The 144,179-nt window shown below is 44.3% G+C and overlaps 3 protein-coding genes and 1 long non-coding RNA gene across 7 annotated transcripts; 1 reads left to right on the top strand and 3 right to left on the bottom strand.

Annotated features, from left to right (window-relative positions):
- Positions 1–42,250: 42,250 nt before the first annotated feature.
- Positions 42,251–96,936, bottom strand: SPAG6 (sperm associated antigen 6). 3 transcript variants are annotated; one of them, XM_014608953.3, is made up of 11 exons: positions 96,730–96,936; positions 96,559–96,654; positions 74,727–74,893; positions 66,803–66,986; positions 62,273–62,478; positions 61,211–61,384; positions 58,680–58,832; positions 52,304–52,495; positions 51,222–51,338; positions 48,456–48,601; positions 42,251–45,333 (listed from the first exon to the last, which is right to left on the bottom strand). In XM_014608953.3, the coding sequence occupies exons 1-11, from the start codon at positions 96,752–96,754 to the stop codon at positions 45,267–45,269; spliced, it is 1,527 nt and encodes a 508-aa protein (XP_014464439.2). In that variant the 5' UTR covers positions 96,755–96,936; the 3' UTR covers positions 42,251–45,266. The 3 variants fall into 3 exon arrangements, with proteins under 3 accessions (XP_014464439.2, XP_019353226.1, XP_059585053.1); XM_019497681.2 differs by lacking the exon at positions 96,730–96,936 and adding an exon at positions 87,144–87,209 and having other exon boundaries at positions 96,559–96,634; XM_059729070.1 differs by lacking the exon at positions 96,559–96,654 and having other exon boundaries at positions 96,730–96,935.
- A 10,067-nt stretch (positions 96,937–107,003) lies between these two features.
- Positions 107,004–116,647, bottom strand: BMI1 (BMI1 proto-oncogene, polycomb ring finger). 2 transcript variants are annotated; one of them, XM_006262794.4, is made up of 10 exons: positions 116,089–116,647; positions 112,108–112,241; positions 111,705–111,801; positions 110,930–110,985; positions 110,774–110,824; positions 110,390–110,498; positions 110,257–110,302; positions 109,554–109,652; positions 108,984–109,064; positions 107,004–108,897 (listed from the first exon to the last, which is right to left on the bottom strand). In XM_006262794.4, exons 2-10 carry the CDS (start codon positions 112,217–112,219, stop codon positions 108,568–108,570), a joined length of 981 nt encoding a protein of 326 aa, XP_006262856.1. In that variant the 5' UTR covers positions 112,220–112,241; positions 116,089–116,647; the 3' UTR covers positions 107,004–108,567. The 2 variants fall into 2 exon arrangements, with proteins under 2 accessions (XP_006262856.1, XP_019353207.1); XM_019497662.2 differs by lacking the exon at positions 116,089–116,647 and adding an exon at positions 112,703–112,781.
- A 1,206-nt stretch (positions 116,648–117,853) lies between these two features.
- Positions 117,854–122,517, bottom strand: COMMD3 (COMM domain containing 3). Its single transcript, XM_006262792.4, has 8 exons — positions 122,352–122,517; positions 120,580–120,691; positions 120,410–120,473; positions 120,284–120,318; positions 119,916–119,976; positions 119,748–119,804; positions 119,600–119,659; positions 117,854–118,459 (listed from the first exon to the last, which is right to left on the bottom strand). The coding sequence occupies exons 1-8, from the start codon at positions 122,488–122,490 to the stop codon at positions 118,400–118,402; spliced, it is 588 nt and encodes a 195-aa protein (XP_006262854.1). The 5' UTR covers positions 122,491–122,517; the 3' UTR covers positions 117,854–118,399.
- A 29-nt stretch (positions 122,518–122,546) lies between these two features.
- On the top strand, positions 122,547–128,145 carry LOC109285735 (uncharacterized). The gene is made up of 4 exons (XR_002093566.2): positions 122,547–122,716; positions 125,095–125,190; positions 125,946–126,083; positions 127,755–128,145. It is a non-coding gene; the product is annotated as an uncharacterized LOC109285735 (long non-coding RNA).
- Positions 128,146–144,179: the final 16,034 nt, after the last annotated feature.

Below are 144,179 nucleotides of genomic sequence, written 5' to 3'. Positions count from 1 at the left end.
TGTGCCTTCAAAACAGATCATTTTTAAAATTTATGCATAGCTAAGTTTCGACTGATCAATATTCTTTGAGATTAAGCAATAAAAAGAAAAATTATATATATTTCACCTAAGCATGGACATTTGGCACACATTTGACATACGTGTCAGGGTTTGCTAGAGTCCTGACCAAGGCCTTCTCTTGCACCATAAAAGCTTGCTATGAACCAGTCCTGTGTCCTTCCATCCAACTGACTACCTTTCAGTCATGTGAACATAATGGCCTGACTGTGAGAAATGCTAAACACTTTCTAATTCTAGAAATATAGAAATGGGGGACTGGAAGTGAGAGGATCTTTAAGTCCAGTCCTCTGTGATCACCATGTACCAGACGTTTAATGCAAAAGAGTCCGCAAGAACATTTCCTCCATCTCCTCCCACACATCACAATGCAAAACCACCCTCCCACTCCATGACAAACTTAAGCAGCTTGGAACAAAGGCTCAGGCAAAGAATCAAAAAACTCTATGCCACAGGATGAGAGGGGGAGAGACAAAGACCTCAGCCATGCCCAAAACACTTTAGAATAAAGAGTTTTATATCAATACTAGTTCTCATCATAGACTAAATTTTCCCCCTAACATGCGTGAATAGAAAACTCATTTAATAACATACCACTTTTGGTTTCAGATAATTAACTATGCATTTCCTAATTTTGTTGCATATGCAGCAGTATGTTATTACATATTAGTATTTGTTAATAATATTCCCAAAAGTCTTGCATTTTTATCTGGGGTAATTTTCCAACCTCTGCAGCTATTGGTAATCTTTAAGGGCTAGTGACAGCCACTGGTAATGCTTTGCATTTGCATTACCAAGTGAAGAAATCAGTCAGTCTGGTTCTCTTACTCCCCAAGTAGGCAGCAAGTGCTGCTGAAGAAATATGCCTGGTTATTCCAGAGCTGCTGCCCAGGCTAAGGAACAGTTTTCATAGGATCTCCCAGGCTTGAAGCAACAGAGGTAAATGAGAGGAGAAATAACCAATGGTAAATGACAGTGTTGCTTGTGGACAGAAAGGTTGTGGGTGGAGGCCTTTCCTTTCATTCTTATTGCATGGGGGATGATTGTTGTGACTAAGGGTCCAATGGTTAGCAAGTGACAGCTCCACTTTTGAAGCATTAGGCAGCTCTAGAAAAACTGTTCAGATGAACCCTCTCTGTTTCTCCAGCTATTACTCAGATAAAGAGGCCACAAGACCCACACAAAAAGATTGGGGGAGATATCTTTGATATTACTCCTGCATGTCTCTGCTGTTGCTTATAAAACCAGAAAGGAATATGACAAGGTCTCAGAAAAGATGTTCTCTCCTCAGGATCTCAGCAGTTCTTCCTCAGCTCTTCAGAAGGCTGGTGCATGGTTCTCTGAGGTGGCTCCATGCACATGGAGCACCACAACCAGGTTACAGCCAATAATTTACACATCAGCTTAAACAGTGCTAGACAGCTAGATAACTCTGGCACAATCTCTGGAGAATGGAGAAATAGACAGGGAGGAAAATCATAAAAAAAATTGTCAAAGTTCTTTTCACATGCGCTCTTAGGAGGTGTTGGTTGATACTCAAAACCTTTGCAAAAAGAATTAATCACAATTTCAACATACAAAATGTTTCAATAAATCTTAATTATCACAATCTTAAAGCTGTAATAGTTTAAACTCAATAATTGAATGCCAACTTTAAGAAAGCTAGAAGCTGAAATGGAGCAAGAATTGAAAGACAGGAGCCCATTGTTATTAGATAATAAAAGATGTACTCAACAGAGTGACAGTTCTTAAATGATATAAATCTCAGTGGAGGAACTTTTGCACTGTCCTGCAGTGAATATTGCTAGTGAATATTTGTGTCTTGCTGGTTCTCCAAGAGGAAGTAAGTGCTAGCAATGTGGCTGATTCCATTTAGATGATCACTAATATAATTTAAGCAGACAAGGATTAATAGGCTGTAACCACAAGAGAGAAGGTGACAAGGATCACAATCAGGTCCCTTGTGTGGAAAATACAGAAAATGTCTCTGAAAATCCATTTGGTTAAGTGGAATGGAGAACTGTGCAGCATATATCTGAGGATGGTTGCACATCCCAGAGGATGCCTCCTGGGATTTCTGTGCTAAAAAGAATGGGTTTGGGCAGGTAAATAGTAACACAGTGTTTGTCCTCCTAGAGTCAAGATATGAGACTGAAAAATTGTTCATTTTCTAAAGTCAGCAAGCAAGGCTTCTGTCTGACTCGCAGGATAACTCGCACATTATAGATAATTTTGCAGAACTTAGAAAGTCTAGAGGAAAGAAATGTCCAAGTGATCATCTCAGCAATATTTCCCGTCCCACACTGAAGGAAGGCAGAAGATTCTGGAAGTGAAATAGTGGCTAGGTTAGCAGTATGAAGTATGGGAATGCTTTTTGTGGGACACTGCATTGCCTTTTATGGCTAGACAGGGTCAAATGGTCTCAGCAGAAGATCCAGAACAGGCTGGTGAGACCAGTAAAGAGGGTGTTCAACCAGCAACAAAAATGTGATGGTGAAAAGAAGGAAAATTAAGTACCATATTTACTCAATTTATCATGGGGAAAACAAAACTTCATCTTAGAATTGAGTATCAGACCACCCCAGCTGGGAGCTGTGAAAAATGCTGAGCAGGAAGCCTGGCTGGGACCGGAAGAGTCAGCAACTTTCAAGTTCCTGCCTCCAGCATCTGCTCCTCGCATGGCACCCTGTGCCATCTCCTTCACTTGCAGGGAGCCAGGCAGGGAAGAAGGAATCTGTGTGCTGCTGCTGGGGTCTCCAGCTGAGCTGGGCTCCCTTCACAGCTGCTCCCCACAGCTCCCAACTGGAATGGTCTGAATCCCAGCTGATGCAGGCATGGGGGCCCCAGAGCTGCTCCTGACCTGCACCTGCTCCTAGCTGCAAGGAGCAGCTGTGCAGGAAAACAGGCTCAGCAGCACACAAATTCTTCCTTCCAGCCAGCAGGAAAGACAAGGAACGGTGGAGGGAAGCTGGGTACAGAAGGAACCTGTACACTGCTAAGCCAGACTGGTCCCTGCAGTGTACATCAGAAGTGGTTCTCAGGCTCTCCCTGTGCCCAGATCAACTGAGGAAAGAAGTGGAAGGGGAGGAAGGGGCAGGCAGGGAGGCAAGCAGGAGGAGCAGGTAGCAGAGTGGGAGGTAAGTGGTGTGGGTGGCAGGCACCAGGGGAGCAATGGGCAGGAGTCAGGCTGCCTGTTCCCCATGCTGCCTTCTTCCCCACTACTTTCCCCTTACCCCTGCTTCCCTCCCCACTGCTGCTTTCCACCACCTATCCCCCTGCCCCTGCTTTCCTCACCACCTTTTTTCCCTACCCTCCACCACTGCTTTCCCCACTGCTTGCCCCCATGCTGTTGCTTCCTGTTACAGGGGTAGGAGGGGACAAATTTAAGATGATCCTCCATTAATTAGATTCTAGACATAAGGGGTCATCTCAATGTGAAGTCTTCTTGGACTTACATATATACAGTATTAATCTAGCATAAAACCAATATATAAAGAATTAAATTAATCAAGACTCTCAGGGATGTGAAGAGAAGAAAGTCTTGACATACCTTTATATTAATGCTATGAACCTGGTTAATAAACCAGAGGACCTGGAATTGTTTATTTATGAGCATAAATTCAACCAAGCTTGGTCAATAAAGTTAACAGTGATGATATAATATTCATTTTCTTCTGTAAGACATTTGACTCAATACCACATAACATTTTTCTTAAGAAACTAGAACAATACAGACATAGGTGGCAGAAGGCTGGGGCTAACGGGGCTCAGTCCCCCCAAATGCAGAGCAGTGGGTAGGGTGGCAAGGCATCTTGGCCGTAGGCTCTGGGTGGCTGCAGCAGGGGGGCACACACAGCCAGGATTACAGCCCGGTGTGTGGATCACTGGCTGTCCAGCAGGGCAGGCAAATACTGAAGGGGAAGGGGAAGGGGGCGGCAGGCAGATCGAAGCCCCCATGGTAAGGGAGGGAGCAGGGCAGAGGCAGGGAAGATGTTGGGGTGAATGGCACCCCAGCCAGGCTGGTGGGTAGGACACTCAGGGCCTAGGTAGCTCATCCAGTGGCATGGGGGGGGGGGCTCCCATCACTGTGCACACCCCGGTAGAGGCCCAGGGGGCACATGCCCCCCATCTGTGCATAGGGCAGAGGTGTCTGCCGCTGTGTGCTGGGCTCTGCACTACTATAGCTGTCCCAGGAGCAGCGCAATGCCACATGCCTGCCACCGCTGGGCTGCACCACACCCCCTTCCTGCCCAGCAGTGGGATGCACATGGTGTTGTGCAGCTCTTGCAGCAGCTGCACCAGCAGTGGTGCATGAAGCACAGCATGGAGCAGCAGCCACCTCCACCCTGCACATAGATTGGGAGGGCATGTACCCCCCAGGCCTCCACTGGGGTGCACGCAGAGGTGGGAGCCCCCCCCCCCCCACACACACACCTCTGGACAAGTTGTCTGGGCTCCGTTTGTCCCACCACCTGACCTGGCTGGGGCCCCATTCACCACAGTCCCTGCCCCTACCTCTGCCCTGCTCCCTTCCTCACTGCTGGGGCCTCAGTCTGCACCCCACTGGCCCTTTCCCATTTCCCCACCCCTTCCCCCATAGACTTTCCTGCTAGGTGGGGAGGGCAGGTCAGAGCATGCACATGCTCACATGCTCTCAACCCCACCTTAAATAATTTTTTCTCCCTCTGACTATGAATACAAATGAACATGGTACCTACTAAAGGGATCAACAACTGGCTAATGCTATATTTCCATGTATAATTATAAATAGGAATGATTATCAAAAGGGTGTGTTCCTAGAGGGGCCTTGTAAGGATTGGATTCTTGGTCTACTTCTATTTAATATTTTTAGTAGTAACTGGGTGTGTCACCACGTGCATCTACGCCAGCTTACATTTACTGCGCAGTAACTTACTGTGCAGTAGGTGAGAATAGGCCAGCATCTACACATGCAGGCATTGAAGTGCATTAATGCTGTGTGTGGGCTGACTTGGGACTAAAGTTAGTCCCAAGTCAGTCCCTACACACACACAGTTTACTGTACAGTAAGGCATCTACTTGTGTGTTACTGTGCAGTAACTAATCAGGCATAAATTTGATACCTGCATGATACAGGTATCAAATTTGCACTCAAGTTGGCATAAATCACCATATTTACTGAGCAGTACAGGCACTTACATGTAGATGTACACCCATGCTGCACAGTGATTTTGGTTACTGCGCAGTAAATGCGCACATGTAGATGCGCCCACCTGGGAGGAAAATAAAATTCATTCCTGACTAATTTTGCAGATGACACAAATAATAATGAGGACAGGTTACAGCTGTAGATTGATCACTTGGTAATGTGGGCACAATCCAACAAGAACATAGACATATTTTTAACACGATGGGGACTGTATCCCGGCAAGCAGTGATTTTCAAGATGGTGGATAGTCATGATGGATAGTCAGCTGCACATGAACTCATAATACACTGCTGTAGCTAAAAGAGCATGGATATATAAACAAGGAAACATCATCCAAGAGTAGAAGAGTAGGGAGGTTAAATCACCTCTGTAGTTGGCACTAATATGACTACTACTTGCATCCATGCGTCAAGAAAGATACTGAAAAATTGGGGAGGGTACAGAGAAGAGCTCCCAGACTGATTAGAGGATTGGAAAATATGTTGTGTAGATGAGAGACCCAAGGAGCTTAATTTGGTTAATTTTGCAAAGATAAATATAAGGCATACATTGATCGTAATCTGTAAGTGCCTACATAGGCAATGGAATTTGCTCCCTCTAATTGACAAGGTATTGCTAGATCCAATGGCTAGAAACCGAAGCTAGACAAACCCAGAGTATGAATAGGAAACAAGCACAATTGTTTTAAATAGGAAAGGTAATTAGATGTTGGAACAATTTTACCAAAGTCTAGTTCTCCATGGTTGGAAATATTTAAAATCAAGATAGGATGTTTTTCCAAAATGTACACTAGTTTCATCCACAGCTATTGAACTTGAAGGATTAATTAATTACAGAAGGAATTAATTACTTAAATCAGTGTTAGGCATGAAGTCAGGATTAAGAGTCGCAATGGTCTCTCCTGGCCCTAAAATCTATGGAGCTATGGATATAGAGTGATGCAAAAAGCCTTTTTGTCTAGCCAGACTGTAAGCTTGAAATCCACATGGTTACTGACAACTCCCAACTGTCAGTAAAGTAACAACAAGCTGTTTCACAGCAAGTGTTACATGACTGATGTATCTACAACTGCACTTTTCCAAACAGATGGGGGAAAATGCATCAGGCTCAAATCAAATTAGGCTTGACGGATTACGTAAAAGCAATTTAACACATCCTCCAAATTCTGAGCAACTTCCAAATATAACATCTCAACCAAGAACAAAAGTTCATGGCGATGCTCAAAGAGCTGCAAAGATTGGATATGAAACTGGATGTAATTGGACTCAAACATCTTTCTCGGGTCCTGGAAGAACTCTTGAGTTTTTTTGATACAAGAGCCCTATGTCAGTGTTGCCACACCTTGTTTAACCTTAAAGAAAAGCACTTTTGTGAAAGCCCACTGTTTGACCTGCATAGCTGTGTCTGCAGAAGTACATGGTAAAGTCAGACAGTGCTCCCGTTGTAACCAAGCTGATGATTACATTTAGAAAGGATACACTTTTCCCATTATGAAATAATTGAACATTGGAAAAGTGATATATGTAACATCTACAGAGCTGGAAAATATACTGTAGCAAAAATTAACCCTACATCTTCTGCATGCTGTTTTTTGTACTGGCAAAACTATGGCAATGAAGAGTGTAATTTTCTTTTTACCAATATAGTTATACAGGAACAGCCACCAAAGTTGACACAGTTATACTGCCATAAAGGTGTATTATATTGGTGTGGATGGGTACAGATTATCCCTTCTTACACAGAGGAACAAGATACACTGTTATAAGAACAGTTATATAAGTGTGCATACATCCATGTAAAGGGGCTATATCGCTTTAATTCGATCAGCTTAGTTAAAATAGTAAAAGTCTGTATACAGTCAAGGTGTTAGAAGGTTATATAAGTTTATATCGTGAATACTTACAGGAGTTAATCACACTCAGAAAAATAGTTTATAGGGTTCAAAATTAGCCAACCCCCCACCAAAAAAAACCAAAAAAAAAACTCAGGAGAATATGAGTGAGTTTAACATTTTAAAAACTTATTGCTGAGCAATTTTATTTGTCAGCAGTAAATCAATCACTCAAAGTGCAACAAACATGTCTGTTTTTATAGCAGCAATAATAGAATGAGTCTTTTTCTCAATAAAATTACATTGGGATTATTTTATAACCAGCCTGGTGCTCTTAGATAGTATTTAACTTTATCAAAACAGTAAGGTCTGCCCATAACTTAAGGCCTTTATTCTTCATAGAACTGCCACGGTCAAGAGAACAGTAGGGACTTCTACATTTTATTATTACTTCTTTAAAGTAAGATAGAAAATAAAACACATGCATACACAAAACCCCAGTGATTAGCAAGACATTTGTAACATTCTTTGAGGTACCAGCAGCAAAATAACTAATTAGGTAGCAATCCCTGCCTGGTAACTGAACAAAGGAGAGATCTTGAGAGAAACATGGCTGAGAAAGAAGATGCAGAAAATAACATGGCAATATTCATGTTGATGAATATCAAAACACCAAACAGTCTTCAAAGGCATTGATTTGAAATTACACAAATGATTGTACATCATCCGAGCAGTTAGAGGTCTGCAAGCATTCTACCTGGTACAAAGATGGAAAATGCACTAAAAAGTGTGTGAAGAGCAACTGAAAGATGTGATTCATGTTAAACAGAAGAGACGTCATTCATTGCCCAAAGGGAAACATATACATGATTCCTGAATTCCAGTGAGACAAAATAATATCATCTGCTTTTCATCTTCATAATGCTTTACAGACACTGCGCTTAATTTAGCTTTGGCTTATTCCAGCAGAACCCAGACAGGAGCTGGCTGCCATGCAGGGTGCCCATCCTCTACTGGGCATCTTACAACTGACTGCAGAAAGACACAGGGCATATATTGATTAAACATATCCCTCTTTCAGTTCTTGCTGGTAGAACTCAAATGGTGCCCAGAGAGCCCTTTTCAACTGCTCTACCTCAGCAATTCTCTAACGGAAGGGCAGGTGCAAGCACAGCCTGTCCTTCCCCACAGATAAATGCCTCTGGAGTGCTGCAGCCCCTGTGCCCAGGTTAGAATGTACCTGTGCCAGTGTTGCCTCTGAAGGCCCAATATCTGCACCCTTCAACCTACAAAAATAGCATGCTGGGATGACTAAGCTTGAAGGTAACTATTAAAAAATACAGGGAAAGACCAAAGTCAAAAATTTCATCTAAAAGTCTAATGCCTGCTTCACCCAGTGTAGCAATGCCTTCATGAATCCACTTGGCATGGTACAATTTCCCAACATACTGGCAAGCACTAAAACTAATATGACTTAATTCACTTCAGCCTGTCCTAGTCTTGGACTATATGAAATGTTCCCACACTTACAGGAATACTAGGCATGTCTACACAAGATGCATTAATGTGCATTAGCCTAATTTCATGCACATTACAGGCATGCATCTACATGTGCATGCCCTTAATACACATTAAAAATAGCAAAATTAGGCTAATTGCAGGTATGCAAATACAGATATCAAATTTAATCATGATTAGTTTAAGCACATTAACACATGTATAGACATGACCCCAGCACTAACTTTAGTGCCGGGTCTGCTTAGACACTAGGGGCATATGGCATTGCTGCAGGGGCTTGGCATGTGTAGACACCTGCCAAAAATCACTTAATGCACATTAGTTTAATGTACATTAATTTAGTTGTGCTTAAATGCACATGTAGACGCACCCAGTATGTTTCAAATTCATAGCCAGAAACCTTGTCAGAATGGTGAAAGACTGTAGTCCTATTTTAGGGGATCAGGGCTCACCCCTGCAAATTACTATCTTAATTTAGAAGCAATTTGTATAGTTAAATGAAAATCTGATCCTGCTACCCTTATTTGCTGGAGCTGTTCATGCTCACTCCCCATGAGAAAGAATTATAGGATCAGGTCCTTACTTACCTAACTGGGGCTAGAAAGAGACCACCAAATGAAGCAGATGAGCTGTGCTATGATGTGTCCTCTGGATTTACCTCCTCTGGATCTGCCCCTCATGAGGGCCAACCTTTTTGGCAGGGGTACCATAAACTAGCCCCACTCCATCCCCAAGTGCCACTCCAATGCTTTTCCCCTGCCCCATCTGCTGCTCTGTTTTTCACTTCCTGCCTTGTGTTCCCTGTCCAATTTGCTACTCTGCTTCCTGCTTTATCTGCCACTGTGCTGCTCATTTCCTCCTTGATCTGCCACATGCCCCCTTACAGAGGCTGCCTGTGCCACTTCTGGTACCCATGCAGCAGGTTATCAACCCCTGTCTTAAGGGGAAGAGGCTAAAGTTGGTTCCCATTTTGAGAGGCCTAAAGATCAATCAACAAGTGCTGAAACAAAGTATTTGTGACATGTGAACCCACAGGGCGCATCCACACATGCAAGCACGTGTTCTTGCAGCAGTTCAAATAGAAGCGGTGCAAATTTGAGCCGGGGCTTTTTGCCTCAGCACACGTGCTCAGACATGCACTTTGTTGTGGAGCAAATTGTGCCACTTGGGGCAAAATAACCCTGCCTGGCTCTTCCCGGATCTTCAGCCAGGGGGAGCTAGAGCCTGGGGCCAGCACCTGTCCTGGCCTCAGCAGTATAAAAAGTCACCCTGGCAAGTAGCTCAGGACTACTAGCTCTCAGGAGCTTCTGGGGCCCAGCCAATTGGTTCTTGTGGACAATACCCCTTGTGCCAGTTGGACTGCTGAAGCAGCTCTGAGAGTTCCCTGTGTAGCAAAACCCCCAGTTTTTCTTTTTTTTTTTCTTTTAAAATGCATTTCCTCCCCTTTCCCAACCATTTCTGACTTTTCTCTCCCTCTCTATTCCCTATAGATAAGTATAAGTGAACTCAAACTTAGAATAAGCTTTGAACATTTTTTTGCTAGCAGTTTTTGGTTTTGGATATCCACTGTTTTATATTGTATAATTATTAGGTTTGTATTAATGTTTACTGTTGTGTATTGTATTATTATCATTTTCGTATTGATTTTTATTGTTTCTTGTGGGTATTGTATGGTTTAGGCCTGTGTTTTTAAGTGAACCAAAGTCATGTCAAGTTTCCATTTTATATGTCAAGCCTCCATCTTGTGTCCTCTGCCTGGGCATCCCATGTTGCAACAATATGATTCATTGTACCCCTCCCATGTAAATTGCTTCCTTGATGAATGAGAATGATTGAAATACAATGGTAGCAGGCCTCTACTGAATGGCCTGTAATGACCAGGCCATCACCTCATATTGATTCACCCAGGAACCGTGGACCTCACCCAGGAACAGAGACAAGACCAGCATTTGAAAAACAAAAGACCCTGCAGAACCAGCAACTCTATCATTGTACCCCACCATTACAGACACCCGAAACTGCACATCCCTGCATGGAGCACACATGCTCAGTACATCAGGGGCTGACCCTTGCCTGGGCATGCCTCCTGTCACTAGGGTCACACACGGTCTGCCCCTATAAAAAGGGGCACTGAAGACAGACCCAGGGGGAACACCATTTCCATCCAGACCAGACCAGCTTCATGTCACTTATCCACCCCAGAGGCCCTGCTGGCGACCCACTCTGGACAACACCGAGCTGAAGGAGACCCCAACTGGCCATCAAGGATCAACTTCCAGCCTGGGATAGGTAGATATTACCTGCACACCTCCTCCTACAATTTGGACTCTCTCTTTCTCTCTCTGTCTCTCTCCTCCTGGACTTCAGTGAACTTCAGCCCCTGCACCAAACCTCTCTAACCCCTGCTGCCATTGTGGGTGTGTGGGTGTGGGTGTGGGTGTGGGTGTGTGCAAGGGAACCAATTTGGCATTGTGTCACCACCTCCCCTGTTCAATAAAACCACTGTCATTTGCAACCCTGAGTTGGGTCATGTTTTACTGAATCCCAATCCCTTCCTTATCTTAAATTCCAGCCTCATTCTCTCTCTCTCTCAATTCCAGCCCCCACCCCTCTCCACTAGTTTCCCAATCTCCTCTCAATTCCTACTGCCTTTTCCCTGTGACTTTCTGCTGCCTTTCTCTGTTTTCCTGCTGTCCCTGATGCCTCTCAGTCTCTTCTGCCGCTTTTCCTGTGATTTTCTGCTGTCCCCCTGCTTCCCACACTCCTGCTTCCCCTGCCACCTTTCAGTCTCTCCTGTTGCTTTTTCTGTGATTTTCTGCTGTCCATCTCTCTGGTTTCAGGCTCCCCCCCCCCACAGCTTCCCAGACTTCTCTAGCTGCCCTGGAGCCATCCTCTGGCTCCCGCACATCCCCTCTTTAACACCCACACTTTCCCTTAGTCCCACTTTCCCTCTCCAGCACCTACCTTTTCAGCTCCAGTCTACTGGTTCTAATCCTGGTCCTGGTAACTTTAAATCCTTACACTTTTACTTTGTTACCTTAACCTTTCCCCAGGTATCCCAAGTACACCAAGCATATACATACATACATACACATCACAACACCCAGCTTAGGAACTCACCTGTGTATATGTGTAGGTGGGTGGTATGTGTGTGAATTAGTGAATACACATATATACACACATATATAGATATCATTGAGTGTGTGTGTGTGTGTGTATGGTATAGTGTGCATGATATACAAATTAGTGATCTGTGTCTAACTTTTGGGGTGCATAGTGTATGTGCTTGAATTGGTAATAAGTATGCATGTGCCTAGGCTGGTTTGAATGTGTATGTGCCTGAGTTGGTAGTGTGTGTGTGTATGCACCTAATTGATTTGTGTGTGTTATGTATATGTGCAATTGTGTCACACCTTCCTGTCTAACAGTGCAATATTGAGATCCTGAAAGTTGGCCTGACCCCCCAGGGCAACACCTGCACCCTCTACCTACTGCAGCAGTCTGGCAGTGGGGGCTGTTGCCTGGCTGTGACCTGCTGCGCACCTGCCAGGAGCGGATGGGGACTGCAGAGCCAGTAGAGGCATTTGCCCCTCTGGGCCATCTGCCAGTGGACTGCGGTTGCAGGGTTGGCCTTTGTGTGGCACTACTGCCATTTGTGCCCCCTGCCCGGCCATTTGGGCAGCTATCACCTGGAAGATGTTCCCAGTGTGGTGGCCTGGTTTGAACTGTCAAAGCATGTCTTCCTGACCCCATTTGGCCAGGAGGTCAGCTACAGCCAGATGGGTCCAAGGTGCCAGCTCCGAGCAAGCAGGGTGCTGCCACTGGCCTCCCTAGCAGGAATTCTGGTGTTCCCTATTGGAAAACTGAAAAATCCCTGATAAAAAAAATCCCAAACTCACTCTCTAAAATACCCCCAAAATCCATGTTTCTCCACAAGTAAAACAAAAGACCACTATAATGAGAGACAGAGAACAAGACAGAGACAGTGATCAGTTGGACAATGTTTTATTGATATAGCTACAGTGTTAAAGCAAGTCTCTTATCATAATAATAAAGTGAAACTTAAATACAGGTTTCATGAATTCATGAATCCATGTTTTGCTGCCCTCCCACAGGGCGATGGCCCCCACACAAGGGGTTCATCCCCCACACAAGGGCTATACCACCCCAACAGGGGGTTCAGCCCCCACATAAGGGGGTTTGTCCCACACACAAAGGGTTTGGCCCCCCAAAAGGGGGTTTGGCCCCCCAAAATGGGCTTCAGCCCCCCAACAGGGGGTTTGGATCTCTCACAAGGGGTACGGCCCCCCAACAGAGGGTGCATTCCCCACACAAGGGATATGGTCCCCCAATGGGGGCCAGATGGCCCCCACAAGGGCTACCACCCCCCCTGCAAGACCAGGTGCTGCAGCCCCCCCAATGGCTGCCCCACCCAGCCCCACCCCCCACTCCTCCAGACCCCCCCAATGGTTTCCCCACCCAGCCTCACCCCCCAACTTGCACCCCCAGGCACCCAAGGCTACCCCCACAACCCCAGGCACCATCACTTAAAAAAACCCCAAAAACAGAAAAAGAACAGGAAAAAAAAATGGGGGAAAAAAGCCTCTGCTTACCTTAGAAGTGGGGTGGGGGGGCTCCAGGGCCTCCTGGCAGAGCTCCCCCCCCACCCCCCCGGCAGCACAGGACAGTGTGGGGGCAGGAGGGCCCAGGATGGGGGCCACTGAGGCTGTCACCCTGCCCGGCACTGTGCGGGCGCGGCCCCAGGCAGCAGATGGCAGCTTCAACTGCCAATAAGTGCCAGGTTTTTTTTGTTTTTGTTTTTTAAGTATGAGGGGGAGGCAGGGATGGGGGGTGTTGGGGGATGGGGCCAGTCCCAGCAGTGCTCGGGGGGCTCAAGGGGGAGGGACTGGCCACAGGAGGGGTTGGGGCCTCAGGGGGCTGGCGGGGGGAGGGGCCAGCCTCGGCAAGGGTCGGAGGCCTCAGGGGGGCTGGCGGGGCCATTGGGGGTGCCCCCCACAGTCCCTTCCCCCCTCCTTCAGCCCCCCAACCCCTTACTCACCGGCACCAGAGCCCTGGTGCTGAAACACACAGCCTGGCCGGCCGCGTGATTCAGCACCAGGGCGAGGGGCAACCACAGAGATGTTCTGGCAGCCAGAGCATCTCTATGGAGGACCCAGCCTCCAGTTACCTCAGGGCCCTGCCCTGCTTTTTTTATACTTCGCTTTTTTTAGACCCCTGGATATCCAGGGGTCCAATTTTCTCCCCATGCTGCAAGTTTGCAGCGTGGGGAACATTTTTTTGTTCCTGAACGTGCCTGTTGCCCTGCCTCAAAGGGGTTTGAGGCGGGACAACAGGCATGTACTCGCTTGTGTGGATGCACCCACAAGGTCCAAATATTCGGGGATGAAAAACTGAGTGAGAACCAGAAGATGAGTATACAGAGATGTTCAGAATTCAAATACATGAAAGGAAAAAGGCACCCACATGCATCCTCAAACACAGTGACCACAACAACTGTCACATGATTAAACACAGAAGCCCTCAATGAATACTATGCCTAGGACCTTCAAAATCCTTAAGGTAGCCCTATTGTGAGGTATAAACCTGTTATTCTGTTTTCTGCCTGCTGCAGTTTTCTGCCTGTCTGCCTGCTATGAGGAGAGTGAAGACAGAGGATCCTAAAGCAGAAGAAAAATACACTGATTTCTCTCATGAATATTTTCTGTTTTTCTTTCTTTGTCATTTTCCTATACAGAGGGAAAATGTACATTTTCCTTTTGCGTCAGAAAATATGAAGAAAACTTGTGAATAGTACAGGATTGGGGAAAGCAAAGAAGAACACATTGAAAACCTTCATGAGAGAGAAAACAGAGCATACCTCTCTTCTGATGGCTTAGCCTTATGAGGTAGATGTCATGCTTCTTACACTTAGAGGTACAATGCTCAGAACAATGGCTATGCTGCAGGGAAAATAAATCTGTGTACACTTCAGGATATCAGCACTGTAAGCGAAAAACCAAGCGCACCAACCACTTCCTTGTGTCAGAGGTTTTATCAACGTTATACCAATTATCATTATGATAGATAATGTCACAAATTGAAACATGCTACTGATTTCAAAGCTGTAAATCAAAACCTTTTCTTTCTATATAGGAATTACATTAGAGGAAATATCCTTGGTACTGATGAAGAATTAGGAAGCTTTTGCTCATATTTATTGTCTTTCACGTCAGCTATCTAAAACCTGGTCATCTGTGTGTGCTCATGGTCATATTAACTGAGAAAGATTTCATAATATCAGTCTGTCACAGAGTTTGATGGTCAGCTTCAGCATAAGGAAAATATAATAGTCAACAAAGTGATTTAGGATCCAAGAGATAGTGGCACGCTGCTTTGCTAAACTGCTCATTGCTTGACTATTGTGCTTCTCTGAAAACTCTCTTTAGCGTGTCCATGCCCATGCCAGGTCTGTAGGCAGGGTTGTGTTATCCTCTTGATTAAGAAAAATGAAGTATTTCTCATTAAGCCATTTCAATTTCAAATGTATGATGAAGTGCTCAATGGTGTTCCACTGTGTGCCTGATGACGGGACACACTCAGCTCCCCATATAAGTCAGAAGAGCTTACTCACGATGCTCTACATACACCAACAAACCATTCTGCCCTTTGGACCAAGTGTGCCAAGACATCGTTGGCTTTATCATGAGTAACATTATGTGTGGTTAAGCTTGTCAGCTGGTCATGTGTTTTAACAAATAGCTACTACTTTCTTGACAACAAAAACCTTCACCTGATCTAATCTATTACCCCATAATCTCCTGTCACATGATCTGCCCAAGAAGATTTCAGCTACCATCATAGGTGAAAGGTCACACCTGAAAATCATTCATCATCATGACACTAGTTTTGTATTACTATTACATTGGTTGTTGCTTATTTCTCAGACTGAAGTAAGCAGCTTAAAACAAGTTTAGGGACATATTATATATTCTAAATTGATTGTTAATGTAACTTTGAGAATATACATCACCTGAAATGCCTAGACTCTAAGCTTCAGTTTGGCAGCCTAAGTTTTTAATTATTATAAATGCATCAAGCCCAATTTCATGCTGAATGTTCCTCTGCAGAAATAAGTTGTAAAGTGATAAAGAATGTGGGGGGCATACATATTTGTATATCCCTGTTCTAGAACCAAGTCATTGTTTAAAAAAATATTTCAAATAGCTTTGCTGAATCACATATGAAAGAACTCAAATTGTCAAGCATTTGGAAAATTTTCTTTGACAATAACCAGAAATATCTTCTCAAAATATTTTAAAGAAGAACTAGTGCCTAGAAAATCCTTATCTACAGCTTTAGTTTCAGGAAAGCTGCCTTTCCCTAAAATCTCCTAGCAGTTCCTGCACTGGCTGTATAGTGTCCAAAAGCAAAAAGCCAACATTTCAGCAATAAACTAGAAAATCAGCCTGGATATAATATCCTAGAAGGAATCATCTGAAGGATAGCAGAGCATTCAGGAAACAGCATGCAGTTATGAAGAGCAACTGAATTAATTTAGTGTACACACTACATACTATCATTAAAAACTTAGGCTGCCAGACTGAAGTTTAGGTTCTAGTCTATACTCTTTTCTTTAACATTCTCCATTCTTTCTACATTGTACAGTGCAGAAAGTTGGACTATATAAGGAAGAGGAGGTAAAGATCAGTAGGTAGCTTGATATGGCATGGATAGCAATATGCTTTCAGTTACATAATGAGTTCCAAAGCAGCTCAAAGAACTTTGGAAAGTAATCAATATCCCTGAGAAAAGTAAAGGCACAAATCAGCGATGAACTAAGGAGAGAGGAGACTGAATTGATCACAAAATGGAGACCCTGAGGAGGGAAACATATAAAAAAAAAAAAGGAAGAAGCAATAGAAAAATGAGCTAAATAAATTCTGTGGTAAAACAGCTGGATGAGCCTCTCTCGGGACTGAGAAAAACAGAAACAGAATGGAGAGATCATCATCATCTGTCAGTACTTATAATTATGACAGATACAACATAGCATCCAAGCATTCTTGTCATCCTGTAGTACTTAATCTTATTCCAGAACAAAGATATCAATGTCACCATTTCTAGTACTCTATTAAAAGTCTAAATCCTTTTACAGTTACCTCCTATATTTTTATTTGTGGTCCATTCTTAGTTCATATGTCTTATTTCCTTGTCAGCTTGGTTAAGCTGCCCACTGCCTCTCCCACACTGTCTGCTGGTTTCTTTCTCTCTGAACTTCCCTTTTTATTGAATGTAGCTGCAACTCAAATCTTCCAGTCATACTGTAGGAATCATTTCACTAAATTCTAATATTCTAGAAATCATCATTAATGATATAGCTGTTGTAATAGCCATGTCTGTATGCATCTTCCCTGCTACATCTCCAAAGACTTTATGATGATCCTCTAAACATGTGAAATGTGTTTCCACGGAAGGGATGGCTGGGAGGAAAATGCAAGCACTGGAGTACTTGCTTGCTTGAGAACCTGAGTTGTACAGTACCACTCAAAGAAAAATTGCCAGTCTTTTCTCGTGGCAGCTCCTTCCTTCCCCTACGCAGGGCTCTCCTTCTTGAACAGAGCTCTTCTCAAATGCAAGTTACTCTGAATCCCTTTGGACTGGGTTCCTCTGACTACCCAGTGGGTCACTCAGTAAGAAGAAAGCCCTGCTGTTCTTCCAGTCACCACATCTAACTATCCATTTCCTTCCAGGCCAGATTTCCTGTCCCTAGATTTTTCCGAGCGCTGCTGCTGAATTATCAAGGTAGAAGCCACAGAGCTCCTGCCAAAGGTAAAGTTTTGAGTAATACCACCCCACCCTTGGACTTCCCTTTTAGATGGATCAGTCCATTTAACATTGCTTTAAAAGTACTTCTAGGGTAAGAATCTCACTTCATTGTACTCAGAGGTTGGTAACATATGGCCCATGGGACAGATCTGGCCCACTGAGCCATTGGATCCAGTCCACAATGCTGGGGACTTTGCCTGTGTTGCACCACAGCTAGGCAGTAGGGGGCTTTGCTTGCTCTGTGTAACTTGCTGTGCCTGTCCTGTGCTCCCCACTTATGCTTTTCTAGTTGCCCAGAGCTACCCATGGCCTTGCAGCCTGACAGTTACCAAGGTCTTGCAGCCTGGCACTAGTTACCAAGACCACCAATGCTTCTCATCTGCCATGTCTTTGTTGGAACTTTAATCTTGAGGAATGTTGTTAACCCCAGCTCAGTAGTATCTTGTTGGATCTGATCGTTAAGGTGAGGTCACTGGGGCTCCACCTCCCTGCCTAGCATCAACACAATGTTGCACAGACACCATTTTTTTTTTACCAGTCGTCTCTCTTGTCTTGTCCTGCAGATCTGCCACTGCCTTGGCTCTGGTCTCTGTGGCCAGACTTCCATGTCACTTCTCCAGATAAGTAGCTTGACTTCTCTGAGTCAGGCGGTAGGGGCAGCTCCTCATTCAGAGGCTGCCACCAGTCATCCCTCTCAGGATCTAGGTCTCGGTTCCAGCCTTCCTCCAGCTGCTGGGAACTTCAGCAGCTGCAGCTGCAGGTTCCCCTGTGGGACTGAGGCATGGGGCTTTTAGCTCTGCCCTGCCACCTCTGCTGGCAAATTGGCATTTGCATGCACTTATAAAGCATGTCCATACCAGCACTGGCTTCTTTTCTTCTTTGGGCATCCTCACCCCTGTTGGCTGCAGCTTGGGACACCACAGCACTACCAGTAAGCCCTGAAGTGAGGCTAGCCTGCCACTGCTGCTATGCTCCATGGTTTGGTGTGCTGTGGTGCCACTGGCAGGGCCCACAGTGCAGCGATCCTGCCATTGCTGCCACTTTCCCGCAGCTCGGTGTGCCACGGGGTTGCCGGCAGGGTTCACAGTGCAGCTATTCTGCCACTGCTGCCATGCTCCCATGACTTGGCATGCCACAGCAACACTGGCAACACCTATGGCATGGGGATTTTGCCATTGCCGTCAGGCTCCTGCAGCTTGGCGGTTCCACTGCCCCTGACACACAACGATTCAGAGACAGTTTGTCTTCTGCCACAAAATGAACATTTTAATCTACCCTGAAGGTCTTTGCTAGAAATAGAGTTCATAAAATTAAATGTAATTCATCAGGTTATATAGACAGATTCCCAAATTGTCAACTGCAACCTTGCTCTTCCACAGCCCTACAAACTTCTGCCTCCAACCTGTACCCAGACTATGCCAAACAGACAAAAAGGAAAGAGGGAAAGAATGCAACAGAAAAGCAAAAGTCTGAGCAGCTGGTCTCATCTGTGGCAGCTTTTTGTCAATTCCACATTGTTTTGTTTCTGTGTTAATAGGAAAGGGGGGTAAATTCTGCTTCTTCCAGCTGCTCCTGCTTCTTTGTGTTTGACCTGCATAATTGACTCCTGTCTGCCTCCTCAGTCCTCCTTGCTGCTTCTGTGTCCTAGTTTACTTTCTCTAAGATTTGACCACCAGGATTACTTTGTTCATGGGCAGACCCAATGAGCAAAACCTAGAGGAAAAATGAACCCTGTTGTTACTTAAAAGAGAAATATGACGTCCTCTCCACAACCTCATGTTCCCCAGCAATCCTCCAGTATCATCTTATGGGGAAGGAAGGTCTCTGGCCTCCACAGACCCATGTGAGAACAGAGGGCTGGTGCATGTGATATCCATCAGAAGACAAACCCTTTAATTTAATGGTGGATCTAGTTAACAGTACAATGAAGAAAGTGGTAAGGCTGAAATTTAAAGGAGATGAAGGGAGCAGAGAGACAGAGAGAAGTAGCTTAGTTACTCTGCACAGTTTTAAAGCAAACAAGCCTTTGTGGAATTTAACCGTGTGTACAGTAGGATCTAGGGTTTGCCTTGATGTTGTTATGATGAGCTTGCTTAATGAGCCAATTCATTTGGAGCAATGAGTCCACTCTCCAAATTAATAAATCCCTGGCTAGCAGGAAACATGCAGCTGTATTTGGGCCATGCATTACTTACTATGTCATAAAGGAATATAATCTGGAAGTGCCTCTGCCTCATGCTGCATGCTACAGTTGTACTGTTCCTTTGGGCTGATCAGCCTGAGCAGGATACAAACCTCTGCTTGTTGCCTTTCACTGAAGAACACTGTATATTAGCCACTAACACAAGAGCTCAAGAACCAGTACTGTGGGATTCATACAGACCTTCCTGCACACCAACTTAAGGATGCTGTATTCACAACCAGATGCTTCATTTTTTATATATGCCTTAATTTTGCAAAAAGCACTGGGAGAAACCAGTTTGTACATTTTCACTACCCTCATCACCAGGGATCCTAGTTTGAAAAAAATCACAAATTCTCTGACAAAAAAATCACAAAATCTCTGATAAAGCCCTCCAAATCCTTTATTAAAATTAAAAGCCCCCTGCAGCCCCCCTGAGCCCTGATGGTGCCCCTTACTCTCCCCCCAATGATCCCCCAGCCCTGCTGGTGCCCCTTACTCACCCCCAAAGCCATCCCAACCCTGCTGGTGCCCTTCATTGCCCCCACAACAGCCCCTTGCCCTACTCATGCCTCTTGCCCCCACTCACAGCCCCTGCCCCACCAGCCCTGCCAGAGGGGGCCCCCAGCTGTCAGGGCTATGAGGCCAAGGACCCAGGTCTGCAGCTCCCTGCCCCTAACAGTAGGCAGCTGCAGCAGAAATAGCATGGACCCAGCTCCCCCGCTGCTGCTGCCTGCTCAGGTGGGGTGGGGCTGGTTCCTGGATCCCCCCAGCCCTGCCAGTGCCCCCCAGCCATGACCCACAACCCCCCAGCCCTGCTAGAGGGGCCCTCAGCCCATTGTAAGCCCCACTTACCTCAGGCTCCAGGAGCAAAGAGTGAAGCTGAACTGAGTGGAGCTGTGGCTGACTGAGAACCTCAGGCCCTGCCCTTCCCCCTCCCTCTCTCCCTCTGGGCAGGGCTGGGGGTTTCCGCACCCTGTTTGCAAATAGCTCTTGCAGTCTGGAGCTCAACTAGCCTGCAGAGCTGTTTGCAAAAGCAGGGAATCTGTGAGTTTCTCTGCTAAAAGGAGAAATCTGTGTTTTCTCTGATAAAAACGGGAAATTCATGGTTTTCTCTGTTTTTTCATGGGAAAAGGAAAACCAGAATCCCTGCTCACCACATAAAATAATTCTGCAATTTACATTGTTCAGTTTATCTCTAAAACGTTGCTAGGTAATGTGCAGTATTAATTACACTTGTTCCAAAGCAAGACACCTTTCAGCTACAACATAAGCTTGATGTTTTTGTGATTATATAACAATTCTGTAAAGACATTATTACTGTTTTCCTAGACAGTAAAGTCAATAGAAAAGAGCATTAACTATGAGAAGCAATACATAAAATAGAAATTACAAGGGTTAAGAGGAGATTTGAAGAGCAAAATAGCCAAAGATAAAGAAGTACAAAACAAGAGTTAAATACTTCACAAACAGGAAGCCTACAAGAAAACCACTTGGTCAAAGGGAATAAAAGGAACACTTAAGGAAGATAAGAATATTGCATAAGAGCTAAATGAGATTTCTCACCTCAGTCTTCAGATCTATCCTTGACCTAGGCCTAGAGCCAATAAAAGACTTAGGTGTCTACAAGTTAGCTGTTGTGACATCTTTTAGGTCTCTGATCCTCAGAGTGAAATCCAAATTCCAGGATCAAGCAACCAGGACTTGCTATACAGTGCAAAGGGGAAAGGCAGTACAGGGTAGCACCTCAGGCTAGGTACAGACATTACACTTATACCAGTAAAAGTGATTGGAAATTGGTCTATACCAATAATAGGACAGACATTCAGCACAAAAACTCAGTCTATACCCATAACAGAACAGAAGTTTAGCACACATAGACTGGTTTAAAAATGGCAGAACCCAACCTAAGATTTGCACCCCCCCCCCCCCCCAGCCCCTGCACCAAAGGGCAAAAATGTATTTGGGTAGGCCGGGAGCGGTATGAGGCTTTTGGGGGCATGCGGCGGGCTGTGGCCAGCAGCCCTGGCACGTGGGTCGGGGAATTCGGCACGGCGGACTAGAATTAGGCACGGACGCGTAGCGGTTGATTAAAGATTATTTTACTTACACCGTAGATGGTCGCGGTGCAGGCAGGAGAAACTTCGTTTAAGTTGCAGTTACAAACGAAAAGAAAACTCGCACGAACAAGACCCATAGAAAACTCGAGGCTCTTAAACCCGGAGAGAGCTCTGGATACACACACACACGAAGTTTGCTAGGCTCCGTGGACCGAGCGCGCAGGGAAGGGTACGTCGAGGGATCAGGTGGCGACGGGGAGAGGCTAGAGGTTGATCAGGCCCCTGTATCCTTCTCTAAGGCACACGCGGGGTTTGTTAAGCTCCACAGCGTGCTTAGAGTTCTTCACGAGATGGACGTGAAGTTCTCCTCCTCTATGAGATGGTTGTGGAGTCCTCCTCCTCCAACTTGGGCGGAAACCGCTCAAGCCTCTTATACGGCTAGCAAGCCAATCGCTAGCCGCCACGTGGGAGTAATTTAGAAACAGCCAATAGTGGGAAACAAATTTGCATGCGAATGGCGGGAACTCCTTTGCACTGGGGTTTTCTCTATGCAACTGAGAATTGCATTGTGCAAAGAAAGCTCCTTGTGGCCGGAAATAATTCTGCAGTGCCGAAGCGCACACAAAATCATACCCTTGGGTCATGACAGTATTCTGTTCACTATTGAACTATGCTGCTTACAGAATACTGCGTAACTTAGTTTGATTCCACCTCAGGCTTTTTTAATGCCTGTACCTAACCTTAGAGACTAACTGGTTCAGAGAGGCATGAGCTCCCTCACAGAGCAGGGAGCTACCCAGATCTATTCGGTAGGAAATGCTGAGCTCAGAGTTATGTTCATACTCATACTTCTTCTCCAGAGCTTAAAGTCAGGATGAGTCAGGATTGCTTAAAGTCAGCCATGAATCAGGATTGTAGCTTATATTACCATGTAAAAAGACAGCACCTACTATAGTATATAATACTGTAATAATATATAAAACACACACAAAATTGTGGGGGAGGTATATTAAGTGAGTAAGCTGAACTTGGGACAAGTTCTTCAAATAAAAATCAACAAGCATCCAAAAACAGGATAATATGTCCATTCAAGAGTTCATGTAGAGGAAAAACATAAAACTAGCTAAGAAAGAGAAGGCAAAAATCTAGGACTGAATGGCCAACCCTCATCATGGCACAAGTCTCCCATGAGCTGTCCTAACTTGCACTAGTGTTTAATAAAATCAAAATTCAATTTTTTTGAAAAAGAAGTGTAGAACAAGGTGTCAAAATTTGCAGATGGTAGAAAATAATTTTGGTTGCTCACCTTAAGAGATTTATGAAGAACATATGGACAATGCAAGGTAATGCATGTTGAAAAGGATCATTTAAATTAGGGGTGTCCAACCTTTTTGAATGTGGGGCGGGATCATGAGCTTTTTATCACCCAGTGGGCCAGTGAGCTACATTCAAAGACCTCACAGGAAGCGGTATCACATCAGGAAGTGATGTCACGTGAACTTTGACACCAATGAAGTTGCAGGAAGTGACAATGAAATGGGTCTAACCAGTTCAAAACTCTCCCTCTACAGCATCCACCTCTGCCACCATTCGGGACAGGATACTGAGCTAGATGGACCATTGGGCTGACCAAGCATGACACTTTTTATGCTCTTATGTTCATAGAATCATAGAATCATAGAAGTAGGGTCGGAAGGGACCTTGTAGATCTTCAAGTCTGACCCCCTGCCTGGGCAGAAGGAAAACTGGGCTCAAGTGACCCCAGCCAGGTAGGCATTGAGCCGCTTCTTAAAGACCCCCAGGGTAGGAGCCAGCACCACTTCCCTTGGAAGTTGGTTCCAGATCCTAGCTGCCCTGACTGTGAAGTAGTTCTTATGGATGTCTAATCTAAACCTACACTCCAACAACTTGTGGCCATTATTCCTTGTTATCCTGGTGGGCGCTAGAGGAAACAAAGTCTCCCCCAAACCCTTCTGGTCCCCCCTAGTGAGTTTATAGATGGTCACAAGGTCCCGCCTCAGCCTTCTCTTGTGAAGGCTGAACAGGTTCAGGTCCCGTTAAATATCTATATGAATCACAGCATTTAGAATACCTAAAATTAAAATCTCTCCAAGAGGCCAATTTCATTAGAAACCTCCCCAAAGAACAGATCTGTGCTACTTATGAGAGTTAGTGTTTGTCACTGATTTTTGTTAGTTCTTGAGTAGTTGCTTAAAGTAGATTCAGTAGCTGTCATGGTTACCAGAATAGCTTCACCTCTGTTTCTTTTCTAGCCTCTCTGTGTAAAGTCTTTCAGAGCACAAACAGTTTACTCCTTTGGGTTCCCTGCTCTTACATTAGACCCTTGCCTGCAGTATACTGACCATGTTTATGCAGTAGGTCTAAGTAAGTCTCCCAGTCTGTGTCCAGTGGCAGATATAATGAGCAGATATTTAACAGCAGGGCAGACCTTACAATGAGAGGCTTCTCATTGTAGGGTCTGCCCTGAGTCCCCAGATCATGTGGGTGGCCCTCCTCTGGACCCTCTCAATGTTGTCCACATCCTTCTTGAAGTGGGGTGCCCAGAACTGGACACAGTACTCCAGCTGCGGCCTGACCAGTGTTGCATAGAAGGGGAGGATCACCTCCTTGGCCCTACTTGAGATGCACCTGTGGATGCACGATAGGGTCCGTTTAACCCTGCCGACCGTGACCTCGCGTTGTCGGCCCACATTCATCTCGGAGTCAGTGATGACTCCAAGATCCCTTTCTGTCTCCGTGCTCTCAAGAAGGGAGTTTCCCATCTTATAGGTGTGCTGCTGGTTACTACTGCCCAAGTGCAGCACCCTGCACTTGTCCGTATTGAAATGCATCCTGTTTTTGTTAGCCCACCCCTGCAACCTATCCAGGTCTTTCTGCAGTCTTTCCCTCCCTACTAACGTACCCACCTCACCCCAAATTTTGGTATCATCAGCAAATTTGAACAGGTTGCTTTTCACCCCATCGTCCAAATCGCTGATAAAGAAATTGAACAGTGCGGGCCCAAGGACCAAGCCCTGGGGGACTCTGCTGCCCACTTCCCCCCAGGTTGAAATATGACCCATCCACCACCCCCCTCTGAGTACGACCCTTCAGCCAATTAACAATCCATCTGACTGTGTAGGCATCGATGCCACAGTCGCCTAGTTTTTTAATGAGGATGGGGTGGGAGACAGACTCCAGAAAGACTACATTCACGGCGACACCTGCATCCAGTGCTTTTGTGACCTGATCGTAAAAGGCAATCAGGTTGGTCTGACATGACCTGCCCCTAATGAAACTGTGCTGATTGCCCTTGAGCATCATCCCCAATGCCGGCCCATCACAGATGTGCTCCTTGATGATCTTCTCAAAGAGTTTCCCTAGGATTGAGGTAAGACTGACAGGCCTATAGCTGCCCGGGTCCTCCCTCCTCCCTTTGTTAAAGATGGGGACCACATTGGCTATCTTCCAATCATCTGGCACCTGGCCTGAGCACCACGAGTGCTTGTAAAGCTGTTCTTTGGCTGAGCTTCCAAACTATGGCTGAGATTTGCAAAAAGGGGTAGATAGGCATGTTACAAAGTTGTCATAAAAGATTTGGAGCCCTCTAAATCCCATTCCTTTTAATGGAAGTTGACCTTTTGACTCAGCTTTGAAAATCTCAGCCCAAGGTGCCAACAAAATAAGTAAAATTTTTTTTTGCATTTCTATGCAGTGCATCTATGTGGATCTCTCCAAGCATTTTCCAAACATTAAATGAACCTCAGGACATCACTGCTTTTCAGAAGAACTGTGGTGGTGAGGACATCTCTCACTCTCTGTGTGTGATCTGCTTCTACTGTCCTTGGACCACCCTAGAAGGGCCCTTATTGCCTCATTTCCAGTTCAGAGCAGGTAAAGTGTAAGTGGGTAAGAAGGGCTTATTTTTTGGCAGCAGCTTTGAGTGGCTTGAAGCTAGTGAAATGTACCCACAATGAGTCACTGACCAGAGTGGGAACACAGTTGTCCTCACTTATTAACATGGCTCCAAGGCCCTACACTATCTCTGCCTACATGTTGTTCTCATGCCTCCTGGACTGCCATCACTGGATAGATGTCCTGGTTCTAGGATTGTGCTTCTGACTCTTTCATGGCCTCTTTTAGAGTACACACTTAGAACTCTGGCTTTTCCTTACTGCCCATTTTGCTGAATTGTGATTATTCCCACGGGGCATGAATTTAGTTCAGTGGCCATGATTCTGCTTTCTCATACAGAGGCAATGACTCTCACAAAGTATGGCATATTTTAGTAGGATAAAAACATTTTGAAGGCCACACAGAAAGCAATAAGCAGTCTTTACTCACATGAGCTTACCTGGTATCAACCACCTGCTACTTGGGTTCCTGGAAGTTATAGACACAAGTTTATTAGCACGTTGTTCCAGAGTGAGTCTCTGTGCCATAGCCTACATCAGGTCTCAGATCTAGGGAGCCTGACCCCTCCCCAGCCATAGGCTTGTCACGTTATACCAATCTGCTGGCCGGTGCAGACCCAGCTGGGCTCCTCCCATCCCCAGCAGCACATGGGAAGCCAGCTTCAGCTGCATGCCACTTTTCCTGGCCGGTGCTGACCCAGCTGGGTCCGTCCCATCTGGAGCAGCATGCAGCTGAAGCCGGCTTCCCATGAGTTACTGGGAACAGGAGGAGCCCAGCTGGGTCTGCACCGGCCAGGAGAAGTGGCAGCAGAGCCATGTGCCGCTCAGGATGGGATGAGCCCGGCTGGAGCATCAGGGGCTGAGCTGCGTTTTCCCCCTGCCTGCGCTGGTGAGTCCTGAGCAGCACACGGCTCCATCGCTGCTTCTGCTGGCCAGGACAGACCCAGCTGGGCTCCTCCCATCCCCAGCAGCACATGGGAATCTGGCTTCAGCTGCATGCTGCTCCAGATGGGACAGGCCTGTCCAGGTTGGCACCAGCCAGCAGAAGTGGCGGCGGAGCTGCATAGCGCTCAGGACTGACCAGCGCAGGTAGGGGGAATGTGCAGCTGAGCCCCTGCTGCTCCAGCTGGGCTCATCCTGTCCCGAGAGGCACATGGCTACTCCTTTCCCACACGCACCACGTCAGCAATGTCAAGCTGATGCGGTGCATGTGGGAACCTTGTCCCTTCCCCAGCCCTTCAGCAGCCATTAGGAAGCTGCTGAGGGGATGGGGGAGGGACAAGGGGTGGGAATGAAAGTAAACCGTGTTTACCTTCATTTCCTGTCACAGCACTGCGGGCCACAGAAAATGACTTGGCGGGCCACATGGTGGCCTGCAGGCCATATGTTGGACAAGCTTGATTGAAATTGTATCCACTGCAGGGTTGTAAAAAGGTAACCACTCATGAAGAGTCCTCTATCTCATGTTGGACAGTTGAATGAAAATGTCTGCTCAGTGTAACATGATGAGCACATCTACACGTGCTTTTACATGTGCCTAAACTTAATGCGCATTTGCCTAATGTGTATTAAGGCAATTTAGGTGCATGTCTACATGTGCACACACTACGGCGCATTAACATGGTGTGTGGACTGACTTGTCAGTTGACATACACAGCGTTAATGCACCTTAGTGCATCTACATGTGTTATGTTGCTTTAGCTGTTCGCACCTAAATTTGATACCTGTTTTTGCAGGTATCAAATTTAGGCATGAATAGCCTAAAATTGCCATTTTTAAGGTGCATTAATGGTGCACATGTGCAGACCCACACACTTAATGTGCCTTAGAAATGGCTAATGTGCCTTAAATCTGCACATGTAGATGTGCCCGATGATGAGCAAACATAAAGAATTACAGAAAATTATGTATTAGTCAAAATGCAACCCCCTCGAGAACATTGTATTCAGTTCTGGTCAGCCTACCTCCAAAAAGATATAACAGAAATAAAATCAGGTAAGCAGTGGACATTTACAATAATTAGGTGCGTGGATCTGGTATGACAATTCTTCTGTTACTCTACTTCAGTAACTGACCTGCTTTTTCCAACAAAATATGGATTATCATAGAATCATAGAAGTAGGGTTGGAAGGGACCTTGCAGATCTTCAGGTCCGACCCCCTGCCTGGGCAGGAAGAAAACTGGGCTCAAATGACCCCAGCCAGGTAGGCACTGAGCCGCTTCTTAAAGACCCCCAGGGTAGGAGCCAGCACCACTTCCCTTGGAAGTTGGTTCCAGATCCTAGCCACCCTAACTGTGAAGTAGTTCTTACGGATGTCTAATCTAAACCTACTCTCCAACAACTTGTGGCCGTTATTCCTTGTTATCCCAGGGGGCGCTAGGGGAAACAAGGTCTCCAGCCTCATATGCAGGAATGGCACTGGTGGGAGCTTGGGTGAGGGTGGCTATAGCCCTCCCACAATTCACCTTAGCACCCCCTGTAGCGCCCCGTCATAAGGCCTCTTCTCCTGCCCTCTGATCATGTGCCTGACTCTCCTTTGGACTCTCTCAAGCTTCTCCACATCCTTTTTAAATTGTGGAGCCCAGAGTTGGATGCAGTACTCCAGCTGCGGCCTCACCAAGGCTGAGTACACTGGGAGGATGACATCCTGCGATTTGCTTGAGAAGCATCTATGCATGCAAGCCAGAGTTTTGCTCGCTTTACCAGCTGCAACATCGCATTGGTGGCTCATATTCATCTTGTGTTCAATCATGACCCACAAGTCCCTTTCAGCCATGGTGCTAGCAAACGTAGCACTGCTAAGCCTATAAGCATGCTGTGGGGGTGGGTTTCCCAAGGTGGAGTACCTTGCATTTTTCGGTATTGAACACCATCAAGTTTTCATCCACCCATTTTCTGAGACTGTCAAGGCTGGCCTAGATCACCAGCCTATCCTCGGGTGTGGACACTTTACCCAAAGTTTGGTGTCATCGGCAAACTTGACCAGTCCACTTCTGACACCAATGTCTACATCATTGATAAAGATGTTAAAGAGTATGGGCCCAAGGATGGAGCCTTGGGGGACCCCACTGGTCATGGTGCACCACAATGATTTACTTCCATTGACTACTAGTCTCTGGGTCTGACCTCAGAGCCAATTCCCCAGCTATCGGACTGTGATGTGGCCAAGGCCGCAGTTGGCCAATTTTTCCATGGGAGATCGAGGGACACCAGATCAAAGGCTTTTTTAAAGTCAAGATATATGATGTCCATCGCTTCTCCTTTCTCCAGGTGATATATCACCTGGTCATAGAAGATGAGATTGGTCAGGCAAGACCTACCCACAACAAACCCACGCTGGCTATCCCTCAGGATATTGCCATCAGCCAGTTTGTCTAGAATGGTCTCTTTGATAATTTTCCCAAGATCTTCCCAGGGATAGAAGTCAGGCTGAAAGAGGTCAGGCACACATTTCATAATTGTGTGAAATGATCTTCTACTTCAGTGTTTTAAGCTGACCTCACTAAAACAATGGCTAAAACAGATTCCTCACTACATATATCCTCTTCTATTTTCTCACTATGGTTTTAAATGATGTTCTACTATTGATAGAATGTCTTGGCTTGTCCATTCAACTATGTCATAGGTTCAGACGTATTATGCGTGCTGCAGGGGACACTGCTCTACACCTCTTTACTAATCTATTTATTCCTACTGAAATCAATTGACTTGCTCAGGTGTTAGTACTTTTCACAATGACAACAACAGATCATTTGGCACCTGGATCATGAGTTACCAAAAGAAGTGTAAACAGCACTCAGACCCAGGGACCCTCCCTACGTCCCCACCAGGGCTGCTGCACAGGATATGAATAATTTTCACCAAGGGCATTGGGAGTAACCTGTAGCCTGAAGGAAGCAGGGGAAATCCAGATATGGGGGGAGATTTATCAGAAATGTGTTCTCACTTTTGGAGTAATAAGAAGCATCTCTGTTTAATTTTGTATGGAAAAAATTCAAGTGAGGACACATTTTTATTATAAATCCAAACTATGGCCAGGAGGGCAGGTAAGATCAATGAACATGTCCCGCCTGGTAACATCCGTGATCACTGGCTTTATAGATTATGCAGAGAAACTCAAAACTGCTTATAAAGTAGCCTCAAATGCATATTATAAAAATAACTAATGGAAGGCAACCAGATAAAAGGAAATTTTTGTTAGGTTTGTTTTTAATGTCTTACAGTAGTATTGTTCATAGTAGTTTGCACTGTTGCAAAATGGCTTTGGAGACTTTCTAACATTTATTCCTAATTAAATCCCACAGTTATAGAACCTTCCATTAAGTGACACATTAATGCACTGCCATGGAATTGGTAGTGCACTGAACTGTGTGGCTAGTTTCCAGCATGGGATATTTGAGTAGAGTTTTATTCATACATAGTGAGGACATGATCATACTTTAATTGGCAAAACTCTCACTGATATTTGCTGCTGCAGACTCCTACCCTATATAAGTAGGCAACTACAGTAAATACAATAAAAAATGCTAGCACCACCCAGCCAAAGGCAAGCCCAGTCACATGGGCACACATTCATAACACTGCTCTTTATTGTGGGGATGCAGCTGTAACTTTGAAATGACATTTTTTTAAACAGTGGAGAAAACAAAAAATTCTGACAGCCTTTTAACCAAAAGACTTGCCACATGAACATGAATCATGGTCTGTTGTGCATTGATCATCTCAGACAACAGTAATAATGTTTAGCACTTTTACAGCGGTTTTATCTTCAAAACACTAATGAATCCTCAAACAACACCCCTGGGAAATGCTTTCAAGAAAAACCTCTTTGCTACACCAGCCCCAAGTACATTAGATTGATGCTGGGTTGTTATACTGGGGATGGCAGAAGTAAAGTATCCTGTAGTAGTTCTTACAAGTGCATGTTGTGCTACCCTCTAGGGCAGGGACGGGTGATTGGGAGTTAAGGATCCCTCTGGCCTTGGCCCATCCCACCCCCACAACCCCTTTCATAGCAGAATAAAAGGAGCACTCTTCGGAGCACAGCTCCTCAGTTCAGGGGAGAAGCAGATAACTCCATAGTGTTGTGGTAACCTGCCCATCCTCCCACAGCCAAACTCCACTGGTTCCGCTATATTCAGAGCAAGATTTGCCCCTTATTGTGCATGCCTCAAGAAGTTCCCTTGGAAACAGTAGGATTTTTCATAGAGGAGTAAGGCTGGAAGGGACCTCAAGAGATCATCTAGTCCAACAGGGGATTGAATCTGCAACCTTGGTGTTATTATCACGACACTCTTATTAACTGAGCTAAAAGTAATCTTTTATGGTGCCTATAGGATAATTGAAGATTAAGGTTTTCTTTCTCCTAAGCTTTCCCCAAATCAGGAACTAACACTTCGAGAATGAGCAGATCCTAAATGACATGTTAGATAACATCAAATGGCAGATCATTCTCAATAACATCAAGTACCCAACCCATATGCCAGAAAAGGGAAGGAGAGCAAAGACCAGTCACCAAATGAGAGGGAGAAAAAGGAAACCTAAGAACAAAAGGAATCTCTGCACTTCTCAGCAGAGCATGTAATGAAACCATAAGCTTGCCCTATCCCTGTTACACATCTTTTCATGCCACCATTGCTGCTCTGGTTCCTGTGTTCTCCATTGTTGTTATATCCCCTATTCACCATCAGCAGAGGCATTACTCACCTATGCTGGCTCCTGTGCATTCACATTACATTTTCTAAAATCTCAGGTGATGCTATCTGAACCTTTTCCCCTTCTAGTAACACTGCTGGGCAGAGAAAGACCACATAACCATAGCTTCATTACTGGTGTTTATTTGATTTGTTGGCTAATGGCAGAAATGGATACACAGGTAATGGAGATGTTGTTTTACCTCCCCCAGTTGTATGAATCAGATACAATGCCATCAACTTAAATGGAGATATGATCCTATAAAACTTGGGTAACAGGAAGAGAATCAAGCCCATGAAATCAGCTCTCATCTAGCCATGGCAATTTAAGAATATTGCAGTGGAGAAAATTCTTGTGAAAGGTAGGTTGGGAAAAAAATGAAAGTCACTGTGTATGTGTGTGCATGAGAGAGGGAGATGAAGGATTTAGTAGATAGACTGCAAAATAGGCAGCCAAAATAGGCAGAGTAATGTTTTTAAACTTAATTTGATATAATCCCTTTTTTTAAAGATAAACTTTCCTCTGCCCAGTGCATTCCTTCATGACTCAGGTTCATACTAATACATTTATAGTCTGTACTCCTTTACTGATTTTCACTGTTGGGCATGTACTTTTGGGAGGGGTGAATCTAAAATCTGCTACTTGTTTTGCAGTATCACTCTCACAACTGTCCTTTAGTAAAATCTTTTTTTTGCATGATCAAATACTGGTGAATAAAGCAAGAGAGAGAGAGAGACTGTGGGCAAGGCTACAACTCCATGTCAGGTTTCTAATGACATTACATGCTGGTAAGGCCTCATTCTTTCATCAGAACTCTGCATTCTGATGTTAAGGTTAATTCACATGCAATTTTGGTCTTTATAAAAGATGGAAAAACTGGGAAAAGATAATTACTTTGTATCACAATGAACAAAACCTTTCTTTTGTAGACAAAGGAAACAAAGTACCAAAGTCCTGCTCCATGTGACTGGAAAAGAGTTTGTCATTGACTCTGACTGGAGAGTGGCTGGGAACTTTGGATTTGTTAAAAATAAAATCCAGTTCTCCACTTTTGTCCTTTATGACACAAACAAATAAACCTATGAGAACACTCAAAGTAAAGCTGGGTGCTCATTCCTTAGTGCAAATGTGGGGTAAGGATTGTGTGTATGTTTGATTAGAAAAAAAACAACCCTTTTATATAATAACTATGGAGGTATTTAAGAACCTCACTTTAGTACTTTCAAACTGAGGCCACAAACAGCTTGATGATGCAAGATTCTGGATATAGTTAATTCCTACTGAAGACAGACAGTAAGAGTTGATGACCCAAAGAATTTCACTCAGCTCCCAGCTATCCTCAAGCTCTTGGGTGTAAAAGAGGACAAAAAGCATTAGCTGATAGGCCTGTGCCAGTCAGCAGCGATCTGATCCTGCTTCAGATCCAGCTGATTCAGATGGCCACGATCTGATCCAGAGCTCCGTACCGGGTTTCCACCTCGATCCGGCCAAAGCGGAGCGGCCTCGGAAATCCAGCCATAGGGTATAATGGGGAATCAATGAAATATCTATAACTTTGTTGTTTCTTGTCTGATTTGGATGAAACTTGCAGAAATGGTAGCCTCTGCTGAGAGCATGATGCCTGACAAGTTTCAAGAAGATCAGTGCAGGGGTTTTGGAGGAACTATACCCCAAATTCTTGAAAGCCAAACTCAGGTCACTGCTGTGTGTCACACCACAGGGGAGTCAAAACTGCAGGGCTGGTAGCCCTTACTGAGGCCACAAAGTCTGCCAAGTTTCAAGGAGATAGGTGCAAGGGTTCAGGGGAACTGCACCTCAAGCTGCAGACAAACAAAACTCGTGCCATGGGTGGCACTGTGTGTGTTAAGGCGCAGAGGGGTGACAGCTGCAGCGATGGTGGCCCCTGCTGTGACGCCTGCCAGCTGTCAAGGAGGTCAGTGCAGGGGGAGTCTGGGGCCCTGCACCCCTAGCTGCTGACAGACAAAACTCATGCGGAGACTGTGTCCGTCTTGGGGCAGGTGATTGTCTGTATTGATTCTTTCCTCCGCTTAGCCTGGTTTTGTAGGTTCTAATTGATGCTCATTAAGTCGTTATGTAGTAGCTAGGTCCTGTATATGGAGCTGGTCCCCGAGTGAATCATGATTCATTGATTGGTAACTGGTAACACAGTAGCTTAGCAGCCAGGCCTGCAGTAGCGTCTCCCCTCCCTACCCCAAGACAGACACAGTCAGCCCCGCAAGCACCCATGGCACCAGTTTGCTTGTCTGCAGCTTGAGGTGCAGCTCCCCCCAAACCCCTGCACTGATAGTCTTGAAACTTGGCACGCTTTGTGGCCTCAGTAAGACCCACCACCCCTGCAGTTTTCACCCCACTATATTGTAACGCCTGCCTAGACGTAAAATGAGTTTTGCTTTCAAGAATTTGGGGTACAGCTACCCCCAAACCCCTGCACCGATCTTCTTGAAATGTGGCAGACTTTATCCTCTCTGTAGATTCTACTGCCCCTGTAAATTTTATGCAAATCAGACAAAAAACTACAACGTTATAGATATTTTATTGTTTCCCCATTATACCCTATGGCCGGATCTCCGAGGCGGCTCCGAAGCGCTTCAGGAAGCCGAACAAGGCAGCACTTCGACCTGGACGTGCTGCTCTGGACCCCGAAGCCTCCGAAGCTTCTCGGGATCTGAAGCTCTGTCCAAAGCCTCGCACAGCCCTACTAGCTGATACATTTTACCTAAATGAAAGCAGATTCTTGTGAAATATAGCCCAATATAATGGCAGCTGCTTGGTGTAAAAGACAATTCATGTTAGTATCCGAACTTGTTTTGCTATTGCTTATAAATATTTCCTAATTTAATCTTTTGTGTAATATATACAAACATAGTACCATGGTAATAGCATAATTAGTATGCTAACTAAGTAAATTATAGGGCTGATTGCAGACTGTGGTTTCTTTTAGTAACACCAATAACAACATTTAAGTATTATAAAAAAATTACACATCAAGAATTCTGAGACAACAGTGAGAAAGGGACTGTTATAACTGGAATTTAGTAGTTCTGGATCTTTTTGTTTTGTCTCTTTCTAGTATAATTCCTTCAAATTTGTGTAAAAACTGACAAAATGCACAAGTTCTGTGAGTTGTTTTTGGAATGATTGTGAAACTAAGAATCACCATCCCTAAGAGGTGCTCAGAGCTCCATGTGGTCAGTTTAATCCATAAACCTGGTAGAACAGTAACTGGTGCTAGGAAAAATTTGTAAATTCACTTCTCATTAGAAAAGCTTAACACCTTGCTCCAGTGAAAGCAGAATCATCTCAAAATCTTTTTGGATATCTGTTTCTGTTAAACTCAGAGCTCTAACTGACTAAACACTTACAAATTAGGTAAAGTGACCCTTGAAAAAGTGCTCCTCAAGCAGAATAAAATACCATGTGTGAGAAAGTGTATTCAATCTAAGTTGCCCCACTGCAGATCCCCCTGGCCTTGACTAGTTGCCAGAACTATTGGTGGGGGAGAGGGGCACCCAGTCCCTTTGCTGAATGGATTATGTGAGTCTTGCACTCTTGGGTCATGTCCATACATGCATGTGCGCTTGCAGCATCTCAAATAGAAGCAGTGCAAATTTGAGCCATGGCTTTTTGCCTCGGCACACGTGCTCAGATATGCACTTTGGTGTGGAGCAAGTTGTGCCACTTGGGGCAAAATAACCCTGCCTGGCTCATCCCGGATCTGCAGCCAGGGGGACCTGGAGCCTGGGGTCAGCACCAGTGCTGTCCCCAGCAGTATAAAAAGCTGCCCTGTCCTGGCCCCAGCAGTACAAAAACCCTGCCCTGGCAAGCAGTTCAGAGCTACTTGCTCTTAGGAGCTTCTGGGGGAGGCACTTCTGGGAGAAAGTTGGCCATGCCCCTTCATATCCCAGGCTGTTGCTGCTGTGGCTGGTTACTGCAAGCTTGGTCTCAGGAGCTTCTGGGGTGAAGATGGCTAGGCCCTTTTCTGCCTCTGGCTACTACTAGCTGCTGGCTTGGTCTCAGAACTTTTGAAATAAGTTGGCTGTACACCTTCCTGCCTTGGGCTGCTGCTGTTGCTGCCCCCAGGGGAGGGGGGGAATCCTCTGCTGCATGCTGCTACCCCCCGCTCAGGGAGGGGCCCACTGCACTGCACCCCAGCTTCTGCACCCCTGTTCTGGCCTGCTGCCCAGCCTGCTGCCAAGCCATGGTTGGGGGACAGCCTGGGGAGGGAGCCTGCGCTTCCTGTGGGCCCCTCCTCCACCATCACTGCCAGAGCCAAAAGGAACCTTGCCTGCCCCAGTTGCCCTGGCAGGCCACCCCCACCTTTACCTCCACTTCCACCAGAAGCACACCCTGAGTGGCTGAACTGGATGGCTCCTACCATCACTGCTGCTGCTGCCCCCTCTCAGGAGAGGGAGATGCCCTGCTGCATCACCTGACACTACACCTGCACTGGATCAGTTCCTAATTGACTGACTGCTCCTACCCTCCCCCACAGCTACCTCACTGCGTCTGATCCTGCTTTGTCTTCCTGCTGACTGCTCTGCTGTTGAGTGCCTGGCTGGAAGCCTGAGGGGCTTCTGGACAGATCTTCCACAAACAAAGCCCCTCCACTGCTCCAGCCATCCTTTACACCTGCATCAGCAGCCTTCCCTGTGTGTTGTTGGGTTTTTTTGTTTTGTTTTGTTTTATTTTCCCCTTGTGTGGTAAGTCCTGTGATCCACTCCCCCTGTCCTGGTGTTTGTTGTGTGGCTGAGTAAGCCAGCTCAAGTTTTCCGTGTGTGTGTGTGTGTGTGTGTGTGTGTGTGTGTGTGTGTGTGTGTGTGTGTGTGTGTGTGTGTCTTTTTTGGTTTGTTTGTTTTTGATTTGTTTTCCCCTCTCCCCACATTCTCAAAGCATAGGCCTCCCAGTTTTTTTCCTGTGGGGCTGTGGTTCAGTGAGCTTCAACCCCTTTCTTCCCTATCCCCCTTCTGCCCCACAACCCCAGCCTGCCCCTACTAAATTCACCAGCCCTGTGGGATGTTTTGTTTTTCTTTATTGTCTTCCCTGCCCTCATGTGAAACAATAGCAGGGCAGAAACCTTCGTGGGGGGGGGGGGGACATCTGTCCCCCCTGCCGAGCTTTCCACAGCCCCCACTATGGGGGTGGATCCCAGCCAAGCCCCCAAGGGGATGTATGCCCCTGCAGCCTCCACCCTGGAGGCAGAATCCAACCAACCTCCTCCAGGGGTGGAGAAGCCTGCAACCTCCACTGCAGGGGCAGGTGGGTCTCTGGTAGGGACACAACAGGGCCAGGGGGTTACCCCTGGCCAGGCCCCTCCCTCCCAGAGGGGTTCCCAAGCCCCCTCTCTCATCATCAGGGACCAGGGGCAAGGGCAGTGGGAAGGGCTCCTTTTCAGCCTCTTCCACAGCTGGGGGTGGGAAGGGCAAGGGCCCTGCCCTGAAACCTAGACCACCAGCACCTGAGGGGACTAGGTGCACTACCCCATCCAGCAAACCCACTCAGCCTGGCCCTGGCCCTGGCCCTGGCCCTGGCCCTGGCCCTAGCTCAGGCCCCACCAAAATGGCCCCTCAGGCAGGCAGCTGCAGGGAGACCTGAAGCCAGGGGGCCTGGACCCTCCACCGCTGGCCCTTCCAGTTTGGGCAGTGGGGCCCCCTTTCTGGCATTCACCCACAGGCATGGGGTGAAGTGCCATCTGCCCAAGTGGGAGAGCCTGCACTTTAAGACCTGGGTGCAGGCCCTGGCTTGGGTAGTGGGGGCCCCCAAGATCATGGCGGCCTCCCACTTTCATGGCAAGGGGGTCTTTTTCCTTGCCTCGGAGGCTACTGCACAAAAGGCGGTGGAGAGGGGGCTTGTGGTGGAGGGCGACTACGTCCCCCTTAAGCCTCTAGAAGAGCTGGGGACCAGGGTGGTCCTTGGCTCCATCCCTCCCTATATCCCTAATTGGGCCCTGCTCCCCCAGCTCCAAACCCTGGGGAGAGTTATCTCCCTGGTGGTGGCCCTCTCACTGGGGTGCCGAGACCCTGGCCTCTGCCACATGCACTCTTTCTGTCACCCAGTCATAATCCAGCTGGTGGCGGAAGTGTGGCTGGAGGCTGAGGGGTGCCTGGCAATTCCTTATCAGGGTGCGCTGGTGAGGATTTTCTACACGTTGTGGGACCTGTGGTGCTTCCGGTGCCATGCCCTAGGGCACTCTCACCATGAGTGCCCCATGGGCCAGGAGGGGAGGGCATCTGCGGGTCCCACTGGAAAAAAGAGTGCCCCTACCACCGGTGCCCTACCCTGCCTGGCACCCCAGCTGCAACTACAAGCCCACCCATGAGCTCATGAGACTCTGCCCCCCAACCAAATCTAGTGGAGTTCCAGGGAGGGCACTAGCAACTGGGGGGAAGAGAGGGAGAAGGGCCCCCCTGCCCCTAGTCATACCCCTATTGTGGCTTCCCCACCCTCCCCAACCCTCGCCTTCTCTTGCTGGAGCCTGTCCACCTGAGGACCACCCCATGGCTGAGTGGATGCAGGTCCTCTCTGGGCGTAAAGGCAAGAGGAAGGCCCGGGCACAGCTGGAGCCCTCTGACATGGAGGACTCCTCTCTTCCTCCCAAGACCACCACATGGGGGGAAGGAGCAGCCCAGCTTCCAGGGGCCTCCCCAGCTGTGCGTGACACCCCACCCCCAGGAAAGATCAAATGGGTGATCCCAACAGAGGAGGTTTCGGGACTGCTAGATAGTCCTGAACAGGAGCCCATGGGGGAAGCCCTTCATTCTGCTGGCCAAGGCCTACCCCCTGAAACCACGGGGGCCGAGGCTGAGGCCTGCCCAAAGGAAGGCCTGGTGGCAGAGTCTCCTCCCTCTGATTTAGGGGATACAGAGGCCCTGGGGCTCACCCCAGTGAGTTCTGAGGGAGGAGGTCCCCTTTCCCAGGACCCTGAGGCAGACGCCAGAGCCACCTCAGTGCCTAGTGGGTCTCTTCCCTCCCCCTCCCAGAAAAACTGCATGTGCAGCCTGCCCCATAGTCCTGCACCAGGGTCATGGTGGGGTCCCCTAATCAATGGGCTGATCTCATCAGGGACCCTACACAGAACCACCCGGGCTCTAGCTCTACCCCACCATTTTGTGAAAGAGCCCCACCCCCACCTTTGCCCCCACCCCTGTCCCAGGGGGCTGCAGAACTCTCTCAATCCCAACCAGTCTGGGCTCTTAGCGGACTGGGGGGTTCAGATGGTGCTGGAAGAGCCCTCTGAGCTCCAGGACCAGGAGGAAGATGGCCAAGAACCAGCAGGTTCCATGGAGCCTGCAGACCTCTTGGTCCCAGCGGTCTCCAGGGATGAGCTACTTGCATTTCTTGACCATGACTACACCCACCCGTCCACCAGCAAGGGAGATTTTGACAGCATCCTTGCCACTGTAAGGGCACTGGTAGGGGAAGGCAAGGGGTCCAAAATCTGCAACACCCAGATCTATAGGCAGGCCTGCAGTTTCATAGATGCTCTCTATGCGTATGGGAGGGCACTACGCAAACCAGCAAGCCTCACACCGGGTGTTGAGATGCGTGAGGCCCCTGTTGAACTGTCTACTGCACCCCCCTCAGCCATGCGGTCATTTAAAATCACGACCCTCAACGTCCACAGCTGCAGGAAGGGTCTCTGAAGGGTCTCCTTCCTTCAGGAGGTGGGGGTACCCCATGGTATTCTTCCAGGAGACCCTGATGACTCCAGCCGATGAACCAACTTGCCCGCTGGAGTGGGGAGGCAGGTTCTTTTTTTAGTTGCCTCTCAGGCACCTCATCTGGGGTGGCCACCCTGTTCTCCCCGGGTCTGCAGCTGGAGGTTCTCCAGGATGCTGAAGTGGTGCCAGGCTGCCTGCTACATCTCCAGGTCCAGGTGTGGGGGCTGGTCCTGAACCTTCTGAATGTGTATGCCCCTGTGAAGGATCTGGAGTTGGCAGATTTCTCCCACCAGGCAGCCACATACATCAGCACCCTCAACTCTCGCGAATGCCTGGTTCTTGGCAGGGACTTTAACGTCGCCATAGGTGCATGAGACCAGTCAGGCAAGGAGTGGAACCAGGCCGCCATCGGCGTCCTCAGGGAGATCCTGATGGACTACTCCCTGGTGGAAGTCTGGCTTGCCTGTCACCCCACTGAACCCCCTGCCTTCACTTACGTGAGGGTGGGGGAGGAGCAGATGCCTCTCCCAGTTAGACTGAGTTTATATCTCTCTGCCGCACTTTGCCTGGGCCCGCTCCTCTGGCATCTGGCTGACCCCTTTCAGCGATCACCACCTTGTCTGAGCCCAGGCCATGCTGGGACCTGGGCGTCCAGGGTCGGTCTACTGGCATCTCAGTGCCAGCCTGCTGAAGGATGTGGGCTTCAGGGAGGCTTTTCAGGAGTTCTGGCTGGCTTGGCAGGAGCAACAGGCAGCTTTCCCCTTGGCTCGGAGATGGTGGGATGTGGGGAAGGCACACATCTGGCTTTTTTGCCGTGGCTACACTCAGGGGCACACCCGGCAGAGGGGGGTGGCCTGGGAGTAGCTAGAGCAGGAAATGTTAGAGCTGGAGAGGCACCTGGCCAGCGACCCAACCAACCCGTCCTTCTGCGGAGCGTGTTGGGAGAGGCAGGAAGATCTTCATGCTCTGGATGACCACCGCACCTGCGATACATTTGTCCACTTGTGCATCCAGCTCCTTCAGGAGATGGACTGCAGCTCCTGTTTCTTCTGGAAAGGAGGCAGGGGGCCAAGAAGTACAAGAAATATGGCACCCCCCACCCCCGTCACGGATCCAGGCAAGATGCACCAAGGCCTGTCAGACCCTGTGGGAGGGACTCCTGCAGCTCAGCATGGGTGACTGGGACTGGCTGGAAGCTCCTCTCACTCTGGCTGAGTTTTCAGCTGCCCTCTGCCTGGCAACAAGGCTCCGGGCATCGACAGGCTGACCTCAGAATTCTACCGGGCTTTCTGGGACGTCCTCGGCCCAGACCTTGCTGTGGTCTGAGCCAAATCTGAGGGAAGTGGGAGGGCTGTGCTGAGCCTCCTGTCAAAGAAGGGAGATCCCCCACAACCTAAGGAACTGACGTCCCATGTCCCTCCTCTGCACGGACTACAAGGTGGTAGCAAAGGCCATCTCACTGTGCCTGCGGTCCATGCTGATGGATGTGATCCATCCCAACCAGACATACACAGTGCCCAGACACAGCAAGTTGTTACAGCACAGTCATTTAGTACTTGCATAACCAAGTACTGCTGCGAAGTACTAAGGAGCTTGTTACTACTGTGCAGTAAGCATCTCATGTAGATGCAGCCAGGGTGCAACGACACATAAAATTAATGCAATACAATAAACTCCAAAGAAATTTGATTTGGAGTCAACTGTTCTCAACTGTAGTGTCTACATGTGCGCCAAGGACTGCAGCAATTTGAGCCAGGGTGGAGCAGCCTCAGTTTGGCAGGGGACGTGGGAGGGGGGAGAGGAGGGGGAATCAGCCCCAGGCTCCAGGTGGCAGTTTCAAGTGGCTGAGTGGCTGACAGGAGCTAGGGGTCTGGCCCCACACTGGCTGGCCTGACCAGGCACACAGGGCATCTATACACATATTTTCATCCCATGATGCGCCGGAGATCCGTCACTATGAAGCAGACTCAATTAATCGAGTCTGCTCTGCACACAAGCTGATGTGAACTGCATTGCACCACATGCAATTGTATAAGTGATGAAATGTGCATCAGCACGCAGAAAATGGCAGCAGTGCGCTTTTGAACTAAAGCACCTCTGAGGTGTTTTAGTTCAAAAGCGTGCTGCCTCCATTTTCTCAGCACTGATGTGCATTTTGCTGCTTATACAACTGCATGTGCTACAGTGCAGGGCACATGCATGTGTACAAAGGCTGACACTGTCTACACATGTGTTTAATCACACTTAATGACTCCACCATAAGATAGTAGTTCCCAACACTACTATCTTACAGTGAAGTTAATTAATTTACTCCACCCTAATACCAGCACGTGTAGACTTTGACACTTTACTGCTGAGCATCATCATTCCTCTTCATTGTAGCAACATGCCAGGATTTGACACTATCCTGAGATTTTCTACGATATTAGAAAGGTTTAAAACTCTGTGGCCTATGTGTTTAGATCCCAAACTATAACCACATGGGATCCCTGGGAAATATACAATATATCAGTTAAGGCAGTGGTTGTCAACTCCATACCTGCCCCAGAAGGTACATCTGTGGGGGGAAGGGAGGAGGAAGGGGCATAAGGGGCATACTGAGGGCTCCACAGTAAGAGAGGGAGCAGGGCACAAGCAGGGGCAGGGTCTGGGGTGAATGGGGCCCTGGCTGGGCCAAGTGCTGGATCGGAGCCCAGGAGACTCGTTCAGGGCTCCTGAGTTCCCGCCACTGTGCACACCCCAGCAGAGGCACAGGAGCATGTGCCTCCACCCCACATTCTGTGTGTGGGGCAGAGGCGGCTGCCACTGTGCACTGCACATTGCACCCCACTACAGCTACTGTTGCAACACCATGTGCATCCCACCACCAGGTAGGCAAGGGGCACAGCGCAGCCCCATGGCAGCAGGCACATGGCATCACGCAGTTCCTGGGGCAGCTGTAGTGGTGCGCAAAAAAATATGAAGGGATGCATAAGCTGAAACTTTGAGACAGAAGGGGTACACTTGTTAAAAAAGGTTGAAAAACCCTAAGTTAAAGGGTATGATAGGACATTTTCTTTCCTGAAAGAAAATACATACTGTGGGTCCCTTTATGTTTGCTGGTTTAATTAATTTATTCTACATTATCCTGGTGGGGATTCTATAGAGTTTAATGTACTAAGTGTCCCTGTATGCATAAGAAAATGTATACAGCCTTACAGTAATTGTTTGCAAGATCTGAAGTTTTTCCTTAGCATTAATAATGGCAGAATATTAAGCCAAAAGAAAAATGCACTTTGATTAAAATGTATGAAGCGCCAAGCCTTTTTAGTGTGTTTTTATTCTGGTGTGGCTAAAGAAAGAACACAGCTGGTACAGTTTATAAAATGGTTTAACATCTGAATTCATGGACCTATTCTGTTTCCATTTCAGTTAGGGCTACATAACTGCAAGGCACTTTAGAAGTTGACAGCACTCAACATCTCATTGCAGCATTCAGCCATTTGCAGAATTAGGCCTCTACATTAGATAGCCCAGAGATATTTTTCTGAACTGCTAAAAAAGATGCTGACAAGTATAAAAGAACATAGTACTGTAATTTAGAATTCAGCAGAAGAAGCCCACTCTAAATCATTTCCAACTACAGTGAAGCTTTGCTCCTGTTTTATAAGTCCTGGAAAAGATTATACCTGTTTTATAAACAGTCATTTAACATATTTAAGGAAGGGAAAAAGTTCATTTGACACATTTTATTTATGTCAAAAACCTTATTTTTCCTGCAGGGGTTCTTAAACTCCATCTTCCCTTACAGTTGCAAATGTTTCAGCATTCTATTCCAGAAACAATGGTTATATTCTTTGAAAGAAAACATCACATGTTAACGAGGAACACAGTAATACAAAAAGAACAACAAAAGACAATTCCAGGTAAGTTAATTAATACTAAAGGGCAACTGCTGCCCTGTGCTGCATTGATATACAAGAAGGGTAAATAGAAATTAAGAGTATTTTCCAGAGATGTAACTGGGTGCTTGAGCACTCTGGGCAACATGGGCATGGAGGGAGGGGGGAGGGGTGCAGCTTCATTTGCTGCATTGCCAACAATCAGGCAAGCAGCACAGCAGCTGCTGCTATTTTTGCCAGTTTCCCACCCCAGGCTGGCACTTAGGTTGTTCCGCTGCCTTTGTTACACTACTTGTCTTTTCATACCACATAACAGGGTAAAATCTTTCCAAACTGCTCCAGTGAGTGGGTCATATCCAAGTGGATCTGATCTGCAATGACGGGCCCTATCTAGGCTCCAGAGTTCTTTGGACCCAATTCCACAGAATACTGATAGTCTCCAAGCACTGGAAAAACCTCAACTTTGCCCACTTAAATCACTGAGAACAGTACCCCTAATTTCTTTTTTAAGGTACTGAGTACCTTACAGACATTATTCTTGGCACCAGTCCTGTGGGCTCCTGGGTGCAGCACAGTGAAAGCTAACTTTTTTTGCATGTGTGCACCAAATTAGCCCTGTACCTGCACTAAGTGCCACTCCAATACCATTCTGCTACCCAGTCTGCTGCTCTGGTTTCTGTATCCTACCCTGTGCTTCCTGTTTGATCTTCTACTTTGCTGTATGCTTCTTGTCTTATCTGCTGCTGTGCTGCATGTCCCCTCCCTGATCTGTCACATACCACATGCAGAGTCTGCCTGTGTCACTTGTGACTGAGCAGATGCTGAATACCCTTGGTGCTCTCACTATCTTCAGCTAGGTTAAAAGTGCTCTGATTATTACAAGACCTTACAGGCGATAGTCCCTGGTGCACTTGCAGGAAGTTTTTGCTGGTTGCTCACTCTCTCCCTCCTCAGAGAATCAAAGATGTGAGTATGATGCGTTGCCTTCATGAGAAATCTTGCCTTGACCTGCAGGACTCCTGTACAGGATGCAATAGCTAGCATCCCTCATTCACCATGCTGCCTCCACCAAACAAGGCAGAATATGGCCCTTATATTGTGGTCAGATCTAATGGCTTGTCTATTTTAGGTCCCAAGGGCATTTAAACATGTGTTCTTAGGAGTGTGTGTGTATGCACCAGGGCGAGGGGGGTCCACTTTAATTAGAGTGGCTCTGAGAATCTCTTCCCTCCACTCTAATTAAAATGCCCGGAGTGTCATGGATATCAGTGTTCCCACACTGAAAAATGGTGCTGGGAGTGCTTTAACCAAAGCTCATCAAACAAGCTTTAGTTAAAGCACCCCCACCACCATTTTTCAGTGTGAGAATGCTGATACACATGATGCTGGAATCTGCTGGAGTGCAGTAATTACCACTCCAATTACAGTGGATCAGGATAGCCTTGCTGTAAGTGTAGAGGTGCAGCCATCTTCAGACCTCAAATGTCATTGCAGAAATAGCCTGTTGCTTTCCAAAGTGAGTTGGGAACATTTCAGAACAGAACACAGACTACAGAATAAAAAAGCAAAGTTGTCCCTGACAGATGATGCTTTAAACTGTATATAAAGGCACAGAGGGAGTAATTGTTCCAATGCTGGAGGGGGGCAGAGGGGCAAAGCCTGGTCCCATTTACTCTCTGTGAGGAAGTAAAGGATAAGGACTGATTCTGCAGAGTTTGTGACCAGGTACAAACATTCCACTTTTACTGACATGAGCAATTGGAAACCACACTATAGCTATAACAGAACATAAGTTCAGCACACAAAACTGGTCTATACCCATAACAGAACCAGAATAGAGGTTCAACGCACACAGACTGGTTTATAAACGGCAGAACCCAGTATAAGATCCCCCCCTCAACCAAAGGGCAAATATGTGTTCTGTTCGCTACCGATCTAAACTACACTGCTTACAGAAAACCATAGAACTTAAATCAATTCCTCCTCAATCTTTTTGAATGTTTGTACCTAGCCTGTGTGTCACAAATTGCCACTCTTGGATGGTAATACATTGATGAGTGAGGAAAGAGAAAAAAAGGAAGGAGCAAAATTTGGAAAGCAATGATTTTATAATTAATAAAATACAGCTTGCTGGACTACACAGGAGTTAAAGAAAATTCACAAGAACGTCCTAAAAGTCCTCAGCACCCTACAAGATATGGATTTTGGAAAAAATGAACACCTGACTTGAAGAATCTATTTTCTGAATCTCTTTTCTAAACTTACCTCAAGGTGTCAAGATTATTTCTTCAAAATGACAAAAGATTTATAATGGTGATTAATAGTTCAGAAAGGTGAGCATTTTAGAATCTGGCAAGAGTTTCAAAATTGTATTTGCAATGTCATAAAAGTACAAATGTGAAATAAGGCCTTTAATAACAGAAAAAATGAAGAGTTTATAGAACAGGTTGATAATTTTCCACCCTTTCCAGAAGTGCTTCAGAATATCCAGGAGAATAATACCTGAAAGAGAAACATTTTGTCTGTGTATAAGACAGGGAAACATGCAGTATACTAAATGCTAAAACTCTATTAATATGTCATGTGTTGATAGAAAAAAAATCTCTACTGTTAAATTTTGAATATACCTCAGGGAATTGAAATACTGTAAGGGCCTGCTTTCTCATGTAATAACTTTGTATCTGTGCAAAATGCATGTGAATGTTACTTATTCAGAGCCACAGGATCAGATTTTCGAAAGTGGTGTGTTCTGCTGGGGTCAGAATGTCAAGAAGACTTAGCACCCAACAGCACTATCTTCAATGGAGCTGCTGGAGATCGAGTTCTTGTAAAACTCTCTGGTCCTTCATGCAAAACACGAGTTTTACATTCAGAACTGTAGGTTGTCACAGGATAATGGTCTACTGTTGCCAGTGAAATGCAAGAGCGTGCACTAAAAACTAAAGCAATGGCGATGTTAAATAAAATAATATTGAACTAATAGCCATGTTTTATTACAAGGAAATTATTTCTATATCAAATGAACAATGGACATCAGTCAATAGATACTTATTAATCATTGTGACCAGCTGCCTTGTGATCGGCTTTAACAGACCAGTTGGAGGATGGCAAATGTTTTTGCTTTGATGTGTATCCCATGTTCTTATGCCTTACCCATCAATATAATATCTGAGGCTTATCACTTTGTTTTCTTAAAAGCACAAACTGAAGTACACTTCTAAAGATCTACACAGGATTAGTTTTGTCAGTTTAGTGTTTTGAGATGAGCAGGATATAAGGAGAGAGGAGCAAGCTTCCATGTAATACATGCCTGAAAATTTTCAAACAGAAATCCCCAAAGCTACCATGTATGGGGTTTCCATTCTTCTTATTCCTTATATTTTCTGCAGATTTAAAATTTGTAAAAATATTTTTAAAAATACTTTTTTGGTTTTCTGGTTTAAAAAGATAACTTTCCAAATGTATATTGATTGAGTGCTTTGTTCCTGAGTCTACAAGCAGGCGAGCTGAAACAGCAATTCTAATGCACAAATTCAACCAGGATCATTTAGCCACAGAACCACTGCAGTTCTGTTACGCAAAGGGGTCATTTTTCTTATCACTCCACTTATTTCACTCTTTACATTTTCCAACACAGGGAAACATGAGTTATGGCCAGCAAGTTTACATATAAAGAGGCCTTGTCTTTTTGTCTGTACCAATACCTTCGTAGCCTGAAAATACCCCAATTTAACAGTTGGCAGTCACTGACTCTTCCCCTTGTGAAAACATACAGGGCTTTGTTTTGTGCAACTTCTAGTTAGCAGCAGCTATTAGATAACAAACAGTGTTAACAGTAATTAAAATGGATTATGCAGCTGCAGAGAATCAGCAGAGGGGACGCAGGAGCGCAACAACTTTTTAAATGTGTTGATGGAATTAAGTACTGGTAAATGGATACCTAGAATCCAAGAGGACATATCTCAAATTATTACAATTTAAGACTGGTGACATTTTAAGTGTAAGTTATTCAATAGGGTTCCTTTTTCATTAAGGGCAAAGTTCATCTTGGTCCAGACAGCTGGTGCTTGGCCCCTTTATATAAGATTTAAGCCTCACAATTATGTTGGAGGAGGGGCAGCTGTGGGCTCAGCAACCATGCAAGAAGTATGTGCACTTTGGGCAAAATCCTATCTCACTTACCCAAATGGCAGTTATGTAGCTGTGTAACCATCTTTGGCACTTCTGCAGTTTCTAATCCTATTCTGTGTACAGTGTGTGCCCATGTGGTTACTGACCATGCACAGTAGGCTGCCCTCTGGCCAAATACAAGGCTCCAAATGCACCCCACCCCAACCCCTCATATGAGCATAAGGGAAGGACTGTAACTGAGTAAAAAACAGAAGACAAAGGAGGGAGCCTTCCTCTATTTCAGCCCAAGTAAGATATTCATGCAGGAAGCAGGAGACCCAGCTATGCTCCTTTCACCCAAAAAGGGCTTGAACTTTTGGTTCCCTAACTTTCTACCACCTTGACCTAGCCAAAAGGCCATGTATTATCCTGAAGCTTTTCCAGCCCACCCCTTGCAGCTAAGCCACTGTACCTTCCATACCCCACTGAATAAAAGGGAGGGATAATAATGGGTAAGTTTCTACCCCACTGGAGAATAGAGCCCAGGGCTCCTTCCCTTTGAGGGCAGCCTTCAATTCACTATTCTGCACACCCCCTAGCTTGATCTTTTCCCTTTGGGCTCCACATAGCTCACTCTCTTCATCGCACAGGGGGCCAGATTTATAAGGAGGGCTGATATGGTACTAGATAATGCCTAACTTGTGGTTAGAGCACCATGCTGGAAAGACACAAACATGTAGTTTTGAGCTACCTATGAGTGAGGGAGACCTAGAACTGGGTCTCCTGCTTCCTGAGCGAATGCCCTAACTACAAGCTTATAAAACTAAAACTTCAAAGGGCCCTCTTCCTCTGACATTTAACACCCACTAATTATGGCTTACTGCCAGTCTACAATTTTGTGGCTTATGTTCTCCCAGGTGGGCTTCAGAGGCTGTTTACCTGCCCAGCCAGGGCACATACTATTAAGCATGCTTAGTAGCCATGGGGATGCTTATACATCCACACCATACATGGAATAGGATCCTAAACTCTGTTTCCATGCCAAAAACAGCAGTTATGCAGCTTCACAACATCCATTTGGGCAAGAAAAATCAGGATTCTACTCCTTCTGCACTGGAGAACATTTCAGAGCAGCCTCTGAACATACTAAATCAGAGGAGTGTGGGGGAAACCACAAAACATCACAGGATCCATTATTACCTGGATTCTATGTAACAAATACCCACCCCCAACTCCTACTTAATTCCATATAGAAACCCAAGGATTGGGCTTTGAAAAGGTAAATTTAACCTTGAAAAACAACTGCAAAGAGATAGTGTTCATGAAGACAAGAAAATACCTGCCTGATTTTTCTGGTCATGCTACTATTTGGCACTTGCAACCAAAAGTTATTATTTTAAAAAGAGAATTCACCCATACCTTAAATTACATTTGAAATCCCATTTTGTGCTACTGCTTTAAAAACCATCTAAGAAGGTTATAACTATGAATTGTTAGGATTTCATTTTCCTCACCTTACAATTTCCTCTGGGTAGCAGTTGTTAATAGTGTTGATGTACTCTTGAAGAAGTGACCCAGGCTCAGCTTTTATCTCTTGAACCTTTTTAAGTCCACCACTTGTTACAAAGAGACGTCGGGCTTTGCTATCATGCGGTAGCACCTGCAAATAATGAAGTGCATAGTAAAAGTGTAACCCTTTTTCTCTTAAAGGAGTCTCTGTGCTGCAAAGCTTTAATATTAAAAAAAAATTGGACACTATAGACATGGAGAATGAGATCAAACAGAATTACAGTCAATATTCAGAGATGTAGCCTCTCCTGAAACAACTGTTAGGTTTTAAGTTTGCTGTTGATTACATAGGGACAGTTAAATCATGACTTAGTTCTCTTTGTCTGCAACACAGACTGAGATGTAGATTTAAGACATAATAGTGTAAATAATACAAAATATTGACCTGCTTATTTCACACTCTTTGTGTAACTACTATTTTAAAATGATTTCTACAAAGGCAATAAGGAAAATTTAACAGAGTAATAACAACAGAATACTAACAAGGAATAATAACAACACCTGCCCCACTATCATTGAGTTATTCAGTCTTTTATTTTGGTTCATGCTGTTTAATTGTACAGTAGATTTTAGGTAATTCTAATGATCTATGGATTATTTCAGGCAAATAATATTGAGAATACTTGCAAGTAAATAAGTAGACTTAGGATGCTGCTTATCATCAAGTCTTAAATTTCTGGCTATTTAATCCCACAATTCTCTGTAGCAATGGTAGGCCTCTCTCTCTGTTTCACATAAAGGAAGAATTCAAAATCACAAATCACAAAAGTGATGGGAAACAAGTGATAGGTAGATGGATTTTACAGCCTTCCAAATGGCATTGATAATACAGATCTCTCCAGCAGAGGATCCTGGGCAATAAACTTTCGACGCATCAGGCAGGCACAGTTCTTTGGGTAGATGTGATATCTTTATTAGACTGACTAAATAGTTGTGGAAAAGTTCTTTGCAAGCTTTCAGACACAAAGACCCTTCTTCAGGCAATGGGAGACTGCAGATATTATGAGTTCTCCAAGGTAAAAAAGAAGCTAAAGTAAATCTTGTCTGCCTATGTTCTTAGACCAACACAGCTACAACCAACACTCCTTTCTACCCATCATACATTTAATTCACATTCTACCAGCAATGATTAAACATCAAACTGGCCTATCCATCATACAGGAAGAGACAGGAGCAACTGGAATCCCTTCACTTTGAGAATTGCAGGGACTTGGTCTTCCACATGCCTCCAAGGGGCAAAAACTACATAAATGGGACCATGGCTCATCTCACTGGTCCCCCTGACATGCTGACTTCCAGAACTGGATAGGAAAGCAGGACACACTTTCCTCTTGTGCAAAAGAAGCCTTAGAGAGATTCTGCACTTCTGAAACTCAATCTCCACCCCCCGCCTCCAAAGAGGAAGCACGATGATACAAAGACTCCTCTCAGGGAGGTATTTAAATGGTATAGCCCAGTCCTAAGTGTGCACACTTTTCCATAATAAAGTACAGTTTAGAAAACATGACTTTTACTCAGCTATAACTGAGCTAATGGAAGAAATATTCCTAATGTCCAAGGAGAGAAAATTTCTAAGTCATGGCACAGGAGAGGCAAATGTATTTACTGCAAAGAACTTTATTTTAAATATATATGTTGGGATGTCAGAAGTCCCCAAGTATAGTTTGCTTAATGCAATGTATGAGGAGGCAACATGCTTACCAACATAGCGTGCCAAGCCATTTACAGCTTTAGAAATGGCTTTCATAAAAATGTCTACAACTGGTAACTAGCTACTATACATTCACTTTCTAACTAGCTCTGGTCAGCCTACATAAGCAAAACAGTGTTAGCATTTGAATAAATTTGCAATCTTTGTATAGATTTAGCAAGAAGGCCAGAATAAAGCTAAATGTAGTAACAGGAGTATAAACAGCAGCACTTCTATGTTTGCGGTAGTCTGCACTGGATAATATCAGAGTGCTTCATCCGGCCATTTCCAGAAGGAACATATCACTAAGAAAATCTGGCACTTACTGCTAAACAGAGTGGATAAAATTTTACTTTGAAGTATTTTTAGTTGATTTAAATCACTCCTGTGCTGAGGCCTAAAACAGGGCTTCAGTGGGTGCACCTACATGTTCATTAATGTGGTTTTGCTACTGCGCATTAAATTTAGTATCACTAATGTAAGGTAGTAACTAAATTCACATTAGGCTGCCCTAATGCACAATAGCAAAAGCACATTTTTTTTTAGTGATGTTCAATGTGCAGTAGCCTAATTTTACTGTGTATTAGCACATTAGCACAGTTCTTGCCATAACACTCTAATGCACATTAAAATAGGCTACTGTGCATTAAAGTGTACATATAGACACACCGGGTGTGATTCAAATGATGCAATAACTTAGTACAGGTTCTCTACATAGGGCTAATCCTAGAGCCAGGGGAGGAGCAGAGTGTCTTGCTTAAGAACAACTGCTTTATCCCGATTTAGGATTAACAATGACAGGCTCCAGAAACAGCTTTATTCAGCTTTCATCAGGTAGATGAGCAGATTGGTCCAGTTTGGGTACTAGGTTAATAAAATGCAAAACACTGTAAGGCTTCCCCCATTCTCTGCAAAAAACATCCAGATTGGTTTAAGAATACTTCACACTTGGATGGCAGCAGCACGCTATCCAAATGAAAGACAGGCAATCTGATCATTCACTGTAAAGAGACTTTCTTACCTTACTAAACTGCCCAATGACATATTTCAAAATATTGGGAGGAGCATCATGCAGCAAGGGTTCAAGTGCTGGCAAATATGTACATTTCTGCAGGATGTTTTTTAAGGCCTTTTTAGTCTGTTGAAATATGAACCAAAGTGTCTATAGTAAAATATCAATGTAACAACAGCTTCAATTCATGACCCCAATTCCTGGAGTCTGAAGTCTTATCAATTTGTTATTTATCAGTTATCTCAAAAGAGCATTTTTTTGGAATCAAAATTAAGATTTTCTATCAAGTAACGAAGAATCCATTTTTGGCTCTGGCTTATTAAACCTCAAAATCCTCATTGTATCGTATTCCTGTCACGTTGCCTACAGTTAGAGTGATAGCAATTTTCCATTGACTACAGTGGAAGCAGGGGGAGGTCCTTCTGTAAACTAAAACACTGTCACGTGATAAGCAAATTAAGCCAAAACACATTTTTAAATGACATTTTAGAGCAGGTCAGGCTAGGCAGCACAATGCTTTGCCACCCAGGCAAGAAAAGCACATTATTCCAATGAGTTTGACTCCTGCATGACTAGGCACTGTGCTGGCTACCACAGAGATGAATGACCTCATCATGAAGGACGGTCGGTTCAGAGAATATTGGCCTTTATTTTTTAGTAGCCACTAAAAATAACTATGTAGAAGTGGTCTTCTAACTTAACTTATCTGGAACCAGTTACATTCCAGCTGACTCTCCTGTCAGTTCATGTAATGTCTCACAAAAGTATACTTGAACAAATTCTGACAGGCAAGCTGTGACTGCCACCCCGGCAGAAATGCAAGGATGGCCATAAATAGGAACTGTTGTTTACTCCTGAGAGTGATTTTTTTCAAGCCAGTAAAAAACGCAAACTTCTTTCATGCTGACAGCAGCTCTACGTTATAAGAAAGGCCCATATGTACAAAGAAAGAATACTCTATTAGAAAGAGCTCATTTACTAGAAGCAATAATCATGTTGAAGATCAATAAAAATAATACTCTGTAGCACTGAAGGACTTACACGTGATAATGAAAAGAAATACGTATTTCAGACATAGTGAATACACATACTTTCACTTGGAGATCTTCTGAACTTTCTGTTTCCATGTACAGGGAAAGCAGCACTGGTAATACATTTATTACTGCAACAGCACGTGCATGCTCTGGAGTATGTCTTCCAATCTGTCCCAAGGCCCAAGCAGCTGCTGCCTTAATGTGATCTTCTTGTTCTTCTGACAAGCAGATAGACAGCTGTGGCACCCCCTGTAACATTATTCAAAAGTACACACATTATGAATCTAGAGTAGGACTCAAAGACTTTGTAGTGATGATACTGGTTATCAGAAAAAGCTTATTTCTCTGTTCACATTTTTCTGGCTAAAATAAGCTATAGGTTGGGCCAGGCAAAATATGGCCCACAGGCCAAATCCGGCCCACTAAGCACTTCCATCTGGCCCATGACAGCCACCAATGAATTGTACCCTGCCCAGCCCTTCCATCCACAAGGGTCGGAGTGACGTGCCCATGTATACAGAACCCCACAACATACTCTACTGCATCTTGCTCCCACTCCCATGGGCAAAACGGCCTGGCCTGGCCAGCACACAGCTTCTGGGCAGGGCTGCTGCTGCCACTGCTGCAGACACCAGGAGACCTGCTCAGCTCTCCCAGTGTCCCACTCACTTTGGGCAGCAGATAGGAAAGCGGTGGGGTAGGGAAACAAGCAGAGCTGCAGCTGGACAGGAGCACAGAGCATGAGGCTAAGGCTGGCATGGAGTTTGGGTGGGCAGGGTGTGGGTGTGAGGAAAGGTAGGGGAGGTGTGAGGACCCCCCCCCCCCACACACACACACTTACTCCATGGTGCGCAGCCCTAGCAGGTGGTGGCAGGGGCAGCAGCAGGCAGGAGTGCTCAGGGCACTCATGCCCAGCACAGGTGCTAGTGCCTGGTGGCACATGGTTCTGGCCAGCACTGCACATTGCAACAAGGGGCACAGCCCCTGCCAGGCCAACTCTATTGCTGGTGCTCCCGTTACAGGTCCCAGGGCAGGGGAGGCAGTGGGCTCCAGTGCGTGGAACTTCCCTCCCGTGCCACACAAATGTGGGGGTTGTGCATGCATGGCAGGGAGCGCCAGTGATAGAAGTGACCCAGTGGGGGCTGCGCCTCTCGCCATGATGTGCAGCAGTGGCTGGAGCTGCACACTGCTGGGCACCAGCACCTGCGCCAGGCACCAGCACCCCGAGCACCCTTGCCTACTGCTGCCACTTCCACCGCCTGCTGGGGCTGCAGGCCATGGGGAGAGTGTGGGGACAGTTCCTACATCCCCCATCCTGCCTCACATCTCACAAACACCACACACCCACACCCTCTCCCCACATATACACAACCCTTCAACATAACCTATGCCCCAGACACACAGCCACACCCCCTCACAACTGCCCCACACACATACCCCTAACCACACCTTCCCACAAAATATACAGACTAAAAATTTATTTTGAGTTATTATGCAGTCATCTCTATATACACTATGAAAACACAAATCATGACAAAAAAAATTTAATAATATTTATTTTTGTAATAATAAAATGTAATACAATTTAAATGTGTTATAGTAGATGTTTGACTTTTAGTGTATGATTTAATTTTTTTTCTGGTTCTAAGATGGCAACCCCCGCTCCTAAAAGGAGTATTTCCATGGGACAAGGGAAGCAACTTCCAATGGCAAAAGTCAGGGATTCGGGGTGGAACTTCCAGTCCCAAGATGGTGACTAAGAGGCGGGGCAACTGTCAAGGGGCGGGGCTACCCATGTGGCCCTTGAAACCTCACCAAACCTCGTTAAGCAGCCCTCCACCTGAAATAATTGCCCACCCCTGCTATACGTGAACGCACAATGGGCTTGTCATTTTTCTAAGACAATTATATGAACAGCAAGAACTTAAAAAAAAAACAAAAAAAAACCCCTGTATAAGGCTGGGCAAAGTAAGAATATTAAATCTGCCATCTTCACTGAGTCTAAGGATAGTTTTGAGCCAACAAATCAACTACTTCAAAGGCATCAGTGAGACGATAAAGTAATTCAGGCTGCAACTGAAAGTAGAACTCTAAATTTCATCAAACACTGAGGGTGCCCATAGACATGGGGATGTTAGTCCGATGCACTGTAATTACAGTGTGTTGGAACACACTCAATTTATTGAGTCTACTGGAGCGTAGTAATTAGTGTACTCCAACAGCCTCCATGGCTTGTGTATTCAGCATCCCTGCACTTCAAAATGGCAACAGGGGTGCTTTAACTAAAGCTCATTGAACAAGCTTTAGTTAAAGCTGTCGCCATTTTGAAGTGCAGGACACTGAATACACAATACACTGCAGGTGCTTTAGTTAGAAAGGCTCTCAGAGCTGCTCCAATTAAAGCACCCCTCTCTCCCCAGAGCACATATACAGATGCCCTAAAATTCTAAGGTCTCTAGTGTTTCTTTGTAAAACTATAAAAAGGAATACAGTTTAAAGCCAGAAGGGGACTGATCCCTAGATCATACAATCCAGCCATTAAATTTTACCTGGTTACCCTTGCATTGATGCCAATAATTTGTGTCTGACAACAGCATAACTTGCAGAAAAGTAGCTAGTCTGGATCTAAAGACTTTAAAAGAGAAAGAAACCAGCACTCGCTTGGTAGTATGTTACACAAGTTCTACCCTCATTGTGAAAAACTTTGTAATTTTTTATTTGAACTTCTCCAACTTCAGCTTTTTGCAGTTAGTTCTTGTTATACTTTTCTCTGCTAGATTAAAGAGTTCTTTTGTAGCTGGGATATTCTCTCCAGAAAGATACTGATGTGCTGTAATCAAGTCACTGCTCAATCTTCTTTTGATAAAATAAACAGATTAAGTTGTGCCAGTACTTGAATGCAAGTCACTTTCTCCAGCCCTTCAATTATTGTGTATTTTTTTTCTGAATAGTGTCCAACTTTTCAAACATTGTTTTAAAATGTGGATAGAATCATAGAAAATTAGAGTTGGAAGGGACCTCAGGAGGTCATCTAGTCCAACCCCCTGCTCAAAGCAGGATCATCCCCAACTGGATCATCTCAGCCAAAGCTTTGTCTAGCCAGGTCTTAAAAATCTCCAAGGATGGAGAGTCAACACCATCTCTGGGTCACCTGTTCTAGTGTTTTACTACCCTTCTAGTGAGAAAGTTCTTTCTAATACCTAACCTGAACTTCCCTTGCTGCAACTTGCGACCATTGCTCCTTGTTCTGTCATCTGCCATCACTGAGAACAGTCTAGCTCAGTGATGGGCAAAATGGCAGATCTGGCTGACAGCCAGACTCCATTTCCCAGCAGCCCCTGCCCGCATTGCTGGTTGCCATGGAGACTCCAGTAGGGGCAGCGCTGTTACAGGGCGGGGCCAGGATTTCCATGGAGACCGGCCCCATCAGTCCTGGCAGTGCACACAACTGGGAGGGAAGCTGCTCTGGGGCTGAGGCTGGGATCTTGCAGTGGTGACAGTATGGTCTAGAGCCAGGGCAGAGCCACCATCTGCTGCCTGCACACCCCTCCCTGGGATATGCGGGCAGCAGATCATGGGTCTACCCTGGCTCCGGACCACAATGTCACCACTGCAAGATCCCAGCCCTGGAGCTACTTTCTGTCAAGCTACATGCCCTGCCAGCACTGCTGGGGCCAGTCTCATAGAAACCCTGGCCCCATGCTATCATACTGCCACCACCACTGGGGTCTCCATGGAAACTAGCCACAGCAACAGGGGCTGCTGGGAAATGGAGTCTGCTGCAGGTCTGATCTGCCCGCCCTCGTCTAGCTCCATCCTCTTTGGGACCATCCTTCAAGTAGTTGAAGTTTGATATTAAATCCCCTCAGTTTTCTTGTTTCCAGACTTCTCGCCTCCAGTTCCCTCAGTCTTTCCTCAGAAGTCATGTGTCCCAGCCCTCTAACCATTTTTGTTGCCCTCCACTGGACTCTCTCCAATTTGTCCACATCCTTTCTGTAGTGGGAGGCCCAAAACTGAACACAGTACTCCAGATGTGGCCTCACCAGTGCTGAACAAAGGGGAATAATCACTTTGCTTGACCTGCTGGCACAACTCCTACCAATGCAGCCCAATATGCCATTAGCCTTCTTTGCAACAAGGGCATGCTGCTGGCTCATATTCAGCTTATTGTCCACTGTAACCCCCAGGTCCTTTTCTACAGAGCTGCTGCCCAGCCAGTCAGTCCCTAGCCTGTACTGGTGCATGGGATTGTTCTGTCCTAAGTGCAGGACTTTGTACTTGTTCTTATTGAACCTCACGAGATTTGTCTGCTATGATCTATACAAACTTTTCAGAATCACTGCTCTCCAGGATACAGACTCTTTCTGCAGGCACAATCTGCATTACTTGTTTCAAAATGTGTAACTGGGATCTTTAAATGGGTCTGTTCTACCAAACAGTGCACATTGCCCTGTCCATATGATTATTTACCATTCCAACAATTTTGCATCATCTGCAAATTTTAAAAGCAGTGACTTCATATTTACTTCCAGATCATTGTTTACTATACCATAGGTCTAAACCTCCCATCAAGGGCTTTACCTGCCTGAATGTCACATCATTTCAGACAGTGACTAATAATATTACAAAAAATTATTTTGGAGCCCCACTAGGAATCCCTCATTTGGTGATGACTGTCCACTAATGACTTTTTAAAAAAATATCCACTAGTCAATTGTTTCCCCAGGTAATGTGTGCTCTATTGATACCGTTGAGCGAGAATGTTTTCAAATTGTCATCTACTGCTAAGTAACAGGCCATATCAAATCTATTCAATCTACAGTTATTTTTATCAGTCAAATTTGTAATTGCTTCAAAGGATGAAATCACATTTTACATAAATCCACATTAAGTTAATTCTTTATTATTGAATCCCACATCACAGTTTCTTCTTTATTTTGCCCAAGATTGAAATTGAGGTAACTGGCTTACAGTTATTTGGGGCCATTGCTTTTTCTCTTTTAGATATGGACACAAATCATGCAGGCTTTCAGTCTTTTGCATTTTCTTCAGTAGTGCAAGATTTATAAAAAATTTCACTTGCCAGAGGTCTCTTTAGCCAGTTCCTTAAGGACTCTTGGGTGTGAGCTATTCAGGCCTGCTGATTTAGAAATATATTTCTATCAGATGTTTAACATACTCTTTAGTTATTAATGGACTGGAGAGTACATATCCTCATGTGACATAAACACCTAATCCTGTTTTCCAAATGGAAAACATTAAATAGTTATTGAAGACTTCTACCTTTTCTGCATGATTATTATTTGACACTGATTCTATTTTTTCTTAATAGAAATGTTGTTTTTTTTCTTTTTTACACAGTAAATCAAAGAATGACTAACACATGCAGATTATGGCCACACATGTAGAAGAAGCTGGAATCTTCATTTAGATCCTTTCCATAGTCCTGCCTTTTGTGTTGTTAATATTTTCCACATCAGAATGCCATGTTAGTCTCCATTATCTTTAAAAAACATAAACAAGAGGCAGTAGAAGAATCATCTATATGGTAATTCCTCTCCCATCTCAAAATTTACAAACATCAAGTTATCTCATCAAGAATTTGCATGACTGCATCAAACAACACTGTGTTTCAGGAACTAAGCTTTGGTGTAAGCATGAGAATTTTAGTTTTAAGTGTACCATAGCTATGGCACTGTAGATATGCTGGTATTAATAAAGGATCTGCATGTTTAAGGATCTTTGTTTAAAAAGGGACTACTGCATTATGGCCACAAACATTCAGAAACAAGCCATACAAATTCATTAATTTATTTTTCCTGTTTATACTAGTGCAACGCGGAAAGACCTCACATCTGTTGAAAATTATGCTAGCAAATTAATCCATAGCTATATTTATGAAAGCAATAACTCATCAAGGACTCCATCTTACCAGACTGTCATGTCAGAGAGAATGAGTAATATTACAAAAGATGCCCTCATAACTGAACATATCATTATGTATCAAAAATATACATTAAAAAAAAATGTGTACTTTGGGTTATTTTTTATAAAGGTACAAATAATACATTAACAATATGTAATGAAATAGGCATCTGTTTATAAATTATAGAAAGGAATGGCTACCTTTAGTTAGCAGTGTAAGTGCAACAGTACTGCCAAATGTGAAATAGAATATTTTTCTAGATTTACTGTTTCCTCCAAAATTATCCCTTTATAAATATTTAACTACAACTAAAGACCCAGATGTTGATGTCAGGGGAGTTACTCCCATGCTTAATGTCATGCACAAGCCAAAATGTTATCAGGATCAAGGAACACACAAAACAGAGAACTATACCATTCCATCCAGAAATCTGTGGGGTCTATTAATTGGTGTCTCCTCAGAATCTCATTGTAATGGTTACGGGAAGAAAACAAAGGAAGAGCTAACCTTGGAGATGATCACTGCCATTGCCAGGTTCTCTGAATGAGCTGCTACATAACCGAGCATCATGATGCCAGGCAGCCTGACATTTCCTTTGCAGTTGCCAATACAATCAATCACAGCAGCAATTCCTCCTGCATTAACTATAAGCTGTGAAAGCTGGAAATAAAAAGATGAACTAGAGTGATTAAACACCATAGAGTAGCTATAAGCATAAAATAATATATTCCATCAATCTTTAAATGTATCACTTCTGTTTTTATAAACAGGCACAATACTACTGTTGCTAATCAAATTATACTAGTGTAAAACTGGAGTAAAATAATTAATCAGGTACATTATTTGGCCTTATGGGTATAAAAAATTCTAGCAAAACATTCATGTGGCCATTAGCTACTATTTTCTATTAACTTTACTGCAAGGAAAGCTGGTTTTTAAATGTTATAGACTTTTGTATTCCAAACTCTATTACTATTTACTCAAGAACTACAAAAATGAAAGCTTAAAATGTTAATGACTTGTAGAAATTTACATATAGAACCAGATTATTTTAAACTAAATCCCAACTACACCATTCTGGCAGTGAAAAGAAGCCTTAAAATAGGTGCATGTAATTTTTTTCTGAGCAGTCTTGGTGTAAGTTATAACCAGGCAGGCCTAGGATCCTAATGCCTACCAGAGATTAAACTCTCATTTACATTTTTTCCAAATGATATAATTTCTAACATTACTTTGAGAACAGCATTTGCAAGGTTTTCTGACATTATCAGTGCCTAAAGATTAAATCAATTCTGTTTGCATGAATGGTATTTTCCTCTGCATTTAAGTTTTCTTCAGATTTCCCAAAGCAGTACATAAACATTTTTTAAACTTAAGTCTGTGTTTGCCTTGAAGTTCTAAAATGTTTAAAACACAGGACTATTATTATTAATGCAACAGCTAGTTAGCCAACGTTTAAAATTATTACTTTAAAAATATGAGCTCTTTACAGGGCTTTTGGATGCAGTCAGTTAGGCTCAAATCCTGGAGCAGATGAGAGAGGGAAAGGAGAACCCTCCTCCCCTCAGGTTGTAGGGCAGCAGCAGCGTCACTCCAGGACTGCTGCTACAGCCTCTTTCGCCTTTTTTCACCACAATAAGCATGAGAATACAGATGCAGGGGACTCCTGTGGAGATGCACTCCACAGCTCAGAGGGGGTTGGGGACATGCATCAACTCCCCACATTCTGACCCCTGCACCAATCCCATTGTATCTGTACAATGAGAGACAATGGGGACAACTTCCTCATGAGACTGTCATATCTGGCTTTTCCAGAAAAGTCAGTGGGGAGGATTTATCTCTACTGTAAGACATGTTTCTTTGGTAGAGTTACTGGAAGATAAATCTGGCTCAATATCCATCATTCTGAAGTCAAACATGTAGATTATGACTTTCTAATGTGAGTGAGATTCATTAGGAGGCTTTTTAAAGCCTACTTTGAGCAAGTTGTTGCAATCATTCACAAAGGAACCCAGTATTGCTAAACTATCAAAATGTTATCTTAAGTCTTGACCTTTTGCTTCTAGCTGTGACTCCTGGAGTTGAGAATCTCAAGTTTTCATTTTTTTTTAAAAGTAAGATCTTAAGCCTTCTGGGCACAGAAAGAAGCAAAAAAAAATGTGACCCAGGTGTAACCAAAAGGCTCAAAGGCCAGAAGGCGGGGAAAAAGACCTCAGATTTATGTCTCTTGTGATTTTAAATTCACTTACACAATTTTTGTATGACTGAGGTTGGCAATATTGGCTTCCATAAATAGACACATTTTAATGTTAAATAGTTTTTATTACATTAGAGCATCACATTTTAAAAAGCTTTTATGCAAATGTTATGCTCTGAAGGATCCAAGTCCATATAAATATTTATAAGCTTAACCTATTCAGTTCATACTTGTCTTGGCAAACACCTCCCATGTCTCTAGAAAGCTACAATGTGGTGTTGCCAACTCTCATGACTTAATAACAAGTCTGGAAATATTTGTTTTGTTTCTTTCAAACCCTAATTCATAGACTCATGTGATTATGTGAGAATCAAAACTGCTATTTAAAAAAAATTCTAGTCATCACAGTTTTGGGGAAAACCATTAAAATATGACCTAAAGGCTTGATGATCCCCAAGAAAATTTTGAAACATACTAAATGTAATATTGTTCTTAAATCACATGATTTTTAAGTCAGTCTCATGATTTGGGGGAGGGAGGGCTTAGGGACTTAGGATTTTTAATATTTGGGGCAGATGATATTGTTAACATAATATCCATTCACTGCACTGACACCTGCTGGTAAATAAAAGCTAAGTAAATATATTGCTCCTTTTCTAATCCAATTCTTATTCAATTCACATCTCAGAACATGAGCCAACATTTCCATATTTTTCCAACGGAAACCTGATAGTGCTTTTTGCCCTCCCTTTCTGAAAGGAAATGACAGAATAATACTCTATTTTATTTAAAGTGTAAAATCTAATGATGTGACCTTGTATTTGCATTTTCAAGGTTTTACCTCAGGCGTATGCTTTGCTATCTCTCTAATTAAAGTTGCAGCATTTTTCTTAACATATTCATCCGAGTCCTTCAGGCATGTGAGTACAACTGGGAAAATTTCTGCTTCAACCACCATTTCTGCAAGATCCACAGAATGCTTTGCTATTTGGCTTAGAGCTGAAAGCACCTGACGCTGGTAAACAAAAATTGGTTTGTAAATGAATGCTATGCAAACACCCTGCAACTCATGCTCATCATGTACACAAAATGTTACATCAAGAAAAACAAAGCAAAAACAGAAAATACATAGTCATAGCTACTATACAATTCACTGCGTCAATTCACGTATCCATCTAATAACTGAGAGTTTTCACTAGTTCCCAAATAAAAGTTTTTATTTGCTTATGCCATTCAAGTTTGCTTATAAAAGAAATGCTAATTTAATATTACAATTTAAAAGAAAATAAAGTCTACAAAAAAATTCTACAAATTTCCATCTAAGTGCTTAGATATATTCATTAATAGTAGTATTTGTCTTACTTGAGGCTATTAAAATAAGACAGTAAAACTGCACACAGAAATAGAAATATATTTTTGTGAACTAGACTATAAATATAAAATCTTAAACAAGACCTGTTTTAATCAGAGATTTAATGTGTTCTCAAATACATTGTTAAGTTAAAATGTTTTCATAATATAATGAGAAATGTATAACTTGACTTCCTCGGAACTAGATCACCCACATCTAACAAATGTTTTAAGTAAACTGACGGGTTTATGTAGAGTACTGAATTTATTCCTTAAAATATTGCTACATGATCTTCTCTAAGCAATGCTGGTCTAGTAAACAAGTGTTATTAATTTAAAAGACTAGTTTTTAACTGTTCCTTTCTGAAGAGTTAGTGCTCCTATACATATGATAACCACATACAAAACAGTCAGCACTCTTTGTTAATTGCATAGCTATATTTTGTTAAGGCTTAAACAATCCCTTCTGAAAAATAAATATATGTATCAATGGTCCGGACTTAGTAACACATAATACCTAGTACAATTTGGAAAAAAATATTTTTAAAAGTACCTTCAGTTTAGCATCAGGGTTCAGGATCATCTGAGCTAAGTGGGCAATAGCCCCTGCATCTACTACCGTCTGTGCTAACTCTGGAGAATGCTTTGAAATATCACTGAGGGCTGAAGCAGCAATCCTTTTCAAAGCAATTTCTGGCTCCAGGATGCAGAGTACTAAAAGAGGAACAGCTCCTGCATCCACCACAGCCTGTGACAGTTCTGTAGGTCCAAGAAAAGTAATTAAGTGAGTATGGGTGACTGACCCTTGTGCAAGCCATTTTTCACCCTGACAGATACAGCAAAGAAAAAAGGGGAGGGAGTACTTCACTGTCTCGACATCTGCATTTCAAATCAGCCCTCCTGGTTTCATAAACCATGTGGACCAATCCACAACTGAAAAGAATACAGGTCAATAGATGGACCCCCATTTACATGCACACATTTGAGGTAGATTAGGCTGAGATGGTTTGTTATTCTGTGTGGGTTTTTTTTTTTAAAGTAAGCAGATGTCAGCTGTTTAAGCCCTGGTTATTCTGCTCTGATCAATAGGCAAGCATTTTATGCATGGCTAACAACAACAGAGAAAGCCAAAGTACCAAATTTTTACCAACCACCCTAATTAAACAGTATTTTGTCCTGTTTATGTAAGTATAACATGGTTATATCAAATAGAGCTATATACATTTTTTAAAAATATTTTTTTTTACACAATTAATTGAAAATGCAACTTGATTTGTTACCAGAGCAAAATTAGGATGTGCTGTCATGCATTTGAAAAAATAACATTTTGATGACTTTAAATACAAATGTTATAATGTATATTTAGTTAACTGAGAAGTATTGTGTGTCATCCTGTTTGAGTTCAGTAGCTAACTGCATCTTAATTCAAAAAACATGATTAGCTGACATATTCAAGAATTACATTATTAGAAATATATTAGCCCTCTGCTATATTTGACATTAATCACAATACTGAAATAAGAAATTATTGGATAACGAGAACAAAAATTACATGACAGCCAAGCTATGCTATTTTAAGATGTTGAAAATGGATACAATTGCATTAAATTCAAATGACCTATTAGATTCTTAAAATAAGGCTTTTCTATGTCTTCTTGCTATGCACATCCATTCTTATCTTTAACATTTAACTTGGCTTACAGCACCATGGCAACATATGGCTATTGTATTTCAAGGACCTAACTTAGCTTTTAATTTACTATCCATCAATAAAAGCTTTTCATATTAAGAAAGAGCTTGCATATTAGGTTACATATAACATGAATTTTCATGAATTATGTGTAGTCATGTCATCATTACACTGCCTGTGTCTTCTGTGTTAATACCTAAATAATCTTCGTAACTAGATACATTTTTTGAACTGGTCGACCATTCATGCACACTCTAATATGTGTTGAAAGTACTATTTTTACATTATACAATTGATTTTACGTAAAACGTGAATACTCCTTTCATAAATAAATTAGGACTACAAATATTTTAAAGAGATTATTGCAGAACTAATTTTCAATGGTTTATTTTTCAAATAACCATTTTGAAAAATAGTTAGTTTAGGTGTGCATATACACACACATCATACATTCCTAATTTATATAATCCATGGCAGCTACATACAGCTCCAAGGTAAAGCAGTCACAAATATATATGTAGAGCTATGGTTTCAACATAACTGTGTCAGAGTATGCATCACAATTCATTAATTAAAAACAAACCAAAAACCTAATCTACCCAAGAAGTTACATGAGTATGCATCTAAAATGTTAGTGGCATAATATACTCATTTTTTCAGTAAAAATACATTAAACATACAAAAGCAATATTTGCATCTCTTCCAAAATGTGTTTTAGTATGATATATTATATGACATAAACACAAAATTACTTCTAATAAACACTCTGTTAAAGAGAAAGGATTTTGAGAATCATAAAGACAGGTAGTCCAACTAACTAGCTGACTAATGTAACAAACTCCTTAGAAGCCACTTGAAAGCCACCCTTTCAATTGCCTGAAGACTGCCAAGATGATGCCAAGGACATCACTTCAAGAAGACAGGTGATGCTGCTGAAAAAAAAAATATTTAATTCCTTATTGTCAGGATACCATCAACCTCTTTCATAAACAATGAGGAAGAAGAGAAGTGGCATATTTTAGCATAACAACTAAATCCAAAAACTTTAGTTTAAAATGAAAAAATAAATCCACAAAATTTAAAAAAGAGCAAAAACGAAATTTGATTTGGTATAAATCTGTTCTGAAGATGCACGAGTAAGAACTATTTAAATACTGATCATTACTTTTTGTCCTATTTAAATATGTATCAGTTTTTTTCAACACTGTTTGTAAGAGAAAATCATTTAAATTACTAGAGCCATACTTTGTATAGGCACCAATCATGCAGCAACCTACCCAGGATATGGGCCCACTATAGTTGGGTTGGTAGAGGAGTTAGCAGACTGAGGCAAGGTTCCTCAGTAAGGTTTTCAGCTCATCCCCCTCTTCCCATTCCTAAAATAATCAAAAAGAAAAATGTAACGCAGCCTGGGCATGACATGGGTGGTGGAACTCCATTTAAAAAAGAGTCTTTTACAGAAGCTTTCACATCATTGCTGTCTTTGAGGGAGAGAAATGAAGGATCCTCAGAGACTGTGAGAAGTTAGAAGACCTGGGACTCCCTTTGGTTCCCAAAGATTCACGAGCTTGTGGATGGTCCCTGTGACCTATACTTTAGGGAGAGGAATGTGCAAACTAACAACAACAAAAAATCACGGAGGCATCTCTGTGAAGTACATTTGTGGAGGTTTTCCAACTTTGAGGTGGGGCAGATATCAGGCCTCATGTTTGCTCATGTCAGCATTTAAGGACATTTGCAATATTCCAACAGTTCATTTCCTGTTCATTCAACTACCTATCCTCATTGCCATGCACAATCCCACCATTTCACCTGCTTCTCATGCCCACAATCCCACCAGTCCCCCACTATGCCAACAAATACTTTGCACACACTGTCATGAGATCTGTACTCTCTCTATATGACAGGCCAAATGACCGTTTTTGCCTATATAGTCTTCAATTCTATACAACCTACCTTGAGTCCTGCCAAAATGTAGAAGAGAACAGTGGTCAAAGAACACTGATCATCTGTTTTCAGAAACCCTTTCATTTGCTTGTGTTTGTTTGCAAAGTGCACATGTAAAAGCATTTTTTTTTTGCTTAAAAAGTGTAATTGCGATCATGACAGCAGCACAGCAGCAACTGAAATTCACCATTGTCCCTGTGCCCTGGGCACCTGGCCATATCTCTTTACTGCTGAATACATCTTCACTTTGCATAGTGTCTTTCCTCCAAAGGAGTTGCCCTCTAACCACACACAAATTAAAATATACAGCTGCAAAGTTTAAGCTGCGTGGGGAAAGGGTTAAGGAGAGAAAAAAAATATTTTTCCAGATGTAGTTTTGAAAACAAACAGAGACAAAAACATAGAACACAGGTGATCCAGGCACAAGGAACTGCAAAGGCAGCATCCTCTGCAAAGAAGTGGCAGGATTTCACGGAGCGAGAGGAGGACAGGGTCTGATGACAAGAAAAATGAATGGATGTGAAAGTGCTTGTCTGTACATGCAAGTAAATAGACAGTATTATTTTGCATGTGCTGGGACCTGAGAGGCCTGTAAAAAGGAGCTGCTATTGTCAAAAATTAAAACAGAAGGTTTCATCCGAGGTAGAGTGAAGCTTGGGCACTTTTACAGAGTTGGTAACAAGCACACGTGCAGAGATGGAAAACAGAACAATAAGAAAAGTACAGAGTCAAATATGACACTGAGATTACAGACCATGGAAGCAGTGGAAGGTCTATGTCAACAAGGGAGATGGAGGGAATTGAGTTCAGGTAAGGGTTCTTCTCTTGCTCCCAACAAGCACTTACGCCTTGAGATATTCATCTAAAGGAAGAGGTTACATGCCTAAATTCACTCAACTAGGAAAAGTAAAAGGCAAGCAGGTGGAAGTCAATAAGAGCTTGATCCAATGCTCAGTGAAGTCAAAGTTTGTCCTTTGACTTTACTACACTTTATATCAGTCCTAAGAAGGTGTCAAACATGAACATTTGAACATAGTTAGCGTAAAAAATGGCAATTCATAATAATGGTAAAGATAAAAGGAAAGGAGGAAAAAACGGGCTAAATAAAACTTTTGGGGTAGGAGGGTGGATGGTACCATAGAGGATGGAATATAAGAGGGAGTATAATACGAAGTGCAGTCACTAATACATGCAGAAAGTGCATAAGTAGTTGGATAGGTAAAAGTAGAAGCATGACTGCAGAAAAATGAAATGTGAGGGGGTGAGCTAGGCAATGCAAAGAGTTTTCATCAGCAGAAAGATGGACATAAAATGCAGGGAGGAGACTGGTTTCCTTACAAGGACAACAAATATTTTTTGAGTTATAAATTACAAGAAACTTCTTATTACAGTTTGTTATCACTTTTAAGCAATTTTAATATGAAAGCACACATAAAACCCTGTTACCTGAATTATGTCTTGCAATATATCCAAGTGCCCAAGATGCAGCTTCCTTTACTCCTGGGTCAAAATCTTCCAAGCAAATCACAAGTGTATCCAGTGCTCCACAATCAACTATTGCTTGGGCAAGTTGAGGAGAATGTTTACCAACTGCTCTTAACACAAATGCAGCTGCTTTCTTATAAAAACGCTAAAAAATAGAGAAGGATATCTTATTTTTACTAACATTTGCTGCTTCAAAAAACAAGCAACTAGGACATAGAAAATGAAATTGCATTATTAGTGATAAGTCTCTACTGCAGTAGTACAGAAGGACCCAAATTAGGACTCCAATGTACAAGGCAAAGCAGAAACAATTCATTTGTGTACAGTGCCCTGCCATAGAGAACACATAATCCAGGATTTTGACAATAGGCTTCTCAGCTTTTGACCTTGAAGTTCCTGGGCAACTGAAAAGTTCTGTTTTAATGCAAGCAAAGTAGCATCCCTGTCTTGACAGGATAGAGCAGCTTGGTGTCTAGATTAGTGGTTCTCAACTTTTTCATATTCAATGCACCCCTTGGAAAATGCCAGCTCTTAGCTGTCACTTGTTTCTTGACTATGGAAAAATAATAGAACAATTCTTCTGTTGCAAAGACTTCATAGAGAACACAACAGACCACACATTTTTGATATTCTGGAATCCTATTTGAAATCTCTGAGTTTATCTTGTGAATCATATGTAGGTGTTTGCACACATAACAGTGCTAATAGTAATTACAATGCTGCAGCACTATAATTGACAATTACTACTCTAGATTTTATTAGGTCAATGATTCTCAACCAGTGTACTCAGGCACCCAGGCGTGCTGCAAGATCCTTCGAAGGCTGCTTTGGGGTGCAAGGAGACAAGCAGATAAGTGTGGGCTCAGGCTCGGTTCTTGCCTAGCCATTCCTGCACCCCTGCTGCTTGGCCCCTCTGCAAAGATGTAAGCACTGTATAAGTTTTTGAAATGGGCTGCCACCATAGGTGACACATAGGGGGTGCCTGGGGGTGCACATGCCCCCCCCCCCGAGAGTGAGTGCTCTTGGCTTAGATGATGGGCAGGGGGTGCACGTGGAGCACTGGTGCTCACCCCCTCCCCCCCAAAAAGTGCCACTGCCACTTCTGCGTGCACCGCTGGCACTTCCGTGTGTCCAGCTACGGGGGACCCCCCCCCAACACTGCCATGGCTGCCTGTGGACGGTCCCCACTTGGCCCGCCCTTGCTGCTAACGGCTGCGTTGCTGCCTGCGGGTGGTTGCTGTGTCCCCCCAGCCTTAGGAGTGCCACCCAATCCTCACAAGCTATGGGAGGGTGCCTTAAGTTTAAACAGATGCCTTGAATCTATAAAGGCTGAAAACCATTGCATTCCTCTATCTCCCTCAAAAGGCTTGATCCAGTAGGTGTTCTCAGAGCACACAAAAACAAGAACAACAACTTTGAGGTCCACACAAGAGTGGGAGTGGCTACTCTTTTCTTTTAAAAATAGGGATGTAGAAATAATTTCTCCTGTGCAACATCCTAGTAATTAGAACACTCCCCATCCTAATCTGAAACCCCACAGGGCATTCAAGCCACACCTCCTAGCTCACAGGAAAGTAATCTCACCACCAAACTACAGGCTGCCCTGGTCTAATGGGTGTGGGCGGGGAGGAGAGGGCAGTCGCTCTACCTTTCTTGATGATGCTGTGCCACTGTGTTGCAAAGCATGAGATTCATGAGACCAGGAAGAGACTGTGCGTGACTCTGTGCCGACACCAGTCTGCTGGTGAGGGCACTCTGGTGGGAAATGTGGGTTGGACTCTCCATGGGCAGAGGAAGGAATTGACCTCAGCTCTTCCACATTCTGGAGCGGTGTTCTGGTGACTAGAACAGGGCTCAACCTCCAACCTGCAGGCCAAATGCAGCCTGCAGAGCCATGCCATCCAACCCACAAGGCCCCCCATGGGTAGGGAAATTTGGTGGCATGGTAGCAGTGGCAAGTAATACTCCCAACCCCTCCCCCTGCTGCCAAATTCCCAAGCCCCACAGGGCCCAATCGGGGCCAGGTCACACCTTCACCCCCCAACTTGGCTGGATTAGGGCCGGTCCAAGCCCCTTCTCCCCACTGTGACTGGATCAGAGCCAGGCCATGTCCCCTTGCCCCCTGTGGTCAGATAGAGGCTGGGGCAGGCCCCCTTCCCCTGCAGGGCCTAATCAGGGTAGTGTGGCTCCCCAACCTCCCCACACGACTGGATAAGGCCCCACCCCACAGCCCTGAATGCTAAATCGGGCCCTCTGGCCATATCCAACCTACAGATGGACTGAGCACTATCAATCCGGCCTGAAGGGGAGAAAAGGTTGGGCTTCTGTAAATTGTCATAGCACTATTAAGTCAACAGAGCCATGACAATGTATAGCAATAGAGGATTTGCCCTAGTACATATGTACATGTGTGTATGTCTGTGCATGTGTGCATGCCTGTGCAATTCCTAGTAAATAATTAGGTTTTGGGCAAGCAGACATACTTTTAGGGGTTACTGTGATTCAGAATATTTTTTTTTAAATAAAACACATTCATAAATAAGTTTTGAATACAATATGATCTTTTTACTTTTCTCCACTTAGTTGACAAAACTCTGATTTAAGGTCTGATCCTGTTTAGTGGGTACATGTACAGAAGGAAAAGTTTTACATAGTGTTTGGAGAATCTGATCCTTTCTATATATATATAGAAGTGAACAGAATAGATATGTGCTCTTTTGGCCCACAGGAATTATCAAGTTAGTTCTGTGTATTCCTAAACTCTGGATGAACTGGATAATTAGTTTCCATCACTTGCCCTCAATCACTAAAGCACAGTAGGCTTTCCATGACCTTACACTAATCTTGCTGATGTCCCAAGTGATTTTAAATCATGACTGTCTCCCAGACACACCAACAGCACAGATAAGATAGTAACATGAAAGATAGACATCATGACAACCATATTAACTTTGTGCAGTTTTTTTTCAAATAAACAAGATAAGGAAATGACTGTAATTCTCTTTCTTATAAATACAGTTAAATTAACCAATTGCTTATAACTTTGTCTAATAAAAGCCTTACTTTACCTTTCATATAGTCCTGGCATACTGGAATGAACAAAAGTTTATTTTGATATTACCAAGTATCATTTATTATCATATTTTATTATGACTAAAGCCATACTTCTCCTAAGAGTAACAATGAAAATCTTTCTTAGTACTTAACACAGCTACTTAGCACATCTACTGTGCCTTTATTTAGTACCTCATATGACAGGTACTAAACTTAAATGCAGTAGACACATTAGTGAAAGTGTAGACACATCCTAAGAAACCAAAGCTACAAACTAAATACAGTTAAAATATGGCCACAATTTAAAAAATATCTGCTTTTCTGGTTATCAGGAGGTACATCTGAAAGTTAACCTAGGTTAGGAAACAAACATTGGAACTCATCCAAAAAGTATAGGAAAATGGTAAGAGGTATGTAAGGGAAGAGAACCTGCCAGGTTTATTTCCACTACATTACATGATATTTTATTTGACAAACATGAAGATCAAAACCTTTTAATGTATGTTACTGTGTTAGTGCCAGTAATTTGATGTAATATTTCTTCTGCTGCAAATTTCCAAATGCTCCTATTTGGGTATATTGGCTACATACAGGATCACAGAAGTTCAATGGGAAGAGTACTCGGCCACATCCAAACAGTCGCAAAGGTTCCTCACGTGCGTGGATGAGCTCTATCTGACTCAAGAAGTCTATGGACCGAGAGGCAAATCACTGCTAGACCTGGCGCTGGCAATGGGGGATGACTTAATCAGCGACCTAACTATCGAAGGGAAGCTGGGAGACAACAACCATGAGCTGATCACCATCACCATGCGCCATAAAGCTGGCAAGTCAGTCAGCAAAGCAGAAGTCCTTGACTTCAGGAAAGCTGACTTTGACAAACTCAGGAGGCTTGTTGGTGAGGCCCTAAGGGACCTCAACCTGAAGGGGAGGGGAGTTCAGAAAGAGTCCTGGAAGCTCAAGTAATGTCTATCCTGTCTCGGAGGAAAGGCAGCAAAAGGGCACAGCAGCCCCCTTGGCTCTGCAGGGAACTAGCGGACCTCCTGCATCTAAAAAGAAAGCCCTATAAAGAATGGAGGGCTGGATCCACCCTAAAGGAGTACTCAGCACTGGTCCGAACCTGTAGGGAGCAAACCAAAGAAAGCCAAGGCTGTGACTGAACTCCAACTGGCTACACGTATCAAGGACAATAAAAAGTCCTTTTTTAGATATGTGGGGAGCCAAAGGAAAAGCAAGGGTAACATTGGACCCTTGCTAAACCATATTGGACTACTGACAACCGACGCCCAGAAAAAAGCCAACCTGCTTAACGAGCATTTTGCGTCAGTTTTTCACCAGCCCCAAGGGACGGCCCTGCTCAGTATGGTATGGGACAGCCAGGGCGAAGGAGAATCGTTATCCTTCATCAACATTGACCATGTGAAGGAACACCTTGAGAGGATGGACACCTTCAAGTCAGCTGGCCCAGACTGCTTACGTCCCAGGGTACTGAAGGAGCTGGCAAGCATCATAGCTTTGCCATTGGCATGGATCTTAGTGACCTAGTGACATAGTGCTTATGTTCAGAAGGGACTTAAACAGATCATCAGGTCTGACCCTCTGCCCTGGGCAGGAACGGGTGCCACGGTCATATCACCCCAGCCAAATATCTGTCCAGCCTCCTCTTAAAGACCCCCAAGGTAGAAGAGAGTACCACCTCACTTGGGAGCCCATTCCAGAGCCTGGCAGCCCTAACAGTAAAGTAATGTCTCCTGATGTCCAGCATGAACCTTCTCTCTAACCATTTGTGGACATTATTCCTAGTAACCCCGGGTGGTGCCCGGGGGAACAGAGCCTCCCCCAATTCTCACTGGTTCCCCCTGGTGAGTTCGTAAATGGCCACCAGAGCCCCTTTCACCCTTCTCTTGTGGAGGCTGAATAGGTTCAGGCCCTTTACCCTCTCCTCATAGGGCCTGCCCTGCTGCCCCTTGACCATGCAAGTGGCCCTCCTCTGGACCCTCTCAAGGTTAGCCACATCCCTCTTGAAGTGCAGCGCCCAGAACTGGATGCAGTACTCCAACTGTGACCTGACCAATACCGCATATAGGGGAAGGATCACCTCCCTAGACCTGCTTGTGATGCATCTGTAGATGCATGACAAGGTGCAGTTAGCCTTACTGACCCCTTCCTCGCACTGGCGGCTCATGTTCATCCTGGAGGCAACAATGACTCCAAGATCCCTTTCTGCCACTGTGTTGACAAGAAGGGTGTTCCTCAGCCTATGGATGTGTTGCTGGTTCCTTCTCCCTAGATGCAGCACCTTGCACTTGTCTGCATTGAATTCCATCCTATTCTCATCCGCCCACCTCTGTAATTTGTCTAGATCTAGCTGGATTCTGTCCCTCCCCTCCAGCATGCCCACCTCGCCCCTCAACTTGGTGTTGTCAGAAAATTTGGACAGCGTGCATTCCACACCCACATCCAGATCGCTGATAAAGATGTTGAACAATACAGGCCCCAGGACCAAGCTCTGGGAACTCCACTTCCCACATCCCTTCAGGTCGAAAACGACCTATCCACCACCACTCGCTGGGCGTGACCATCTAGCCAGTTTGCCACCTATCTGACTGTGTAGGCATCAATGTCGCAGTCACCAAGTTTTTTTAAGAGACTGTGGTGGGAAACTGTGTCAAAGGCCTTCTTACATTTCAGGAAGATGACATCCACCTGACACCCCTGTCCAGGGACTTTGTGACCTGATCATAAAAAGAAACCAGGTGAATAAGGCAGGACTTGCCCTCAATGAACCCATGTTGGTTGCCCCTGAGCATTAACTCCCGTGCTGGGCCCTTGCAGATGTGCTCCTTGATAATTTTCTCAAAGGTCTTCCCGAGGACCAAGGTAGGACTGACTGGCCTATAATTGCCAGGGTCCTCCTTTCTCCCCTTTTTGTAAATGCGGACCACATTGGCCCTTTTCCAATCCTCTGGTACCTGGCCAGTGCCCCACAAGAGCTCATAGAGGGCCCCGCTATGACCCCTGCCAATTCCCCAAGCACCCTTGGGTGAAGAGCATCTGGACCTACTGATTTAAACACATCCAGCCCCTCCAAAAGTTCCCTAACTAGGTCATCCCTGACCTAGGCATGGTGGTGCCTCCCCTGGGTCTGTCCGTAATTCTAGTGGGGGAGCTGTCCCAGTCCCTGTTCAGGAATATGGAGGCAAAGAATTCATTAAAGAGGTCAGCTTTTTCATTTGCTGCAATCACCAGATTGCCAAGCCTATCCTGTAGGGGCCCCACGTTATCCAGTGCTTTCTTCTTACTCCCTATGTATTTGAAAAAGGACTTTTTATTATCCTTAATTTTGGTTGCTAGCCCTAGCTCCATCTCTGCCTTGGCCTTCGAGAACTCATGGCGCTCAGGTGAAGTGCCCGAAGATTGGAAGAAGGCCAGCGTGGTGCCTATCTTCAAGAAAAAGCGGAAAGTAGATCCGAGGAACCCATCAGTCTGACCTTTATCCCAGGGAAGATCTTGATAAAAGTCACTAAAGAGACCATTCTTGACAAACTGCCTGAAGGCAACTTCCTAAGCGATAGCCAGCACAGGTTTGTTGCGGGCAGGTCTTGCCTGACCAATCTCATCTCCTTCTACGACCAGGTGACATATCACCTGGACAAGGGAGAAGAGATTGATGTCATATATCTTGATTTTAAAAAAGTTTTCAATCTGGTATCCCATGATCATCTCATAGAAAAACTGGCCAACTGCAGCCTCGGCTACATCACAGTCCGCTGGCTGGGGAATTGGCTCCAAGGTCGGACCCAAAGAGTAGTAGTTGATGGAAGTCAATCATTGTGGTGCACCATGACCAGTGCAGTTCCCCGAGGCTCCATCCTTGGGCCTATTCTTTTCAACATCTTCATTAATGATGTGGACATTGGTACCAGAAGCTGACTGGCAAAGTTCACTGATGACACTAAACTTCGGGGTAAAGCGATGACAGGATGATGACACCTGATGACAGGATGATGATCCAGGCTAATCTTGACAGGCTCAGAAAACAGGCCTTATGATGAGAGGCTGAGAGCTATGGAACTCTTCAGCCTGGAAAAGCGCAGGCTCAGGGGTGATCTGGTGGCTGCCTATAAGTATATAAGGGGTGTACATCAGGATCTGGGGGAACATCTGTTCACCAGAGAGCCCCATGGGATGACAAGGTCAAACGGTCACAAACTCCTCCAAGACCATTTCAGGCTGGACATAAGGAAGAACTTCTTTACTGTCTGAGCCCCCAAGGTCTGGAACAGACTGCTGCCAGAGGTGGTGCCAGCACCTACTCTGAACTCCTTTAAGAGTCAATTGGATGTTTATCTTGCTGGGATCTTGTGACCCCGCTGACTTCCTGCCCCAGGACAGGGGACTGGACTTGATCTTCTGAGGTCCCTTCCAGCCTTAATGTCTATGAAATCTATGAAATCTATTAAATTTATATTCACCTTACAACATTTTGATATTAATAACCAATCTGAACCAATTATCAGTACAGCACATCTAAATATTTCATTTAAAAATCAGCCTCTTACAAAACATTATTTAACAATTTAGAAAAAAACCTTATATATATTCCAGTTAATGAGTCAAGAATTAGTAGATTTTTTAACATTTTACTAAGTCACAATTATTAACACAATTCATTCAATCTGACTTTCTATCAGAAGTTCAATGCACATTTTGTCCATAACTTTAAGTGCAAATATTGCTGCACTTAAATAAAGATATTTGACTGAGATTTTTTTTTCCCACTTAGCTAGCAGTTAAATAAGTATTACTTGAGAAAATCACAATTTCTTACGTTCTGCTCAGCCAATGAATACACAAGCTGTGGAAGAATGTCTCCTTTAACAACTGCCTCTGCCAGGTCATCATTATAATTGGCGAGTCTCCCAAGAGCCAAAGCAGCCGTCTGTTGAATAGTTGGGACCACATCCAGCAGAAGAGGCCTCAGCAAAGACATTACACCTGAGTTACATTGGGAAGAAAAAAGGCCACACAGTAAGCAGAGATCTATATAAATACCTGTGGGTTCTTTCATAAAAAACCTGTTATATATACACACTTAGAGTATATATTGTGGGAAGTATGTACTAGTTCATATACTCCATAGAAAGCAAACCTGACATTCTTGCTAATAATCTATAATGTTCCTGCTTCTTTTCCACAACATTAATTAATTTTTAAATATAATCAGAAACATTTACAAACTCAAGCTGCTTTAATCTGTATTTTAAAAATATAACAAATATGTTAACAAGGAAATGTAAATATACACAGGAAATTCTATCTTGGGCTCCTGGTGATTAAACATTAGCATGTCACTCATGATTTATACAGCTACCTCAACCTCTTGATGGAATTATACCAGATTACATTACATATATTATAAAGTGACTAATTTGGGAAGCGATAGCTGTAATATATTGCTCGCTAGATAGAAGATTTATTAAAATGTCATTATAATAATTATTTATTATTTCATTATGGTGGTGTCCACAATGTGCTAGCCAAACATAGACCATGAATAGGCATTACATTTGTGCTGGGAGAAAAGCCCAGCACTAAAAGAGGGTGCATAGCCATTCAAGAGATTTCTTGTGGAAGAGAAAAGGCTCTTCTGCAAGTTAAATCAGACACCTATGAGGAAAATCTCACTGTTCCTGACCTAACTTGAATGGTTGTACACATCTCTCAAATGCAGAGGACACCTAATATCCTACCATTCTCTGTTTTCTTTTCCTCCTTCCAAGGAAGGGAGGGTGAACACTAGGGGCTGAAACCCTCCCCCTCTGTCTGGGACAGCTGCGCTTAACTACCAACTGGGAGCCTGCCCCCCTCCCAGACAGAGCATAGAGCAGGCTGTCAATTAACTGGCTTCCCTAAGGGTGAGGGTGGTCCAGGGTGCAGTACAGACAGTCAAAAAGCCTAAGGCTGAATCAATTCAATCTTTGCAGGTTAGTCTAAGCAGCGTAGATTGAACTGACAAGCAAGTGAACAGACATTCACTTTTGATTCTGAAAATGCAGCCATATGCCAGCAGTGTCTCAGGCCAGAAGCCAAAAGATGCTAGAGCACACCTTCCTGCTCTGCTGGAGCAGACAACTTGGGCCAAGGCTAGGCTGTCCATTCTGTGACGGGAGGCTTGCTGGGAAGGTGCAAAGCATCCTGGGATGCTGGGGGACTGTGAGTTAACTTGAATCTGGAGTGGCTCTGGAGCAGAAGTTCAAAAAACTGATTTAAATTAAATAAGTCAATTCTGTTACTACATACATCCAGGTTTATCTTAAACTAGTTTCAGCCATTCTGAAAACAATTTATGTGCACTGAACTTCTGTTGTGTTATAGATCTAAACCAGTTTCTGATCACTTATATCCATTTATGTGTAATTTCTGTCCCTAGCCCTAGTGCCCCTTGGCTGGAGAGCTTGCCTGTGAAGCTTTCCATCCAGGGGGCTGGAACACATGTATGCTCCAACTCCTGGGTTACTTTTCTACTTGTAGAAATGAATGCCTGTCCATAGCTATAAAAAAGGTAGAGTCCCTAACCCAAGGAGTATACATAAAATATGTACACTGCTGACTGTAGAGTTTGGATACATTGTTCCTGAAAATAGGCAGAGAGATAAAATAATTTCATAAGAAACATTTATTATCCATCAGAATCACAAATGATAATTAAAAAATATAAATAAATCCATAATGCCTAGATTAAACAATTTGAAAGGGAGGAGACTATGCTTACCACACTAGTAGTGATTCTTTGAAAATGTTTCCTCCAAGTGTTAATACTGGTAAGATGTGTTACTTAATGCTCCCAAACTGTAAGAACCCCAGCTGAAAAGCAATGGCTCATAAAGTGGCATGAGTGCTGAGCCCAGCTCACTCATTCAGGGTCATGGCTACATATATATACCAATTACTTCAGTTCTTTCAGTTATACTAGTTTTCACCAGCTAAGGATGTAGTCTAATGTGGTCATGTCTACACATTCATTAATGAGCTGTAGTTACTGCACATTTAGTTTAGTACTTCCTTAATGAAGTACTAACTGAATGTGCAGTAACTACATTTACTATGCAGTAGCACCAGTGCAAGGTTTTTTGTGACCATTAATGCACAGTAGCCTAATGACACTATGTAGTAGCTTATTCGCATGGTTTGTGACCAGCACACAACTGTGCAGAGTTATTAGGCTACTGCACAGTAAGTGTGTCACGTCAACACACCCTGTCTATAGCAACAAGGGGAACAAAAGGGAGTACTCACAGGGACTTCAAAAGTTCATCAACTTTGTCAACACTATGTTGAGGTTCCATAATGGAATAAGTTCTCTTTCAGAGTCTTGTGATGATAACATGACTGAAAAATTTAGAATTGTCTGTTGGCAAATGGTACACACTGGCCATGTATAGAAAAAACGAGAGGCATGTGTGCACGACACTTTAAAGTGGGCTAAATGCTCTTGCACCACTTTAATGGTGTTAGTTTTTGCATGCCTTGGCAGCATGTTGTGCATTAATTCCAGCCACTGTAGGAAATTTGGTGGGGTAATGTGTCTGAAATGACTTGGGGTGCTCAACTCCTTTGAGTTTTAGTTTGCTGGCCCTACAGCCATGGAGCAAAGCACCAGGCTCCATGCAGCTCTACAACTCTGCAGGAAGTCCTGCAGGCAGTCCGACAGTAACCCAGGAAAGCAGCTCCACCCAAGAAAAGTGGTGACCCTGATTTTTCTTTTTTTCCCCTTGGAGACTGCCTGAGCTGCACAGGGGCCCGGTGCTTCCCTCCGCAGCTGCGGTATTCCCCAGGACCGCCCAAGCTGGGTGCCTGCAGGCAGGTGCCCCCTGGGGGGGCGGGCTGCAGCTACCATGGAGGGAAGAAACAGCCCTCCACCACAGGCCAAGGACCGCACTGCCTGCCAGCAACTCATTCTCCCCTCCCTGCTGAAGAGACAGGTAAGTCAGCGGGGTGTGTGCACGACACAGAGGTTTAATCAGCCCTAAATTGAAGCAGTGTTTTTTAAAACCCACCACTTCAATTTAGGGCCCCTGTTTCGTCTACACACGCCCACTGGTGTTAGTTAGACAAGCACATCTTGACAAAAGACAAAGGGAAATTGAGATTAAGAACGAAGACAAGTTAGAGATAGATTATGTGGCTGCGTAATATAGAGACAGACTGGGTATGTCTACATGTGAATATTAATGTGACAAGATAAACTCCAGCACAGTTCATGCTGGAGTTTATTGCTCCTGGGTGCAGTGTTTATGCATGCACCTGGGACTGCATCACGTTGAACCAGAGCAGTGGCTGCCGGGGACCCTGGGGGTCAGTCTGCAAGCCCAGGGTTGTTCCTGCCTGGCTCGAGGTGCTGCAGAGGCGTTGGCTGGGGCACAAGGGTGCTACAGGTATCCAGCAGGCAGCCCCACACTGTAGCACCCTTGTGCCCCAGCTAGCTCTGGTCACCATCTACATGTGCATTGTGGCAGAGTAGATAACTCTCCCATAGAATAGTACTTGTGATGGGCAGTGCTATCCTATGGTGGAGTTAATTAATTTACTCCGCTTAATAGCACAGCTCGTGTAGACACTGACACTTCACTGTGGACCTAATTAGGCAGTATGTGTGTCGTGTAGATGTACCCACTATTACCAACTCTGTACCAAATCTATCCTATCCTCAAAGGCATGCACTCAAGATTTTCTGAAGAGATGAATTCAGGCTTAGCACCAATGAAACTGTCACAGGGTGTTTAGCCCCTGGAGCTGAGGTTCTCATAACTAGTGAAGCCTCTAAGCCCAACAGTGGTTCCAGTGGCACTACAGACACAGACCCTAATTTGTTTTAAACCAAATTCTTTGATGCCTGTCATATCTCAATGTGTCTGCCCAATAACTATTATTTAACATAGAAAGGCCCTACAAACCACTCAGCAATAGGTCTCCCTCAGAAAAAAACACATAGAATGTTCCCCCACCTCTGGAAAAACAAAACCCACCATTTGACCCCACCCTTATCATGAAAGTTTCTGGGAGCAGGACTAACCCAAAAAGTCTAAATCTTGAAGCATGGGGACACTATACACAAGACACGATAGCGCTTTAGAGTGGTTCTCAGAGTGTAAAAGTGCCCTGAGGCACTAGAGGTCACCTCATCTCAGAACATTTGCTTCAAGAGTTGGTGTTTAACTACTCTGGTGGGCACTACTGCCCATACCCAGCAGGTATGGGCACTAGGTGAAATATTCACAAGTCCCTACAAAGAGAAAACATTTAAATTGTAATCGCTGCATGACATTATGGAGTCACCAGATAGTTAATGACTCTGTAGTTAATATTACATCAAATTCTCTTTTGAATGAGACAATTGCAATCTCCATACCATCATTTGACATGGCCCAACAGAAGTAGGAACAGGGCTCAGGAGTCCTAACAAACCAAGGTCTGATCCTCCAATATGCTGGAGTCAATGAGAATTTCACTCACCACTCCACAGGAGACACAAGTTGGCCACCAAACGAATATCTTCTCACAGATTGGCCAGAAAGATCTTTACCAGCATTATTATATAAATCATACACCATTTCAAAATGTGCTCGGTGCCTACCCCAAAGACAGTGCCTACCCCAAAGATCTTAAGTGCTCATTAATTATTTTATAGCTTTATCCTCTGACAAATCCCTATTACTGCTGCATGAAAAGATATTGGGTTCACATCCAAGAATGTTCTGTTATGTTTCCTGTCTAAAGTGATATGTTACATGCTGATGTACTCCAGGACTGAAACAACACAGAATTCCCACAGCGTGAGCAAGAATTGTTCAGGACCTCGGGGGAAAGTTGCTTTCTGTTGCTCTCTCTCACTCTTGTTTTGACTAGAAACTTCACTCTGAACCAAAGATGTTTTCTAAAAGAAATTTTGTCCAACATGGTAAGTTGTAGGAGAAATTTTGATTTTGGTGAATTGCCATTTTCCAGCCACAGAATTTTTGTCCATATTTTCTTAACCACTTTCACTTCCAGCTCCGCTAATCACAGAATGAAATATACACCACTCTTTCAAAGTCATATTCTATTAAATGCTCCTGGTCAGTCACCAACAGAGCATTCCTAGACATTATCCAAACCTGCATATCAGTATGTATATGTGAGTGGTCTTCAGACTCAAACCTGTTAACGTTTTGGAGCAGATGTAACTTTGACTGAAACAGAACTTAAAACAGTCTAGACCAAAAGAGTCCGGAAGCCAGACTGAGATCAGGCTTGTGGCCTGTCTGACACATCCTGATTCTGTAGAACAAAACATTTCTTCTTTTTTTTAAATGTATGTCTACATTTTTTTAAATGCATGTCAAGACCACACATTGTCTTGAAAACACAGAAATGCATTTGAAGAACATCTTCTAATATAAATTTGTCTTCTACAACATAGAGAGAACTTGAGCCTAAAAAAATGGCTCAGAAAGGAGTAAACTACCCTGCCCATTGGAAAATTAATACTAAACCAAGTGATGATACTCTAAGGACCAGCAAAAAATATTTCACTGATGATCATTTTGGTTGTGAAGCAGGGAAAATAATGAGAATGAAGCCCATTCAGAAAACTCTTGCAGAAAGTGAGAGCTACTGAAGGAAAAATGCAGTGAGAAGACAGGTAACAAGATGGAAAATGGGGAAAAATTAATATAGGATGGAAAAAGTTGAGAAACAAAAAGTAGAAATAGTGATAGTCCTAAAGGAGAACATATTTTCCAAGAGTGGTGCCTGAAAGTGACAAAAGGTACTGAACAAAAAATGATGGCAAAAAGTTAGCACAAAGAAACCTTCTCACACCAGACACTCTATTCTGTTTGTTGTACAAACTAACTATTCACCTCAGCAGGGCATTCAGAGAGGACTAAGGACATTATGCAATCCTAGATTATGCCATGCATACAGAACAAAAATTAAATCTCCCTCCACAGAATGAAGGAGGCCTAGTATCTATTAGTGGTCTCAACCCTCCTCAGTCAACAGATCAACTCCTCAAGGTGCCCCAAGTTCCCAAGATTTCTCACATCTTGAGTATAACAGAGTATTTCACTCTCAGTATTAAAAGTTTGCAATTGTTTACTTGCAGGTGGTACATCATACATGTTAATCAATTTTGACCATAGGAAGAGCAAAGACATCCAGCTTTCTTTCCACATGTTTTGGTGACAACAGCACTGTCTGCACAGGATGGACTCCCTTAACACATCTACAAGAGACATTTGCTGTGGATCTGACTAATTAGCTCCGCAGTAAAACAACAGCATCTACACGTGTAGTGCTATTAGGTTTGAGTAAACTAATTAACTCTGCCATAAGATAGACACAAGTACAATCCTACGGTGGAGTTATTTACTCCTCTTCAATGCACGTGCAGACGCTGATGGGGTGGGCTAGGGCACAAGGGTGCTTCAGTGTGGGGGCTGCCTGCTGGCTAGCCCTGTACTGTAGCACCCTCATGCCCCAGCAAGCCCCTGCCCTCCAGCACGTTGAGCCAGGTCAGAGTTTACTGTGCTGGAGTTTATTCAGCCACACTAATTTCACATGTAGATGCACCCAAAAGGTACATCATTCCTGTCTGGGGCCCAACCTTGTTCCTCTTGAAGGTAATAGGACTCTTGCCAGGGACCTCCACAAGAGTAAAGGCTCATGGTATATAAATAATGGCTGCAATATTGAGCAAGTAATTTTTATTCCTGCAAGCCACCCCAATTATATCAAGCAAACTATTATCCAAGCTCCTTCCTTTAACAAACCACTACCTAGCAACTTCCCAAGGATCTGTTTCTATTGAGTTTGTCTATTGATTTTCTTCTGGCCAAACAGACCCTGATGCTTTTCACCTTCACACCTAGAGCAAAGTCTACCTGCACCACACCCCAAAGATTTCCTAGCCACCACCCTTGCAGGAATTTCCACAGGTTGAATCAAAATAGTTTTAACACTGACTTAAAACATAAAATCAGATAAAACTTCCAACAACAATTTGGTTTATAAAAACATGAACACACAGATTAGGCAATAGTCCAATTGTAAACTACTTCAAGTTTGGGGTTTGTGGATTTTTTGTTTTTCTTTTTTAATCTCAGTGAGAAATATTTGAGTAATTTAAACCAGAAATGAGGCTGCTGCTATTCTCCCTGGACAACCATTATAATAACTCTCACAGTGCTAGTTTCAAGGCCCTGGAAGACCTTCTAAATTAAGAGCTATCCCAGTGAAAGCTAAGCAGGTCCATATGCACATGCACATGTAACACCCACAGACACTTGTGCTGTGTATAACAGAGTGTACCCCTTTGGTTGCTATATATTGTGTGTTTTTTTCTATATTTACCTTTTTTCCCCCTTTTCTCCTTTGGCCTGTTGCTTTAAAGAGAAAACATATGATCTAGCCATGTGGGCAAGATGGCCCCTATTGTTCTGGCCATGTGTCTGCACATGGAAAGCTGGGGCCTTGTATCTGGGTAATATATGTAAAATCCTCTGATCTGGGTGGCCAGGGGGTGGGGAGCAGAAGCTTCTCCAGGTGGACTGATTAGGAGAGAGACTGAATCATGGTATTCCCTGACTGGATATGGCTGAAAGGATGTCAGGCTCAGGGATATAAGGTCAGCTAGGCTAGTTTGGAGTGGGGGAGAAGCTGCTATAAGCTACTGAAAAGAGAAGTCCCATCCAAAGGGAGAAGGAATCAGCAGCTAAAAAAGGGGAAACTCAGGCCATATAATCCAGCCCAGAAATTTTGGACTATGTGTATGCTGGCAGGAGCTGCAGTTACCCCCACACACAGCCTCTCCATGGAATCAAAGATCGGTGCTCTACCACTTTTCCAGGAGTGGTGAGGGGCCCCCTGCACCACAACCAAACCACTGACCACAAGCAGCTTCCCAATGTGTGATCAACCCCAATCATAAGACAGCTCCAGCATGGACCCTGGAACTAACCCTTTGTAGGTCCCAAGTCCTAGATTGGCCTGGGCTGGGGTGAAGTCTCTCTAAAGGGGTTCAGCCTATGAACTGTAGTTCTATTATATTGTGTTTAAGGTTCTGTTTTTTGGGGGGGTTTGTTTGTGTTTTGGTAATAAATTTATACTTGTTGGTTTATACTGCTTGCAAGAATTGGCATCTGTCTTTATGGAATACCCCAATCAAATGTAGTGATCCCAGATTTTTGGGCTGGGGCTCAAGCCACTGGTATAACTCACCGAGTACCCCAGAATGTAATCCTAGCCCTTGCTGTCAACCTGTGCTTGGGAGAAGGATTACACAAATATTTCCTGTTAAATATTCTCCTTTGCATCACATCTCCATAACTGATCTTGGGTAGAGAAATGTCTCCCCAATCCCAGCCAGGTCACGAAATGCTACAAGGGTTTGGGAGCAGGGCTTAAAGGGGTTGGGGGTGCAGGTGGTGTCTTCCTTGATCCTCCTGGTTTCGGGCTACGGGCTGAGGAGGGAGAGGAGAATTGAGGTAATAAACCAAAGACTGCGGCACTGGTGTCATTGTGAAGGCTTTGGCTTCCATGACCACAGTCCGCTCTTTGGTGAGAGAGGCAGTGAGTTGCTGGGAAGGGATGGCCTCCACCTCTCTCCACAGAGGAGGAGGCTCTTCTCAGCCAGACTGGCTGACCTGCTCCACTGGGCTTTAAACTAAACCCGCAGGGAGATTGGGGGACTACCGCCACTGCTGGCCCACTGAGCAACCTTTGCAAATCCAGCAGGCCAAGGCACTTAAGGGAACCCACCCCTGCCCCAGCCCTGGAGCAATCTGTAGCCAAGGCAAGGCCCCCAAAGGGACACTTGCAAGCCTGTACACAAATGCCAGGAGCTTGGGGAATAAACAGGATGAACTTGTCCTCCTGCTTAACACAAATAACTATGATGTCATAGGGATAACGGAGACCTGGTGGGACTCCACCCATGACTGGGCCACAGGTATAGACAGCTATACCCTGTACAGGAGAGACTGAGTGGACAAAAGGGGCTTTCTATGTCAAGGAAAATTATGCATCCCTGCAAGCCGACATTGGTGCCCAGGGTGGACGACTGGAGTCCCTCTGGGTTAAAATCTGTGGGGAACATGGCACAGAGGGCACAATGGTGGGAGTCTACTACAGACCTCCTACCCAGGATCAAGAGCTTGACCAGGAGTTTGCCATGGAATTGGCTGAGGCCGCACATTCCCAGTGCATGGTTGTCATGGGAGACTTCAACTGCCCAGACATCTCATGGGAAGAGCGTTTGGCCAAATCCAAACAGTCGCAAAGCTTTCTCATGTGCGTGGATGAACTCTATCTGACTCAAGAAATCTAAGGACTGACGAGAGGTAAAGCGCTGCTCGACCTGGTACTGGCAACGATGGACGACCTTATCAGTGGCCTAACAACCGAAGGGAAGCTGGGTGACAGTGACCACGAGCTGATTACCTTCACCATCCACCGTAAAGCTGGCAAGTCAGTCAACAATACAGAAGTCCTCGACTTCAGGAAAGATGACTTTGACAAGATCTGGAGGCTTGTCAGAGAGGCCCTAAGGGACCACGACCCAAAGGGGAGGGGAGTTCAGGATGAGTGGTTGCTCCTCAAGGGAGCGATCCTGGATGCCCAAGCAAAGTCTATCCCATCTCGGAAGAAAGGCAGCAAAAGGGCACAGCAGCCCCTGTGGCTCTGCAGGGAACTAGAGGACCTCCTGCATCTAAAAAGAAAGACCTACAAAGGAAGGAGAACTGGATCCACCTCCAAGGAGGAATACTCTGCTCTGGTCCAGACCTGCAGGGAGTGAACCAGGAAAGCCAAGGCTGCAACTGAACTCCAACTAGCTACAAGCATCAAGGACAATAAAAAGTCCTTTCTTAGATATGTGGGGAGCAGGAGGAAAAGCAAGGGCAACATTGGACCCTTGCTAAACCAGATGGGACAACTGACAACCAACGCCCAGGAAAAAGCCAACTTGCTAAATGGATACTTTGTGTCAGTTTTTTATCAGTCCCAAGGGACGCCCCTGCCCATTATGGGATGGGAAGGCCTGGGTGAAGGAGATTCCTTACCCTCCATCAATGCTGACCTTGTAAAGGAACACCTTGAGAGGCTGGATACCTTCAGGTCAGCCGGCCCTGACAGTTTACATCCCAAAGTAATCAAGGAGCTGGCAAGCATCATAGCCCAGCCCCTGGCACAGATCTTCGAGAACTCCTGGCGCTCTGGTGAAGTGCCCGATGATTGGAAGAAGGCCAATGTGGTGCCTATCTTCAAGAAGGGGAAGAAAGTGGATCTGGCAAACTACAGGCCCATCAGCCTGACCTCTATCCCAGGGAAGGTCTTAGAAAAGGTTATCAAAGAGACCATTCTTAACAGACTGGCTGATGGCAACATCCTGAGGGATAGCCAGCATGGATGTGTTGCGGGTAGGTCTTGCTTGACCAATCTTATTTCCTTTTACAATCAGATGACCTATCACCTGGCCAAGGGAGAAGAGATTGATCTCATATATCTTGACTTTAAAGAAGCCTTTGATCTTGTATCCTATGATCACCTCTTAGCAAAACTGGCCAACTGAGGCCTCGGCTTCACCATGATCCGCTGGCTGGGGAATTGGCTCTATGGTCAGACCCAGAAGGTGGTGGTTGACAGAAGTCAATCGTCGTGGTGTGCTGTGACCAGTGAGATCCCTCAAGGCTCTATCCTTGGACCTTCATTATTCAACATACTCATTAATGATGTGGACATTTTTATCAGAAGCGGACTGGCCACATTCGCCGAAGACACCAAACTTTGGGGTAAAGCGTCCACACCTGAGGACAGGAGGGTGATCCAGGCTGACCTCAACAGGCTCAGGAAATTGGCAGACGAGAACCTGATGGTGTTTAACACTGAAAAATGCAAGGTTCTCCACCTTGGGAAGAAAAACCTGCAGCATGCTTATAGGCTCAGCAGTGCTATGCTGGCTAGCACTATGGGCGAAAGGGACTTGGGGGTCATGATTGATCACAAGATGAACATGAGCCATCAATGTGATGCTGCAGCTAGTAAAGCGAGCAAAATGCTGGCTTGCATCCATAGATGCTTCTCTAGCAAATCCCAGGATGTCATCCTCCCACTGTACTCGGCCTTGGTGAGGCCACAGCTGGAGTACTGCGTCCAGTTTTGGGCTCCACACTTCAAAAAGGATGTGGAGAAGCTTGAAAGAGTCCAGAAAAGAGCCACGCACATGATCAGAGGTCAGGAAAACAGACCTTATGATGAGAGGGTGAGAGCTATGGGACTCTTTAGCCTGGAAAAACACAGACTCAGGGGTGATCTGGTGGCTGTCTATAAGTTTATCGGGGTGCTCACCAGGATCTGGAGGAACGTCTGTTCACCAGAGCGCCCCAAGGGATGACCAGGTCAAACGGTCACAAACTCGTCCAAGACCGTTTCAGGCTGGACATAAGGAAGAACTTCTTTACTGTCCGAGTCCCCAAGGCTTGGAACAGACTGCCACCATAGCTGGTGCAAGCACCTACTCTGGACTCCTTTAAGAGTCAATTGAACATTTATCTTGCTGGGATCCTATGACCCCAGCTGACTTCCTGCCCCTGGGGCAGGAGGCTGGACTTGAAGATCTTCTGAGGTCCCTTCCCGCCCTAATGTCTATGAAATCTATCCTCAGCTTCTTAGTCATCATGGATTCAAAGGAAGTTTATAGCCATTAAAAGATAAATCACTTTTAACATCCACATCTCAAGCGGGGTTGAGGCAAAGGTCTGATTTGCCTTAATTCAACAGGCAAATGCTGGCTGCTGCCTCTCTTTAGCAAGGAAAATCTTCAGGGTAATAACAGGTTCCAAGATTTGTCTTCCCATGTGATCCTGTACCCAAACAAACAGTAAATTTATTTGAGATTGCAACCTTTGTTTTGTTACTTCTATTGCTTGGGTGGAAAACAAATGACAACTTAAAATCCTTACCCCTAGAAAAAGGAACAAATTTAACAAGTCACAAAAAAGAGAAAAATCTTCCACATCACCCTCTAAGCATCTAACTCCCTCCCCTCCAGCAATTGATGACCACCTTTTCCCAATTCAAATCCTCTTTAAAAATAAGACTTAAGAAGACCAGAAAAAACAAAGTTTCCCCACCAAGACTTTAAAATTTTGCATATCATTTGATGCCCTGCAGCATATTTTGTATTTGAACTGCATTGTCCACCTACCTTAAATTATCAGGTCATCTATCAGGTCACCAACTATCAGATGTTGTCTTCTGTCTTGCACAGTGTCTATTGCATTGAGGGTATTCAGTAAGTTAATAATAATAATCAAGCCTTCAACACATAACCTAGAGTTTTCAAGAATCATGATTCCCAAATTCTGACATAAGCCCAATTGAAAAGAAACACTTTAGAATAATATGCAAGTTTATTTCCACCTTCCCTAGGCTTCCTAGTGCCAACTTTGCCCTCATGGAAGCAAGTTTCCCTGATGACTAATTAAGGAGAGATCCTTCACCTACCTGTCTCAAGACGTTCCCTCTCAGTGAGATCTTGATACCCAGTAGTTCTCTGCCCACATTCATTTCCTGGACAAAGCATTTTTATCATCTCCACTTCTCTGCTTGAGTACAACCAGGATTCTCCAAATATGAACACTGAACACTCTGGCAACAGGGTTTTTGGATAATCAAGCAGTTTTCCATGTAATTAACAGATGGTAGAGCACGTGGTACAACTCAGTTTGTCAGCAGGCCCAGAGGAGCCAGAAGCAGTTAGGAGTAACAAGAGACTTACATTTAAAAGCAGATTCAGGCAGCCATTTCACAGGCCTCTTCCACGTGAGCATGAAAGATGCAGGGATCATAAGTACTAATCTATTAAAAACATGTCACAGGGCTACTCAGCACCCAACAGTAAGATCTGCTACCCAGCAGGGGCATGGAGGTGAGGGAGTCAGAATGAGCTGCTCCTCTGGATGGCTAGTTCAATAAGTCCCCCACCTGGCATTTTCACTAACCAGCAGCTGCCATCAGGACTTCAACCTCTCCCCATTTCCTGTGGTTTCCTCCACATAGGCTGAAGCAGCGACACAAGGGGCAGAGGATCCAGGAGCAACAGGTTCCTTTCAAAGCAATCTCTTCACCCTTGATGACATATCCTCTTTTTTCCCTGGGACATTTCTGGCACTTTCACTAACATACATGCTTCTCTCCTTCACCAGGAAACTCCACATCTCTGAACCCCTAAAAATCAACTACCCTACTTCACTCCAACAACCCAAGGTATGCCTGTGATGCATAGTGCTGTGTATCAGAGATTCCCGAGTTAGCTACGGTAAAAAAACCAAGTGTGATGGCACAGAGCTCTGTGTGAACTATACCTAAGAGCAGTATGCAACTATATTCTATTCTAACTTGCATGATTTTCCTATCTATCCTGAAAAACAGCATATATCACCCAGTCTGATGTTCCATGTTGTCACCAGTACCCAGGCTGTCTTTTCTTGAGCTAACTGGGGTATCTCCATGCTACAATACAGTGCACAGTGTTGATGTATTCCATGATTCCAGTGATAATTTCTTGTCTAATGATCTCCCCTTAATATGCTTATTTCCCTCCTTTGCCATATCAGAACTTCCCATTTTCCATTCACCTCAACAGCTCTCTTTTGTCTTCTTCTGTCTTCTCACTGAAGTCATTCAAAAGTAGTTGAGAACATTTAACACCTCACAAGACTGAACTCATAAACCCAAATCCTCCAACTAAATATGTGAAAGTGAGACATCTCTCCACTGAAGGAGAGATCCTAGAACACAGACTTTTCAGGGTAGGTAACAAATTTTATTGTGTGCATGTGACCCCAAAACCCATATTCCTGGGACTCCAGTGGCTTCAGGAGAAAGCTTGCAAAGCACTGTGTAGTTTATAGAATTAAGTAGAGTAAATTCTTTTTCCATTTCTTCATGCATTGGGCCAAATACTTCAGTCCTTACTCAGAGCCTGATTCTTATGACCCTACTCAAGTAATACTTCCAACAAAGTTAGAGTTTTCCCTCAAGAAGGACTGTTAGACCATCCCATTAAAACAAGTTTATGAAAGGGAGAAACCTATGTAAATGCAGGCAAAAATAGTCCCTACAGGAACCTGAACAACCTGTCCTCAGACCAAAAACCATCTGAAGCAATTCTGCCAATATGGGATGACTATATGGCAAACAATTAGAAATGGAGCTGAAAACAAGCTATTCTTCATGACCTCATCCTTTCTCCTCATCAGGATCTTCCATACCAAATCACTTTTTGCCATAATACTTCAGTAGATTCCAATCCATCTTCTGCTTTTTAGAGACTCAATTTCCTTCAGCTATTTAGTCTCCTGTATGCTTGGCTAACAGGAACTTCTAACTTCACCAGCACCTGTTTCTTGCCACTTCCAGAAGGGTTTTAGTCTCCCAGAAATCAGTGAAGGTTTTTCAAGCTGTTCCATTAAGCTAATCATCCTTGTACCTCAGAATCTCACAGACAGTCAATAATCTCTCTCGAACATATAGCTGAGGAAAATATTGTTATTCCTATTTTACAGGAAGGGCGCACAACCTGAACGGATTATATAAACCAGCTGCAGCACTTCTGAAGGGGGAAACTAGATCTCCTGAGTTCCACTGCTGCATTTTAACAAGATCATCCTCCTTTCTTTGCACTCCTGACTTTTATAGCCTTGTACTCAACCCTTGCTAGTCAGAATGCTGAAGCATCTTTCCCACAGGATGCTAAAAGTGCTTATTATTTGTGTGACAGTTGTGTTTGAATGTCTCACCTGATATCAGGGCCCCATCATGGTTGGCACAGCATAAACACTTTGTGAAGGACAGGTCCTGACCTAAGGGGCTGGCAATCAGGGCTGGTCCAAGGATAATTGGCGCCCAAGGCAAACCATGTACCTTGGCGCCCCCACCACTTCCAATATAGAGGAAAATAAGAAGTCTAGAATGAACTTTTACATGTACTTATTTGATATTCAAAATGAACAATAAAACAATAAAAACAAAACAAAAAAAATCAGGGACACATCCCCCCCAAGTGGGTATGTGCATTTCCCCAGGAATAAAAAGTGTGTTTCCCCAGGGACAATGTGTGCCACTGCTACTTGTCTCCGGGGAGTGCCTGTGCCACGTGTGTTGTGGTGTGCAACACATTGCCCTGGGTGGGGTGGGGTGGGGAAGGCTGGGGCCAGCAACTGCGGTGGCCCCAGCAGCCTTACCAGGGTTCCTGGGGGCCTCTGGGAGCTGCAGACACAGCGATCCTGCAGCAAGGAGCCTGGCCAGCAGCTGAAGTGCAGCTCTGGCCGGCCAGGCTCTGGTTTTGGGAGGCATGCAATGCCACCACATACACCATCCCACTTTTTTTAGGTAGGTTTTTTTGACATGGGGTCAACCCCCCACACCCATGCTGCTAAATTGCAGCACAGAGAATGCCTGCATGTGCAGCATGTGTGGTGTGTGGTGCCACAGACATGTCTGCAGTGCCACATACTGCATGTCTACACTCATCTAGATGTGCCCCAGGAGTTGGTCTTTAGTTTTTCAGCTTTGAAGCCATTTCAGTCATTGTAACATTCTTTTTCTTAATTTTGCTGAAATCCTTAAACAATTTTATAATTTAAAAAGCAACTGTCCCCATTAGTACCCTCTACTACAGAAAAAAACCACATTATAAATTAAGGGGTTACTCCCACTGAAGGAGAGAATATATACCTAGGGCCAGATTGTATTCCACTTGCTGGGCATCTAGCGCACCTAAGTGCATTCTATTCTACTGTTCAAGTCCATGAAAATTCATTAATGCATCTACATTCGTGTAACAGGGAGCCAAGGGAGAAACTGCAGCAAGGCACAAGCAGGCCAGAACCTGAGCTACAAGAAGGCAACACAAGCAGACAAAGGCCAATAAGAGGCTGAGACTGAAATTCCAGGCCAGAGTAAGTGGGCCCAGGCTACAAACCTACAGTCAAGTAACCTGTAGGCTAAAGCTAAGAGGACTGAAGCCTATATAGGAAGATAAACAAAGACAAAGTGACACCTGTGAGGCATGACCATAGCTATGGAGGAGGCTGGAGGCCATGATTAAGAGACCTAGGGCTTAATTAGGGGCCAAGAGGGCCACAGATGATGACCACTAGCTTGGACTAGTGCCAGCCAGGTACTAGTAGACCCACCAGAGTACATGGAGAACCGCAATGTTTTGGGTTAGTGGGCAGAAGGCCCAGAGACTATAAGAGGTTGGTTATGTTGGTTAGACACTGGTAAGAGCCACCTGTCCCTAATTGGGTGGGACACTCCTGGAATGGGATCATCAAGTCCCATTCCAGGAGTGGGCGGGGGGGGGCAGATCAAGTCCCTCATAGTGAGGGAGGAAATGAAACAGGCACTGGGGATGCTGCCCAGCCAGGGCAATGCATGGGGTCCTGGGACCAGGGTGGGAAGCAGGACAGAGTCACAAGTATGGGGCCAGGGGGCATGGGGAGGGCAACTCTCTGCCGCTGTGTGCATAGGGAGAGGTGGATGGGGGGCATGTGCCCCCCAGATTTGTGTGCAGGGTAGGGGTGGATGCAGGCTGTGGGCTCAGGGCTCCCTGCCCTGCTGCCCTCCCCCTCAGAGCCCCGCACTGCTATGGTGATGTGCTTCCTGCCTACCTGATAGCAGCCAGAGTGGCAGTGGCATAGAGTTGTGCCGCCCACTGCTGCCAGGTGCGTAGGGGGCACACAACTGGTGTGGGCTCCTGAGGGAAAGGCTGTGCCAGGTATGGGGGTAGGCAGGCATGTGTCCAACCTTTCCAATTTAAAAAGGCGGTCACCTAGGTGAGAGCACTCTGAGACTCAGGGGCAGCCTTCCAATTGATAGCCAAAGAACATCAAGGCATGGCAGGAGAGTTAAACAGGGGAGGTTATATAGAGGACCAGGAGTATGAATAGGACTAGGGTGAGCCCCAGGGGGTGCCAGGGCTGCCCCAGAGCTCATCCTGTAACAATTTGTAACATATGGTCATCTTAGCCATAAAACCGAGTCATAAACAGGGATCCTAGTATTCTCTGATTTTAAAAATCCCCAATTTTCAGATTTAAAAAAATAACCCAAAATCCACATTTTTCCTATGTCTATATTAGTGGTGTTTTATTTTAATTGTGGAAAAATGTGGATTTTGGGTTACTTTTTTAAATCCAAAAATTGGGGATTTTTTTATCAGAGAAAACCAGGATCCCTGGTCATATAAAAGCAGGAAGGAGGAGGAGGAAGATGGACCCAGATTAGCATTAACAGTTTTTCAAGGATTTAAGCAGAGTTAACAGGATTGGGTGTAAATGCACAAGTCTGTTTACATGCGGTGGAATAGAATCTGGACTTTTAATTTCCAGAAATCAAAAGCAGTTAAATTCATAGGGCTTGATTCTGTTATATTTCTTCATAGTTAATAGTAAATTATTTGAAGAATAATCCCACTAACTTCAGTAGAACTATTTACAGAGTACTGTATTTCACAAAATAAGCAAAGAAGGTAAGAGTGAGGCCCTTAGAATGTCATTGCTGGAAATATACCTTAAGATAGAAATTCAGACCTAGTTCTAAACTGTCCCAAAATTGAAGGCAAAATGGTGTTTGGATATAATAACAGGATTGGGGTTAGAGGGGAGGTTGATTCAGGTCCATCTTTAATTACTGTCGGAAATATTCAATTTCTAATATTTGAAATCATTGTTTTTCTTTTGATAATACACTCTGATAGCAAATTTCATGGGCTGTAACTTCCAAAGGATTAGAAAGCTATTACCATCAAAATAGACTTCTTTGATAAGTTAGAGCCCATGAGAAACGAGATTTGATAAATGAATTGTTTGTCAGTGTCCCAGCTGCATATTTACCAGCTGAAACGGGTTTTCTGGAGGAGGATTTTTCTTCTTTCAAGACAGCTGCATTAATTATGCATTAAGAAGCCTGATTTTTCAACTATTACACATCTTGAGTAGCATTTACTTATGGGAGTATCCCTGGTCACTAAAGCACCCAAGGTATATATATATCACAGCCAGCAGGAAAACCTACAAGAATTTCTGAGAAGGTTTCCTTGTAATGATCTCTCCATTGTTACATAAGATCAATTGCTCCCACATAGAAACAACCGTCAGGACAGCCTCCAGTTGTGGAAGATTCTGTGCCAAATGTGCACACTGGAGGAAGGCCAAGGATATGAAGGTTATCTGCAGTGGTCCCAAATTCCCCTGTCACAGACTCAAGATTTCTAGAGAATGGGCTCTGAACAAAGAATAATGCTGTCTGGAGCTAAATGATTTTTTCTGAGGATTTTCCACAAAATCTGGGATGTAATCAGAGAAGGAGGTAGATGTGTATCCTCCCTAGACAACCCAATCTTCCTTTCATCCCCGCCAAGGTTTTCCCTAGCTTGGAGCCCAGATTATGAAGAAGGGCCTCTGCAGAATCTGACAGAGCTGCTATAGGGGCTGAGCCCTCTTCCATACAAGAGGCACTGACGACTTACATATACAGTTCTAGGGACATGGTTTGAACCATTGTATTTTAAATGTGCTTATAATATTACTACCCTCTATCTACTACCATAATTCAATTGGCATTGATGTTACTTTTCTTATTACTTGCTGTTGGTTTGTGCATCAGCTAGGATGCTAGAAAAGGGGTGCTTAAGGTATAATCAAGATTTTTTGTAACACAAGATCTCCACATTAGAGGTGTTTGAGCTGGGACAGGAGCATTAATAAAGAGCAGAAAGCCCTCTCAACCTCTACCTGTTGAGAAGACATTAAGAATGTAATGTATTTATTACTAAGGATTTGTACAAGTGGTGCCAAATTAGATATTCCTCCCGCATCCTGATCTGTCTTGGTTTTTCAAACTGATTTTTAGGGATATTCCAGGAATAAGACTGGGTTAATTATATAGTAATACACTGTACTGCAGTTATTTCAGTGCCCAATCTTGTTCAAATTTAATTCCATTGTAATTTTGCCACACACGTTGATTAAAATGAAAAAAAAATGGATAATCCTGGGCCCTCTAGATCCAAATGCAATGGGCCTCTTGTGTGAGGTGCCAAGCACCCATCAGTTATTAAAATCAGTGATGCCTAATGGCAGTCAGTACCTTTTAGGATTAGGCTCTGCTTCTTGTTAGCTTACAAAAAGTTAGCTTTCTTTTCAGGGATAAGCAGACAGAAAACTTTTAAAATTTATACAGAATAGTTTCATTTTATGTAATAATGAGGCCCCCTCAGGCCTTATTAGAGGCAGTTTAATATAGCAAGACCACAAAAAAGATTTGCCAATTGTCTGCACAACAACTATGCCCCAAAATGTTTTATTGTTCCTTTTTGAAGGAGTTAATCACAACCTAAAAATTCTGCATCTGGCATATCTGGCAAAATAAGTCAAAACTAACAGCTGTTGCTACAATTATAAGTTTATAAACTAGTTTTAAAGGCAGGATTCAGGTTTTGTTTTCCAGTATTTATGGGCCTTACACATTCAAATAAAACATGATAAAAACTCTATAGTTGCAATTATTTCCCTCTTTAGAATAATTTAAAACTTATAAAACAAAGAAATGGTACTAGATTGAGTGACTTCTCCATGCCACTAACCTTAGGCCTGAATATCTGCATTCCTTCATAAAAAATCTCAGTGACTGAGGAGCATGCTGGTTGCACAATGTATGAATCATCTGGCCCATAATCTGGACACTTCATCCAGTACTGGTTTTGATACACTGACAAATAACTCAGGTTAGTCAGACATACATATTTGGAATGATTAAGTCAAGTATAACTGTGCTTGGTTTAGAGGGGTTGTCTTAAAATAAAACTTTCTCCTTTTTTTTAGTATCAAGTATGAGGTTTCTGTCTAAACAAGGGCTCCGGATGTGGACAATTGGCTGAACTGGGCCTTAAAGCAGGTATGTGGGGCCCCATTCTCAGAGATCACAAAAAGTTCTTACTACATTAAATAGTTTCATTTCATAAATGAAGACAACTAGCAAGAATAAGGGCAGCAGGTTGTACAGATCCCAATTTCCTGAAAGCAAAGTTATTCAAATAGTATTATCAAAGACCTGCTCAATGGATACTGTATTCAAATATGGCTTGCATAATCAGGTTCATGTTTCTTTAACAATAATTTAGGTACCATGATACATTTTTAACCATAATATTAGAAAAAATTTTGTTTTCCAGGTTTTCTTTATTTGGACTGCATTTTGGAAAAACTGTGAATTTTGAAAGAGTTAGCAAATAAGTATTTAAACTAAAATACTTTTAACAACTGATACCATAAAAACAGGTAATAATTATCAATACCATAAAATAAGTCAGGCTTTACAGCTCTTTCTCTAAAAGTCTTTTAAGTCTGTATTATGTTCTGCTCTTATGCCTTTTTTCTTCTTACTAAATAACATAAGAACTCTGGACAACTGGAGTTGGTGATTAAATGTTAATAATGAAATGGCTATGCTAGGAGTCATTTGCATGACAAAAGATGCTTATTTTAGTTTATTAAACTGCATGAAAGCAATGAGATAGCATGAACTCCTAGACAACTGAACACATTAGACAGGTTAAGATGCTCAATAATTTATAAACAAAATTTGAGGCAAACTGTTACAAAGACCCTTACCTTTCTAATATGATTTTGCTTTACAACATTTTCACAGAGCTCATTTATATTTTAATTTAGTTAGTAATTCCTCATGCCTCAAAATACAGTTTTATTTATAAAACACAAATTCATTATACTGACAAGATTTATTTAAAATAAATGGGAGTGTGTGTGGGCATGGGTGGGTGTCAGCCGGCACACATGCAGACATATACCCAATCCATGCATATGTTTAACTTCCAAATCTCACTCAGGAAGATATGACAAACACATGATTGAATATTACAGCAAAGAGAACCAGGTAAATACCTACAGGAACAGATTAATTAGAAACCTAAAAAGATCTAAGAAAACAAACACAAAACAAAAACTTTATACCTTCCCCAAAAGAATGCCACAGATAATACTGAATCTGAAAAACTCAGACATGCTCCACTTATTCATTCCACATGCCAAACACCTAATACCCTTTGAACTATTGTGAATTTAACAAAAGAAAACTTTTGTTCTAAAAAATGTTTTCTGGGCTGAAAGTCTTCTTCATCTCTATCAATGAAACCTGCATTTCTATTCAACATGAGCACAAAATAAAGTGCCATTCTTCTCACATCAACAATCCAAGCCCAAACTAGAGAGCACCGTTGCCTTTAAGTGTGACAGCCGCTCTTCCTACTTCTGAAAAGTGCAGTAAATGGGAAGGAAGAAATGTGTAACCGCGTTCCAGTGCCGGTGCATTATCCTCGCAGTCTCTCTGCTTTTCTTGGCACAGGGACTGAGCCTAACCATATAACCACGTACCTGAGGCTCCTGGGCTGTAAAAATACCGGCATGACAAGTAAATACAGATTGGCCTGACATGCAAATGCATAAAGGCTTTCTCACTTCACTGCACCTTCACCCTGGGCAGGCACAGAGTGAGCGCGGCGGGGCCCTGCATCTCCGCGGACCCCGGAGCTGTACCTGCGTTTTGGAGGGTCTCGATGTTCTGGGGCCGAGCGGCAAGTTCCGCGACCGTCTGCACGAACTGGGTCCGGGCTCTCTGGTACTGCTCAAACACTGCGGGGCGGAGAGGGGCAGAGTGAGCGGGGGCAGCGCGCAGGGAGCCGCGGGGCCGGCGAGGAGTACCCGTACCTTGCAAGACCTGCCTCTGGCTCATGGCTCCTGCCGAAGAGCCCGGAGCGGGGCGAGGGACGAGACAGCAAATGCTCCTGGCGGTGTCTGCCGCGCCTTCCGGGATCGGGGTCCCTAGGGGTGCTCAGCCCCGCAGGCCAAGGCGCGCGGGAGCGGGAGCGGGGAGCCGGTGGCTCCGCGCCGCTCTGTGTATCGCTCTCCTAGGTAACCGGGCGGAAGCGCCGCGCGGGGGCGGGAGGGGGCGGGGAGCTTCGGCCGCCTGATTGTGACATCAGGGCCGCCGCCTCCCCGCGGGGCTGCGTGTGCCCGGGCGGGCGGGGCGCACCTGGCTGCGCGCCGGCGGAGCAGGCCCAGGGCCGCGCAGGGGCAGCGCGTTTGGCGCCGGGAAGTGTCGCCGCAAGCGCGACGGAGCCCTCGGCCGAGCCGCTGCGCGTGGTGCTTAGACGTGACCCCCCCGGCACGGCAACGGGTTTCTTTTCCCCTCCACCCGCCGCAGCCAGAAGCGCTCCCGCCCTCCCCCCTTGTGCCGGCGCGGGCCCGCGGGGGCGCAGCAGCAGCAGCGAGCCCGACCCCCGCGCGCCCTCCCAGCTCGCCCGGTCCAACCAGCCCCGCGCCCGGCTCTGCCCGCGCTGCTCCCGGGGAGGGCGGCCGGGCGCACCCGTGCCTCGGGGCAGCGCCCACCTTTCGCAGCAGGCGCCGGGGCTCCCCGCCGAGGACCCGCTCACCTCTCAGCCGCGGGGGGAGCCAGGCGGGCTGCTGGCGTCCAGCGCCGTCCTGCCTGCGCGCCCCGCGGCCGCCAGCCTCCGCGCTCCGCCCGCACCCGCGCTGCGCCGCTGCCTTGTCGGCGGAGGCTCAGGGCAGCCCCGGCAGGCGAAACGTGGGGAGGCCGGGAGAGGCGCGGGTGAGTCCCGGAGCCCTGGACAGGAGCCAGGACGGGAGCCAGCCGCAGCCCTGGACTGGAGCGCTCGGCTCCCCGGGCCGCCCCTCCTGCGCCTCGCGCCCGGACTGCGCCGTGCCCCGACAGCGCGCACTAGCAGGAGCACGGCGGGGAGGGGAGGAGAGGGGAGATGCCTTGACAAAAGGCTTGGGAGCAAAGCACGTGTTCTCCCTTTCAAGAGAAGGTGATTTTTTATCATCTTCAGTCGTCAGAATAAAGTTCATTGCAAGCTTGACTTTAGCAGTGTTTAGCTTAATTTCCTGCTGACACTGGCCGAGGGGCGGCAGCTTCTGGGACAGCTTTTAGGCATTTCTAATGTAGATCCCTGCACTAGAGATAATCCGAAATGATGTATTTGTTGTTAAAATGAAGCTAGCTAGTATGGGCGGGTGCTAACCAAAGACTTTCTGGCTTGATGAGGTAATCGTTTTATTTTTCCTTGTGTTTTACATCATTCGCCTTTTTGAAAAACTACCTGCTGCTGACGTTGGCCAAGGTAGCTGCTGATTTGGACATTCCCCATATTAATAACCCAGTTTATAGATGCACATTGTTTGGAAATTAATACTTTTCATGAGCGCCAGGTTAAGTCCCCTGCCTGTCTTACACATCTGGAGTGTAATCGCTGTATGATTGGTCTCCCAGAAGTAAGTGCATAGGTACGGAAGAGGTTTAAAAAAGAGTTCCCTCTAGCACCTAACGCAAGCAGTGACTGACAATTCCGACAGTCTTTGAACATCACTAGACTCTCCAACAGGCTCCAAATTCTTGCCCGAGATTCCTAAATAGGTTGAATATTCGTGAACACACTTTGACTTATTCAAAAACTGGCCCAGTTCTGCGAAGTCCTAGTCTAAATTAAATAAGGATCGTTAGCACAACGCCCGTATTCACACTTAATAAAACATATATACTAAAATATAAAAGATAATGTCTTCACGAATTTTAGATGCCGCTGCTTTGCTCTTCATAGCTCTATATGTAAAACAAGTAAGATTAAATGTATTACTCGTGACACGAATATGCTGTTTGGTAAATAATGGTAAAGTCTTTTATAATACTTTAGCGCTCAAGGAAGGTATTCTTTCAGACTCGAAAAGTGTAAAGATGTTTTAGAAAGTTATATGGTGCTAAAATATAATCCGTATATTCCGTTCAGATACAAGTAACATGGACTGAAACAAGCGGAATTGTTTTCCAAAATGAAGTGGATGGTTCAACGAGTATTTTGTGCAACTCCCCCCTCCCTCTCTCTTTTAAACTGGCAGTATGTTTCTTTTCTCTAAAAGTACCGGTAAATAGGACATGTCCAATCAGATAGGCAAAAAGGTCATTTGCCACAGGAAATATTTTAGGAAATTCTCCCCACGTGTGCATGACAAAGGCAATAGCTGTTAAGCACATTTCTTTCACGGATATTTCACGTACTTAAGTTAGATTTGAAAAAAATAAGCACTGCTTGACAAAGTTGAAAACAGCAACGGTGTGAATTACAGACAAAATGGATGTGCCTGCCTGCTTAAGTCAACCTGCATCGGCTGCAAGCCTGGAAACTCATCTTGCACATCTCCAGATATTCTTCCCGTGTTTGGTTCCCTTAAGCGCTGAGTCTGTTTAGAGAGAAGTGAGAGCTGAAAATACCACGCAGAAGCCCCGCCCACGGACACGTCATTGGCTCTCAGAAGTGCCCGAGGCTGAAAGTCATTGATGGAAATGACGTGTTGTCTGACCAAAGCCAGTGCCCTTGGGGCTGCCGGTCAGAGCTGCCGCGTCGGTAAAAACAATCAGATCACCCACCATTCACCTTCATGACGCTAATTCTCGTGAACAGGGAGCCCTTTAACTCAGGAGAAGAGCTACGAGAAGACGCGGTTATAAAGGAGAAAGGAGGGATGTTCTCTTCCAGCGGGCACAGCTGGTGCTGGAGTTTGCTTCTTGTTTCATACTTGTCTCAAGAAACTTTCCGCGAGCTTTGCCCTCCCACTTGTGTCCATGCAGACGCGAGGCAGCAGGTTAAATTTCCTCCTTGAGAGCAGTCTGCCCCTTCGCACACCCGCCTCCAGCCCCATTTGTCCTATAGAGAAAAAGTGCCAAGTCTAGAGCTAAACTATCCGAAAGCACCTTGAACCCCCCCGCACCATCCAGCGCGATCCGCGCAGATTTTTTTCGAGTCTGCAGTTAATGACATATTCATAAAGAAAGGACTACAGTGGTTGTTTGAAAGTGAGTTTCATTCAGTTCACGGGGCATTGGATGTACGCTGTCATGTACATGCAGGTATCCCAGGGGCTCTGCTTATGATTTCAAGCCTGTCAAGCAATGTTTTCAGTGCCTGAGAAGTTCATCTTAGTACTTGCAGCTCCTTGATCCCAGCCGCCCTCTTCGCTGGAATCAGGCGAACCGACAACACTCGGACAATCCCTTCTGGTTACAGTCTCAACTAATATTTTGCAACCTGTCCAATACTTACAATTTGTTTTGACAGCCAAACTTGTTTAACTTGTTAATAACTGCTTAGAGTGCTCAAAAACTGCTCGACTTCGCAAAAATGACCTTTTAATTGGATGGTGAGGCAATTGCTTAGCAGGTAGGATGCCTTCTTTGATGGAAGAGGTAATGCAGAAAGCTCAATATATTCCCTCCCCGATTTACCCCTTACAGCGGTTGACTTCATCTGATAACAATTAATTAAACTGGGGAAAAGTTATTGGTATTTATGGAGTCCAGGAAACTGACGTGTTTCAGGAGAATATATTGATTTTTGGGGGTGTCCATGACACATTATTTCCTACATTAAAATATAATCAACATTTAAGTGTTGCTTCTTTATTTAACTTCAGTTGTCTTGGCCCAAGCTAATTTTAACAAAGATTCAAAAGGAAAGGATTTAACAAAGGACTATTGACACTTTTTGAGCTGTGACTTTGATCTACACAGATATAGGATAACTTTCGGTCTTCGCTTCAGAGTCCTGGTGATGAGCTTAATCCACAACATATTTATATGGATTAAATAAATAATGTCAAGCATAACAAACAAATGGGTTGTTCTTTACACAAGATGAAAAAAAGCTTCCTTTGGCATTTTAACATCCATGTGTAAATAAACAGTCAATCATAAATCATACATTTGTCTGTGGGGTTTCCCACACCGACAGTACTAATGGAAAGAAAAGATAACGACCTAAGAAAAGAGATACAAGTACATTAAAAGAAAGGCAAAGCAGGGTAGTACGGTGCAATGTACGTAGAACTTCGCAGCACTGAATCGATGTAAACACATGCGTGTGGCTACATCATGGGTTTCCTGCAGAAACTTCAGTGCTTGTGCAGTGTCAGGAAGAGGAAAAATACGGTGGGGGTGTTTCCAAACCCGAAATGGCCCGGAGAGTGTGGAAGTTCCTTTGTGACTATTACTCGGCAGGGTGCGCTTTGTTTTGGTACTGGGCACTGCTCCTGGCGCCCCGGAGAGACACGACTACACGTGCGTACGCACTGAGCTGATCTATATAGACAGGTTGGTAATTTATAACGACGCGACTAGACAATGAGAAGACAGCGCAGCCTGGAATAGTAAAGCGGAGGTTGGCCAGCCGATACTTCACTCCTGACCTCAAAGATCAGTTCACAAGCGCCCCCGCCCCCCCCAACACACCCATTGCTCTTCTTTCCAGACCGCGTGCAAGGGGCGTGGGCGGCGGCGAGGCGCGCTGGCAGCGCCCAGGATCCCGATCCGCGGGAGGGGGGACGAGAGGCACCAGCAGCAGAACAGGCTGCAAATCGCTGTCGTGTGGTTGCTACTAGCAACAAATCAGCTGAGCAGCCTGCGAGCTCTGAGCACCTAGCAGGGAGGTGGCGGGGAAAGCGCCGGCCAAGGGAAGGCCTCCGTTGCAGGGCTCGCTCCACAGGGGCCCGTCGCCCCAGGAGCCGCTGCCCAGGCGCTCCCGGCTGGGCCCCTGCCAGGGCATGCGGGTCTCCAGGGCCAAGAGGAGGCAAGCCCCTGCCAGAGACAAGATGGCAGATCCAGGCTGGCGGCTTCCTGCACCCCTCTCGCTGCCTCTCAGGGCCAGGGGACCCTCGGGCCCGGAGGGTGCAGCTGTGCGCGGCCCACGCCACTGCCGGAGCGGGGAGTGCCGCAGCCCCCCGCGGGGCGCAGGGCGAGGCCGCGCGCGCCCCTCCCGGTCCTCCGCACACCCGGTCCCAGCGCCCGCGGGACCCCGCGCCCTGCCCCGGCTCTGAGGGCAGGGTTTCGGGACCGGTGCCAGCGTGCGGGCCGGGGGGCCGGGCACCGCCTGCCCTGCTCCGGGCCGGGTCGCCGTAGCCGGGTTGCTGCTGTGCAGGGCAGTCGGACGCGGCTCCTCGGGCCCCTGTCCGGCAGCTCCCGCCTGTTTTGGTTTATTTTGTTTTGTTTTACCCCGTGGGCTTGCCCTGTCCTGTAGAGCAGCCGGGCCGAGCCGGGGCGCTCCCCCTCGTGCAGATGCGGCGCGGGCTGCCCGGCGGAGGGGACCTGCTCCTGCTCCTGCCCCTGCGAACCGCTCTGCGGGGGGAGCGCACCCGTCTGTCCGCTCCAGAGGCTCCCCTGTCCCTCCCCCCAGCTTTGTCGCCACTCAAAACCTGCCTAAGTGGAGAAGGCGCCTCACGATCCCCCACCCCCTTCCCCCCAGTCAGAAGCGAAGAGTTAAAACATCAGTGCAAGGGGAATGTCAATGATCGCGACTGCAGCAGAGGTCAGGACACGAAGGAAAGAGCATTCCCGGCTAATCCGGGATTGGAGTCGCTCCCCTGTATTTCACCGCCGTGTCTGATAGCACCAGAGGAAGCCATCGCTGCTGGCGGGGGGGGGTGTTGTTCGGTGCGAGCTGAGATGCCGCCGCCGGGGTGTCCCTGGCGGGGCCGTGGCCGGCAGCAGCCCGCCGTGGGAAAGGGGTCGGTGAGCAGCATAGTGTGGCCCCGGGGACAGCGTCTGCGTTTTACAGCCATACAAACGCAGCCCTTTGTCTCGGCGCGCGAGGTGCGATCTTCAGCAACGAGCGTGAAACTACCGGCGGCAAATGGCGGCGGCGGCCCCCTCCATGCAGCCTCCCGACCCTGCAGCCGGCCGGCCCCGCGGGCAGAGCAAGGGCGCTCCCCGCCCTGCTGGGGGATTGCCCGTCTCGGCCGGTGCAGACTTGCCTGCACGGCCCTCTCGGCGGTCCTGGAAAGCCAGAGGTTTTTTGGGCGGGAAGAGAGGCCCGAGGGGGGCTGAGGGGCGGCAGTCGCGGGCACAGGGCGCGCTGGCCGCGCTGTGACCCGCAGGCGCCGTCCCCTCGAGTCGGGCGCGCATCCTCCTCCGGGCCCCCGACGCCCCGGAAAGAAACACGTGGGAGCAGGAGCGGCGCCGCCCGGCCTGCGAGGGCTGGTCCGTGGCCGGGGCGCTGCCCCGGGCAGGACGAGCCGGGCTCGGGCGCTGTCCGCCACGGCCGCGCGGGTGCCCGGCGGGGACGGCGGTGCGGGCTGCGCGGCTCGTGGCCGGGCGAGGGGCAGCACCCCAGCCCCGCCGGCCCGACCCGCGCCCAACCCGCCCGGCCTCGGCTGTGCGCGCCCACGGCAGAGACCCCGCGCAGCGCCGGCCGCTCGCCGGGGCGGCCGCCGGCTCCCGAGAGCTCCCGCCGGGCCGCGGGCAGAGCCGGCGCGGGCGCTCGCGGGGACCGCAGGGCACTTCCCCGGGGCCGGCGGCGGCCCACGAGCAGGCTCCCCGCGCCCCGCCCTTCCCCTCGCGGCCGCGGCCGGGCGTGGCGGGGCCTCGAGGGCAGCACGGACGCGCCGCCGGGGCCGCCCCGTCGCTGCCGCCTCCCGCGCCGCGCCACGAGGCTGGCCGGACCGGCGGCGGCGGCAGCGGGCGGCCGGATGCGCAGGCGCAAGATGGCTTCTGCTCGGCGCGGAGCCGCAGCCGCCAGCGGCTTTGTGCGGCGCGGTGCAGGCGCCGAGCGGAGCCCGCGGGCGGGCGGGAGGAGCGGCGCGGCCCCTCGCGGCGGGCAGACGCCGGCTCGGATGCCCGCGGGTCCTCGCGCAGCCGCCGCGGGCCCCTTGTCGGCCGCCGGCGGCTCCGCGGGGAGGGCAGCGCGCCCCGGCGGCTCCTCCGGACTTGCCGAGGCCGGTTTCGGTTGCCCCGGGCGGCAGCAGGGAAAGCCTCGCGGGCCGCCCAGCGCCGGCACCGGAGCCCGGCCGGTTGCTCCCCGGAGCCCTGCATCGGGCGCCCGGCGACACCCCGAGTCCGGTCCTGCACCCCGCACCGCTGGGCGCCGGCCGCGGGCTGCTGCGGGGCAGAGCCCTCGCCTTGCCCCGGGTCTTGAAGGCAGGGCCCGGCTGCCACGCGCCAGAGCGGATGGGAGTTTCCTTCCTGCCTTTCGGGAACTGGGTGCGGGGCGATGCGGGCTCTCCTTTTGATGTCCTCGGTTTCACAGTTTGAAACTCACGTCAGTCTCCAGCTCATGACATCAGCAAAGGGATCGAGAGCCCGGGCGGCGCCGGGAGAGCGCGGTCCCGCGCCTGCAAGGTGTGAGGGTGGGTCGTGGGTCCTCTGGGATCCTCCTCTGGGTTTCGGGACAGAGAGCACAAGGGACAACCCGGGCCGGGGGGGCGTGTCACGAAGTCGGAATAGTCCTGCAATATTTGAATTCTTAAGGCACAAAGCAGCTGTCACGGGGGGCTGTCATAGCCCGGCAGCAATTGCAGACTCGCAGCGCTTGCTGTCTCCAGCCCATTAGACATGCCTACCGGTGCCTGCAAAGGCATTTCTTGTCTGGGAACTATTTAGAAAACATGAAGAAAAAGATACTGTCTTTAGTAAAAATAAAGGAAATCCGCTTCGAGCCCCCAGAGTAGAAGCAAGAACGTTAAAAATTAACAGCGGAAACAGGAAACACTTCTCTCTGCATAAACAGCGTCTCGCAATTTCACAGTGTGAACTTTGGGAGGGCGGGAGGTGTTTGCAGGGAGTTAGGCTCTCAAACCCTGGCCCGGGACCTGCCGCCAAACGTGCCTCTTGCTTCTCTCGGCCCCTGCCCTGGGCAGGCAGAAAGCCCGAGCCCTGCCGTACTTGCAGATCCAGGAGCGCCCGATCTCCGAGCAGCAGTGTGGTGGTTAAGGTCGGAACTGCAAGAGTTCACGCGGGAGGGGAGCCGAAGAACTCGTCTGTGAGCTTCGGAAGGTAACAACGCAGCGGTGTGACCGGAGGATACCAACGGTGCATTCAGGATCGGTGGTAGCAGGCAGACTCGGCAGCAAGCCGTGGACCTGCAAGAAGCCATTCTCTCCAAGCTTTGCCTAAATCTCGGTCTTTGAAAGTCTTGGAAAGATTCGCTTGGGCTGATCACTAGAAATTCCTGGCGAAAGAAATACGTCGTGGGGTAGATGGTATACGGAGAGGAATGACAGAAGATACATCACTGGCAGCTGCGGTGGGAAAAGGAAGATGTCCCCATTTTACCTTGAAGTTTGTCTGTCGCTCTGCCTTTGAATTTTAAACAACAGAGTCTCAATGGCTCATTCATTGCTAAAGAGCCGAAGAAAAGCTTCTTTGAACCAAGTCCTCTAAAAACGATCGCCGTCTTTTTCCCGGCCCCTTGGCACGGGAATGAAAGAAGCTTCTTGCTAATATCCATCCTCTTGCACAACCGTAAAGGCTCCTTGTAATTTGTCTTGGACCTGCTCTACGTTGATACTGGTATTGGCCTATTGAAAGAGAATTAAATGGTTGCTCTAAGCTATGCCTCTCGCGTGAGAAACGCTGCCTGTCACACACACCCCCGCACCCCTCAACATTGTCAAAACCGTGGATCAAGAGAACAGTTCACTCCCAAGCTACATTCTGCATGGACACAACAGAAAGCCTGGAGCCGCCGGCAGCTGAACTAAAAATGAGTATTAGACCAACGGACAATGAAAACGGCTATTCCCAGGGACACCAAATTAGCCTGCCCAAAATTTTGCCCGTGGACAAGACAGCTTGGGTTGTAAACATGATTACACCGCAAATACAGTTTTATGGAGCACGTAATTGCCATCCTTCCCTGATAGAGAACTAATCTTTAAGAAATCTGAGTACACGAAGCTCCTTGCTGTACGACTAAGTAAACTTCTATTGCGCCTTCACAGGTAATAAAGAGTCATTTAAAGATCTACCTACAGCTCTCCTCAAGCCTATGTACAAAGAAAAACCTTTGGAAACCAGGAGGATGATTTAGCACCTCTGCCCGTTGAACACCAAGATTCTATCTTGGATTATTTGCTTCAAATAAAGTCAGTATTTCTCCCCCACCGCAATACCATCTGCACGTGGCAAAACGGTTTCTAGAGAAGAACAAACATCTGGAAGAACTCTATACCCGTGTAAGCCCGATGTTTCGAGGTGGTTATCTTACTTAGACGGACAGGGTGAAGGGAAGTCGAATGTACTGCAGCAATTTAATAAATCTTGAAAGGAACTATCCAACTCACATTTCGTTGCACTGATCCTTCACCCAAACGTCGTAAATATCAATATTAGCTGTTTTTATTGCAGCATTTGACATTATTGATCTAGTTCCAAAATAAACAAGCTTAGTTTGATTAATGTGCAATCTCGTGCTTTAGGTTCAATGTTAGCCTTTGTGCGAATTAATTCATATTTTATGTAGTGCAGGGAATCATGCCAAAATACACAGTTCAGTCGCATGGAGACTTATCTTTACGTTTTAAAAAATATTTTCTTCCATTAAAGTTTTTAAGAAGTAATCCAGAGAAGGAGAGACAGAATCTTGTACTTGCCACCATATAGTTACATTCTTTTCACCACTACTATTTTCTGTGGGCAAGGCTTTGACAGAAATGAAGGAAAACAATTGCTCTTTATAAAAATTAGAGACTACCCAGCTTTTTAATTCCCAAGACCTATTCAAGATAAAACAAGTAAGGCACAATACTTGTTTAAGATATATGCATCTGAAATACATGGACATGCCATTGTGTGTTAATTTCAGCCTGTAAGACCCACTGCTTACCCTTTACACCCACAAGCAGGATGTCCATGAGAGCAAACAAATTATTTGTCCTTTGATATCATAGGATCGACAAAGCTCATTTGCTATTTTTCAATGAAGTATCCCCTTTATTTGTTTATTTCTAGGATCAACTATAAATGAAAAGTTTTTCGTGTATATAAAAGTGAACTTTTAACTGCTGAAATTGAACTGTACATGTTTACTACAGAAAAAATATCAACTCTTGTTTAACAAGACATTATACATCAATAAGCAACGACCTTGTGGAGGATTTGCAGTTATCTGATCTATAAAAACAAGCAGGACAAATAACAGCAATTTATATGCAAAAGTAATGATTTAATGACTATAAGCAAGACAAAGCAATAGAATTGTGCTTCTTTTGCAGACCGGAGACAATGAAATGTTTAACTACAATTTTCCCGTACAAACATGAAACAATATCCATATAGTATAAACACCCTCACAAATGTATAAATGATGGGTGATGAACACACACGAAGTTCGACCAAAGCAAACCACAAACTGAAAAGTGATTGGGGGCTGTTCATATTTTGTTGAAAGTGTTCTTTCTTTCTAGATAAAAAATAATACCTTTAGAAGCCTCTAATAAAATGCTCCTATTTGCAGGCCCTTAAAGAGGAGGCATTCTCCACAAATTATTGGAAATATTAAAGTACCTGTTATATTTAATGAAGTTAGTACAGTACCATATACATATATATTAAAACAAAATTTAGATAAAATGCCTTCATCCAGCGACTTGCTGGTTTCTTAAAATTTATACCAAATATTTTATGGCTTCTATAATGATTCCATGTGCTTTTAAAACACAATCCCATCACATCAAATAAGAAAAACTGTAATCAAACAGGTCAATTACCTTCGTGTCCCTTAGTTTTCTTCTTCACTTCAGTATTTAACCAAACAAATGACTATCCTTGTGTAAAAGTAAAAATATATCCCTTGAAACAAGACAAAGCCAGTAAAATCCTTCTAAGATTGCCAGATTAACTAGGACTAAGTTTGCTCTCCCAATACTGTAGCTGTCACAGGAGAAGTGTCTTCTGCAGTATCAGCAAAGCTCAAACAGGAGGCATCTGCAAGGGTCGAACCAGTTTGGAAAGTTAACAACCATATCATGAGTGCATGAAACACAATATTTTCTTTATAGTATTTATAAATATATCATACAATACTGTTTCCTGTTATGTCATATACCAATATGGCATTGTACAATAAGCATAATGCCATCTGATTCTTACAAAAGTGAATCATTTAAACAAGTCAGTAAATAAAACGGTAATACCCGCTTTTAGGCATACAGATTGTAAAACTGAAGTTTATGTTCCTTTTGATCGGTTCTGCGCAGCAACAGAGAAGTAAGGATGCAACATAAGAATCAAAATGGCTAATACGCAAAATTGTTATTCACAGTGACATGGCTACATATATGCATTGTTTTATGCATATCCTTTCCGTTTTGTTGAATTCCAAGATGAAAAAGCACTTGCTTTCTACAGGTTCACAAAACAGCATCATAACAATAACAATTGGAGAGAATGTAATGCAGGAGTTAGTCTGGATTAACAAACTATGTCCCAATGTTTATATCCACTTCTGGAGACTTCCGAGGCACTCGGAACACATCACAGTTGCTTGCTTCCCAGTCCTCTGGGGACAATTCTTTATGGAAAAATCTGTCATTTCAGATAACGTCCATATGAATGTCATTTAGTCCCTCTTTTATAGCCAAGGTCGGTGTCACTACAAAAGAAAGCGATTTGGACGATAGTCACAATAATTTGCATCTATAAAGCTGTAATGGCATGAAGAGATCTATATAAATCAGGGTTCTTTTTCGAGAGTCTCATTGAAAGTGTCAACCAGAGGAAGTTGCTGACGAGCCATTTATCGATGTTTTCCGTGCTCTGTTGGTTAAGGAGGGCTGATGGTTACTGCTGGGGCTGCTGCTGGTTCCATTCATAGTACTAGAGATATGAGGAAATTGAGGATGGGGAGACTGCACCGGAGTGCTGGGGCTAGGCAAACAGGAGGACGTGGAGGGGATGCCTCCTGCTGGGCTGCTTGCCTTGTCACTCCCAGAGTCACTTTCTAGTTCCCCACTATTATTTAAGCCTTCTCTCTGGTGGCTGATCTTCATTCTTTTACAAGTAGGTCGAACTCGATACTTCAGAGGAAGAGGTCCATTCTGCACAGCAAAGAAAACACACTGTAAGCACTCTTTGAACCACGAAAGATTACAGCAGGAGAGGAGGTGGTACAGGAGCTATTTACCCTTCTCCAAGTATAAATGTAAGCAATGTCCATTAGCGTATAGTAGTCCTTCAAGGGCTCCTCTTCATACATCACATCGATCTATGTAAAACATTAATCTTTGGATTAATAAGTATCAGAAAAAAATAATTCAAAGCAGGCAGCTTTTCTTTAGAGTGAAAATGATCTGGAAGCAATATTGTCAGAGACTTAAAAATATTGATGCTAAAACTGCAGTGCAAGGAAGAACTCTTCCTTGATGACAAACAAATATCGGAATTACTTTTTTTCTTTTAAATAATCTTTTCTGAAAAACAATTTCCTGATACCTCAATACTTGCAGAGGGCAGTACTAAAATTTAAAGGAATACAACAGAAACAAAAAGCTTCTGTGAGACTTCAAAATATTTTCTTATGCCTACCAAAACTGCACCCTATGAATGCTTAGTTGTTATTCTCTGGGTCTGAGTTAAACACGTAATCAGAAAGGCACTTTAAAGAGAGAGTCAGCCAGCAGGGGAAGCTTAGCATAGGAGGACTGTTAAAAGGAAAAAAAAAGAAACCCCAAACTTCCCCATCCACCCAAGGTACCTGGAAAGTATTAGGTATATCCATTTTACTTCGGAGAAACTTTCTTAGATGCATCACTGTCATGGCTGCTGGGCAGCGTAAATATCTTTTGTCATTCACCTAACAGTATATTTGAAAAATGTCAGTCTATTTATTAACAACAAACAAGATTTTTTAAAGTATTTATACCAATAGACTATTACAGTATGATGCAATATAGTGTGTACAATTGTAATAAATGATTAACTTCAGTTGGCAGATTCCTAGTTAGAATTCCTTATGAAGACAATCAGAAATAGGTGCTAAGTACTCAAATTAAATATCTGGGAACAATCAATTATTTATAATTGTATACAGAAAGGTCCTAAAACAAACTATTCAAACTAATGACCTGTTTTTAAAAAATGAAATTAAAATATTTTTCTTTCTTCTAACAAATTATTCTTTACTTTTATTTCTTTAAAAAATGACCAAAAAAATCTCCAGAACTTCAGTTTCCTTTTTAAAAAAAAATATCAGCACAGTCTTCATTTTGTCTGCCAAAATTATGTCTGTCTACATCTACAAACCCATATTGTAAATCTCTGTTTAACACCTTTATATGCTACAAGGATTTTTATCTTGGTGGATATTAATACTTTATTCAGCTTGACCACCAACCTCTAAAAGAAATAATTGTTTCCTTCTGTCTACACTCTGCCTTAAGTAAAGAGAGGTTATTTACCTCTTCCTTTGATTTTTCTCTCTCTTTATTTCCTTTTCGTTCCAGTCTGGGGAAAAGGAATGAAACAATTAGAACAAATACTGAAAAGAGCTGTTAACATACAGATAAGGATAAAATTGCTCATAGAACTTGCCTATTCTGATCAAAGAACTCAATGGATAAGCTTATGATCTCGTCATCTGTTATAATTCTTTTGTCTTCATCAGCAACTTCTCCCCTGTCTTCATTAGAGCCATTGGCAGCTGCGCAGAAATTTCCACAATAATTTACATTTTGAAATTCAAATCAGAAAGAATGGGGATTCTCAGCAACAAGGGAAAACTTCAGTAACAAGGTTATGTATTGCTTTATTTAAGTTGCTATTATCATTTTTAAACATTAAGCTGAATCTACACCTTGGAATGGATTTATGGTTAAATAATTGTAAGTGACAGGAGATATTAAGGCATCTTTGCTTTTAAATAGAAGGTGAGGTGAACCTTAGTTTTATTAAAAGGTATAAACCAGAAGCTTTTACCATCAGCTGAGGGATGAGCAGCATAAAAATCCCTTCTTCTTTTCATTTCATCTGGATGGGAAAGCAGATTATTTGTTCATTTAGTTTATCTTTGTTACTATATGGGAAGAAAAAGCATAGTAGGTACATGTGACACTGCTTGATTTAACTACTCACTTTTGAAAAGGCCTGGTACTAGTTTGTACACAATATCTTGAAGAGTTTTATCTGACCTAAAAAACAAAATCCCAAAACATACATCTAAGCAGAGGTGTCAAGCCAAAGCTTCTCATTTACAATCAGTTCCGAAACAAGGAAAATTACACTACAAAAAATTAAATGCTATCTCCTAAAAAGAGATCTTGGGCTTTTTATTAAAATAGTCTACAGGATACATTATGAACTCATCTGTGATCTAGCTGATTGAACAAATGCTTGTTGCATTTCACTGACAGGATATTCCCAGAGGTTGGAAGGAGGCCTTTAAAAAAGTTGAACTACTAACTAACAGGGAGACAGAAGATCACAAACCTAGCAATGGACTGCTAAAGAGAAGAGTATTTTCAAAAGAGTTTAACTTTTCCTTTTTTTCCTCCCATTTGATGCTTGTGAGATACGGGACCTATAGGAGACTGGATTGCAGTATGTCTGTGTCAAATGGAAAGTGGGAATGTAAAAGATTGTGACAGATAAAGATAAGGGGCGGAAAGCGTTGCTCAGGAGGGGTCAGAGTATGCAAAACAGGCAAAAACGTCCTGCTTCGCAACCAATGAAGTCTTCTTTGTCTCCGGCGGTGCCAAGACCCCAAAGGGAACACATGGGCAAACTTTAGCTTGTAAACGGACAGGTCCTTTCATATTGAAATGGGCGGTAACGAGGTAACATCACGGACACTTAGGGCTTGCTCCCTGCTCTAAAGCAAAAGAAGAGATACCTGAGCATTTTATCCTACCTTATATTCAAAAGCGGCCGGGTTTTGTGAACTTGGACGTCACAAATAGGACAATACTTGCTTGTCTCCAAGTAACGCACGATACACGTCTTGCAGACTGCAAGCAAAACACGGGAAGCGTTTAGTAAGGGGCCGAGGTGATGCTCCCATCTGCAGCGGAGGAGGTGCGATTGTCTGAGCTATGCCCGCTCGTACATGGGCCATTGTCACAAGCGCGCTGCTTAAGCTAAACAAATACTCAAATTAGCTGCAATTTACATGAGAAGGAGGCGCCGGGAGCGTGTCTCCGTATCTCCCCGCTTTAACAAAGGCGGCAGAGCCGTGGCCGGAGAGCTCCGAGGCGTCCGGAGCGGCCCGGGGGACCCGCGGCCGGCGGGGGGGCGCGAGGCCGCGCGGTACTTACAGGAGTGCAGGCACTCTATGATGGTGGTGGCGTCAATGAAGTAGCCGCCGCAGAGCACGCACATGAGATGGGGGTTTAGCTCCGTGATTTTGATTCTGGTGGTTCGATGCATGTTTGCTTAAGACAAGGCGGCTCTGCAAGACACGCGCGCGCACACACGTTGGCTCCGTGTCCCAGGTGCGGAGATCCGGCGCTTCCCCGACCCAGGGAAGTCGCGTCTCCGCCCCTCGCCCTCGCCCCCGCCCCCGAGGCCGGGACGGGCGCAGCGAGCCGGGGGGGCTGGGGAGGAAGAGGCGGCCAACAGGAGAGCAGGGGCCTGTCCCTAGCGAGGGGCCCGCATCCCCGCCGCGGGGCCCCGGCCCCGGCCCCGGCCCCGGCCCGAGCTCTCCCTCCCCCGCAGGCGGGGCTCGGCTCCGCGGGCGCTGCACAAAGGGGAGCCGGCGCCTCCCGGGGCGGCCGCCCTGGCATTTCCGGAGAGCGGGGCCGCGTCGGGAGCGGGAGCGGGGCCGGGGGGTGCGGGCTGCTCCCGCCGCGCTCGGGGCCGATCCGGACCCGCTCCGCGCGCCCGGGCGTTGCCATGGCAACTTGCACTTACACTTGGCATCCTGCCACCGCCGGGAGGAGCAGCCCGCGCCGGGCGGGGGGTGGGGGCGGGGGCCGGGCCGGGCCGGGCGGGAAGCGGGGCTCGCGGGCGCCCGGCGGGGACGGGGGCTCGGCTCGGCTCGGCCCGTGCAGGGCTCCGCGGCCGCGGGGGGCAGAGCCCGGCGGGGCGGGGCGGGGCGAGGTCCGGGGTGGCGGAGGCAGCGCGGGAGGCTCCTCCCGCGCCTCGGCCAGTGCGGATCCTCCCGGGGGCCTCGCTCCACGTCGGCTCGGTGCACGCAGCTCGCCCGCCCCGCCCCGCCCCGCAGCCCCCGCTGACAGCCCCGCAGCACGCGGCGGCCCGCGCCCCGGTCCCTGCTGCGGGCAGGATGCTGCGGAGCCTGCGCGCCCCGGCCCGGGCAGGGCACAGCCCTTTGTTGCGGCAGGAGGTGCCCCGGCCCCGGCGGGCCCGCGCGAGACAATGGGGCGAGGCGCCCCCGGCTTCGCGCTCAGGCCGGGCAGGGGCGGCCGCGCCGAGCGAGTGCCCGCAGCGCCGACGAGCGCCCCGAGCGGGGAAGCCGCCCGCTGCGGCGCCCGGCGCTGGGCAGCCCTGGGGGGAGTGACAGTCGCGAGCCCGGCACAAAGCGAGGGGCCGCGGGGGGACCAGGTACCTGCCCCCGCCCCTGCCCTGGCACTTCCCCGGGGCCGGCGGCACGGCGCCCTCCGGGAGGCACAGCCCAGCCCCGCCGCCGCCAACTCGGGAGTGCCTGGCACTGCCGTGCCCCCGGCGCCGAGCCGTGCTAGTGTGCCCGCCCGTGTCCCCACTTGATGTGTGGCGCCCAGCCCCAGCTCCATCCTCTCCCGGCCGGGCTGTGGCAGAGGCAGAGGTCACCCGCGCCGCCCGCCCGGGGACAGCTCTGCCGGAGCTCCCGGGACCCGGGCGATGCCTCGGAAGGTGCTGACGCAGGTTTCATTTTGCGCCAGCGCAGCCTCTTCCTCAACCGAGGGGAATTCAATTCAACCGTGGAACTTGTCTTGCTGGAGCAGCCCCGACAGCCTATTATTTATTGCCTGAAGTTCGCTCTTGTTCAGCTCGGAGCCTGCCGTGAGTTGCCTGTGAAAGCTGGGAGCGGCTGCAGCCAACCGAGCTCGACACCCACCCCCTGCCCGAGAACCGCCCGCACAGACACACCGCGCGTGTGACACGCACACGCGAGACTCGTGCGCTTGGGTCACTTGGCCGCAATCCTCTGGCTGACAGAAAAGCCTTTCGGGATGTTCCTGCTGGTGCTGATCACACGAGGAATCCCGACACTCCACACAGCTCAGCCCGAAGGACTCCCCTACCGAGAACACAGGCACTGACACACCCACGCGGGACAACTCCACGGAACGCCTCCTAGAGACCAGCACTGACCGCCCGCCGACTTTTCAGAGGCCTTACACGGGCTATGTCCAAATGAAGACAGCCAAAAGCATGCTCTTGTGTCAATGATCAGTTAGCCAGGCAAACACCCGTGCATGTAACAAGCCAGCGAATTCAGTTTGGCATCTCTCCGAACAAAATTGCATCTGAAATACAACTTCATTCACGCAACTTCATTCACTCAGCTTTGCGTCCGGAACAGCATCAACCTCCACTCCACAAATGGACTGTTCAGCAGTAATGAACTTGTCATCTACAGCTGGACGACCCTTGATTACCTTTAGCAACAACAGCTATTTTCCATACGAGCACTATGACTGTGCTTCCACTTCACCATGCCCACATAAGGTAGTAGTAACTCGTAGGAAGTCTAGCATTTCCCTCCAAGAAGGCATACGGAGCCCTGATCTCCTCGCATCACACATTGCAGCAAAGAAAGAACTGAATAATGGCAGCAGAGTGTAAAGTAAATAAATAAATGCATACATCTCACTCCCTAAAATCAGCTTCCTAAAACAGACTGGCTGGAGGACACAATCAGCCTCCTTAAAATAAACTGAAAGGTTAATTGGTAGGTGTCGCCACGACCTGGTGTGCAGGTTAGGAGTTTGTATCTCTGGCAAAACTACTCCTAAAGTCTCTCTTAAGTGTACGGGGTGTGTTGTCAATAGTTCTGCCAACTCCTTGTACTGGATTATATTTCCTGAGCCTCTCTTGGCTTTAGGGGTCCTGGTAAAAAAAAAATGGAGACAAAAAGACTACCATCTACTACAAACTACTGTATGTTATAAGTGGAGCTGGGTGTGTGTGTCTGATTTTCCCTAACCTCTGTAGGGAAGTGGGGGTGTGCTGCTCATCTCCTAGACATTGGGAAATGGCGATTTTCCCTTTTATTAAAAATTGATTTTTCTACTTACTTGCCTCTTTCCAAATATTTACAGTAAATAGCTGGGGAAACTGCGAGTTCTGTATTGTCAAGGCCATGCAATTACACAAACACGTACGATCAGCTTTCTAGTGCCAGCCCTGAACACCACAAGGAGCAGATCCGTGACACCTCAGAGGCTTTACAAAGCCTCTATAGTGAATTTCCCCCTCCCGAGATCAGAACAAAACCAGCAGCTCCAGAGCAGGCAGAAACACTCGCAAACCCCACGGCGTCCTGCACTCGCACCATCATCGCCTCAAAGCCAGTTACAAACCGCACAGCCCAATTTTCCAGAACCACAGTCAAAGCAGTGTCTTTGCAGAAAAGTTAGTTCCCAACTTTGGTCCCCCCTGCCCTGCCCCAACAGGTAGAAGCCTAAAAACTCCAGCATTTGAAGCACAAATGTAAAAGGAGACATTGGAAACAACTGGGAACCGCCATCTTACACACCACCAAATTTCACACAAGTGTTTGTCCAACTTAAGTTAATAACATTTTCTTTGAGGTCCCCCGCGGTCTAACAAGCCCTCCAGCGGGATCGCTACCCCCCACTGGCCCCATCTCTATAAAATGAGTGCAGTATCTGGCATTTTAAGCCTCCCCAGATACATTTATTTCGGAGAGGACTGAAATCCCTTGACCCAGGCAGCTCCAGATTTCATGAACGTCCCTGTTTAATCAAAATCTGCCTTTAAACAAAGGGCGCTCAGGCCGGGATGGCAGCAGGGGCTGGAAATATAAATATTCTCCTTGGGGGCCATGTGCACAGAAACATTTTAGGAGGCATCTGGAGAAAGAAAGGAACTAAAATTTGCAAATGTGGGTGCGTAACGAAAGCGAGTGCACAGGCTGCTGCTGCTGCTGTGTGTCTATATGTGTGTGTGTGTGTGTGTGTGTGTGGTTGGAGCAGACTGTCAGCGCTTTTCCCATACGGAGAGCTGGGGGGACACCTAGGCTCCCCTTTGCAGCCCCCAAACCGGCCTAAAACCGCCGCCAAGCCCCCTCCGCCCCCCGCCCTTGGTAAGGAGACACCTCGCTTTATACATACCCGGAAAAAGGAGCCGGTGGGTGATGATCGGAGCGGCCAAAAAAGACAATGAAAGTTAAAAGTCGTTCAGCAGAAAATGAATGTGAGCCAAGCGGCCATCTTGAAATGAACTGCAGACGCTGTCAATTGCAATAAGCTTATTGCTGCTGCTGCTGCTGCACTCTGCTCATTTTAGTTACAAAACACCCGGGTTCGCTCCTCGCTGCCACCGACCCTTCTCACTCCCTCTCTCTCCCTCTGAGTTTGCGTTTTGGGTGGTTTAGGAGCTGGGAGCGGAAAGTCTCTCTAATCCGGATGGGCTCTCTCTCCACCAGCCCATTGTCTCCCCCTCGTCCCCCTGCTCTGCCTCTTGGTCTCTGTTTTATTATTATTATTTCATAGTTGTTGGTGGGGGAACGGGGGAGGGAGGGAGGGCGGAGGAGGGAAAAAATGCAACGCTGAAGGCACACAGTGGAAACTGACACCGTCCCCAAAATGGCTCAGAGTTCGCCCGCCCCGCCAGCGTCACGTGGGGCTCCTCATTCCTTAAGGGTGGCCTGGGAATTAGTGTCGGTGTAGTCGGAGCCCGTCAGCCTCCCCGTGACCCAATCCCGCAACCCCGCCGCCTCCCCCTCCCCGCCCGCCGCCGCCGCCCCCTCCCCCTCCCCCTCCCCCTCCGCCTGCACACACTCGCGGGCCCTGCCCCCCGCCCCGTGCACACCCGCGCCGCCGATTCCTCCTTTTCCCCGCGCGCACTCCACCCGCTCCACCCCCGGCTCTCTCTCTCTCTCTCACACACACACACACACACACACACACACACTCTCTCTCTCTCTCTCTCTCCTCCTCTCCCCTCCGCGCCGCACACACTTCGCCTGTTCTTCCCCGCCCCGGACCCGCTGCCCTCTCCTCCTCTCCGCGCACAGTCGAGGCTGCCCCTTTCCTCCAGCCTCACTCTGCTCCCGCCCCAACCTGCCCCTCGCCCGCCCCCACCGCGCAGCCCCGGCTCCCCCTGCCCGGGCTCCCTGCTCCCAGCTCCCGCCCCTGCACGGGGCCCGCGCCTGCCTCCCCCCTGCCCCGTCCAGTCCTGTCCTGTCCCGCTATGCTTCGCCTCCTCCGCCGCCCTCGCGCCCCAGCACGTGCCCCGCTGCCCGGCTCCCCGCCTGCCCTGCCCTGCCTCCCCCTGCTCTGACCCAGCTGCCCGCGCCCGGCCGCACGTGTCTGCTCCGCCCCCTCCGCGCGGGCAGCCCCGGCCTCTGCAGCCCCCGCCCCGCGGACTTCCCGCGCCAGCGGCGCCCCCCGGCAGCGAGGCCGCTTGGAAGCAGGAGGCAGCGGCGAGGGTGGTGCTGGTGGGTGTCCTTAGTTGCCCGGCAAGCCCAGCAAGGTGACCCTCCGGGACCGGGCGGGCGCGGGGCTGGGCAAGGACGGTCCCTCCCCCTCGGTGCGCGAGTCCGAAGTCGGGAGAAGCAGTCCCGCAGGGGGCAAGGCAGGCCCGGCTTCCCAGCCCCGCGGGCCCTGCCCTCCTGGCACAGGTGCCGGCTCCGGGCCGCAGACAGAGGCTGACAGCTCGCCCCGGAGCACAACCCCTCCCGCCGAGGACTGCAGAGCTGGGCGGGAGGTGCAAGAAAAACTGGGAAGACCTCGCCCATGACAGCGGTGCCGGAGGCTTCCTAGGTCGGAGCTGGAGCCGGGGCCGGGGCAGGCGCTGGCCCCTCGTCTACAGCGCTCCAGCAGTGCTTCCTTTGGGGCTTTGGACGAGTCAGTCCGGGTAAAGATGAATGGTCTATTGCAAAGTTTAAGTAGCTTTTAATTTCAGTTTAAGTGAAACGATGAGGCGCAAGCCGGACCGCTGCCCCATGGCAGGGCACCCGGCGCAGCAACAATATTCCCTCGAGACGGGATTTTCACTCCTCTAAAGTTAAACACTTCATTCTCCCCCCCCCCAATCCCCCCAAAAAGCTGTTCGCAGAGCAGCTGTGTTTCCTTCCATAGCTAACTTCAGCCATTACGAGAAAAAATCCCTGTTATTAGAACTAGTAGGAAAAAATACCAGAAATCAAATTAAAAAATACATGAAATGAGGGAATAGTTCGAGGACACATCAATGACAATAGTTTTCATAAGAAGAGGCCATTAATAAAGAACCCGCACGACAATAATGACACTTAACTTTGACACAACAGCTGACACTTACGTAATACGGACTAAGGTTTTACAGGGCTACGTGCTATTCACGATAAAGAGGAGAGTGGTTCAGTAAGTTCCCAAGGAAAGACGGTTAGGAATAAGAGCAAGTTTCTTCTTCTTGAATTCATCAGTCAACTTCTTTCGGTCACATCTGAGTTGCTCTTTCTAGACTTTTTGCAGCGTCTTTTAGTTTTCCAACTAAATCCTAAAAAAAAATAAAAAATGGAGCACTCATTTTAGAACCAAAATATTTTGCAACAAGTCACCTGCTAAAGAAACTAACAACAAATGGAGATTCTTGTCTGCATCTTCAAACTGACATGGAGATAGCCTTGTCCTTAACATGAGGATGGCTACGTTTGATGCAAGTCAAAATGTCAGTTGAAATAACTTGTTTTATTGCTGCATTCAATTATTAAAGTTTGACATATTGAAAGGAAATAACCTTTTACATTGCCATTATGTTAGTAGAAGAGCTAAGTTAACATGAAGCTCATATCAGGAGGGTACCCAAAGTTCATGTAAAAATGTACTACGGTACTTCCCACAATAATCAGACACCAATGTTATGTCTTTTCAGTTAAATAAAATGCTATGCCAGGCCAATTCTCCAGTCAGACAACATGCCAAATTTAATTCACTCAAAAAACAAATAAAAAACAAACAAACAAAAGCCCTAATCAAAATACAGATTTGAAGGCAGAACAGGGATTTTAGAACACACGTCGATTTTTCTTCTTTGCTACCAAGTGTGTAGTTTGAATAACTTCGCACTCCCTTCTTCTCCCCTGTCCCCCCCCCCCCCGCCCCCGCAACTCCCCAAGTCTTTCACGGAGTTTCCATTATTTTCCAGATTAACAATACTCCCATTGTTGAGTTATGTATTTATTTCACTAAGCAAAGTTCAGCTTGTTTTTCTAGGCAGTAGGACTTAAGTGTAAGTAACGCTATTTAGAATTCCTATTCCTTAATACTGGGGTATCCACATATCATTTTGCTTGATCTTCTGTCCTAAGGAAAATATACAAAGTGTAGAAAACAGATGCCTTTTCTTTTAAATTCACATTACATCTATGTTATGTTTCCATCAGTTTCTAAAGACAAACCAAGAGTAATTCCTGTGTAACTGACATTATTTAGCTGCCAGTTTCATATCAGAAGTAGAGATCAAACAAAAATATTGGGGAAAATGTCTTTTCTAAAAACACATTAAACTACAACTCCAAATATTTTCCAATAACTGATTGTAGGCTGTGGTTTTGATTGACACCTGATAAGGAAAGCAAGAAAGTTTACATTCACAGCTGAAAACACCTAGAGAGTCGATGGTAATGGAAAGAAATACCTGCAATTGCTCCATAGTGCAACTAAAATTAACGTCTGTGTGTGATCCTGAGCCACTGTTCTGAGGAAAAAAACAAACACGTGTTTAATTAAAACGTGTCAAAAGCCTGCAACAGACAATTGAGGCTGGGAAAAGCAGTATACAATACCTCAACATTTAAGGTCATCAAATAGGCAGGTCGATAAGTCTTATGAAGTTGGTTGGTCTACATTAAAAAAAAACACATACCAAAAAAGAAAGAAAGAAAAAAAAATCAGACCTTACCAGAGAAAAAGGAAAACAAATTAAAAGACACACCCTGACATGGGAAGATTACCTTGATCTGATATTCCAGGCGCCAAGACACATCGGTTATGTGCGGAGGACATCTGCCTATACTGAAAGATAGGATGATTATGTGAACGCTTGCCTAGAAGAAAAGGCCATGTTCTCGAGGCTTTCCATCGACAAACACTAGCATCTTTTAATTATTATTTTTTAAAGTTTGATCAAAAATTTTAAAAAATCTTAAGAGTATTGAAAATTTCCTTCCCTTTCAACAATATTTTATTAAAATTTAGGTAGGCAAGCTTTAAAAAAAAACCCTTCCATTACTTAACTAATTTAAGTAGCTCTTTACAAAGTATACTGGAATATAAAGTAATAGCTGCAGCTGAAAATGACTCGTTGACTTGAATAACCTACCTTCCCAACATGATTTCCAACGTATCTTTGTTTTTCTGAAAAAAAGGAAAGCATGTATTTGCCAGCTCCTACTGAACGAACAAATATAAGAGGGAATGAGAAGGTAGTTTAAAATAGGCTGAAAACCTGATACTCGGTGCAAAATTGTTCTATTCTCTCTCTGTCAAACTTACAGTCTTCTAGATATGCGCTACAGAGAGAAAAAACAAAATCGTATTAGCCTTTGGATGTAAACTAGCAGTATAATTTAAAGTAACAGCCGCTAGGAAGATAGGGTGATTTCAAAGTCTTAGTACCTTATAGCAGATTTGTCGGCTTTCTGTTTTCCAGCCTCCAGTATACAAGTTGCAGCTGCTGCATGGCAATGTTTTAATACTGTTGGGTCAATTTGTTTCAAGTCTGGGTGGTCTAAAACAAATGAATTACTAGTGATATATTTGTTCTGAAGTCTTAAAACACGTTACTAAAAGGGACATCTTTCCTTTTTGATATGACCTTTTCTGGAGCGATTTCAAAGTAAAAGACATTTCAGAAAGGGGGAGGGGGAACCGAGCACGCAGGCAAGTTGCTAGAATACGTGCAGCACCACGGGCAAGTATTTCTCACTTCGTGAAAAACGCTGTTGACCCACCAGCCTCAGTAATAGGTAACAGAAGCATCTCTCCTCCTTCCCACTAAAAACACAAATATGGCAAGGAAAACACCAGTTTTCCTTCAACCACCCGCCATCATTTCTTAGAGCCTTAAGAGCAGAGACATTAAATTAAAAATCAAACGCTGATGTAACCGGTGTAAATTACTCCGGATTTACACCGGTGTAACTGAGGTCAGAGTCCGGCCCATAAAATTCAACAGCACATGAAGGTAAAAGTCTTACAGATTTTCTGAACACGTCAGTTTCTTGTCCCTTAAATTCCCTTTTCATCCCCAAGATATCTGCTACAGAATTAATTTGCAAGGATACCATGATGGAATCACTGCAGTATTAAATAATCGCATGGAGTCCCTGTTCTGTTACGATTCCCCAGGAAGAAACGTCTCAAGGCAGAGAGAGAGAGAGAGAGAGAGAGACGACCTCTTTTTCCCGACCCTAGAAGAAGCACGGACACAAATATTCGAGATACTTTGTTCAAAGCAGGCGTCCTGGTTTTAATTGCTAGCTTTACATAATCACACACACGCACTCACACTCATTATTGCACGCCTCCAAATACCAACTTTAAAGCTGTCTGCAGATTTCATTTCCATACAGCAGTGTCTTGGCTGGTAAGCCCCTCCCCCCCAGAAGCTAGAATTTTTACAACATTTTCACTTTTAGTTTGAGTCCCCACCCAAGTGTCCTGCGTTTGCAAAGAAGCCTTTGGGCTAGTCGAAAAGTTGTAAGAAACCCGTCGCTGCGCCCTACCGCTGCGCGGGGCTGAATGTCAAATGTCAATACACCACCGCTGTGCATCTGCAGTGACTGACCCCGAAACTGATTTTTATTGCAGAAACTGTACCGAGAGCAAGCGGAGCTGGGAAGGAAATGCACGTAGAGACGACATCATGCAGAAAGGAGCACTGAGACTGCCAAAACGACACTGGACCGACGCCCACAGACAAATCTGACCCTTGCCAGATCACTTTAACCTCTCCCGTTTGCAAACGTGCTTAGCTGAACCTCACCGAGGGTGTCTCGAGTAAGCAACCAGCACAAAAAAAGCGAGAGCGCTAACACCGCTGCTCAAGAGCCGAGCTCTCCCCGCTGAAGCAGGGCTGGGAGCGTTTTTAGGCCACACGCGAGAAATGCACGGCTATTTCTGCAGCAAAACAAGAGAGCCGGAGGCGGGGGGCAGAGCACGACTGGGTACGTGTTTGGTCTGTGTTAGGCGGCTTGGTGCAGGTGACACTGTCATTGCGGTGCAAGGGTCTAGGGGCTCTGCCCACGCCTGCACGAGCTGTAAACACAAGGATGTGGCAGCAGGAAAGAAAATAGATCCCTTTTTCCTGTCTCTGTCTCTCTGGCTCCCGGGAGGACATGGCAGGGCTCCTTTCTTCTCCTGGCTCTCGCTCGAGAAGCAGCGCTTACCTAAGGCTGCCTGGTCCGCCTGGGTGTCAAGCAGGCTCTGGAAAGCCGTCTGGAGCAGAACCGTGTAGGCTCTGGGCGAGAAGCAGCCAGGATCGGCTAGAGGCTGCAAGCCGCTCTGCACATACTCCGACAGCTCCATTGTGAGCGCGGTGACCTTCGACACGCGCCCACGTGACGGCGCGGCTCAGCTGATCTCGCCGCCGCCGCCGCCGCCGCCGCAGTTTATTGCATCTCAGCCCCAGAGAGCCCGAGCCAGAGGAGCTGCTGCTGCTGCTACCCTTTCTTCCCAGCCCTACACCACGCACAAGTGCCTCTGTATTTACTTCCCCCAACTTTCCAGTGGTCTTTGTGTCTCTTTTACCGGGGTAGGAACAAAGCCATTTTCTAAAACAAAACAAAACAAAAAAAGATCATCTGCTGTGCAGCCATGGATCAGACACCATTTAGCTGCTAACACTTTTATACTGTAAATACCATCCCTGGTTTATTTGCTGGGCATAGCCAAGGAAATTCCACGCACACTGTAAACTGTCTTTTCCCTGACTCTGAACTCCCAATAACTTTGCAGCCAAGGGAATGCGTTTTTCTCCTCTTTACTGCTGCATATATTACGGCATATTGCATGATGTTTTTTGTATAGTGTGCAGCCTCCTTCCTTACAGGAATTGCAAATACATTTCTGAATAACTGTACTGATCCCGTGTAGACAGACATTGTAGTGAAAGGGCCGTTTGAGGTGTCTGTAACAACCTACCTGTTTATATAATAATGCCTAAAAATAGCTGGAACGGAAGAAGCATATTTTATGGTTTGAGTTGATACTGTCTCATTACAGTGGAAATCTGAATCTGGCAACACAGATATAGGCCCTGATCTGGCAAGCACTTACATTCATACTTGGCTTTACAGGCTATGGTTAGTCTCAGCTTCTAAGTGAGAGATTGGGGGACTGGGGCCTTCCCTCACTTCTGTCGTGTGTATATTTGCAATGGGATATATCTGATGTGACATATCACATACACATATTTAAATACAAACAGTTATATCAGTACAGCGTTATGGTTTAGAATTTATACATACAAAGGTCAAAGCATTTAATATTACAAGTTTTATGATAGGTATAACTCAGCTCTTAACATTCTCTGTTAAATAAGGTGATATTTTTATGTTCTAAAATGTATAATGTTGCTGTAGGAACATAACTATGAATGTAGTCAATTTTCATATGTGTAAAATCTTAATTTAAATTTAGCATATCTTGATATACTTTTAAGAACCAAAGAGGCAAACAGTGAAATTTTACACATTTACCTCAAAGTTAGATCCAAAGGATCATGGACTGACACAAATGTTTGTTTTGAACATTTTATTATTAAACATAAATGAATGCATTCCATTATAATATTAAGATATATGCACGGGGCCAGTGCACTTCTGGATTACTAAAGATACTGAGCTCAGTCCTGCTTCTGTTTAGGCCAAAATTACTTCTGCTTCATTGCATGAAATATCTAGTCCTTAAAACAGTAAGGAAAATTAGGTACTAGAGCCCACTCAACTCATTCATACCTTTATGAATATTTTTCAAATTGACCAAAACATACCTTTCTGATAGCAAACTTTGTACATATAGCACTTTAGCTTTCTAAATTAAATTGGTATATGAGAGTGAAAAAATAGATCTATACATATTAAAAGCTTTTCTCTGGTAACATGAAGCTTGCTAAATATAATTTCATCAAACATTCCCCTGGCTATCTTTTGCTCAATGAACTAAAGTGAAACATAGCTACCAAAATGGTATCCTTTTGTATAGTGTAAGCAATAGAAGTAGGGGATTATAAACAACATGAATGAAAACAAATTTTAACTATAAGTATAATATCACTTTTTCAACAATGTTGTCATTTGTATAAAGCACTGTTGTGGCTAGACAAATGGTAGTTCTTTACTTATGACCAAGTAAACTGACAGATTCATAAGACACCAGGAGTTGATATAATGTTACCTTACCGCTTTGTATTTTATTACCCTGTAATTTAAACATAGCTACAACAGTGTCTTAAAGTTAACATTCTGCATTTAACTAATCATCTCCTCCTGTGGCATTTATGTATGTCAGGGCCAAATCGCATGGCTGATCCTCATCTAAGGTCCTTTATTTTAAGGGCCTTATCTTTATGAAATACAAATTTTATGTTGTAAAATTAATAACAACCATTGAATACAAAATAAAGTTAAGGAACTAATGTCATATGATATTTTTGTTGCCTCGCACTGCTGAATGTTCTTACCCCTTTAATATATAATTTGACACTTCCTATTGAGACAAAATATCCATTGAAGTCAGTAATTGTTCTTCTAGTCAACTTTAAAAATGAGTTAAAAGCACACAAGAACTCCTGAGTGTCCCTGTATTTTTTGTGATTTTAAAATCACATTTCCTAATATTTTTTCTTCCTCTTTGCTATGTTAAGCTATCAAAAGAACATGAGAAACAATTAAACTGACTAGGCAAGCAGTTCTGCCAAATTCAGAGGGTAACAAAACTGAAGAACTGAGAAAAATATTTTTTTCTAAATACTTCCTATTGTAGTGAAACTAGATATTATCTGCAACAATATCATAGAACTACTTATTAGATCTAATATTATCTATAATTACATTTAAAAATTATTAAATACACTAAGTCTGCCATTCTGCTCATCTGCTGACATATGCTACAATCATTTTCTGTTTTCAGGTTGATGACAGAGCTTTCAGCAGACTGGACTTCTTGCTGGGAAGCAGCAGTGAAATGACAGCTTTAATTTCACCAGAACAATTCACAGATATCAAGGTAATTAACCAATAGCTGATTATATTAAAAAAACCAAAGGGTTGAAATGTCATATCTCGAGACAGACATATAGATAGATAGATAATCAGTGAGCTAGGGGCCTGATTCTGTAGTTGAATCTGCTGACATTTTTCTGAATATGAATTGCAGAATTAGGCATCCTAGTATTAGAATTAATAAATCTAATTATCTTTCCCAGATAAATTTTCCTGATGCGGGCTGAGGTCAGTTGTTTAGTATAAATTTAGATAAACTAAGCAATTCTACAGTATTGACCATTTTTCGAAACTGGTATAGTAAATGGAAAATCATGACATTTAGCTCCTAGTTTCTTATGGGCTGCCTAGTCAATCTATTGTATAAGCAGGAGTTAGTACTAAGGACCCAGTCATGCACCTATTGAAATCAACGGAAAAAAATCCTGTTGAGTGCAGGATCAGGCCCTTAAAGCCAAATATTCTGTGTACTATGATACGAGGCCCTGTGATAACGTATTAATATTATAAACAAGAACGTTTAGAAATCTGCTAAGCATTTTAAGCAATATTTCTTTTTTGATACATTGGCATCAAAGTGAATGTCACTAGAGATACAACCTCTGAAGCCCTGGGGGACAGGGGTCTTTGATCAGTTTCATTTTGCATTCTGTCATGAAGGTGTAGTAAATGACCATAGAAAGTAGGGGAGAGAAAATAATTATATCTATAACTTTGTAGCCTTACATATCCAGCATCTGTTTATAGTCTATATTTCAGCCACTTAGGAAAAAGAGAACATAAAATGGAGGAGAGAGAAGATAACATAAAATGGAGGAGAGGCCAAAAATCTGAACATAGAATTACAGAGGAAAAGAGATCACACCTATAAAATAAAGGATACCTACTTAAAGAAAGGTATTGAAATATACACAAAATGGTAGCGACATCTACTGTAGAAATATAAGCACTAGAGTTATCTCTACATTAACAAAATCTTGAGACGTAAATACAATGTTTCTATTTAGAAGCATAATAAATACCTGAAAATCTTTAATATATTCTATATTTATTGTAAGAACCTTTGCTTCTTTTAATTGTAAGAATTACATTTCTAATTTAATCAACTCACCAACTTATCTTGACTTTTTGTCTTTGCAAACAGGATGTCAAGATGATTTACAGATTGTCAGTTTCAAACAATTTTGCTGTTCATACATGGCACATACATATACTATAAGCCTATCAATTATTTTTTCTAAAAGAATACTAACCTCAATATTGAAAAAACAAAGTACAAAGGAAATACATTACCATTTGTACATTAATTAATCAGTCACACTAATTGCTACAACCCATTCAATCTAGGTTTTTTCAGCTATACATAATTCATCAATCAAAACAAACCATGGAAATAATGTTCAAAATTAAAGGGTAAATCATTTAGCATGCTCAGAGTAGTTTCCATGAACTCTAAAAAGCTGGATTAGTATCTCTCAAAGGCTTCAGGTTTGTATTTTTCATCGATGTCATCTTCTCCAGTAAGTTAGAAGATGTAATAACCTATGGTAATACCTTGGTATGCAAAATTGTTACTGATACCAGTAAGAGTTTCATCCACAGTTTATGGGAATGCCCCAAGAACCTTTCTTGTAGTTGAGCAATGAGTCCTTTTTGTATACAGTGTATTTCATTTAAAAACGTTTGATACAGATAATAAAAGAAAAACAATGAAGAATAGATATCTAGGTATCATTAAGCACAACGCTAACTTGGTACCTATTGGAAGAAAAACTGACAAAGACTGTTTATTTTCCTACATCAGTCACAGTCATAGTAATGAATATCATAATGACAAGCAAGAAAAGACACACATGCACAAAAGGCCCAGGAAATTTTCTGCTACACCACTTGTACAAATGTATAGTATGGGTTGCAAAATATTATCATAAACCAAGCCATAACCTAGACTGTATTTTTTGGTATGGCTCCTTTAGGCAATTTTCATGTTGGGCTAATTTGCAGTTGTGATAATGTATTTAAAAAAAAAAAAAACTTTTGTAGCTCTTCCAGAATTTTTTTGGAAAAGTATACAATCCTTCTATATTTCACTTCAATTCATTGTATAGCTATAGAAAAGGTCACTCTAATGAAACACACCTAATCATTCCCCACAAATAGTTCTGATCCATGAACTTTTGAGTTCGGTACATCCGAAACATTAAAAGCTTATTTCAGTGACCTGTGACCAATAATATTGCAGCTTAGTACATATCTTATATAGAGTCTAGTAACATATTAACATTTCTTATTTTGGCTTTTATGCCTTAAACCATTTTTTTTAAATCCTGTTACGTAATGTTTCTGGAATTAGGCAGGCTTGGTTGAAAAAAAAAGGTTATTAATTTTTTGTTTGACTTAATTTTGACTTGTTCACATATTATACTTACTTGTCAAGGAAGAAAGTCAAATTCCTTTTCCACTATATGCTCAGATAACAAAAATTAAAAATCTTTATAAATGTTTATATTTTGCACATCTGCGTTATTTGGTTTTTAAACTTAACATCTCTGTGACTTAATTTTTTAGTAAATACTCTGAGGAAGAAGTAGCCTGGAAATTTTCATTCTTTTGAAGAATCAAAGTAATTTCTGAACTGGAACAATACCAGAAAGTGTTTTAAAGCATAAAGGTATATTTTTTTCCTCCCTCATTTTACCTAAAAATGTTAAATCTATTTAAAACAAATTTGGCTAAAAACAAGATTCCAGGCTAAGAATGTGTATGTTCAGCAAAAACCCAGAAAGAGCATGTATACCTACATGACTTAGATCCTATTTAAAAATTTTAATTAACATAAGGTGTGATCCCCTTGTCTGTGTTAGGAGGCTCAATTATAATATACAGTATTAATTTGTGTAATAGTGGCTCTGTTTTTGTGAGTTGCAACATTACTTGAAAATCCTGCCAATAAAGTGAATCACCATTTATTGCATTCTCTGTCTGCTGTTTTTCTTACAAACAAACAAAGCAGGCTTAATGAAGACTGTTTTGTATTGGCTTTTCTCGTCAAGATAATCCTCTAGCGTGTTTGATCAGAATGATGTAGATTTATAAATAAGGCCTACGCACCTTTAACGCTGAACGGAAAAACACAAGAAATCTCATTGCTTTAGCAGGAATACTGATTTAATTGATGTAAAATTTAGTTTTGTATTGTAAATTAACATAGCTTGCAATTCTGATAAAGAATGATAAGAAAGACTTCTTTCTTAGTTTCATATTTTATTTTATACTTGTAAACAAGACATATTTAATTACAGTAGACTTTAATACTGACATTTTTGTTATGATCCAGCCACAATTATGAAATATTTTTAGACATATCTGTCTCTACATAATTTATGCTTCCCAAGCAGGGTTCCATCATACACCTACTTTCAATGCAGTGAGAAACTGTTCTTTACGTTTAACTTTCTGTATGTTTTAGTTCTACTGACAAAAATTCTCATTTGCAAGTGCTTTTAGAAACAAGTCAGATAAATTGTAAGACTTGCCAGTGTTTTAAACAAAACCTGTCAGTGTTTTAAACCAGTCTTACTTTACCTGTTTATACCTTCTTATTGCAAAGATCATAGCTTCACTTTTAGAAGCATATAGAGAGGATATTGTGCTCTGTGATGACTGTTGTCAAGGAGCATTCATAGTCTGTCAGATTAATACTAGGGATGTGTATAGAAGAGCAAAAAGGAGTAATTTTTATAAGTTGACATTCAGCAAATGTAAGTAAAAATAGATAAACCTCAAAGGAAATTAAGGCAACATGTTTTAGATATGACTCTGTATCCAGGTGTTTAATGTCATGCCACTAAAATGTGAGTTAGCATGGGGCCAAGCTGCTAAAATATTTTTGTGTTTATATAACAAACAGAAATGTGTTTTTCTTAACTCTGCATTTAGTTAGTTTCTTATCAAGGTAGATGAATACTAAAAATACAAACAGAATGAGTTATCTATAATCCAACACTTAAAGAGATGTTTGCTATAATATTTGTACTTCCATTAACATGAAAGATTAAGCAGTGTCATACAGGAAAAGTATTTGTATTAGATCCACAAAGACAGCATATGTATCTTGACAACAGTAAGAAAGTGGAAAATATTATAGCCAGTGTCAGACTTAAGCTTTATTATATTTTGTAGAATTAACAGCACTGAATTTCATTTTTTAATTAAAACATTTGTTTGACTGTGAGCCCCAAATGGTGCTTAGATACAAAGTGAAAAGCAGTTTAAAACCAGTAAAAAAAGATCAATAGAATTGTGCTGCCCTTATGCAAGCAAAACTCTGTCACAACTAGTGAAAAATGCCTGAGCAATATTTAGAAAATGTAATTATTTTACTTAAAGCTCAGTGGTTCTACAGCTCCTTTGAAGTTACTTACCTTGATTTCTGCCAGGAGGATCTGGCCCATATTAGTTATTTTAATTAATTATCCTTGTATAAGCAGAAACAAATGCATATTTAGTTTGACCACCACACCACACTGATATTTTCTTTAAACACTTACATTTATTTATTTGTTTCACTTATATGCCACCCTTCCTGACAAAGACTTAGGGTGACCTTCAGTAAGAGGACAGAATGACAGGTAAAACAGGATAATGGCAATAGAAAAAATGACTTAAAGGGGAACTACAATATCCATTAAGCCTGATACTGTTTTAAAAGTTATATAGGGCTACAAGTATTTTGGTTTGATAGTGTCAACAGTTATAAATTTGGATGTACCACTTTTAATTCCGCATGAAAGTTTAAAACTATATTAGTAAGAGAAGACTAGTCACTTGGAAGCTCTGTTTTGGTCCTATTGCCTTCAGGGGATGCAGGATCAGGCCCTTGTACTGAAACAATTTTGTACATAGAGACAATTATTTTTTTTTTAATAAAATGGCTTTGCTTTCTTAAAATTATGTAACAACATATGTGAATTCCAGTGCCTAGCATTTCCCACACAGCTACTGAGCTTGTATGCCCAGATTCTACAAACACTTAAACACATGAATAGACTCTTAAATCATTAGGTCCGTTCATTAGACTCAAGGTACCTGTTGGAAAATGCTGTAACCATTATAAAAAGATGCATAGACAAGTAGTTCCACTTAATGGAATTTTGCTTGGGTAAGGGTTGTGTCCACTCTTTATATAAGTGTATTTCAGCACATAACTGATTTAAAAATACAGTTAAAGCTTTTTCCTATTGTTACAGTTAAGTGATGGTGAAGATGAGAAAGCAGACTCAGGCTGAACCTAAATGTAATAAATTATCAGTGCCACTGAAAGAATACTTTTTGTTTGTGTGCTATTTTATGCAAGACTTATTTGTTTGTGAGAGAAAGCTAATGGTTTGTTGGTGAATTAGGTCAATAAGCAGTGGGATAGTGATACAGGAAGAATCAATTGCTCTTGAGGATACTGGCATCCTAGCACCACATTTCAATCAATAGGAATCATCAGATACCCTAATCTTTTTGTACCCAATAGTATTAGGCCTTAGGTGATGGAAGAAATAAAATGAAACCCCTGGATATTGCTTTTTTTCTTTGTTAGTAAACACTGTAGAATATGATTGTGTTGACACCCATGAAAATAAACTTTTATATTAACTTTATTATATCTATTTAGTATTTTTTTAACAATTTATTTATACTGTAGAAGCAAAATGTAATACTAACTTTAAAGTTGTCATAAAAATACATTGATCTCTTAAAACTGGGAAAAATATATACATAGGACTTGATCCTGAAATCTACATTCAGGCGAAACTAATGAAATCCAAAAGGAATGTTGTCTGAGAAAGCAGTCCAAGATCGAGCCCATGTTGTTGAATATTTGTTTGCAGATCTGTCAGTATCTGTCAAAATGTCTACTAACGAGAGCCACAAGGCAAGAGAACATCATTACATAAAAAACAAAAATGTCAGGGTCTGGTTTGCAGTTTTTTTGTGTTAGTTAATACAAGGGATGGTTGATATAGTAGAGAAGATAACATGGAGAGAGGTAGAAATACAGAGTTGAATCCAAGGGAAATGAAGGATTTTTCTACAATTTGGATTTGTTAGAGGCCTGTATTTTTATAGCAGATCAAATTGCTGAGGATATAAAAAGAGTTAACACCATTGGTGTGTCATTGAGATGTAGGGACTACATCTACATTGTTTGCTCACCCCACATTCCCCTTAACTCTACAAGGAGCTCTAGGTGAACATACATTTTAAGATTAGAAGCTGAGAAATGGGGGTCTTCTACAAAGTGATGCAATATTGTTTCTTTTGTTCTTTTATGAATACAAAATAAAAATATTCAGTATATGTCACTCTTCACTTGTGAAGAGTTTGAAATACTAAATGGTATTTGTATTCATATAATTGTATAATTTTAAATGTAAAATAGAAAGTAGATCCTGAAAAAGTATATCTTACCTCCTTTTCTCCTTACAAGGTTAAGAAAGTTAGTACTTTATTTAAATGGTGAAATTATTCATTTAAAGCTCCTTTCTCTTAACAAAAGATTTAATGTCTTATTCCTTATTAACAGTAAATGTGAGATACTCCTTGTGAATTCCAATATGTTCATATGTAGCACAGCACACGTAACAATATAGGGGCTGCATAAGTTTGTGGCAGACATTCACTGGGAGTCACCTGAACTTCTCTGTCAGGAATTTTGTTCTCAATACCTATTGACGGCATACTTTTAAATAACCAAATACTATAGCCATTACAGAGTTTGTACTCAAACTTCCCCTGAAGTCAGTGCAAGGTTTCCTGTGCGAAAAGTGAGCAACAACCTGAGGATCTGGCCCATAGTTGCTTGCCTATCAATCCATGTGCCCATCTGTTCACGTGGCATAATGCCCACTCATGAGTTAGTTGGACCTTTGCCCTCAAACATAGGTGCCAGGCAGTAACAGTTTATGTAGTCAGCCTGTATAGCAATGCAAATGTAATTTCTTCGGCAGAAAGTCTAGGCACAATGTCCAATAAAGCTGGGCACCACATGCTTCCTTTCACTTGACTACATTTTTTTTTACATGTATGGTGTTAGAAAAAAAATACTGGAACAGAGGAGGATATTGGTGCTTGCTGCTGCCAAAAAGACAGGTTGCACTGGAGCAGGTGCTTTGGCAGTCCATGAAGGCCATTTGAGGGACTGTCAAAATGTGTACAACAAGAGCAACCAGCTCACAGACACTTAGCATGAAGTTAGTCTCATAGCAGACAGTGTTATCAAGGGGCATTTTGAACCCCAAAGTAGTGAATCCAGCCGTGCTGTAGTCTAGGTAGATGCTGTGCATTTGCTGTAAGAAGGAAGCTGCCAGCCAGAGGACTGAGTGGTCTGCAACAGCGTACGTCGTGATGCTGTTTTATTCTGGGCAATGGAAAACAAAAGATTTTCACTATGCTCTTGTGTCTGGGAAACACCTACTTACTTTGAAAATAGAGCAGGGGCAGGAAAAGAGATATGATTATTTGTTGCTAGCCTTATTCATTCACCCTTTGAATTCAAGATCAGTTCAGACTTCATGACCTGACATTTATAAATGGCTAATTGCAAAGTGTTAGGCAGGTGAAAGCAATTCAACTGTGTGATCCCTGTGGCAGGGCTGGCAAAACTAATGCCCATAGGCCAGTTATCCCTTGACCTTGTTAAATGTTGCCCACCTGTTGGAAGGAGTCAAATAACTTCCCTTCCCATATGCTTTTATGACACTGTGTTACTGTAGGTAGTCTTAAAACACATGGGAGTACAAGTGGTTTCCCTGTGTGTATTTTAAAGCTAACAGAGAGACCTAGCACATGGACACGGATATGCAGGATTAGAAAAAAATGTTTTTTCTACATTTGTGTCTCTTTTTTTAACGGTTCAGTGAAAATACATGGTGAAGCAACACTGGAAACCAAGAACAAAAATAAAAAAAGGAAAGACAGTAGAAGCACAAAGAAAGAGGAACAGAGACAGAAGCAAACACCAGGGAGCAAGGAGAAAGGAACAAAGAGAAAAGCAGAACAGAGGGAGAGAGAGTAAATGGAAAAAGGAGAAAAAAGACAAATGGGGAGAAAAACATGAAAGAGAAACATGGGGACTAAAAGACAGAAGAAAATTACACACAGAAAAGCATTTCAAAGCTGAAAAAGAACAATTAGGATATGTGGCTTTATTCCAGATTTTAAGGTACTGTAGTTTTGTGTATGGCTTATTTGTACAAAGCTAGGGAGAGTCATGTTTTGGGCATTCCCTATTGTTATTTCTCCTTTTGTTCTCTTTCTCTAGCTACTGCATCTACATTTCCCTTGCTCTCTTCTGTCTTAGTCTCTCTTCTGATCCCCTTCTTCCCCTTTTCCTTCTCTCTTTTAGCGGCAATGAATGAGATGTAACCCATCATTGTACGAAGAATGTCTCTAACCCTGCCTTTCAGTATTTTCTCTGAGAAGATTCAGTTGATGCATCCTGAAATTATCAATGTAGACCAAAATGAGCAAGTCGGGAAAATGTGACTTTTTCTGTATGTGAGTTGGGGGATATGGTTAAAGTCTTTTTTTGAAGGAGCTTTACATGGAACCAGCATTGTGAAACATTGATCTTCAGTTGATTAAGCCTAACAGAAAGTGCTGGGGAAAAGAAGACAAGGAAGAAGAAAATTAAACTTTCAAACACCCAGATCTCTTAGCTTCTGCACTGGATTTCCCTGGATGTTTTGCCTTCATTTTATGGATTTATTAAACTACAGTGTCTTTCTGGCAAGGGCTGTCTTTGTTTATGTATAACAAATGTGTATATTGTACATTGTCAGTGCTAGCCAAATAATTATTTATTCCTATAAAATTAATTTTGACCTAAATAAAAATTGGATTGGCTTTGATTCTAAAGAGAATAATATTTTTAATTTGTGCCTGCCATTCTAATGCTCTCTCTAGAATTTCTATCCTAAATTTTAAGGATAAAAACAATACACAGCACTGGCATTTACTTAATTGTTGGCTTTAATTTTTTTTATTTTTGGCTACTTTTACCAGCCTGGGGCCCTACACAAACAAATTCATGGCCCCAGGCTGGTCGAGGCCCCCCTCCACACCCTGGCGCTGCCAGCCACAGGGAGCAGAACCCCTCAAAGCTGCCGCTAGGAAGTAGCCACCATGCTGGTGAGGCTGGCAGAGGGGAAGGGAAGGGAGGTGGATGGGGCCATTCGTGCTGGTGCTGGGAAGGGAAGGACCGGGGCCCCCACAGCTCAGAGCCCTAGGCATGTGTCTAGCTTGCCTATGCATTAATCCAGCCCTGGTTGGGAGTAGAGGATGAGAAGGTGATCCATAGCTCTCAGGATCAAATCCTAAATATTGTTTGTTAACGCATGCATTCCTGTCATGTTGAAAGTTAGGAAAGTCCAACTAAGGGGCCAGAACAGGGACTGGATATCTCTGATGTAGCTTCCTCTCTGACATTGTGATGTGTTGCAGAAGGCGTAGGGGACAGTTTGCCCCTGTAGAATGCATAATTCACATAAGTCCCTCTGTCTTGGGGGTCTGTCAGGGACTAAAGCATCCACAAGAAGGCCTTCCTACTGCCTTGAGAACCTCCTCTCTTCTTGACCTAATCCTGAATAGCAGTGGTACTTACCTGACTCCTGTGCAAAAGGGTGTGTCTGAGACACAACTTGACAAGGCTTTTGCCTCTCTCAGTCCTGGTCACAAAACCCTGATCTACGTGGACTCCCTGTAGGGTGCAAATAGACAGTCACCCTGCTCTAACTCAGGCGCTTTATGTAGAACATAAAGTGCCATGAGTTAGAGCACCTCCCCCCCCTGCAACCCAACCAATGTTCTCCTGTTGCATTGGGGGAATTGAGCCTGCCTGCACCAGTCCGTCTGGCCAGCAAATAGGGGTGCTCTAGCAGTCTCCAAGGAGGCTGCTAAACTGCTCCTCTCCCCAGTCCCATCCCCCCACACACAGCTCTGAGGCTGTCAGGAAGGGGAGGCAGAGAGAGGGAGCAGCACTGAGCTGCCAGCTCAGGTTTTCTGCCTGGCTGGAGCTGGGTGGGGGAGATGAAATAAAGCCCCTTCCTCAACCTCATGCCCCCCCCCCCCAACTGCCATGGCCAGGCTCATGAGCTGAGGGGGTCTCCATTCTACCTCCCCTCCCAGCTCAGGCCAAGAAAGGCAGCAGCTTAGTGCTACTTGCTTCCCCCTCTCTGCTTTGCCTACCCTGGGGGGTGGAAAGGAGCCCCCTTACCTCATGGGCCCAGCCCAGCTCCTTCCAGTACCCCATCCAGGGTAGTTGGCACAGAGGCTCAGTTTCATCCCCCCGCACCAGCTCCAGCCAGGCAACAAACTCGAGCTGTCAGCTCAGTGCTGCTCCTTCCCTCTGTTTCCCCCTCCACCTGCTGACAGTCCTGGAGGCAGGGCTGGGCTACATCAGCCCAGCCCAACACAAAAAAAATTAATCCTAGGGAACACAAAACAGAGTGTCTTTGGTCATGTGTAGACAAAACGAGAGGTGTTTGTGCATGCCACTTTAAAGTAGGCTACATGCTTTTGCACCACTTCAATAGTGTCGGTGTTTGCACACCTCAGTGGTGTATTGTGCATTAATTCCAGTCTTTGTAGGAAATTTGGCAGTGTAATGCACCTTAAATGACTTGGGGCGCAGTAAATTAAAACTCCTTCGAGGAGTTTTAGTTTGCTGCCTCCACAGCCGCGGAGCAAAGTACAGGGCTCCATGCAGCTCCGTGGCTCTGCAGGAAGCCCTGCAAACAGCCTGGGAAAGCAGCTCCACCCAAGAAAACCAGCGAGTCTGATCTTTCTCTCCACCCCAGCCCTGGAGCCTGCCTGAGCAGCACAGGGGCCCGGTGCTTCCCTCTGCTGCTGCAGTGCCCCCCGGGACCACCCAAGCTGGGTGCCTGCAGGCGGGGGCCACCTGGGAGGGGGGGCACTGCTGCCATGGAGGGAAGCACCAAAACCCCCTACAGCCCAGGAACTGCTCCACCCACTGGCAGCTCACCCTCCCCTCCCTGCCAGAGAGGCTGGTAAGTCAGTGGGGTGTGTGCACAACATGGGGGTTTATTCAGCCCTAAATTGAAGCTGTGTTTTTTAAAAACCACCGCTTCAATTTAGGGCCCCCATTTCGTCTATACACGCCCTTCATCTAATACCTCATCTGAGAAGGGTTAATTTTTTATGTGATCAGCCATTTTTAAAGTGCTCTGCAGCCATGCACATGTGTCACAGCACAGTTGGAACCTGATCATGCAAAAAATGTGACTTGTATGAGCGCCTGTAGAGAAGGACTGGGAAAATCCAAGGAAGGAATGGCGGTCAGCGGGATGTTCCATAGGTTTTACTATCCAGGGACTTCCCTGCCCTTTGATCTTTTTCAATTAGTGCCAGAGAAGTTATTCTGTTTATTATGCTGTTAACAGTAGTGAACTCACTCTACAGGCTTAGAACAGATTCATTATCTCTGCTCCCCAGGACGCAGACCAGATATTTGGGAAGAGATTTTAGTCACATGTCAATATTCGCCTAGAAAATTTGAATTGGGATTTGCGGCATTTGGTTTAAAAAAACCAACATATGTTCTGTTTATGAGGTGACCCAAAATGGCAGTGGTTTCCACAGATCAGACAGAATTCAGAATGTATTGTATTGGATCCAAGTGAGTAGTTACTATCTGTTACAGTTTTAGAAACAGACTACTTGCTTAAATAGTTGAATACCATTAACGCCAAAAGGCTGTTTATAGAGGTAGACAACATACATTTTCAAATACTTACAGAAGTGCCTTTTTTATCCAATCAATTATTTATTACAGTTTGTTAGGCAAATATTATGGGCTAATTTATCTTCTAGTGAAAACTGGTAAAGCTCCATTGAAATCCCTTGATTTGTGCCATTTGATACCAGCAAAAAATTATTTGTCTTTCTTTGAAGGCACCTCTTATGTATATTTAAAAGATTAATTACATCAATTTACTAAACAAATATGATACATTTATTACATCTCTACAAATCAATATGTTATCTATAATTTAAATAAAGCAAAGGTAAAATAGTTGTCTTAAAACATTAATACATTCAGAAAAACATGCCCAAAACTTTATTCCTGCTGCAATTTAAGTGAATGAGTTCATATCCATAGAGATTTATGAAGATGAGAAATATTATGTAAGTTTTAAATTATATTAGTATTATGAAAGTTGATTTTTATCCTAACTTCAGAGAGGTGATGTTTTCCTCATTATCCAGGAAATATCCGTTTTCATATGGTAGAGACATGAAGAAATAATGTCCAGTTTTGCAACTATCAGTCAGACAAAATTTTCTTTATCATTACTGGGAGATTTGCCCCATTTCTTCAGGTTCAGGCTAATAAAAGCAACATCCCATATTTAGACAGCATGAAAGTTATGATGATATTAATCAAGAAAGAGCATGAATAGTTCAAACAAACTCTTACTATCCTGTCCTTACTTCATCCTGCTAGGCCCTAGATCTTGCAGAGCATAACTTAGATTCCTGCATTACCTATGCATAACAGTGCAAGCCAAGACTATATTTCAATGCCAATTTTGAATTCTCTTGCTTTTAAACTTCATGTCTCAACCTTAATATTATGTAAACCTGTCAGTTTATTTTTGGATATTAATATTATACCAATACCATGTTTCCTTTTTGGTGAATCAAAAAATACACTGATTGATAAGTAGTTTATCACTGGTTACAAGAATAATCTCTTATTTGCTTCAGCATAGCTAGAGCTACCCAGAGATTGATGATGGTACTATAAAGTACTTCATCATTAACAGTTTTAAGATCCAGCCCCAGAGTATAAACATATTTCATTACTCTGATGTTTTTTATTAGAATATCTGGAAAAAAATGTGTATTAACTTGCTGTGGAAATTTCTGGCAAAACAGTGATATTTTTGGCCTCCCAGTGCTTCATATAGCATCATGCTGTTATATCACCACCACTGTAGTAATGAGGGCTTTAGTCATGATCATATCAGTAGTAGGAGACAAATAAAACAAAATGCTGCAAGGAGTAAAAGGAAAATAGCTATAGTATATAATGGGCCTGATTCTGTCACTGTTGAAGTTAATTATATTTTTGGCAGTTGATTTCAGTGAAAAAAGGATTCATTCCTTCATGTGCTCTAGTAACAGGAAATATTGAGCTTGATACTGCACTCTTTATATGCTTGCAGTTCTTTTGAAATCAGAAAGAATATTTTCCCCCTATGTGAAGCAGGGTAAGATCCATTACTAGTAAGTTATAACTGCTGTATAGTCTTGAGTCTCAGAGTACAGGCCGTGTCTACACTTAAACTGCCAAATCAGATTATGCCTATGTCCTCTGTTCATTTTGCATGCTTGCTAAAATAACTTATTATGATACTGTACTTCCAAAGAATATGTTAACTTCCTGACTCTCTATAGTAATACCATACAGCTGGTTCAAATAAACATTCCAAGCCAGTGCATTTTTCATCTTGAAAAAAATGGCAATGCCAGAGAAGTTTTGTATTTATTCAGTACCTACTATCATTACATTTGACACCAGGTACAGAATTAATAGCTTAAAAAATGGTAATTACTCTTTAGGCTTTCGCATTGATTCCCTTCTACTGTTGTTGTTCATTTATTTTGTTGACCAGTGCAGTCAAAATGGGAGGAAAATCTGCTCGTGGTATTAATTTTCATGAATTATTGCACTGTTCTGGCTCACTAAAACTTCATTGTTGTTTTTTCACATTTTGAATAAAATGTGTCTGTGTTTTTGGTTTGAATCAAGATCCATTTTTAGACTTCAGTGTGCCCTTGACATTACCTTGCTGGTATAGAAATATATTGCTGTTGATGTACAAACATAACTAAATAAGCATTCAGTGTATATCAACCTTTTGTGAACTGTTAGAAATGCATTATACTGTAGCTTTTCAGCATCAGTTCATTTATTGATGTTACTTCTATAGAAAAAGTAGATGCAATGCTCAATCTTACAGCCTTACTTAGGGAAAATTACCAAAGTCATGGGAATTTGGCTCTGTAAAGCCTTCAGGATTAGGTTTCTAATTGGTCAAATTATGCTTTCAGTTATACTACTGCAGGCCCACTGAGTTTTGCCTTCAGTGCAGTTGCACCAGTGTAAATGAAAAAAGATAAATATGGGGCGAAAATTTCCAGGTAGCGAGCGTTTTAGTTTTCACTCATGAGAAGATAAGATATAATACATCACTAATACATCAGCCTTCTACATCTGATAGAAATAATCCTACTAATCACTTTTTTTTCAATTTAAGCATTAATACTAGATAATCTTGTGCATATTAATTTCTGATTTGTTGTATCTGGTGTACTAATTAGGAAACATAGTATTTATAATGTTAAAAAAGATATAATGTGACAAGAAATATTCAGTGAACTTTGCTCAAAATATCTCTGACTAGGAAGTGATAAAAGGCTGGATATTCTACTTTGCATCACTTATAAGTTGCAGGGCTTTCTCCCATTCCCAGTGAAGTAACTAGAGGCCTGTGACTAATGTCAATGGAACAAGAACAGGTGATCAATAATTCTACATGATATGTCATGTATAAAAAGGCAATAATGTAAACGGTCTTTGTTGTAGATAAATGGACAGTGCAGATATAAAGTTTGTCTTTTGCTAAGAGAAATTATTCTGGTATCACGTTATACAATTATTTTACATACATTTTGCTACCACCATCTGCAAAATGCTATAATAGAGCTATAATTTACAACTGTAAAATAATTGCAATTTATATTTTATGATCTAAAAATAAATTCTGTTTGCAGTTTTAATATTCTTTTGAATGTTACCGAGGATTCAAGAAGAATATGTTGTTTTCTGTGCTACTGGTACAAGTTGTTAAATTGTTATGATGATTTTCTAATAGTAGGAAGCAGTATCATACAGTTTATAGATAAAATAAATTATATTTCTGAAACTAAAAATGAAAAGTAATATTCTTCACAGTTCTTAACCATTTTTGTACCAAAAGTGTTTTATTAAGACTACATGCACATTTTCCATAGAAATATCTGTTTTCACTCATAAATACCCCAAACCTTCAATTGTTTGGCTGAAATAGTCTGGTTGATCTGTAGCTGCTGAATTAGTGGATCCCTGACCCTTGTGCTATCCAACAGAGTGTATATAAACATTTGTAACCCTGACAGTATCATGTGACTGGAACAAAGAAATAAAAATTAGTCTTTTACTAACATTTCTAAATGTCACACCTTTATAACAAACCCAAAGGTGATTAAAAAAAAAAAGCAAACTAGAACAATTTAACTGCTTTTGAGTTAGTTGCACATGATAAATATACTTTTTAAAATAACATATTTAAATCCTGCTCTCATTCATATGACCATTCACAAGCCATGAATGGCTGTTTGGTTGTCTTCAGTATCAGTTGTTGTAGTTGTTATTTGCTATGATCTCTTGAGCATTTATCTATTGTGCCTTTAGTTTAGATTTTTCTTAATACTTTTTAAGAATTATGAAACATTTTTTTTAATAGGGTCACTTAATAGTGGTTCTTTTGTCCTTTGTCACTGCAAGACATAAAAATAAAGCACTAAGCCTTATTTTAATATATAGAATTTAAGGAAGTATATCATTACAACTGTACAAGTTTGCTGATTGTGTGTATAGAAAAATTTTTCACATGTTTTCAACAAATGACTATGGAAAACTGCATTATAAAAATAGTTAATAATATAAAAAAATAACATTAGAATAAAATCCTGGTTTTGTCTGGAGATTCCAATAAGCCTCTCTCATTCCAGGTGGAAAGTACCAGTAGTTTGTTTCTCTCTACTCCCTGTTGTTCCTTTCTCGTAAGGCTACTTTAAATGTGAAAGAGGATCAGGTTGCTCAAGAGTTGATTTTTGAGATTTATAGTTCTGCTAATCAAGTTATTCTTACACAGTTACATAGATGTCTCTCAGGAATCTATCCATGATTGGTTTAGTAGGTTACAGGCCAGGTATTTTGCCCATTTCTGTAACGAGCGCACTGGCGCAAATGCATACAAGGTCCTACCTCAGCTGCAGAACCTGTATTTGGGAAGCCCAAAGATGACCCCTATGTGTTTTCTTTGGAGGTGGATACCACCTCAGATGAAATTAAAAGAAGAAGGGGTCATGGTTCCATCTTTGCACTAAGCCCGGAATAGCAATCTGTGCCTTTCGAAAGGATAATGCAGCATTCACACTAAATCAATGCACCAGTCTGCTTCAATTAGGGTGTCTTTACATGTGCTCTGGGGTGAAGGGGGGATGTTGTAATTGGAGCAGCTCTCAGGAGCCGCTCTAATTAAAGAGCCTGCAGCATCTCCTATATTCAATGTTCCACACTTTAAAATGGTGGTGGGGACACTTTAAGTAAAGCTCATTTGACAAGCATTAGCTAAAGCTCCCCTGCTGCCATTTTGAAGCACGGGGACACTGAATACATGCGACACCAAGGCTGCTGGTGTGCTAATTAGCATGCCGCAGCAGACTCAATTAATCGGAGCAGGTGTCAGGCACATGTATAGGTGTTTTCTTGAGATTTGAGAAATCTGAGATGTATTCAGATTACCCCCATCTTTGGCAAGAGCCCAATTGATGTTACAAGCACAGTATTTGGGTGGAAAATAACTGGGGCGGAGGTGGTGGGGAAAGGGTGATGCATCTATCCTCCCTACTTCTCCCAGGGATCTGGTCCAGGCAGTTGGCTTAAACCACTAAACAATACAGCCAGGGTTAATGGTTTGGTTGCATGTTACTAAATATACATTGCTTATATTTTTAATATTTATAGCTGATGCTAAATTCCTTCCTTGGGCAAACTTTCCTCTGAGGTCAATAGGGCTCAGAACTGCAGGCCTGGGTCTTATTGTCCAGGTTAATACTTTATTTTAATTGACTTAGAGAAGCCCAGTGTTACACAAAATGTAAAAGCAATACCCGAAGTGATTTAACACATCAAAATAATAATAGAATGAAGTCCCAGAATCTTCATACAGGCTATATAATTGAATTGCTTTTTGCTGTATTGAAATCAGTGGTAAAATGCCCTTTCTCCTTTCAAGAGGGACAGGACTGGGTCCAGAGTTATAGTGATCATCCTTGTAAAGAAATCCAGTACCTCCTTAGTGTCATTTTCCAGCACATGTCAATTTGCACGCTTTTTTATTTCCTATAACAGAACTTACAATAGATGTACCTTAGTAAAATTAAGGCAAAATTAAGGAGTTTGAAAAAAATCTACAAAAATATTTAAAATGCAGCTCCTTTCTCAAAAGGCTATCAGATTTTCTATATTAATTTGGGCCAGGTACAATTTTTAAATAGTTGCCTTTGATGTTGCTCTGATCTTAAGTCAGAAATAACTTGTTTTGCTTAAATGAGCTTCAGCCTCTTTTTGTCCACACAGAAATTCCTAGGGTTTTTACCTTTGAGATATATGGAATCAGTATCTGGTCTTAAGGGAAGCTGATAGTGTCAACTTGTTACTTTTATAATAACATTATTTGTGTTCGTTAATGCAAATATTACTTGTGACGTTTTATGTTAATTGGTGATTCCTAAACAGCACTCCCAGAGCGCTTCCCAGCGCTCCTCCAAGAATTAGCCTTCTGGCTGCGAGGCCTTGATGCACTTCCAGACAGGATATCTGTGGAAGGAAGGAAGGAAGGAGGAAGTTGCCACTAGAGGCCACTGTTTTATAAAAGGAGCTGTGCTGCAAGCCAGCTGCCTCTTTCTTCCCCCCCCACAACCAAAAGCATCCACACCCAGGACTCAAGTCACCAGCCTTACAATCACATGGCAGGGGGGAAGGAGCCAAAATGAAGGCCTTGTTCCCAGACCAAAGTGGTACTCTGGAAAAGGATGTCAGGGAAAATATTTGGTAGGCTTGGGAAAAGCAGAACAAGATGGCTACATATGAAGAAGTCAGGAATCAGTTGCAGGAGTAAGAAAGGAGACTTGGAGAAAGGAAAATGGGTCAGGGCCAGAAGTGTGCCAGTAAGGTGTGAGGAATGGGGTAATGGTGGAGAGGAAGGGCAGGCAGGAGGAGGACCCAGGCAGCAATGGGTGGAGCGTATCCTAGAAGAAACATACCTGCAGGGAGGGCAAAAGAACAAGGGTCTTGGAAATGAAGGACCAGGCAGGAAGGGCCCAGGTTGGTTAAGGCAAGTGCAATGCAAGGCAGGCACAATGCAAATGGCAGGTGTAGTTTTGGGTGTTGCCCAGTTATGAATTGGACTTTAGCTGGGATGATCTAGTTGGGGACAGTCCTGCTTTGAGCACGGGGTTGGACTAGATGACCTCCCGAGTTCCCTTACAACCCTAACTTTCCATGAGTCTGTGAGGGAGGTGACCCAGAGACAATTTCTCTAGTATGTTGGTTTTCAACCTTTCTTCATCTATGGAGCCTTAAAAAGTTCCAAATGGAGGTGTGAACCTCTTTGACTTGTACATATGGGTATTCACATCCTTTTGATTAATCATAGGCGTGGACCCCTTAGACATAATCTAAAGACACCCAGGTCGAAAACCACTGCTCTAGTAAAGTGTTGAAGTCAATCTTTCTGCTAACCTTGTTGGGAGTAGGATTGGTACCTTTTATGTTTACAGCACACTCAAAAGTACATTTGGTCCATTTGTAGTTTTTTACTAGTAAGGTAAAAAGTCTGTGAAATTCAGACCTTTTAACATCCGTTTAATTTAAGCAGGTTTTAGAGGTAATTATTTTAAGAACAAGTATACAAATGTTACCTGAGGCAAATCATATAAAATTAAAACAAAGAGTACTATGCTATATAGGCAAGTTCCAAGTCAGAAGGAAGTTTTAAAATTTTCAGCCTGCTGGAATTCCTATAGTTCGGTGTTAATTCTTGATATACGCCAGAGGGAAATATAGGGTAATCTTATACAGAAATA

Source organism: Alligator mississippiensis, chromosome 5 (assembly GCF_030867095.1).
Source record: "Alligator mississippiensis isolate rAllMis1 chromosome 5, rAllMis1, whole genome shotgun sequence".
NCBI classification, from domain to species: domain Eukaryota; kingdom Metazoa; phylum Chordata; order Crocodylia; family Alligatoridae; genus Alligator; species Alligator mississippiensis.
The sequence above is the reverse complement of the archived record's forward strand: the minus strand, read 5'-3'. Positions and strand labels throughout refer to the sequence as shown.

Bases quoted from the DNA above. Each gene is read 5' to 3' on its own strand.
- BMI1 (XM_006262794.4), bottom strand. From the start codon at position 112,219: ATGCATCGAACCACCAGAATCAAAATCACGGAGCTAAACCCCCATCTC. The intron at 110,303-110,389 runs GCAAGTTCTATG...CCTTTTCCCCAG, and splicing joins GAGTTCTTTGATCAGAATAG to ACTGGAACGAAAAGGAAATA. The intron at 108,898-108,983 runs GTAAATAGCTCC...TTTGCTGTGCAG, and splicing joins ACATTTATACTTGGAGAAGG to AATGGACCTCTTCCTCTGAA.
- SPAG6 (XM_014608953.3), bottom strand. From the start codon at position 96,754: ATGAGCCAGAGGCAGGTCTTGCAAG. The intron at 74,894-96,558 runs GTACAGCTCCGG...AATGTAACTCAG, and splicing joins CGAGACCCTCCAAAACGCAG to GTGTAATGTCTTTGCTGAGG. The intron at 61,385-62,272 runs GTACTTTTAAAA...TTTGTTTACCAG, and splicing joins ACCCTGATGCTAAACTGAAG to CGTCAGGTGCTTTCAGCTCT.
- COMMD3 (XM_006262792.4), bottom strand. From the start codon at position 122,490: ATGGAGCTGTCGGAGTATGTGCAGAGCGGCTTGCAGCCTCTAGCCGAT. The intron at 120,692-122,351 runs GTAAGCGCTGCT...CATTTGTTTTAG, and splicing joins GGCGGACCAGGCAGCCTTAG to ACCACCCAGACTTGAAACAA. The intron at 119,805-119,915 runs GTAATCTTCCCA...TTTTTAATGTAG, and splicing joins GCCTGGAATATCAGATCAAG to ACCAACCAACTTCATAAGAC.